This window comes from Ammospiza nelsoni, chromosome 2 (genome assembly GCF_027579445.1).
Source record: "Ammospiza nelsoni isolate bAmmNel1 chromosome 2, bAmmNel1.pri, whole genome shotgun sequence".
Taxonomy (NCBI): domain Eukaryota; kingdom Metazoa; phylum Chordata; class Aves; order Passeriformes; family Passerellidae; genus Ammospiza; species Ammospiza nelsoni.
The window spans coordinates 3,353,816-3,497,994 of NC_080634.1; the positions used below are offsets into that span (position 1 = coordinate 3,353,816).

At 39.4% G+C, this 144,179-nt stretch overlaps 1 long non-coding RNA gene across 1 annotated transcript; it reads left to right on the plus strand.

The window, feature by feature from the left end:
- The first annotated feature begins 21,525 nt into the window (after positions 1-21,525).
- Positions 21,526-61,319, plus strand: LOC132070302 (uncharacterized). The gene is made up of 3 exons (XR_009417943.1): positions 21,526-21,589; positions 23,066-23,195; positions 61,114-61,319. It is a non-coding gene; the product is annotated as an uncharacterized LOC132070302 (long non-coding RNA).
- The last annotated feature ends 82,860 nt before the right edge of the window (positions 61,320-144,179 follow it).

A 144,179-nucleotide genomic window follows, 5' to 3' on the forward strand; every position in this document is an offset into this window, starting at 1 on the left:
AATTCCTTGCACAGCTTTCCTGAATTGACCATATTTATGTTGCTGTGATCATCTAAAGCAGGTTTTCTTACTGTGCATTTTTGCTCAAAAGCATTCTAAAACAGTGAAGAAAAGCAAACGACCTGGCTTTCCTGGGAATAAAATATTTACAGAGGAGAGGCAGGTGTGAAGCCCCCTGGCAGTTCTTCAGGCAGAGGATGGAGCACAAAGCAGGTGGGTTTCACTTGCAGCCAGGGAGGCTGTTCAGGGATGTTGCAGGTGGCGTCAGGGTTTGAAATGTCCGCAGACGCATTCCCAGGAAGGTGAGGGCGTGGTGTGCATTCCCAGCTGTGCAAGGTGCTCAGAGCTCTGCCCCTCTGCACAGCTGGGCTCTCCCTGCAGGGCCCCATGGCAGGGAAGGGTCTGGAGGGGCCCCATGGCACACAAGAAGCACAGGGAGGTTTGAGGGTCTTGCTTGAGCTCTGCTTTCCATGCTCCAAATTTGGCCTTTTGCCTCCTTAGCCAGGGATTGGGTAAAGGCCAAATTTTGGCTGCCTTAATTCATTGGTGTCACCAGAGGTGGGCAAATGTGTCCTAAAAAGGATTCCTGTGTGTGAAGCATGTCAGCTTCAGATATCAGAACATGCTGCCTATCACAATGTACTCCAAAGTGAATTCCCATCTGATCATCCAGGAAATGTCAGATTTTGCAATGCCTGTGATGGATATAATAAGAGTTTATCATCAAATGTCTCTCAAATGATAATGAAGGAAGAAGAAACAGTAAAGCAAATACCTTGTCAAGTTAATCCCTATAAAAAAATCTGTTCAATTAATAAAACTGGCCAAGAATCTAGGAGTGTGGGACGAATCCAGAAGAATGATGGGTTTGTCAACCTCCGTTTCACCAGTTCCTAATGTTAGGGAGAAAGTGGTTATTAAGTGAGATGGAATCTATGAGATCTTTCCCTGCCCTTTGTTCTGTGGAGAGCCCAGCATTAAAAGAGATTAGGATTATCCTGGTTTATGGGGGGAGAGGATGAAGCTGGTAAAAACATCTCAGGCAGTCTGGGGATGTAGCAAACAGCAGATCTCCATAATTTCTCTCCCCTGATGACGAAAGCCAATACAGGAGAGAAAGGGGCAGCAGTGCCTGGGGTTCAGCTCCTGTGTTTTCCCAGGAAAACACAGCTGAAGGCTGTAAAGGATGTGCCCATGTCTGCAGGATGCTGGTTGTTGTATTTAATAGGCACTAAGTGCTTAACATGATGTAATTGTTAACACAGGGTTTCTACACAGTAATAAATCCACTTATTTATAAAGCTTCCTGAGAACTGACCAAAAAAAGAAATTATGATTTTCAAGAGATAAGTGAGAAATTTCCTGTTTATCAGACTTAAAATAGTAAATGTCCTCCCTGAATAGACAAAAAGAGTCCCCTGGAAATTATTTACTGAGCTAGTACCTGAGGGACATAAATTTGATGCACATTTCTTTCCTTGGCATTTAAGAGAGTCCTTTTCCATGTGAAATGGGATAGCTGGTACAGAAATTGCACTGATTCTGCTTTCTGGTTCTGTCACTTCAGCCAGGACAAGGAGCTCAGGCTGGCAGTGCTTGAAGGAAGGGAAATGCAAGATTTGGAGATCATAACCCTGTCACACTGCAGTTCATGGTGAGCTGGCCATTTATACAAATTCATTCAGATGCTTCTTTCAAGCTTTATTTATTGTATTCCACAAAACTGGGCTATGTGTTTTTGCCTTGGAGCAAGATTATGTTTATTTTTCCCTGGTAAACAGAAGGCTGGTTTTCAGACTTAAAAAAACAGCTACACATAAAAAGAAAAGAAGCCTATACTTGATGTAAAATTTGAAATAGTGTTAGGTAATTCAAATGAAAATATCACTACTACTTGTTTCAGACTTGGGTTGGGTTGTAGGGGTGATGGAAAAAATTCTGCATGAAAATGGATTCTCAGCAAAGCCTAACAGAGTATTCAGTGCTATGCTTTATAGTTTGTCCATAAAAAACAAAATAAAAAAGTAAAAGCAAAGAATTTAGCAGAATACGTGATGAAAAATTATGATTATGTACAAATTAGAACGTCTATTTTCCAGCTGCATAAGAAATATCAATTAAATCTCTTCCCTTGAGACTAAGAGCAGATCTTTAACCCTAATTAATATTTTTACCTGTAAAATTTGTATGAAATGAGGAATTACATGGTACTGGAAGTGGTCACAACCAGCCATGAGAGGTGTCTGTTGAATGATTTATTATCACATGGATGAAAGGCTTGATGCTGTGGCTGCATCCAGGTATAAGTGGCCTCCTGGAAAATTCAGAATTATGTTTTAAATGTGGGCAAAATGTTGACTCAGTCAAGTCAGATGGATTTCAATAGTGTCATGTCAATAATAAATGTGCTAGAAAATCCCATCCCAAAAATGTCATGGCAAGAGAGGGTTAGACATGCGCTTAGCAATTCCTGCTCAAATGCAGTGGTTCCTCTCTTAGTGGATGGAAACTCCATTTCTTCTCCCTCTCTTCTGTTCTGAGAGTCAGCCTGTGCAGGATTTTATGTTATTTATGCAAACATTTGCACCATATTGATTAAGAGCAGAGTGAAGCAGAGCCTTTTATAAGCCTCAATAAAATTCTGGCTTTTGTCATCACTTGGTAATTCATGAAAGGGTGTGCTAGGAACCCATAACCTTGTCTGTTCTGTCAAGAGCGTTCCCCTGTCAGATTCATGTGGTTTCAGTCCAGCTTTTTCTTTTGTCTGTTTATATGCAGACATAACACTTAACAAGGGATAATGTGTAAACAAGAGCATGCATTATGCAGATAAATAGACTCCCACTGCTGAACAAATCCTTAGCAGTTTGCATTAAAAATAAATACAGATGCAAACCAGAATTCAATATTTATTTTAACAGCAGGACTTTATCATTGGTAGCATTTCCCTGATGTTCCCAGGATTAAATAAGTGGCTTTTAAAAGAGATTCACCAGTCCAGGAGTTTGAAGCAGTTTAAGCCTTTACTTAATGGCACCAAAGGGAGAGATAACAACAATTAACACTTCTTCTCAATATCAGGAAATTACATCTGCATTAGCTGACTGAGAACTGCTGGATCCCTGCAGCCACAAGTCTCTTTACCCACTGATAAATGTGGCCATCAGAAGTGAGAGGAAGAAGGCACCAAGATATCCACAGATCTCGGCATTTTGAATAATACTGAGGTTTTATTCAAGGCACAAAATGGGTTTGGCTTCCGTGCTCCATTGAAAATCCAGAGGAAAGAAGCGTAACTCTCACTGGGCTCTTAAATATTCCCAGTATGTGCTTCTCATTAATTTTAAAGGTGCTGCTTGGAAGTAAATTTGTCAGACATTAAAAAAAAAATCTAAAAAAAAAATTTAAAAATTAAAATTAAATTTAAAAAAATATTTTGTCTGAGAGCGTCACATTGCTAAGCTTCCCTGCAGCATTTATTCTTGAATGCTAGACTCAGCCTAGCTTCAGTCTAGTTTCCCTCATCACCCCATTCCAGTGTTTTTGATGTGATAGGGGCCAGAGGGGTAAATATGAGGTCCAAGGGATCAGAGCTGGAGAAGGAAACAGTGTTTAACTCCAAGTTCTGGATTTACGATGAGATCACAAAAGGTGGCCTGGTGAGGAGCTGTCAAATAATAATGAGCAGGGCAAAGGGAGCACAGCAAGAAATGTTCAGTAGCATTTCTTGGAATAAAATTATAGATGCACTTTTGCATTTAAAGTATTATAGCAAGAAGGTAAGAAAAATAAAAGCGCTGAAACACCTGGATAAGAGGTAGTTGGACTGTGTCTTCTGTTCACTGTGGATGCAATTATGTTTTCCATCAGGCTGCCTGTTTAAAGATGCTTTCTCTTGCATAGACATCCACTTGATTGGATGATTTTAAATCTCTTGTTGTTTTGTGCTTCCTCTCCATCAAAAGGAAGGAAATGCCTTCACTGTATGAAAGCTGCATGGCTTGGTGTAATCAGTTAATCCTGTTCTTTATAGTCATAAATCTTTCTTCCATCAAAGGGTCTTGGAGAGAAGTTTTATTCTTTTTGCTGGCACAGAGGTAAAGAAGGAATTTGAGAACTCTTCTACAACACCAAACTGAGTCCAGAACTCCCTTGGAGTTGAAATTTTTCAGGCAGCATTTGCCAGAGTGGGAAGGACTTGAGGTAAGTCAGAGCTGCTGTCTGAGCTCTCTCCTGCTGCAATTTGCTCATTGCAAAGTGAGCCTTGCAAATGGTGACACTGGGACTGGTGGGGCTTCCCACATCCTGCTTGTACTTAATTCTCCACATTAAGAACTTGCAGTGTAACAAACCTCAGCCTTGCAGGTTGACAGGATTTAAAAAGAACAAGGATCTGTGGTGTCTGCACCATCACAATTGGGTGAGCTTAGACAGGAGACTGGGACTTTGGTCGTGTCAAGTCCATGACCACATCTAAAAATCAGTGGATGTGTTTCCACTCACACAAGCAAGGGGAGGATTCTCACCCTGCAGAACTCAGCAGATGCTTAGGAGACTGTGTCAGGCTTTTTTGGTTTTGTTCTCTCCTCTCCCTCAGCAAAGTGCAACATATGGTTAACTTTCCTGTTGCATCGTGGGCTGCTAATGAAGCAGACACTTAAGATAATTATGCTTCCCTCTTCAAGCTTCCTGATTTGGCAAGCTCATCTGTTTGGAATTCTGGGGTATTGCAAGGGTTTGTGGTTTTTATTTTTGTTTGCTTAGTTCTCATTATAGATGAAAAGCTGCATATTTCGATTTGTTGAAAGTCCAGGTAATCATTTAAGAATCCAGAAGAACCTTTCAAGACATTCCCATAGGGTTTTTTTTTGGTTGCTGTTTTTATTGTTCCTGGGGTGGTTTTTTTGGGTTTTTTTTTTTTTTTTTTTTTCCCAAATTATTTGCCAGCAAAAACAAATGTAATGTTTTGTTTTGGTGATGCCAGCTGTCCATTGTGAATGCAAACGATGAGCCAGTGGAGCTGCATGTCTGCCTTGAAAGAATGTGTGAAATACAAGTTCCACATCCTGCAGGTGCCTCTGCTAGGAGAATCCATTCACTCAGAGGACATTTAGCTGATATATTGTACAGCTGGTCAAACAATGCCTTCAGGCTCTCTGAAAGTTTTCACAGGAAATTAAATGCTTTGGAGTTTGCTGCAAAACATTATTTTATAAAACTAGGGTAATTTTGATGATGCTCTTTTTAGGCTGCTAGTTTCAGTTCTCTGCCTCTTCTATCCAATTTGCCTCTTTTATTCTTTGTTTTAATCAACTGTATGCAGTAAATTTCTAAGTTGATTTGTTATGGTTTTTTTTTTCTTTTTTTTTTTTTTTTTAACCACTTTTTGATGCTCAACTCTAGACATGGTCAGCATTTAGGTAATAAGGGATGTGAAATTCATTTGTCTTTGGCCTGTGGGGTCTTTTCTGTGTGCTTCTTGGTGCCTTAATGTTCTGTAATCTCCAAAACATTTATTCCCATTCTAAACATTTAGCTTTCTATTCCAAGGATATTTTTATAAATCATGAGAGTTTAAAAGGCACCAGGATAGCAAAGGGGCAAAAGGGCTCTCCAGTTTTTGTGTGTTTTTCATGGAAAATGCACACACTTAGAGATAAGACAAAGTAGCATAATCTGTTCTTTCCAGCTCCAAATTAATCAGACTAATTAAAGATGCCTCCAAATCTTTTTGTATTCAGCCAAGAGCACAGGTTCTTAAAAGCCATTGAGCTTCATGAGACTTAAATGCCTGCCTGAAGTTGAAAAACACCTTCTTAAAAGCTTGGAATAAAAGGAAGCTTAAAATAAGGGCCCATGTTGCTGACAGCCAAAGCTCTCAGGCAGCTTAATTAACAGCAAGTTTGTTAATTAGGGTAGCACAAATTGCTAACTCTTGGAGACCATGCTGGAGGAAAGAATGACAAAAACAACTGACCCATCAAAACTTTAAATAACAGAAAACTTCCTTTTCTTCCTTACTCTAATTCTAGGGGCGAAACTCCAGACCTTCTTAGGGATTGGAAGAGGAGAAAGAGGCACTGACTGCATCAGATTTCTTCACTTCTGATGTGAGGAGAGTGGACTGCACAGAGAGGGAGATTTTTTAGCATCATCATCTAATGTGGGATGCAATACCTTAATTTTTATGTTGGTATTTTTTGTCAGAAGCCTAAAGATTTGGGTCAAAAGAGAACAGTCCTCAAGAGCTCTGATGAAAAAAAATTGACATTAAATTTGAACACATTGATGAACCTGTTGGATGATGGAGGTGCCTTCCCACATGACATCAAGTTTGGGATGCAGTGTTTTTCTGGGAGTGATTTCAGTAAGTACAGCAAAAAGAAAATCCCTACATTTGCAGGGATTCTGAGAAATTCTCATTATAATTAGTATGATGAGCTTGGGGAGCTGCATTTAATTCCCAGGGGTGGAAAAGACAGGAGGAAACATCAGCATCTTCTTCTGAAATGATCCCAGTTCAGTGGGAATGCCCAACTTGACCTTGCCTAAACATGAGGACAGAAGATGACATTATGAAGATCCTCAGTGTCTTATTAGGCACTGAGATCCTTGCAGAAAGGAAAGGTTATGCAAATGAGTGTATTTTCTCTTTTTTTTTTTTTTTTTTTCCTCCTAGACCGCTGACACAGAACAGTGATGAGGTTTGGGGGAGATGTTTTAAATTAGAAGCTTGGGAAGAGTTGACAGTTGCAGAAGGGCACTGGGGTCACCCAAAGGCATCTGGTAGGACTGTCAGTCAGGAGCACGGTGCTACTTTGCCAAGTGTAGGGTAGGAGAGAAAGCTGAGCTGCTTTGGAGAAGGAATAGATGAAGGTCAGGGTTGAATTCTCAAAAAGTAGCAAGGGTACAGATGTGAACTACATCAAATTAGGCACAGGGCCAAAAGTGCACATTAGGAATGCTGCTATGCACAGTGTTTATGAAAGTTGGAGTCATTTCTGCATTTAAACGTAAAACCAAGTCAGCAAAAATTACAGGAGGAAAAAAGGCACCTCTTGAGGACTGTTGACTACAGACAGTGAGTATAATCACGTCTGTTTAATTTGGCCTCTGGTTTTGGGCCAAAGTTTTCTAATTTCATCCTTCCTGCCCTGTGTGTGTTCCCCTTTCCTTCCCCCTCTCTCCCCACCTTGGCATTTTTGGTGTTCAGGAGTATTCAGGTATGATTTCTTTTAATTCCTACTATTTGTTGTCAGCTCTTCCCCTGACTGCTAGCACAAGCTTTTCTGAGATCTTGCCAGTGATTGATGCTGGGAAAACACCTGGAGATTGCTTTTGTATTAAAAAACACAGAGGTATCCCTACTTTGTCCATGGCTGTACTGGCTTCAGTGCCTGGCAGTGTTTTCTTACACCACCTGAAGCAAGGCCTGTCCAGCCACAGCTGGTTTGCAAAATGGAGCTGCAGGTGTTTCAAGAGCAGATATTTCTGGAACACTGTATGGACAAACCAACCTACCCCCTGATGCAACAGAGGCAGAAAATTGAATCTGAAGAGGCAAGAGAAAAACAAAGCTATGATCTAAATGCTGGGATATAATTTCTGAGCAAAAGCATAGGTGGTGTTGTTATTTCTGTTTCTTTCTTGAGAAAGCAAGGTGTATGGCACAGCCTCCAAAACATCACTGGCTTTCTTGTGAGCTCAGGTACAGCTCAGATCCAAATCCAAGCAGAATCTTGAGCATTGTCTGTCGTGGTTTAACCCTGACTAAAAAGAACAGTGCAGCTCCCTGCTCACTGTCCCCAGCAGGGTGGGGAGCCAGCACTGCTCAGCAGCAATTAAAGTAACGTGTTATCAATATCATTCCATCCTAAATCCAAAGCACAGCACTGCACCTGCTGCTAGGAGGAAAGTTAACTCTGTCCCATCCAAAACCAGAACAGTGTCCCTCAAAGGGTTATGTGGCAAACGCTGAGCTGTGGCAGCTGAGGATGGATTGGATAAGGAAACCAGGCTGACAACAAAGCACTTTGCTTTACTACAGAAACAGCTGGGAAATCAGTCTGGCTGAAACTTTAACCTGGCTGCAGTGGCATTTCCACAAAAGGCTCCTTTGCTGGGAGATCATGCATTGCCACTTCTTAGGGAAGCAGAGTTCCTGGTTGCATTGTAAAATTTAATATTCACAAGGGTAAAGCAAAACATACAGAGTACACTATGTGTGTGGGGTAGCTGGAAGGACGTTAATGAGCTTGTGGGAGAGATTTCAGTGGAATCTTCACATTCTCTCATGATTAATTACTGTCTGGAGGAATGGTTCTCCTCTTTGTTATGGCAGCAATGTTTTGGGCAGCCCTGGCATGTCACCCTGAAGGTGGCTGTGCTGGATTGGATGTTAGTCTGGAACCCCAACATGTCAAACCTAGAAATGATCCAAACCTCCATGAGCTGCAGGGTGCTGAGATCTGTGAGATCACACTTCATTAATGCTTTTTTCAGATCTGTTCCTTTGGTCCTGTGAATCATGATCCCCCAACAAGTGTGCTGACCCAGTGACAATTACTGGTCGCTATTTACCCTAAAAGGTCTATAAAAAGAGGAGCCTGGACCTGAACTGCAAGGTTCTGTATTTTAGGAAGCAAAAGGTAGGGTAGGCTGGTCCTGTTGCTGTTTTGCCCAGCACAAAGGTTCAGTTTCCCAGACAAATGATGGACAGCGCCTCCAAAATTGGAACTTTGATCCCAAAGGGGCCCTGTGTTATTATAACATAAAGAATGGTTATTAAACTGTCAGAGGGTTAATAGTTTCATCTTAATAATCTTGATAGATGGTGCACATTTCACCAGTGCTCCAAAAGCCCTCAAAGAGCTTTAAAATATTTTACTATTGGCTTGCCCTTCATTTCCCAAGGAAGTCTAAGGAGAACTCTTCTTGCTAATAAATTCTTTATCATAACATAGCTGGTTGTCCTCTTATAGAAGGGAAATATATCCTTTGCTGTGCTGTCTGATTAATTGGTCTAATTTTATCAGGAAAATTAAATTCTCTTCTTTATCTAGGAAGTTATTTAAAGAGGTCTGAGCAAAACCCCAGCCCATGAGCCTGATGACTTTATTAACTTATTACTTTTTAAGTGAGGTCTGTCTGAAGCATTCCCTTCAACTTTGAGAACTATTTGTCTTCTGTTCTCAGCATTTCAGGATGACAAATGGGATGTCAGATATGACTTACTGTAAGACCTTATGGGATTCATAGAGGGTGGCTTTTACCCTTACCTCTAAATGCTCTCCATGAGGCAGCCTGTAAAGCTGGCCAATTTTGACCAAACCAGAGATCTCAGTGGCTTTACAACAGGCAAAGTAGCTGCACTCTTAACTGAAGCAGTTCTTAAAACATTATTGATCTTTGAGTGAGAAAAAGAAAAAAAATATATGTGTAGAAATATGCATGGGCATTGATCCCAGTTGTGTGTGTGTAGTACACAAAACAAAATAAATTCCTGGCAGTTTTAAAACATTTTAAACTGATGCTTTACTTCTCTTTGCTTACATCTGTTTCAGAAAATAATAATTTCCCCAGATGTGCAAAGTTGATGAAGATGTTCATCTCTGTGTTTTTCAGAACTACTTCAGGAGGAATGTAACAGCCAGACTGAGGGACTCTGCTAATTCACTTTATTCTGGCCTCATCCCTGATGGAAAGGGCAACACTTTGCAAGGAGGTGAGACCATGAAGGATATAAACCCTCATGCCAATTTGCAATAACCTGTGTTTAGAAAGAGATTTTCCCACAGGTTTATAGGACTGTGAAATGGTCCTGATGCCCAGGACTATGTCCAGATGCCTTCCACATATCTCCAAGGCCCATGAATGCATCTCTAACCTCTCTGCTTAACCTGTGCCAGTACTTTGTCACCCTCACAGTGAAAAAGTGTTTCCTGATGTTCAGGCAGCACCTCCTGTGTTTCAGCTGGTGCCCATCTCCTCTTGTTCTGTCACTGGGCACTGCTGAGAAGAGCCTGGCTCAGTCTTCTTTGCACCCTCCCTTCAGGCTGGTGGGAACAATGAGTAGTAGGATGAGAGGACACGGCCTCCAGCTGCCCAAGAGGAAGTTCAGATTGGATATTAGGAAAGATTTCTTCACCAAAAGGGTCATCAAGCCCTGGAGCAGGCTGCCCAAGGAAGGGGTTGACTGGACATCTCTGGAGATGCTCAAAGGATATGGTTTAGTATCAACTCAGCAGTGTTAGGTTAGGGTTGGACTCTAAGATCTTAAAGACATTTTCCAACCCAAATGATTCTATGATTCAGGTATTTATCTCCAGTATCAGCTCAGCCCTGAGCCTTCTGTAGCCCAGGATCTTGTCAGCCTTCCTTGCTGAAGCCTTGGCTCATGATCCCTGTGCTGTCCAGCAGGACCCCCAGGTTATTTTCTGCCAAAAGCTGCTTTTGCAGTAGCTTGGCTCCCAGCACAAGGGTTCCTTCCCACTTGTAGGAAATTCCTCCCCATGCACAGGAGGGCTGCTCCCTGGTGGTTGGTCAGTTCTTTCAGCTCTTCACAGAAGGCACTGAAGGATAATTTGCATTTACTACAACAGAGCAAGTTATGACAGTAATGCAGACAACAGCCCACTGTAATATATTGCACTCCACAAAATTTGGAGGGAGACAACACAAAACATTAAAACATAAGTGAAAGCCTTTTATTGATTGCCCAGAAAGGGGATCTAGAAATTAAAAAATAGCTACAGGAAAGGAAAACAGAAAGCACAAATGATGCAGAGTTCTGTTCATGGACACTCTTCATTTGTAGTTCACTGCTTTAAGTTTTAATGCTTCCTGATAAATCATATGAAACACCCAATATTTGTCTGTAACAATCTTAAATGTATATCTGTATAAGATTAAAAGTACATTAGAATTGTCCATTACTTTTATTAATAAGTTTAATGTAGATGCAGTAGTCAGGCATATATGATTTATATATATACTTATATAAGATTTATATATATACTTATATAAGATTTATGTATTATATGAACCTGAGAAGAATGTGGTGTGGAAATGGCTGTGGTGCCATCTTCCCTATCCATAAGAAAGGTGCACTGAAATATCCAAAACTTCACAAAGCACAAAGTCTGGACAAGTATTTTATGGTAAGAGATAAAACAAACCCAAATGCATTGTGCCCTTCGCTGTCAACATGATAACTTGTAAGTGTTCTTTTTCCTGCATCTTCCTTCTATTATTATCATCCTGTCTGAGCTAAATGACCTGTGACAGATGAGAAATATAGGATAGTTCATGGACAAATAGCACACCCAGAACTGGGTGTTTTGTGAGAGTTTTGTAACCTATGCTGAAGCTTAACAGAAATGCAAAAGAATTTTTTTTTATTCAGTCTGGAACAATTTTCCAGGTAGTTGATTTAATGAAGTGCAGGATGAGGCTTCATTGTGTTAGACTTTTCTGACTGGAAGGTTGCCTTCTGTGATTTTGTGTGGAAGGTAAGAGCAGTGGCAACTTCCTGGTTAAATATGTGATGGCAAATCAGACTCAGTGCTGCAATAAACATAATATTCCTGGCATTCATGCTTCATTCCCTGAGGGTTTTGGAGATATTTCTGGTTTTGGAGATATTTACAGTTTTGATCTTCCATGTGGAAGTTGGATGCTTGCCTCTCTAAGCCCAGGTTGCAACAGAATTTTTATTTTGGACTGAACTTAAGCAGATATAATGGTCCTGGTGTTGGAACTGAGGCAGGATGAAGTCACCACTTTTTAAGGTCCCTTGTATCTCTATAGCTCTGTAAACATGTTCCACCATCAGAGCTGGACACAAATGAGCTGCCAGGTTTTTTATCTCCAGGTAAGGCGCACATTTTGCTCCTTCACAAAATAGAGAACAAGCCCTCCCATGTGAAGCCACCTTTTATTCCTTCACAAGAATAAAAAATATTCATCTGATGGTAACCTGCCATTTTCCAGGAGCATTTCAATAAATGAATTATGATCCCTGAGTTTTGTAGCCCTTTCTGACCAGTTGAAGTGTTATTTATAGTGGATCCAAGGCAAGCATATTCCTTGGTTAGTGAGTTCTTATTTTTATGTGCTACTTCCAAACTCGGTGTGGGTTAGGCAGATTTTTTTCCTTGAACTGATGCTGTTTTCTCCATGTAAATCCAGCATTAATTTCATGGCTCAGCTGGCTCTGGGAGGGGTCTCTGTGATTCTCTGAGCTTCTTTCAGTAAAGGGGGTTGGAACAGCAATGCCATCAGTTCAGTTCTGCCATCTTCTTATCAATCCATTTCAATAATGTTTAAATTTGGGGACAGGTTAGTGATTTGTTTGAAGTTAATGACAGCCAAATGAAAGGATAAGATAGTTCAAAGATAAAGGTGAGGCAATTTCACTCATCTTGATTAAGGAGCTTGCGACTCCAAGGTGTTTTGTTCTTCAGCTGTGCCTTGAAACACGATCTGGTTAATGAAATTCATATTTATTGCTTTGGCTGTTCATTTTTAATTCTGTGTCTGATAACTCAGTGACTGTTGCTTATTTTAATTTTTTTCTATTTGATCTGCAGAATTAATTGTTATTATCCTCAAGTAGTTGAAGTAGATTTTTTGAAAATAAAGTAAGCCGTGCACTTTCTGCCAAATTTTAGCAGTTTGTTAATGCTAATCCCAAGGACCATCTTGTCTCTGACAACAGCATCAAATTGCAAATTGCTTTTACAAGAAATTCAAGAGTCAATATTTTGCAAAACAGCTTGGGTTGTCACTGAGCAGAAGTGGCTTTTCCTAGCTCAACAGCTAAGCTGAGCTGTGGTGTGCATGGATTTTCATCAGGAAGACAGAGATCTTCAGTTCTGGAATTAATGTTCTCTGACTCACACTTTATTTTGACCAAGCCTGTGTCTGGTGGCCAGTGCTGTATGACTCAGAGCTCTGTTGGTCAGTAGTTTGTGTAAATTTGAATTTTTGTATGTGAGAAAAGGGGCTTGTGTGCTAGGGGAGAGGAATTCTCTGCTACGTTGATGTGGTCTTTATCTTACAGTGGTCATACAACTCAAGATACCCTCAGGTAGAAAAATCTTCAGAGTCAAAATCTTTAGAATCCATATACTGACTAGAGATACAAAAAAATACTGTGACATGCAGCCAGCAGTGAAATTGTGGTAGAATTTGAAATTCCAGAACATAATTTTTTTTTTTCTATCTCACATGTGTTGCACTCCAGGACCCAGAAGATGCATCTTTCTCCTTCAGGAAGGCAGGTTAATACTAATAAATAATATCTTAATAATCTTTAACCGGTTAGATGGCAAATACACAGGAATTACTAGTATTATGTTGAATAGTGTCTCTGAGAGGTGAACACCCAGGCTGGCTGATGCAAGGTTCCTCTTATCAAGGATGAAAACAGTGGCATGAAACTCTGTTGTAAGGGGCTTAAGGTCTATGAATAAATATTTAATTAAAGCCCAGCTCCTTCATTTTGTGTAGTTCAACAGGCTGTTTGTATTTCATTTTGTTCTCTGGCCCAAGCCTTACTTTCACCCTCCAATATTTATATGCAGGGTTGGAGGAGAGGTGGCTGTGCAGCTGGGCATCCCTGAACCAGGGATTGATTGTATGGTCTGTGTTTGTGTTTGTGTTTGTGGTTGGTGGTTGTGGTTGGTCTTTGTGTCCATGGTTTATCTTTGTGGTTGTGGTTTGTGTTTGTGATTTTGTGTTTGTGTTTATGGTTTTTGTTTGTGGTTGGTGTTTTTGTTTGTGGTTTGTGTTAGTGGTTGGTGTTGTGTTTGTGATTGGGGTTGGTGTTTGGTGTTTGTGGTTTGTGTTGGTGTTTGTGGTTTGTGTTTGGTATTTGTGGTTTGTATTTGTGGTTTGTGTTTTTATTTGTGTTTGTGGTTGGTATTTGTGGTTTGTGTTTGTGGCTGTGGTTTGTGTTTCTGGTTTGTGCTTGTGGCCTGGCCAGCAGGTACTCAGGGACAGCCCTGTGCCCATCAGTTTTTTATAACACACACACAAGTCCCAGGTGTTTGGAGCACCAGCTCTTCCATCCTGGTTCCCTCTCCCCAGCAGAAAATGCCTCTCAGCCACGCCGCAAGGCCGTGAAATTGTGTGAGCGCCTCTCATGAAAACGACTGGATCTGCTGTTTCAGGCAAAGTGTCTGGATGTTTTTTGAAATTGTAATTTTCCTGTGCTGCTGCTGCTGTGTGTAAGGTGACCCCAGAGTGCTGGGCCCCGGGCAGTTTGCTGCAGACAGCTCATCGGCGTGATTCATTTGGCGCGCTGCTCAGTCAGCACCTCCTCGCCAGCAGGATGGGGCTCCTCTCTCATCTGCCAGGATATAAAGTCGCCTACTGGAGATGCACAACCCTCTGGAGATGCATTAGGGTTTGATTTTTGTGGCAGCAACACATTTAGCAGGGGCACAGAGGTTATAACCCCTGGTTCTGTATGGGGAGAGGCAGGGCAGTGTCACCTGCGGAGCTCCTGCTGGAGAGGGAGGGCAGAATGCTGCATTCCTGCAGCCGCTGCTCTGTCTGCCTTTCCGTCCCACTTTCACCTGCTTTGGAATTGTTTAAAATTGGTTCGTTGCTGTCTGTGGCCACATGATGGCACAAATCAGTCAAGGGAGCATCACTACTATGATGGGAGCATGGAAAGGACTGAGAATCCTCCTCAGGGTTTATCCCTCCTTGCTGCTGTTTGGATCCACAGCGACATGATCACAGTGAGGGACAGGCTGGGGTTTCAGACACAAGCTTAAAAAGTAAATACTGGAAAATAAAAACAAATAAGAACAAAGCAGGTCTGAAGTAGGAGCAAATGCATCTCTGGCAAAAAAAAAAAAAAGTTGGCCTTTAAAAATGGCTGGTTAGAAGAAAGCTTTTGTTTCTCTGATTTGTTTTGTGTTTCTCTTCAAAGGATCAGTAAATTTGCAGAAATGAGGAAACCCTTTTAATTTATCTTCTAAATCCTGAAAACATCATGTGCTTATTTTTTCTGTGAGATGTGTAGAGAGGAGACTGGTTTTTACAAATAGTGATTAACAAAAATAATTCTCAGCAATTCTTACAACATTTATACTTAGTTTATTACATCTTCAGTGGTAATAAACTAAATATGTTGTACATAAACTTCAGTGGTTTCTGCATCCTGCATTGCCCACCTCCCTTCCTCACCGAGTGCCCTAAGTGTGTGCCTCAGCAGAAAGATTGAACTACTTCACTCAGATTTACCTATCCAAATTTTATTTTTATAGCCCACTATCACTATTAATGCTTAGTGATGCCCCTTCCAGTTCAACTCCTTGCAATGGGGAGGAGGAAGGATGAAATTCCCAACACCACTGCCTGTCTTGTACTCCCTGTTGCCATCAGAACATGCAAAGGTTGTGTGTTGCTCTCAGGAGAAGTCTCCCAAGCTACTTTGAAAGATTATTGTGCCTTTATTAACAATAATTTTGTCAGTTCTAGACTTCTGGTTCTAGACACAGGTCAGCAAAATTAAAGGGGAAAAAAAAGGAAAAAGAAAAAAGGAAAATCTGCACCCCTAAGTCCTCAGGAAGCTCCTCAAGCATAAGACAGAGTGCAGCCAAATCCCTGAACAGAATATGAAAATTCCCAAGCATCAAGCAAGCGTTTGACATCTCTGTTAGTAAACAAACAGAGCACAGTTGCATTTCTGGTGACACAGCAGCAGCACAGCCTGCTCTGCCTCCCTCTCCTTGCCCTTTTCTCTGCTCTCCTCCTGCTGCCCCCATCAGGGGCAAGCATTCCAGAGGCCAGTGACAACATCCGTGTCTCTTTCAGGTTGAGAGCATTAGTCAGGCATTTGAGAGCGATGTTTTCCTGCCCTTGGGTACCCCAGCAGCCACGGGAGAGATGCACTGCTGAGTGCTCAGCTGCTGCTCTCTCCTAAGTGAAGGTAAGTGCTGAGCAAGTACAGCATTTGGAAACAAAAGAAAATATTTTTCTGTGGGGAACGTTTTGTTGACCTCACAGCTGTTAGGTAAAATGAAAAAAGAAAAATGAACAAGATGAAACTGTTGCTGCAGAGAGAGAGAAATTATTTTTTTTTTAAGAGGCAAAACTGTTTTACTACATCAAATTCATTGCACTACACAGAGAAAACATTTCATTTTAGAATCATGCTTTTAGATTTACCTATCCTAATTTTATTTTTTATAGCCCACTGTCACTATTAATGCTTAGTGATATCTTAAGCTATATTTGTTATGTTTTTCCTCGTGAAGCATTTAATAAGCAATCCACCAGCATTTCACAGATTTTTTTTTTGACCTGCAATACGGAATTTTCCAAATGAGAAGTACAGTGCAAGTCAAATTCAAGAATTTTTTAGGTTGGAACAGGCTTTTAAGATCAAGTCCAAACTTCCAAGTCCACCAGTAAATCACGGACTTGAGCTCCTCATCTACACCTCTTTTCAAAACCTCCAGGGATGGTGACTCACACAGACAGCTTCTTCAAGTACCCAACAGCCCTTTCCATGAAGAAATTTTCCCTAATACCCAATCTAAACCTCCCCAGGTGAAACATAATATTCAGAATTTGATCTCCTTTGGCATTTAAAGAAAACAGAGACTGAATGCCCAAACTTGCAAGAATCCCTTGAGTTTTTCACTGAACATGGAGAGTCAGGACCTTGGTTTTGTATTTCATCCAATTAAATTGCCTTTGGTCCCTGACTGCCATGCTAAGCTGAGATACTCCACTAATTTGTATCAAAAAAAAAAAAAAAAAAGATAATTCCCAAATTGCTTATCTCTGGTACCCATTTTGAAGTCTGCTGTCAAGGAAAGGAATTAAGCTTGTTTGGGTAATATATTCTGAGCTTTGCATGGTGTGGCTTGCATGCCATGATAAGTAAGAATAAGGCCTCCAGTGGAATTGGAGCCAGATAAAGCTCAGTGTTCTTGTTTTCAGATTATCTGTGAACTTTCATTCAGTTCTAGGCCTGGTGATTGTGTTGGAGCCCAATGCAGTTTTATTTTGATGGCAGGGATGCTGCTTCAGATGGAATGTGGTGACTGGGTAAAGCAGAAGGACTTCCTGAAAGTTCATTTGGAAATGATACCAAGCAGAAGAAAAGTTTATGTCTGCAGGTTCTGGCAGGGGAGAAAGTGGAGTGCTGAGGGCAGAACGGCACTGAAGCTTTAATGTGAATGCAGAAAGAAGCATCCATGCACCAAAAAAATCCCATGTTCTCTAGGAAATGCTTGATGAAACCTTTCAGTCTGAATCTGCTGGCTGGCTGAGGGGACAAGGGAGCCCACTGGAGAGCTCAGCATTTTTGTTTCCCAGACAAATATGCTTGAATTAGTTGTTGTTGCCTGATGTCCTCTCTGGCAAGTCAGTGCTTCTCTTGCTGGGCTGCCCTGCAGGCCCTCACTGAGTTCAAGTCAAGGAAATTCTCAGCATCACGCTGGGAAGAACCCAAAAATCCAACACCCAACATCTCCCAGTGCCAGCTGCCTACAAAATATCACTGACTGCTGTGGAATATTGAATTGGAATAAATCATGTGAGATTCCATTTTCTTCATGCAGGAAAAAGGTTCTTCTTTATTCACATAACTCATTTCTATGCTGTTTTACAGACTCCAATTGGTTTCTTGCCAGTTACTCTATTGGTTAGTAAAAGGTGTTTTACTTGGCCATCAAATCTCTCTATTCTTAAATTGTTTACATATTTTCTTCACTGATTCTCATGGGATAGATTGAACGTTTCTGTAGGTGCTAGTTGTTTTTCACCCAGGAATAGATTGTTATGGTAACAAACTGTTCATACCAGGATTGTTTTGACATGGGAACTTGCCAAGTGCTAGCTTCTCTTAGAAGAAATGATCAGCCACCGATCTAACAGAGCAGGCCTGATTTTATGAGGCCTTTATTTTATAGCTTTCCTACCTTACTGCAACAGCACTGTGTCCCTTTGGGGAGCACTTTTCACCTTGTTCACTGAAACCAGTCCATGGCCCCAGGATTTTGGCAGTGGCAGGAGGTCCAGGGCAGCGCAGAGCAGCCTTTCCCCAGTGTTTCACTCCTACACCAGCCTGAGGAGTGCCCTGCAGACAGGGCTTTGGGACAGTAATTTAGCTTAAGCTGCAGAGCTCCAGTTTGATTGCAGCTTTTAAGTGAGCTTCTTCCATCCTGAATTGTTCCCAAGACCCCCTTTCCTTTCACATCCTTAAAAAGTGATCACATTATTCTTGGGCTGTTGCATATGGGCTCGAATGGAATTTAAACTGCCTGCCTGACAATGATGAATGAATCAACTCCAAATCCCTTGATGTGGATCAGCTATATAGCATAACAATAATATTGTTGTTTAACATTTATATTGGAGTAATACCATGAGGAATCTCATCCATTCAGGGACTGATTTTGCTGGAAACTGAATAAAACACACTGTGAAATAACAAGCCTTGTTCCAGAGACAAGGCTGTCTAAAAGACAAGCTGTACCTGTGAAAGGACACAAACAAAAAAGACAAGGAGCAGAATGATATAAATGACAGCTGCATCTTTACACAAAACCTGGCTGCTGCTGGATTTTCTTGCATGGTTGACCTGCCATGTTGTTTCTAGACTTTGCTCATCCCTTTCCACTTTCATCTTCTTTACCTGGCTGTCAAATACACCTCAGGTTTTTCCTGGCAAAGTTTGGAAAATGTTGGGAAAAAGGAAGCTGTCCAGGAAATTCCCTGTGACACTTTGTTATTACCTTTGGACCAAACGATTTTAGTTGCCTTTCTGTACCTTGGCATCAATATTCAAGCTTACTTGGGTGAATTCCTCTCTGCAAGATATTGGTGAAGCTCTCTGTGAGATTTTAAGGTTCTTTGCTTAGATCCAACTGTGCTGAATCTGTTACATTCCCTCCCATTTCTCACCTTGTAATGTTTTCAGTTTTGCAATTTGGTTTCTCTGGAAATATATTTATTTATATATTTATTTATTTTTTAACACATCCATTCTTGCTGAAGAAATAGAACATTCCCTTGACTGTTTTTGAAAGTCACACCCTGGTTGTACAGTGTTAGAGATATGTTATATTAGAGATATGTTAGAGATATATAGAGATCTGAAAAAAAAAAAAAGAGAAAGAGACAAAGGAACACATGTTAATAAAATATTTAAAATAAAAATATTTTTTATCTCATAGGTAAGCTCTATGCATACATGCCCATGTACGTGAATGTGCTAACATACATGTTAAAAGAAAATTTGGGCTCCTAGGCCACAGCCACAGAATCCCACACACCAAGGTCCTGTTATAAATCTTAACAGTACAAGCTAGACTTCATTTAGTCAAAGGATATAAATATATAATTATATCCTAAATATATAATTATATCCTTTTTGGAAAGGATTCTTCTGGCCTAGATGACTTGTGCCACCTTACCTAACACAATTTCTGTTACTTTGTGAGCTTTTACTAAGCTGGAAGCATTGGGTGATTATTTTCTAATAAAAAAAAAATCCATGTGCTAAATTTAAATTTCCAAGGAAAAGTGAGGTATATAATATACTGTCAATTAAAGTTATGATAAGGCCACGGATAATTCCAAATGATAAATGATTTAATTTTATTTTCACAGGAAGAGGCTGAAACAAGGCTGCACCTTGCTCTGAAATGACACAACAATTGGAGTGAGTACAGGATTACTGCATTTGTCCTGACTTAACATTTCATCAGGATCAGATGGAATTAATTTAAATCTGTGTGGTGTTTGTCAGAGGCCTCACACATGGACTGCCCAGCTGCAGAACAGGTACAGCCTCGGCCATTTTAGCATCTACCTGCAGTGAGGATGCTGCAATCCACATTTCACTCTGCTTTGGGCCCTGATGGTTTTACATAGTGAGAAATATTTCTGGATTAATTAGGAAAGAGTGCTGTGTCTGTGCCAAGTGCCTGTAGGATTGCTGCACTGGATTCCTGGGCAGCTCAAACACAATTTGTATATGAATAGGAGGCTGCTATAGGGCTGGACTGCATTGAGGGGGAAAGCAAAACACCATGGAAAGAAACTGAGCAGAAGAACGTTGAGAAAAATAAATATATATTTCACTAAATTGCTAAAACTGGTTGGCTGTGATTACTTGATCGATATGTCAAAATATATTTTGAGAAATGATGATATGCCATTCTTGTGAAGACTGCAGTGTTGAAGAAAAATGAACTAATAGCAGAGGGGGATAAACTCCAAGAACAATTTTGCCTTTTAAAGCACACACCATATCCCCCATGCCCAAGTTTGACAGCACAGACTTCTCAGAGATGCCTTTTGGCCACCATAAGCCTTAGTCAGGAAAACATCCAGCGCTGTTTGACAGAATGTGCAAAAAGGGGAAATTCTGTAGATTTTATTGAATGATTGATGATAATTTAAATCCACTTCAGAAAAGCTGTTGTGTTCTGGAATAATTTCCTGGCTAATGTGCTAATAAAAATGCATTGTGTAATGCTACTGCTGGATTTCAAACAATTTAACAGCAAAAAGTTGCTCACTGAGGAATACTGGAGGTTCTTCCAGAAGAAGGATATCTATTGATCATAGATAATAATCTAACAATAATATATATTATCTATAATGCCTATAGATAATAGATAATTATTGTCTATAATCTACCTAGATATCTAAAGTATCTATAGATAATAGATAATAATCTAACAATAATATATATATATAATCTTTAATATCTATAGATAATAGATAATTATCTCTAATCTATAGATAATAGATATTACTGTTATTATTAGATTAAATTATTACTATTAGATGATAGTAATTCTGATGGCAATGAACTGGGCCTTGTTTACATTTGCAAACCAGAGGGAAACCTTGCAAAAACCTTCCCTGATTTCAGGATGGGTTGAGCATTTAGGAGGCAATTATCTCTGCTCAGCTTCACTTCTGGCCCTGGCTATGTCATGGAGCAAACCCTCCATCTCCATACACATGAACAAGGTCAGTGGAAAGAGCCAGTGCCGATTTCTCCAGTGCAAAAAAGGCATTCCCTGGGTGCCTTTTAGGCTCTGATGAGTGCTTCTTGTTTCCCTGACTGGCTTTTGGCACAGTCTCTGCTGCTGGGGTGGCTGTGGCTCGGCTGGTGAGATTTGGAGTGGGTGGGAGCTGCCAGGACAGCTGAGCTCTTTTCACAGGGGCACAGTGACGGGATGAGGGACAGCAAACACAGGCTGGAATGCGGAAAATTCAAACTTCATATTAAGGGTTGAGTGTGTTTTTTCACCATGGAGAGGGACAAACACTGGGAAAAAGTTGCCTCCATGCCACAATTCAAGGTTTGTCCTTATAGTAGGAGTCCTAGTAAAATCTATGTATTATGTAAATGGCCTTGCCCCGATCCTGGTTGTTCTAAATGTGCTGCAGCTGTGATGTCCTTAACTGGGTGGCAGCTGTGGCCAGTGAAGATAACTGGGATAAAAGGGGCTGGGTGGGCTGGGCAGGGAGAGCCTTGGAGGATGAAGGAGCAGGAGCTGTGCTGCTGTGGGGCGCTGTGTGTGTGAAAACCACCCTGAGGGTAAGGGACTCTGGAAATATGAATAACAACAATATGAGTACAGCATGTCCTATTGTACCTCCTGTGCTTGATGATAATTCAGCTTTATCTCTCTGAGGTTTCTGCAGGAAACAAAGATTTTTGTTGTCATTAGCAGCACTCTGAGAACGATATGCAGTACAATGTGGAGATCCAATACAATGGACAGGCAGGGAATGAGGCTGAACAGTTTAATAAAGTGATTTTCAAATAAATTGCCAGAAATGTTCTGTGACTTCATAGCCCCCCAAAGACACAAGCTCCTCAGGAAGCAGAATTCATCTGGAAAATAATTTTCAGATGTCTCTGCACAGAAATCCCCCTGCTCTCCCAGCCCACAGTGGTTATTTTTCCATTTGGAATTAGCTATTTTATTGCAAAATCCTGGCTTTGCTGGGGCTGCTTTTGGTATCAGTGTAGTGAGGGCTTCACTGGCCTTTGAAACCCTCTGAAATACTTGTAGAGTCAAAAACATGTTCAAAAGGACAACCCTAGAAGAATAGAGTCATGCTTTGGGGAATTCTCTAGTTAGGGTGTATTCCTAAATAGGGAGAAATACAAGGTAACAACCTGCAAACTCAACTAATATCATTTACTTGGGTTTGATGGATGTGTTTTTCAGGACACTGCTGTGCATAAGAGAATTTGTGTTGGTTTTTTTCCCCCCTAACAATGAATTTGGGGAACATGAATCTCTCACCTCTGTCTTTCATCTGCCTAATTTTACATGCACAAAATAAATAAAAGCAATCAGAGAACCACAGGAACTGCAAGATGAAGTGGAGACCTGTGTGTTTGGTTTGCCATCTGCTTTAGTTTGGACCAAATACCTGTGTATTCAGTCCAAAACCACAGTGTGCATTTCTTTTATTATCCATGCATGATGCTTGCCTCACATTTAATCATATTTTTGTTATTTTATTATAACTCTGCAGATATGAGTTAGGTGATTAAAGCTCCTCCAGAAAAATTTTAACACCTGTTCTGTGCCTTAAATATTGTTTACACAATTCAGAAAGCTGTGAAACTTTATTTTGTTGAACAGATCCTTATCACTTTAAAGTGCTGCACTATCCTTGTACTCCTACTTTGTGAGGAAGCTGCTGAAATCAAAGAGAAACCTGGCTGCTACTGGATCTAATTATTACAAATCATGTGGCAGTTGCTGCACTGAGAGACAGGAGGAAAAAGATGATTTTTTTTTTTGTTTAAATTTTGCATTTAAGGAAAACCAAGTTTCCACATTGCAAGGAAGAGTTGCTAGTGGCTAAAAACTGATAATTTCAATTGGCTGTGCTCCATCAGCCACAAGGAAAACACCTGGCAAGCTGCTGCATCCCAGCCAAGCCTTGTTAACCTTTTGGCCCCCACAGTAACTATCAGCAGGCACCCAGTCAGGGCTGCTAATAAACTGGCATTAAAACTTCCACCTGCTAATAACATCTTATTGCTTTTCAGGATTAAATAAAAGGAAATGAGCTGTTTAATTACAGTCAGAGAAATTTTGCGATGCTGGGCTGCTTTGGATGGTGACAGCAATGCTGAAATGTGTTTAAGGACGTGGCCACATGAACTGATGGCTTCAGAGGTAAGCCAGAATAGCAGCAGCTATTCTGTGTTCATTTTTGGCTTGTAGGAAGTGTGAAACATCTTATTTTTACATGAAAGTACGACAAACTGGGGACAGTCTTTTCAGAAACATGTGTAGGCGGTTGTAAGCAAGGTTGTATTCATTTCCTCCTCATTAATGTTCTCCTTAATTATTCCACTTTATGGGGAATTCTTTGCTGTTTTTTAATTTTTTTTGCTTGCCTCACTGCTAGCGAAACCCCCAATTCTGGTTTTCTTTGTACAGCAATGAAGCAGCAGGGAGATATTACACTGTAGCCAATATTTCTATTCTATTACGAGAGAGCTCTTCTATGCTGATTTTTCTGCAACATGTGAAGATCTTGCCTGGAAGTCCTGTGTGTGGGATGTAGGCTGATTTAATATGTCTCTTTCTTTGCCTCATTGTCCACTTCTTACCTTGATACAGTGAATATTTTAGGGCAAAGTCAGCTGGATTTTGAAGCACCAGCAATGCAGCACAGCCGCTGTGGAGGCCTGGTTTGGATTTTGGCGTGTTTTGGAAAAAGGAATGCAGATACTGCTTCCTAAATGGAAAATAAAAAATGCCCTTCTGGCTTCTGGTCCAGTTCCAGTAGGACCAATTTCCCAATGTGTTTTCAGCAGACAGTGATTTTTATAGCAACGTTGCAAGCTGAGTTCCAACAATTTTAATAGCTTGGAACATGAATATCTATCAAAAACTAACATAATGATTTTAAAAAGAGGCGTACTGCAGCAGTACTTTGCTCTTAAATAACAATTCCCACAACGTGTTCCAGCCCCTCATTTGTTCCTGGAGGAGAAATAAGGGTTTGGAGGGAGGGACTGCGAAGTCAAGGGAAGCTCAATTCGTGTTTCAGGAACTCTCCTTTATTTCTCCTGTGAGCCTTGGCTGGGCTGTCAGCACGATGCAGCCTTGCTGTGAGAGCTGTAGAGAGGCAGCATCTCCAAAGACAATAAATCTTTAAGAGGACCGAGGGAAGCAGTAATGTCACACATGCAGTTTGGGTGTTTATAGTTTGCACTTTTTCATTCCTTTTGTTTTCATTTTTCAGAGGAACTGTTGTTGGGAATGCTTATCCTGCTTTAAAAAAAAAAAGGCATTTCTTAGCGTCTTTTTTTGATTAAAGCATAGGCGGAGTGTGTTTCTGATCACTTTAAAAGTGACTTGTGAACTGTGTGGACAGAGTAATAAAAGGCCACAATAAATTACATTGTATTTTACATTAAATTGTTGTGTGGCAACAGTTTCTGGTGAGATTCACAGCAAAATGATTGCAGGGTGCACATTTGCCTTCCTAAAGGCCATCAAGTGATGACAGATGAGATAAAGAGAGTTTTGAGAATCTCAGATTTGCAGGAGTAGCTGTGTGCCTGTAGCTTAATGAAGATTTTAATTGTTTTAGTCAAGGAAATAAGACATGCTGCTCAGGAAAGTGCTCCGTGTGGTCCCTTAGAATGGTGATTTTAGTACAAACAATTACAGAGCCTCAAGTCTGCACGTGGTGACTGAATATTTCAGGACTTTGCACATTTGAGGAAATCAATTATGCCACTCTTCACTTGCATAGCCATGCCCTATCTCACATTAATGTTTCTTTTGCGGAGATATTGCTGGTTTTTTCCTCACAGTCAGGATTTCTGATTCTGGAAGCAGATACAGTACCCACAAAGACTGACTTCAGGCTTTGTATCTGTTGAGCTCAACTCCCTCCTTATCTTCCTTATATAGTATATTATTATTATTCTGTTTTATCTATTTATTTATAGTATTTTATTTAACTCTAACTCCTTACTCTCTGAGTCTTGTGCACCTCCATCCCAGCTGGGACACAACTCCTTTTCCAGAGATTCAACAAGAGACAGCTTGTTTATTCTCTTCATGTGTTTTTGCCCTGCTGCTGCTAAAAGTAGGGCAGGACTTTGGAGGAAATGCTAAGGTACAGATCCAAGTGGAGATTAAAGGAAACAAACTGTCTGCCTGTCACAGAAATCCTGGAGGTGTATCTTTGGAGCATGGAGAAAACAAAGGAGTGTTATTTCATGTGTTGTTGGCATTTCCTATGTATTGTAGACTTCATTTCAGTGCTCTTTATGGCACAACTCCTGCATTGAGGAGTTTCTGCTTTTCTTTTTTTCTCTAGGAACAACAGCAATAGCTGGGAGTGTGTGGGATCACGGCTCTGAGCATGGTTTTTGTGGAAATTAAAATCTGGGTACCCTAGAACCTCCAACCAGACAGCTTCTGTTTGAAAAGCTGAGTGGGAACATTTCCTTAAGAACTGTTTTTTCCTATCATTTATTTTCTTCCTTCTCAGTAATTAGAAACAAAAGCTGTGGATGAAAGAAATCAACTCACTCCAAGATCCACACTTTTAACAGCAGTTTTGTTACTGAGGGGATGTACTGATGGTATTTTCAGGGTTTTGTTCCTCTCTCTGTGTGATGGGAGATGCCAGTGGCCTCTTGAGATATGGATTTGGTCTCCTTAGAAAATGGTCTGCTTCTTCACAACCTGGTGGGGAGACCAGCCTTCTTTTCAGAGGTCAGGGGGATACACTGAAAAGGAAACGTGAATGAAGGAATATTTCTTAGTTTAGTTAATTTCTTGGTATCTTTAGTCAGGTAACCCAACAATAATTGCTGTGCCACATTGTGCTCTAGCTACCATTCACCCTGCATATTAAAATAGAAATGTTTTGAATGAATAACAGCTCTCTGAAAAGCTCATTTTCAGGGCATTCCTCTGTTCTGGTTGGTGTTACTAGTGGTCATCTTTCTTGCTGGTGGATTTTTCAGTATTAGCAGCATTTTGCCAATCTGATCTCGTGTTATGGTGATTTTTACCTTGCATTCAGGTCTGCAGTTTTTCATTGCATATCTAAACCAGGCCTCTCAGTGCACAGTTAGCACAGTGGGCCCTGCAGAGCAGGGGTTGTGGTACCAGGTATCAAATTTAAAAGTTTGCAGTGCCTGGGGGTGTCTGAAAGGCAAAGGCAGCTGCACTTTATTATTTTATTTCCAGCTGTGGCAAAGGGATAGGCATCAAGGCAGGAGGCTCCCAAGAACCTGAAGTGAGCATGCACAGGCATGCTGCTGCATTAATATGTATTACAGGCACAAGGTTTCCCTTGCAAACGGGAACATCTCTGCAAAGAGTGATAAGCCCTGGGTTCCCTTTCTGTGACACTGCCTGTAATTGCTAGGGAAAAAATGGGCTTAAATTTAAAGTTCCTGGAGCACTGCTCAGTATCCAGAGAGGATTTTCAGCACTATTTTTAGCCTGTTGCTCTCTGGGTGAGAATGCAAATAGCTGTGTGCGCTCTGGAGCTGCAGAAGTCCATGCATAGAAAACAGGAGGGAAGTTGTGCCAGTCCTCACTGAAGAGTTTTACCATTTTTTCCTCCTCATTCTTCCCAATATTCAATTTTGTATTTGCTGCTGCAGATCTTTCAAGCACATGGGCTGTTGGCTACTGCTGATTGTGTTACTCTATTTATATAAAAATATCCTCTTGCAAACTCTGGTCCATCCCAAGTCCAATGAATGGGACGAGTGCTACTATTTGTCAGCAGAGAGATGATCCCTCAAGCAAAGATCAGTCTTGGGCAGTGGGGCAAAAGAATATTCACTTTTTCATAGTGGAATTATCAGTTAATGCCTGGGAAGCAACTCTGAAGTGAAATGCTCTCCTAAATTATTGTTCCAAACTTGCTTATTTTTTTTAATAATCTTGACAAGTGACATAATGAATTGGCAAAATGAGAAGGCCCTGTCACTTGCCACTCTATCTAAACAGTAAGGTTGGAGCAACTATCTGTATTATACTTGTCTGAAGAGATATAAAGGAAGTGTATATAAAATATATCAGTGGCTTTTATTCCCATTGATCTCACTCAGAACCTAGGCAGCAACCTAAAAACTTCCTTTCTTGCATATTTCTTCTCAAAATAGGTTTTACTTTGGCTTGATTTTTTTTTTTGCAAAAGAACTCTTCCAAACCCTTCTAGACTGAAATAATGCTGGGGCAAACAACTGTGAGTCAGTGAAATTTGGAGGTGGCAGTGGGGGACCAAATAAAGGCTCTGAGACCCGTAAAACAGCAAAGCCAAAGAAGTGGCAATCATGCATGCTGTGTGCTGGATTGCACCTGAACATGCAGCTCCCTGATTTGAATTTCCTGCCATTGACCCAATTCAGTATTTGGGGTGTATTTCCTGCTGCAGACAAAATGGGAGAGTCTCTCTGGTGAGCCCTGGTTTACTTCAGGGCAGACAGAGGGCAATATGTGGATAAAAGTTGCAAATCTTTCGGGGTTTTTCAGTTTATTTGGGGTTGTGACTAAAGCCCATCAGCACTCTTGCAGTTTGGAGCTGATACACAGAGCATTTGTCCTTGTTTTTTGCAATAAATTGAATTTTCTTTGCAAACTGAATTTTTAGCATCATCTAACAGGAAGCAATACTTGTTTCAATGTTTCAGTTGTAAGACAAAAGTCAGTTTAGATACCAACTTCCAACACCTGTGAATTTATTTATAGAGTGGGTGATAGTTCAGTCTGGGGAAGGAAAATTATTGGTGCTCTAAAATGTACAGCACTGGTTCATTATAGGACACGGCATCACAGAATTCATTAGCACAATTCACTGTTTCACAGTGTTTGCGATGTGCAGGTCATTTTCATATTTGCCAGGAGTCTAACATACACACAAATAAATTTCTTTATGCTTTAGGATTCTGTGGGCTCTTTAGATACCTTTGCTCCGCCACGTTGACTCTGTTTTGGCCCCTGCACCCATCTATGTTATTTTTGCATAAGTTTCAAAGTCTGAGTGCTCTGAGAAGCAGAAACCTCTGGGCTCTGTGAGACAGGAAAGAAGAAATCTGTGACAAGTTATAATAGTCAAGGTTAATTTTGAGGCAGTGTGTGTTTACTGCCTCTTAGGGGAGCATCTCACTGCTTTGCATGCTGCTTGCTTCTTTCTAGAGCTGGAGAAACACTGCTTAAAAGGATTAATTTGGCAGGCACTCCTGAGACTTTAGAAGGTAAACAACTGTTTCTTTTTGTCAATATGGCAATTAGGGTCTGGGAGATTAAAGAAAAGAAAGTAAATGCAGTTTTGGCTCCTTCTGTAGACTGATGGCTTAGTGATCCTTTGACTATTTAATGAGGTGCTTTGATGGTTCTGGAGTAGCAAAATCCAGATTAGATGCGAAAAATGGCAGAACATGGAACTGCAAAGGGGGACTTATGTGATGCCCAGAATCAGGTATGTGGGGTTGCTTTATATGATGCCCAGAATCAGTTGTGTGGGGTTTCTTATGGATTGATGTCCAGGCTGATTTGGTAAATGACAGCTCCCATATGCTGAAGGTGTTGGGATGCCTGGAGATTTCTGCAGTTGTCCTCTTTTAATACCATCTTTTTACCAAAACCTCTGTCTAGTTCTGAGTCTTGGGCTAAAGCAAGGAATCTTCCCCATAAAGCCAGCAAAATTGTTAAAAATATTACCATGGATAGAACTGTGAGTTTGAGTCACTTGCAGGAGTCGGAAGTAATGTTCAAGGTGATTTTTAGCAGCCTTTACAGCTGCTGGCACAGTTTCATTCTTAGATTTTACTTTTTTTACCTCAGATGACACAAACCAGGCTTTAACATCCTCTGTGGGTATTTTCTCCTTGTCTCCCATTTTGTGCAGAACACTTATTACCTATCCTTAAGGGGGTGGCTCTCATGTCTCTTCAAATATATCTTCAGGGAATTAATTAAATTGTCTTTCTCAAAGTGGGCGGGCATTTAGAGGAAGTTTAATTTGAAATCAGAAATTAAAAAGGTCTGAAGTTAATTCAGAATGCTTTTTATATGACATTATACCTGGAGAAGCTGTCAGAATGTTACTTGTGTGTAGTGGGAGGACAGCTCCTATTTTAATAATTTTCTTCTCCATTTCCCCCCCTGGCTCAGTGCTGTTCCTCCTTTTTGCAATCCCAAATCTGCTTTTTTTAAGAGTGGGGAAGAGAGGAACCTTTGAAGAAGCAGAGCAGCAGAAATCCAGGTTTTGAACAAGACCCTAATATATCCCTCAGGGAGCTCTTTGTGCCTTTATTTTGGCACAGCAGCGCTTTTAGAGTGGCAGTGCTGGCTTCAGGCCCTCTGGATCTTCCTCATGACAAATTCAGGGAGAAATAAATGTGATTGCTTTTCTGGCTAAGTGAAGAACTTTATCCATCCTCAACTGCCTCCCTTGACCTCTCCTGCTTTATCAAATTGGAGAGCAAAGCAAAGACAGCCTGCCTTCCCTCCCTGAGCAGCTGGGCTGTTTTCCAGAAGGGAGAGGGGTGGGAGATGAGCCCTCTCCCCCTGGAGGTGCTGTCTGCTGTCCCAAAGTGATGCCTGGGGAGGAATTTGGGATGTGGAAAAGTCCTTGAGATGAATCCAGGGTTGCTGAGGGATTTGCAACCCTGGATTCACCCCAGGTTTTTGGGCAAATGCAAGGTGCATTTACCCCATGCCACTGCAAAGGTGCTGTAGATTATCTTAGGAGAAGGCTGTGGTGATTGACAATTTTCTCCAGGAAAACTTCACACCTGATATCAAGAAGGGAAAGAAATAAGATCTGGGGGGCTACAGACTCTTCATGCCTTTCCAGGCACTGGGAATTCTCTGGGGCAGCCTTAGAAGCCATCTCCAGGCACAAGGAGGATGAGAAGGGAACTGGGCACAGTGCAGGATTTTCCTGGTTAAACCTTTCCCCCAAGCACCTCTTGCAATGAAATGAGAAGTCTCCAATTGTAGCTAATTTGGTGAGATATGGGCTAGGAAAGTGGATGAAATGTGTCTGTATGATCCAAAGGGAGGACATCAGTCACCTGAGGTTGAAATAGTTGCTGGGTATGAGATGTCTCCCTAAGAGAGCAATTCTGATACTATCAATATATATATTTATATAGATACTAAAATATAGTATTTATAATACTATAAATATCTTTATTTGCAAGTTGGATGATGAGTTACAGCAAATACCTGTACAATAGTAAGCTGTTCTGTATCATTTCACTCTAAAACACAATGAGGCACTATTTAAATGAATCTTCACTCTATGAGATTGATTGTTGGTTTTTTGAGGTTTTTTTGCTGCGTTCTTTTTTAATTTGCTGTATTTTCTTAAACCCCAAATAATACTTAAATACTTTTTTTGGAGCTTTTGAGTAAATCTCAAAGTGAGAATGAAATGGCCACCCAACATCTTCCTTATGCTGATCCATAGGTTTGGATGGTTTTTTTTTTTTTTCAGATTTATTTTATTTTCAAGTAAAAGATTTGAAGCCAAGCATACAGCCATAATCTCACTGCTGGCTGCATAAAAATGTCAGTGTCCTGGATGAATGCTCTTGAGATTTTAGTGGCTGGAAGGTGACTTCATAAATCCCTGCTTTATTAAGATGTCTCTTGAATGTCCACACAGTGATGTGAAAAGTAAAAGATGAGCACTTACAGAGGTTACACCAGGTGTGAAGTTTCTTTCTCTGACCGAAAGGCACTTGTGAAATTTGTTTGTAGGGCTTTGGAAGGAAATATGAAAGAATTCATAGTTATTGTAAAGCTTGTGTGCGTGAAATTGTTTATTTTTTCCCCTCAGCTGAAGTTCCCTGGTTGACTTATTCCCAATTCTTTCAATTTCCTTGCTCTTCCAAGAGCATCAAGTCATGGTTTGCAATTAGCACTCGTGAGCCATGCGAAAATACAAAGTTCCCCAGCTCCCCAAGTGATCCCTGCACTTCAGCAGGGTAAGAGCAAACATGGCAGTGCTCTGAAATAAAAATAGAGAAAAAGGCAATGACAGAGCAGCAAGGGGAAAAAATAAAGACAGATCCACCTCTGCCAAAGCATTCTGAGTGCATTCCCAGTGTTGATGTGCTTTGCCTTTGTTTTGCTCTGATGTTTTCCGCGTTACCTGTTGGGGAACTGCAGCAGGCAGAGCCTTTCCCAGGGTGTGTGGAGCTCCAGAAACTCATTAGGGCAGCAGCCCTGCAGGGCAGAGCTGGGAGCCAAACTGTGAAATTGCAGCTCCTGAGGGGCCCTGGGCACAGCCACGAGCTGCTGCAGCTTTCCAGGGACACAGCACAGCAAATGGTGCCAAATCCCAGCAGCTGCCCTGTATTTATTCTGTCATTTGTGCTCCAGGGGATGGAATCACAGGAGAAAATTCCTTAAGGAAGTTTTTTTTGGCAATGCTCAGAGAGCAACAGCCTTTGTTCCTGTGAGCAGAGATGTAGAAAGGATGGTTTTCCTCATTTTCAATTTCTTATGGTTTCCTTGCCCCTGCTTTCCTTCCCTTAAATCTTGAGATTTCAGACCAACAAAGAAAGTAGTTTTAAGCAGGGAAGGAAATTTTTACTTGGCTGCAATACATTCAGGAATAGATTCTGCAAATAAATATATGGAATTGAGGGGATTCCACTCCTACAGATTGTGGGGAACCCAGGCAGGTCCATGTGAAATATTGCAGGTATGTGAAGCTGAATCATGAGCAGAACATGTAGTGCGCATGTTTCAAATGAATTTATATCCTAATTTTCAAAAATGTGGGGAAAACGTACATATGGTCAGAAAATGCTGGCTTTAAGTTTGTCCCACAGTGACTTCATCTTAGTTACGGGTGGTTCTGCTGGTTTCAGTGGTGCTGTTGAGCAATTCACAACTGGAGAGTTTTCATATTTCGGTGTCCATCTCCTAGCAATAAAATGGCCCAAATTGCAAAAATATTCTGTCTCAGGAGCCTTAAAGCAGCATCCCAGGAAAAATGCTGAAGAATGAACATGAAATGTAAAATGTTCATGGAATATCCAGGTTTGAGTGACTGGGTTTGAGTAGCCATGCATTTTTTCATTAATTTGGGTATGTGACCCCAGTTGTGTGTTTCATATAGGCATGGGTCAAAAAAATTTCCTTTTGTGAATAATTTCACAAAATTATGTATAGTTATTTTCCAGGACATCTGATACTGTATTTGGAATTGTGGGCTTGAAACAAGAAAAAACAGGGGGATTTTGATTGAATAATTCCTTCCAGGTTGTAACAGGAATTGGAAACCATTTGTCCAAGCATTGTTACAAATATAGGTAGGAGGGAGTCATGGTTAGGGAATCAACCTAATTTCTCTGTGTGTGTGTAGTTGTGAATGTTTTGCCAAAGTATTAATTGAATAATTGTTCTTCACATGAATCAAAATAGTGGAAAGGGAACTAAAGCTTCCTGAGAAATTGCACCTTCAAACATAATGATACTTCAAAGAATTCTCATTCTGAACATTGTCATAAAACTATTTTCAGGGGAGGAAGAGGAAGCAAAGTTGCTGAGGCTGTAAAAAGAAGCTGCTGGTCTCTGGATGACAAAAGCAGTGTAGGATTCCAGTAATGCAATTAAGACAGTTACAAAAATCAAAATAAAGAACAAAATTTTAATTGTAAATGTAATTAACTACTGGAGCTAACCGGTTCTAGGGATGAGGCAGAGCTGCTGTCATTTGTTATCTTTCCATTTACCCATTCTGTGCAGAGTAAGATTAAGGATTGTGATTACCTCTTCTGCTCTTGTAATCCATAAATCCTGGCTTAATAACACTGGGACGCACTGTGAAGGTGACAGGAGATGCCTGGCAGGCTGTGGGCAAAGCAGGATTTGAAATGGTGAAACTTTGAGAGAAAAAGCCTTTAAATAGAAGGCCCATTACAGCATTTGTGGCGAAAAGGAAAACTGCAAAGTGTTTTAATTTAGTTTAAATCTTGCTGCCTCAGTGTATTTGAATTCATCTTGCAGATAGTTTTCCCATGGAAATTGCAGTTATAAGTTTCAGTACCACAGGATGCATTTGAATGTACTCTGTTTCACTGGTAATTGGTAAGTGGTATTTAGAATGTGTTGCTAGTGAATTATTTATGGGCTTTTGTGCCAAAACTGAGTTTTTAGGAATGGCATGATGCTGGCTGGTTGGGGAAGATGCTGTTTTGTGAATAAACCTGTGAGATGCAGGTATTTCGCTGTTGGTTTTTTTTCCCGCTGGAAATGAAGCAGCTGGAAGGATTAATTAGGATTTGAGCAGATAAGGGGTTCTCTGCAGGAAGCACTAACAATCTTTCTTTTGGACATTGGGTGCTTTTGAAGTTCTTGATCAGAGGCAGATTTAAGCCCATAATTGCTCAGCTTTTGAGGAGTTTCTAGGCTTGAGATTTTCTGCATCTGGAGTGTTGTGGTACAGAGATGATTTCCCTCAGTTATTAGCACAGTCAGACTCTGTGTTTAGCACTGATTGCCAGAGGTTTTCCTCTTCATGAGTGTGAGCACTGAAAAGTTGGGTTGATGTGGCGCATCGTATAATTTTGCTCATTATACCACTGATGACAGTCGAGAGAGCAGAAACAGTGGGGTATAATTAAAGCTTTGCTTTGTTATTGCAGTTTGATTTGTGTGAAGCTTCTCTTTCACCCCAAGAAAGGCGTCTCTTACCATGCTGGAGAAATCCTCCAGAGCCCTGATGTGTTTGTGTGAGCACTTGGGTGAAAGGCTTTGCTCAGCAGAAGGAATCGCATTCTCCAAAAGTAGTTTTTTTTTAGTCTTTGACATCAATTTCCCCACCACAACCCCAAATTTAAAAGATAGAGTCCCAGCTGCCCCTATTTCTGTTGCCTGTATCATCTTCTCTGATAGGGATGCATCCCATAGATCATTTCCATGCTGCTTTTTGGAGCTGCCTAAAAGGTTTTCAGCCCCCTTACCCTACTGCTGTCCCCCTGGGAGGAAAGCAGGGCTTTCCACTCTGCTTTTGTGAATATGCAGGCTCTGTAGTGCAGACAGTGCTTTAACAATGTAAATGCATGTGCCACGAGGTTGGGTCTTGTCTGCTTTATGTCCAGCATGTAGGGCAAGATTCTTATTTGGAAATGAGGATGTGTAAGGGCACCTGAGCTGTGGTTCCATCCATAAAAAGGGACAGGGCATTGGAGAGCTTCCCCTGGCAGTGCAGAATGCCTGAAGGTGAACATCCAGCTCCTAAATAAAATGAAAGGGCCCTCATGCCTAAAGGGATGGAGGAAAACCCACGAGCTGCCTGACAGTCCTAAATGTGATGGAAACCATCCACTGCTGGGGATATTACTGTAAATCTTTGTCTGTCTGGCAGATTTACATCTACTAGCTTCCATAAAATCCACTGTTAACGGCACAACACCTATTAAGCTGAGGTATTTCTAGGTATACTCTATCATCATATTTTACTGGAGAGTTTGCATGATTCTCAGCGTTTCAGTGCTTATATTAGGAGGCAATTCAGACTGAAAATAGAGCAACTTCCTCTTGCCTTTCAAGGCCAAGCTTTTGTTTCTGAGCAACCATTCAGAAATGGCAGGCAAGATATTGGAAATAATAAGGCTGAAAAATACTGTGCTCCAGGACAGATGAGATTTATTGAGACAACTGTTTGGGTACTTGAAGGAGGCATTAATAAGGTGCCAGACAGGTTCTTATGTTTTTTAGTTGCTTTTCTGCCTTCTTTTCTGCTGTATTGGGTGGGTTTTTGCATGTTGGACAATTGAGAAGGTTCTCTATGGAGCAATTGAGAAGGTTCTCTATGGAACACATGATGGACATTTATATCAAAGCAATGATAGCAGTGAAGAGGAACAAAAAAATCTCTGCCTCAACATAAAAAAAATCTAGGTGAAATAATTGAAAGTAACCTGGTAGATGTCTCCTTCCTTTCCCTTAGTTTTGAGGGCATTCTCATTGTGAAGAGAAACTGTGGCATCAGTTACCAATGGAATTTATGATGATGCTGACCCAGAACTGGTGAAGGGAGAAGCAGAATTGAAGGGATAACTTAGCAAGGAATAAAGTCAATATCTTGGGGGCTGCTTCCCTGGTACTTCCATGGGGCAATATCAGAGCTCCTGGAGGAGTGATGTGCCAGTCTGTCCCTTCAGAAGTTTCCAAGCACCATGTGATATAGAAGGGGTTTGGAAAACCTGTTTTTGTTTCTTTGGTACCAGACTTACAAAGCAGCATTTCTTTCTGAGGCTGCCAATGTGCTCTGAGGTTTTCTGGTTGTGCTAATCCTGCATCCTGTGCCACACAGCCAGAAAGCTGCATTACACAGAAATGGATAAAAGACTAGAGAGTCTTTGAAGGGATAAAATATGCTATGTCCCCCCATCTGCCTCCAGCCAACTAAAAACAACAAAACATGAGTTTTGTGGTTTTTCTTTTTAATTTTTGCAAGCACAGTTCAGTTATCCTTCCTGCAGAACCTGGAAAGAAACCCTATAAGAAAATGAGTGAATATTGGAGAGCAGCAACAGCAATTTGGGGCAAAAGCAATTTCATATTTAAAGAGCACGCCAGCCCTTTCCCAGGATGTTTCTCCAATATAAAAAGTAAATGTTATGTTTTCTTTTCACAAAAACTGTAGTGCAGAGACAACCTCCACAATAATTTCACCTGTAGATTGAAAAGGAAAGCTCAGTGAGCATAAAAAGTGTGTATTCTGCACCAAGAGAGGCTTAAAGGTCAGCGCCAAGATGAATGCAATAACAGCTGAGGGATTCTCACCTTGGCATAACCTGGCTGCTGCACAGCTTATGGCAAAAATCCCATCCCAGGGTGTAATGAAGCAGCAGGGTGGGATCCTGCTGGAATCTGCTGGCCAAGGCAGCGCAGGAGAGCTGATACCAAAGATGACACATCAGGGGAGAGATCTGCCAAATCTCAATTGCTCACCTGCCAAAAGTGAGAAATCTGCAGTTCAGGGAGCGTATGGCGAGAGGGAGCACGTTGCACAGTGCCAGCTAATGCAAATATGTGGTATAAAATGAGCTAACCGGGACGTCCCGTGCACTGGGGAGCTTCGTGTTCTTCCCCTGAGGAATTTCGGAGCTCTTCAAAATTGCAAGTTGTATTTGCAGCCACTCCCTTGGAAAAGATTATTTGCTTCAGTCTTCAAATAAAGCAAATCTAGACCTTGGGTGGAGGAGCATGTGTGTTTTAAGATTTCTTAATTTCAAAATCTGTTATTTATGGATTCCTTGATTCTGTGAGCTATTTTAAAGTCATTCACAAAAAGGGAAAAGCAGGTTGGTTTTTTTTATTTTCTTTTTTGTTGTTGTTGTTGTTAGTTTTGGTTTTTTGAGTTTTTGTTTGATGTTTTGTTTTGGGTTTGTTTTTGTTTTGGTTTTTAAGAGAATTTATAAATCTCCCAACTCAGATTCTGTACCTCCAATGGCAAACTTTTGCAAGTTTGAACACCAAAAAGCCACAGTCATTGCTGACATTACCTGTGCTTCAACTGGTTTTACAAGGGCTAGTAGTGCACAGAAAATGTCAATGAAGTCACCCATCCTATTCCATGTAAAATTGCAGCATTTCTGGGCTCTACTCATGTGAGGGATCAGAGATCTGAAGAGCTGGAAGGGGAGGTGTGAACAATTGCACTGATCATGCAGCATTGAAGGAGAAGTCACTGAATTTTTTTATTTTCCAATAGATATTTTTTCTTTTTTTCCTGTGTCATTAGAGTGAAATGTGAGATGCCTAGAGATATTCCTTTATAGGTCATAATATTTAGCTTTTTTGGCTGGCAGAAATTGATGTACTCCACAGCCATGCCATCATTATTTTGTCGCGATTCCATTGCTAATAATTGTGCTGAATTTTACAAGGAGGGAGATGGAAGGATGGGAGGGAAACAATGTCTCCAGAACAGGTGAAGGGACAGTGGCAAAGTGGCATTTAGTCACCATCTCCTCAGTCATTCACTAATCCAAACCTCCCCTTTGCTCTCCATGCTCCCTTTGACATTTTTGTACAAGCTGCCTATTCTTTATGGTGGTTATAAAGCAAATTAATTGCTTAGCAATGCACGTTTCTCCTGGTATCTGCTCCCCTTCTGCTTGCACAAGGAGAGCAAAAGACTGATTCTGCTCTGACCTTTCAGTAAATTAACTTAGCTCACCTCTGTATGTTTGCCTTCCCTGCCACACATACCTGGTTACCTTTCCAATTACCTTCTTTGCTATTCACATTATTTTCCTTTAAATTGTGTGGCTCCCCAGAATCCTCTGTTGAGCCCATGCTGCTTTGTGAAGAGAAGTCCTTCTGAAGACAGGTTAGCTCAGAGAAAAACTTGTCCCAGCAGCTGCAGAACTGGGCTTACCTGTTTGAATGTGAAATATTTGAAATATTCTCAGTCCAAGCTGCACCATCCTTAGGGAAATGGCAAAAATGCCTTTACTAGCAATTAACTGGGAAACAGGTGTCAGTGACTTCACTGCCAGCACTTATCTTCCTTCATGAAAGGAAGGGGAGAAACAAGGAGAGGGAAGATGAAATGTGTGTAAAGGAAAAAAGGAAAGAGAGGCGATCCTTTTTTCCCCAGTATGTAAGGCATGCCATGCTTTATCTCTTTGTGCTGCACTGCTGCCAGCAAGAAGTTTATATTTTGAAAGAAGAAAATATTACCTCTATGAAGTAGAAAAGATTTCTCGTTTCTGTTTGTGTTTATAGTCCTGTGTGGAATACTTCAGGTCAGATCCTTTTTCCTAGTGTGTTTTTGATTGGTGCAATTTGCTCGATTTCTGTTCAGCACGAAGGAAGAGTTTGTGGCAATTAAAAGGCAAATACTATTTGTCCTTTCAGGAAGAGTTGCCAGCACCAGTAGCAGGTAGTTCTAGTGGATTGTGCTGTCAAAGGACTCAGCAAATCTGGGATTTAGTGCTTATGCTGCAGCAGATTTCTCTGTGACCTTGAGCAGGTCATTCAGTTTCTGTGAGCTTCAGATCCCCACTTGTCAAACAGGGATAATGGTGTTTGCCTCTCCACAAGGTTGCTGTGAGGATAAATGCTATTAAACCATGCAGGAAGCCTGCCTGCTATTGAAGTGATGCCACCAAAGGAAGGCAATGGAATTAAACTCGGGATTAATTCTTCTCCCAGTTACAGATGTTTAAATGGAGAGTTGCCTTGCTGAATTTGTTAAGATTAATAGTGCATGGCAGAAAATCAACAAGACTTGCTTGCCCCAGAACTGGGGGGGAGGCAAACATCCTTGTCTGTCCCTGCTCTGTTTAACCACAGATGTGATGCTGCTCTTGTTCCCTCAGCAGCTGGGATGGGTTTGCTCTGTGCAGAGGAGGGAAATGGGCAGAATGAGCTGCAGCGTTCCTCAGCTGTCTCTCCATCTCCTCTTCTTTCCCCCTGCCCCAAGGCCATGGCAGCCAGGAAGGCACAATTTGCCCCAGTTTGGTGGGACTTGCCCACTGTTGTCTGACAGGACCATGTTCTATCCATGTTGATACTTTTAAGGAAAAGCATTCTGTAGTGGGACATGCCATTTATTCCCACTCTGGAGTTGTTTATTTGCATAGTGTGGAAAATTACAGGATTTATTTGCAGAGTTGGAATCCCTCAGGTATATTATAAATATAATTACAAGAACATATAAATATATTTATTCCACGCTATCAGCATCTTGGCACAACAAATCTTATTTCCTTGACTGTGAAAATAAATGCTTTAGAAGAGAAATAAATCATTAATTTCTGCTCATGACTCAAGAGTTAAAACACATAGGATATTGCCTTAAAAGGCAATTGATCCACTGTTCTTTTGTCACACCAATGCAGTGGGACTTTTCAAAAGATATTTCATAGAAATATCTCATTTTGCAGAATCAATCTTTGCAGAAGGGTGGAGATAATAATATTTTTATGACAGTTTGGGATTATAGGTTAAAAGGTACTTGCTGAATCAATATTTTGTTTTCAATTGATCCCTTTGGTTAAGATGTGGGTTTTCCAAACTGAAGCTCAGAAATGGTAAATTTGTGTTAGCAGGTGTGGGGTTTTGGTTTTCCTGTTTTGTATTTTAAATTGTCCAGACAGTCAAGTGAAGGCATGTAGAAGGTTCTGTTGTCCTTGCACAGCATTGATTCCTGCAACCACAACCTCGGGTTGTCTAATCACTTCTGGTGAAATAGAAGTGAATACGACACCAGTGTTAACACTGGATTGATTCACATTTTGGGACAGACTTTTGCCTGTCTTTGGGAAAGCTGGGATTCGCCTTGGTCAAAGCTGTCTCTCCTCTCTGTGCATCTGTCTACCTGCAACATGAAGCCTGTTTTATGTCTGGAGATTTTATTTGGGATTTTCTTTCCCAAGGTGCTGTGGGTTCCCAGGTGTGGCTCTGATCTTGCTTGGGAATCTGTCACCACACAAAATGCACGCACAGCGGACTGCTGGGTTTATAAATTTTAAGTTTCCCCAAACCAACTTTTTGTTTATTTACCAATGAAGTCACAGAACTCTCACAGACTGCTTTGTGCCCAGGAACTGCAGCTAAATTAGGTGCTCTTTAAAGAGAAACAAAAATAAAAAAGCAAAAACCCCCAAACCAATGGTACAACAAAAGAGAACAGATCTTAAAACCTCAAAAAAAACCCCCTGATATTGATTCAAGGATTTGCAAAGAAAGAGAAGCTGCTTTAAATGGTAATTTGTTGTGATTGATTTGGTTTGCAACTTGAGATTTGAGTCTTATTTCTCACCTGCATTTATCTGGTTGGAGCTCAAAGCCCTGGACGGGGTTCACCCTTTTGTGTTTTACACTGAAGAGGGCCCTGCTGTGAGATCAGGCACAAGTGCAATTTTGTACAACAGTACAAAAGTTTCTGTGATCATCTCTGCCCCCAGCTTCCTCTTTGGAAAGCAAAACCAATTCAATTAACCCATCCTCATCTTCTTAAGGAATGTTTCTTTTTCTGGCTCTCTGAATCTCCTTCAGTTGTTCCTCATCCTCCTGGAAGGCTCAGTGCCAGCTGACCAATATCTACAATTATATAGGAAACAGAGCATCAAGTATAGAATGCAGGTTTAGTGCAGTTACCTGCAGTTTAGTGCAGGTAATAAGAGGTCAATTTAGATGTAGGTAGGCTGAGTAGTGTATCTGAGTGAAGTGAGGACTGATCTGTTCCCAGTGAGTTTTGTGGCACTTAGGAAGCATTTGATAGCAATAATTCAGCTGCTAAATGCATATTAAATGGGTGTTACAACCAGCAACAGGATAGATACAAGAGCAGATGCTTGTTCAATTTTCAGCAGTATGATTTCTCGTTGCCCAGCTCAGTTTTTACATCTATTTAGATACAAGAACAGAAAATTAATTGCTGAATATCACTGTTTCTTACTAGTGTAAAGCCACTATATTGGTAGTAGTAATAGTATTCTGTTCAGCAAAACTTTGCAATCCATTTCTTGTTTTCAAAGAATCATTTGATTAAAGCAGCTGCTTAAATCTCACTGATTTCAGAAATTCCAGTGGAATCCCAACATTTGGTAAATGTGCTCAGTGGGAACGCTTCCAGAAATCAGTTTTGAGTGCACATTTGTATTTTTAGTGCATGCCACAGCCCCAAATTACCTGCTGATGTAAATGAGGGAAAAATGTTAGGTTAAGCCCACTTATACCAGCAGGAAATCTGGTCTGGGATTTGCTATGATGAGCAAAAATATGTGTATATACTGGAGTTCATTTTACAAAGCTGGCCCAGCATTGCTGCCCAGGGGTAGGAAAGCATAAATACCACAGCAGGGGTAGGGATGAAATGTTACTTAACCATGCTTGCTCTTTCAAAAATATCCTCCAGAGGAAAGAATATGAGCAAATCCATGTATTTTGAAACCGTGTACTTATTTTAGTAGGGAGAATAATCACACAGCTAATTTTGAGTTTTGCATGTTAGGCAGCAAACACCACTGCTCAATACCTTGAGTCAACAGATAAAAGTGTTTGCTTCTAATTTTCCTCATGTATTTCCAAGGTGTGGTGCAAATAAAGAGGATGATGTGTGATTATGTCACAGCACAAAAGCACACCCACATTTACCAGAATCAGTATTTGGGAAATACTGTTTGTTTTAGCTCTGAAAATCAATGTTACTATTTGAATAAAAGTGTAGTTTTTAGAAAGTGTCATGAGGCAGGAACTTAGACTTTGTGATTTTTTTTTTCCTCAGTTAGAATTAGATCTATTGTCTAGTTTTCCAGTTATGCAGCTTTGGCTGGAATATTAATTTTTTAATTGTTGTTTTGAGTTTATTTATTCAAAATACATGCCAGCAAGTGGGGATTTTCTTTCTGGCTCATCTGCTGATAAACACATGGAACTGTTTCCAGTATAAAGAATCTGCATAAACAGCAGCTCCATGATAGCCAGGTGATTTTAACATCAGCTGCAAATACTCACAGGCAAGACTTGCTGGATGCCTGTTCAGGAGATCCATTGTATCAGTTTTTGGCCATTTTCCTGGAAATTTGTGGTGCATCCCTTTCAAGCCTCAGCCAAGGCACGCACAGAAGAGAAACTCTCCTGCCTGCAGCAGCATTTAATTTTTTCCCTATACATTGTAAAGTTTTATGGAGCAGAGCTGTAACACAGCAGTGCAGCGCACAGCCCCTCGGTGCTGCTGTAATTATTCAGTGGAGTTTGGGCATTATTCAGGAGGTAATGGGCTGTGGCAGCTCAGCTCCTCTGCTGGGGTTTTGTGGCTCTTCCCACCTTGCTGGTGCTGTGCAGGGCGTTGGGGGAGCCAGGGGAACAAACTATGCAATCTTCAGTGCTCTGGGAATAGGGGAGGCCTTCGGCCATCCTCCTCCACCCTCCCATTCAGTGAGGTTCCAATCCTCAGATTTAGGGCAGGCTCTGTCTCCCAGAGCAGAGGTGTGAGAAAGCCCATCTCCTTCCTTTGATTAATGCCAATAGGACTTGTGGCCATAAAGCGCTACGCAGGGAGCTGGGAGTCTGTGCCAACACCATTTTTTTTAATCTTCTGTTGCTTTATATATTACCTTTCATAAGCAGTCAACAGCATTCATCCTGCACAGTTGAAAGAATTGACCCCAGCAGGGGTGAGAAGGTGTCTTGATCAAATTGGAGTAATTTAGAGACACATGTAACCAGCTCTGTGCACATGGAACGTGTTAATGATGCAGGGCCTGTCAGCCCTGGGCCATCAGCTCAAATCAGGCCCCAGCTGGCAAAGATCAGCACTCTTTGCTCTGTTGCTTGTACAGGACGTGGTGTGGAAGGAAATTTTCAAATCTTTCCCAGTGCCTGTTGGAGTGTGAGTTTTGTGGTAGGGCGTCAGGCTGGTTTGCTTCCTGCACATGCTGTCTTAATTGAAATGAGAAGTTTACAGTGGGATCCCAAAGCTGGTGAGATCCCTTGAAGGATGGTTTCTTTCAGTGGACTTTGTCTTTGTGGCATTTCTTGCCAGTGCTTTAATCTAAGTGACCTTGTGGGTTGTATCCCGAGGGTGACTCTGTCCTGATATTAGAGGATAACCATTCATAGTTTTATTTAAAAAACACTGGGGCAATTGATGTGGAGATTATACCATCCTCAAGTCCCTGCTCTACTGTTGACAACTGTAGACCTTTTGTTGACTGCTCTAGGGTTTTCTTGGTTTTTGGTTTTATTTTTCCCTTACTAAAAAAGATAGCCTTGAAACAAAATATTATTCAAGAATATTCAAAAAATTGAATGTGCTGTAGGCATATGTTCAATTAAAAGCAATTTCTCATTGCTGCCTGGAAAACTAGCAATTTCCAACCAATTTTTAGACATTTCCTAAGTTCCTACTTACCTTGAATTATCCTGAAATTGTCTTTAGGTGGAGGAAAGTAAATTGAAGCTAACAAATATCCCAGAGCCTTGTCATTTCAAAGCCTGGTCTTCCATGTCGGTTGTGATGTGCTGCCATTATTCAAAAGGCAGATTAGGCAATCATCTTAATAAAATGTGAATAAGATAAATGCAGAAATATCAGGTGCTGCTGGAGCATACTTCACTAAGCAAAGTATTTGCAGTTACTATTAAGTAGCACATAAGTCAATAGAGTACCTGAACAGAAGGTGGTGTATGTTGTTGTTCCAAGAAAATTTGGAGAAATTGCCTTTATTATTAAAATGGATGGCTTTTTCTATATCTGAGTGCTCCCTTCTCCTCTGCCTTTCTCCCTCCCTGTAGTAAATGCCATCGAATTTATAGTGGTATACCGAATTACTTGGCCATCCAGGATATATTTGCTGTGAGAGGGGTAAGTGATAGTAAAGGAGGAGGAAATTTGCCCTGTGGGATTTTTGTTTGGCCCTTTTTCCTTCTTCATCTTCTTTCTTTTCCCTTCTTTCTTCTTTTTCTTTGACATGTACTCCTTTCTAGATATAGTCCATAACTTAGTGGGAGAGGCTGAGTGAATCTGTAAGATTTCCATTTAATTCCTCTTTGGGAAGTAAGCACATTAAATAACACTTCCAGACCAAATTTATTGTTCCCTTACAACTGTTAGTGACTATTGTGGTGATGCGAGGCAGTCACAAATCCAGTCTCATATTTCCTTGCGTTCTGGTGGGATTTTAAAGCATGATGTGCTAGCTCATAGGTAGATGCCTTAAGGAGCTGGCACAGAGGCTGGATGGAGTTAAGGGGAATCAAGTGGATTTTTATTGAAGAGCCTTCAAAGGACCAGAGGCACAGTCCTGGCTCTGCCCAGATGGCTCCAAGAGAAGCAGAAGAGAGCTTGGTCATGAGAGCTCACATTTTTGTAAGTTTTAGTCCCTTTTTATACAGGACCCAACTGTCCAATAAATAGCTTTAAATGATGAAGTTTCATCCTTCTTGCTTGCTTGTCCACCCTCCTCTTTTTAGTTGTTTTTGCTTTGGGCCTGAGGTTTGAAGAGATGGTCCTTGAGCCCCCAGCTAGAATAGGATTGTTTTGTCTCCACCACCCTGTGGTGAAGGCAAAGATCCTAGTGACATTTAATATAAAGCTAAAAGCTGCACACCAAAACAGAACAGAAAAACCTGAAACCCAAGGAATCAGTGCTCAGAGCCCTCGAGTGAGGAGTTCTGCCACCCTGGCTTGGCAAACAGGCACAGAAAGCAGGGCAGGCCTTGGAACATCTCCCAGAGCAGAGTGTGTTTGTGGGTGTCTGGCAGGGAGTGGAGCCCCAGTTCTGTGCACCCACCAGCCACAGAAGGTGAGAAGGTGCCATCTGCAGCAAATCCATCTCCACAATGACAGCAGGCAGGCAGAGACCTGCCTGCTTCGTGTCTGTGCCCTTCAGAGATGCTGTTCTCTGAAGGAAAAGGAATTTTTCTCTCCCGTTCTCTACTTTTAGTTGAAAATAGATGTTAAAGGTGTGGTTGACTCCACTTTTGTGTCCATTTTCCTGAGGCATGTTGCTTTTAACTTCAGTAAAATTCCTAGAAATGCAGCCTGTCAGTGTGACTTGTTATTTGTATTTTAAAGGACAGAGACAAACACAACCCTGGCTTACATTGACTTGAATTAACTCTTTAGTTAATCTGAAGTGTGCAAGGCTTACAAAGAGAAGGGCTTGTTTTCGGTTCTTCTATCTAGGAATCTCTATTGCCTTTACTTGATTTATTTATTTTTTTAATGCCGATAAAATATCATCTAAGACTTACCAAAATACTGCGTATTTGTCCTGCTCTAGGTGGCATTAGCTGACTTGTGCTTGTTGTTTTAGTTTTGGGGCTTTTCCTGGTTTTTTTTTGGATGTTTGTTTGGTTTTTTTAATGTCAGGTGAAACATTACAAACATACTAATTCTCTTTTCTGCATGGTTTCATACTTATCAAACACTAAGTAAAATATCCTACCATAGCATGTGCCTAAACTACAGCTGAGTACTGCTGAGGGTGCTGCCTCACCCACTATAAAAAGACAAGGAAAGCTCAGAAAAGTTCAGATTTACTTCATGAGAGCTAAGAAATAACATCCTTATACTCATTTCCCCTCTGTTTCACCTTTTCCAGCACTCTTCATACCAAAGTCTGAGCTCTGTGATTAAACATTTGCACTGAACCAGCTATCTCATTTTTAAAGGATTTAGAACAAGTTTCATTTGCATTTATACCCAGTTGCACCCAATGAGTCTTCTTGTGAAATGTTTTTTATTTATTGCCAGAAATTCAGGGTTACTTGGGAGCCTTATTTCAGATAAGAGAAGAGATGTGGAGCCCAGCATTCAGAGTGCAGTGGGGCGGGTCAGTGAGTACAATAACGCTGCTCTGTGATCCTGCCAGGGATCAGCAGCAGGTTTGTCCCTTGGCCACGGTGCCTGGCACTGCCAGTGCTGCCTCTCCCGTCCTCTGCACCCTCCTGCTCTCCATTGCCCTCACACAGGCAGCCACAGCGCTGACAGTGAGAGACGCATTGCCATGTGTCACCTCTGAGATCTGGGCACTAAATGGGTTAAACAGCTCTCACAGAACGAGCAGGGGGTGGAAATTTAAATTTTCTTCTTTTTTCCTTATTTTTTTCCTTATTTTTTCCTGTTTCCTCCTCCTTTTCCCCCCTCATTTTTCCTTTCCTCTTTTTGTCCTTTCCTCTTTTTGTCCTTTTTCCCCCTTCTGTTTTCCCCTTTCCCCTTTTTTAAATTTTTTAAATTTTGGTTCTTTTTTTTCCCCCTTTTTTTCCTCTTTTTGTCTGTTAAATCTCCAAAGTGCTTCCAATCTCTCTAAACTCAAGGGTGTCTCTCCACTTGAAATGCTTTATTCACACTTTGTGCAGCAGTGTAGCTCAGATCCTGGAGTGGGTTCATCAGGCAGACACTAAAAGGGCTGGAGGAATTCTCCTGCTGGGGTTTGCAAAGGGGAAAGATGAATTTGGGGTTCATTTATGGGGATTTTAGGGAAGAGAGAACAACAATTCACAGTAGTGCATGGTGCAGAGATGGGTTCAGCTGGAAACAAGGAGTTCAGACAGGATATAAGGAGAAAATTCTTCCCCATGAGGGCAAGGAACAGGTGCGCAGAGCAGTTCTGCACTCTCCAGCATTGGAATATTTCAAGATGAAAATTATTAAAGCTCTGCAGAACCTCATCTGACTATATGGCTGCCCTTGGCCTCAGTGGGAGATTGAACTAGAGATATCCAGTCTGAATTATCCAATAAATCACTTTGTGCTAATGGAAAATACAAGTAAATTTATGCAGACAGCCTTGATTAAAAGGAGGAGATCAATTATGGAAGGAATTAACTGATGGATGTCAAATGAGAGATAAAGCTTTATTGTTTAAATTGCTTTTTCTGGCAATATTTGGACAGTTCACAACTGCAACAAGCAATTACAATGATGTTGAAACAGAATAAACTTGATGGGAAATGTTTGCTTGAAAGGCTGGGTAAAATCTCCCTTGGTCTGTGGTGCCTGCCAATGTTCTCTGTCATTTCTGACCTTTCCCTCAGTGCTTCTGCTCTCATCTCCTGCACTCCCCTGTGTGCCTGTGACACCTGAGGAATGGAATTTAATGCTGGTTTGAACTCAGTTCAGTCTCTGGTGGATGCAGCTCAGGGAATGTTGGGCTGTGGTGCAACAGCAGGTGGCACAACAGTTTGATAGACTTCCACCTCTCAGGACCTTCCTCCCCAAAGATTCTTATTTTTTTCTTTTTATTGCTAACAAGACTTATTTAAAATTGTATTCATCAAGAGCAGAGGAGAAATATCTTACTCTCATGTAATCCTCATTGCACTTTCTATAGCAGGGCTGAGGGGAGGAGTCCTGGATGAATAATGGGAGTTTTAGACCAGGATTCAGTTTGTAGATAAAACTTTTTGAAACTGGGAAATACTTCAAAAGTGAAGTGTGTTTTCTTAGAAACCTGACCTTCCTCTGCTTGACTGGTCAAGTTGTAGGAAAGCAGTGCTGGTAACTCAGTATGACAATGTTATAACTTAATTTAATTATTAATTAATAGAGCTTTTACTGCTGCTTAGAAAATCTACTGGATCTTGTGCTATTAAAAGTTACTAATGACTCTTAACTCTTCAAAAGAGAAAAAATTCTCTGTGCAAAAGTGTATTCAATATTCAAAATAAAATAGGGAAGAATAAAGACAGCTGTGTATTGTTTCCCATGAAAGTAATCCCTTACTCAAATGTACCCTGGTGTGTGGCTTGAGGACTGATCAATGTATTCATTCTTGGGAGCAGGGACCTTTGAATTTAGATACAAATTCTGATTTGGGTTGCTGATATTGAATATGTTTTTGGTTAAACTCTAATAAAAAAATTTGACAAATACAGAAGAGAGAGGAAATGGCAAAACCAGTTCATTTGATGCACGTATTTAATGCAGCCAATCAAAACATATTTAACCTTTATAAGCGCTTTAAACAGAGGTTTTTGTTGCCTCTCAATCTGAATTTTTCTGAAAAGAGTGTTTGGGAGAAATGTCTCCATATCAATGTTTTCTGGAGTGTTTAACAACAGTTGTTGTGCTCAACAGGAGGGGGAGCAGCATATTTTAGTGTCTTTGTTTAATGGTGATCTCATTCAGGCCTGAGGTTTTTAAGTGTTCCTACATAAAAAAAAAGTTAAATAACAGGAGGAAAGAAGGCACTAATATTAGCAAGATTTCAGGCTGCCTCTTTAAACGCCTTTAGGAAGAGGCCTGGGTTAATCAGTTGTGCCTCACATAATGTGCATCATTAAATGATTTCATGGAATCGGCCTTGGAAGGGAAGGTGAGAGAGATCAGTTTAATTTTGCTGTATTATCCTCTTACAAAAGTTACAGAAAGGGAGAGATGGAGTGGATTGAGAGCTGCTGCAAATCTGTGCTTGCTTTGAAGTGGCTGGAGTTGCAGCATGGCAGTTAGAACTCTCAAGCTAATTTTTGCTCAAAAATCCATTTCAGTGTAGTGGCTGCTCTGTTTCCATGTGAAAATAAGATCATTTCAGTGCCCTGCAGGTGTTTTCAGAGAAACCATGTAAACTAACTTCCTTTCCTTTTTTAAGTTTTCTCTTTCCTTTCCTTTTTGCCAATCTAGATTTTTTTTCTCCTTTTTCTACCTGTGGATGCTTTCCGAGATGTGCACATGGAAGTTCTGCCCCCTTAGATTGAGGGATTTGTGTCTCATTTGTAAATAATGCCTTCCCTTTCTGGGTGTAACTCAGTAATGCAAAGATACCAAGTTTCTCCTAATAAAAGGAAATAAACTCAAATTATGAAATCAGTGCTAGATCTGGTATGTGCATGTGGGAAATGTGCAGGCACATGACTCAGAATAAAAACAATAATGTTACCAAGAGCGGTAAGAATGGAAACTGATGTTAAAAAGGAGGGCTTTTATGTGGCTTGTGCAATGTGATTGCTGTACTTCAGATTGTGACCTTATTCTGAGTTTTACAGACCCCCACTGGCATCTCATTTTTAGATTTTTAGAGAACTGTTGCATTCTTGGATTTAGTTTTTAATCTCTCTTCAGAGTGTGATGGGCACCTTTCTTTCAGTGCCATCTTTCTTTTATTCCCAACATTGTAATTTTTTATTTTAAACACACACACAGAGTAGCTGCTAATTTCAATCCTTCACCTCAGATGTTTGTCATCTTGGTGCAGTAATTTGTTCTGTAGGGGTGGAACTGAGCTGGAGGGGGACATGACACGCTGACATGGTTTGGTTTGATCCCTGCAGGGCTGTGTGATGGAAGGACGCTCAGCCTGCTCGGGCTGGAGTAGTGCCAGCAGCACAACATCCTTTCCTTAGATCTCTTGGCAGAGGGAACAGTCAGTCAGACAACAGCCCTGCTCCCAACACTTGGTTTATTTTTGCTTGAGATGGGATTTGCTGTGCATAATCACTGATGTTGTTTGAACTCTGCCAAAGGCATCAAATTTTATCAGCTCTTAGCTTTAAGGTCAGCACTTCTGCATTGCACACATGAACTTGGAAACAGCTTGGCTGGATTTTTGACTCCTCGCCCCTTGCTTTGTCTGTTTTTTTACAGACACAGGTTAAGATCTTTGCTCTGTAAAGCCTTCCCAAGTGAAATGAGCTAACTGCATCCCTGTGAAACCTTGAAAATTCACTTGGCAGAGCATCTTGTGCCCAGGTCATTCAGAGGAGAGGCTGTTGGGGATGTGCTGCCATCCAGGCTGGGATTTCCTTGGGATGCTGAGCATGCCTTGCAGAGCTTGCCTTTGAGCCACAGGTGTTTGGTGCGTGGCAGGGCAGAGCCAGAGGGGTTTGTGAGCTTGCTGCTGCTGGGAATTATTGGCATAATCCCTGCTGTTTCAGTAGGAGGGAATTTACAGCCTGGTTGAGGCAGGGGATGACTCTGGAAGAGCACGGGGTGCCAAGGGGGGGATAAAAGGGAACTTGTGAGCATGGCTGAGTGCTTCTCTTGCCAGTGATACCTGGGAGCCCTTCGCTTCTGAACAGCACCAAGCCCTCACTGAAACAGAGAGTGCCATCTCCAGATTCTCAATATATAATTCTCTGCTTCTCGCTTAATTAAATGTTGTTAATAAATCAATTACCTCCTTGGATCCTCATGTGATTTCAGTCACATGAGCTGAACAGGGTTTTTTCTTTGCAGCAGTCACTTGCATTTTGATCAGTGCATTTTTACAGTGATGGGACTACAAGTTGCTCAGTGCTTTTGATGGCTTTGTTTACGGTTTTTATACAGTGAACATCCCCAGAACAACCAGAGGATGCTAGTTTTTAAAAGATAAACTGGACTATTGAGCTTTTAGGGATAGGAAAATTTGCACAGAATAGGAACAGTAAGTGTCTGCAAACAAATCCACTTTTCCCCCCATTTTGCTCTCATCTTTCCTTCAATTCAATTTCCTAAAGTTATGGAATGTCCAGAATTGGAAGAGACCCACAAGGATCATCAAAGTCCCACTCCCGGCCTTCCACTGACATATTTTCTTAACTTTAAACTGCATTTTAGAATGAACAAATTTATTCACAACAATGTCTCCAACCTCCCCACCAGGGAATTTTGGAAAGCTGTTTGCAGTGAGGTTTTTTTTGCACACTTTTTAAAACTTTTTCACTCTAAGTTTTGTGTGCAGTCTGGCACTGCTGATGTAAACTAAAATTATGGCCCCATTCAGTTAAAGGCTGTAAGTTTGTTTTAGGCTAAAACATTTAGAAATGTTTTAGGAACATTTCTTGTTCCTTTTGTGAACACGGGTGGCTGGAACTCCAGGCAGTGCTGCTGGTGAGATTCAGCCGTGAATTGTGAATTTCTTTTCCTGTCTGTGAGATAACCATGAGACAGAAAAATGAAATTTTGTCAACTGCCACAACTGCAACAGTTAGAGCACTGCTGGGAGAGCTGTGAAATGCTGTTTTGTGGCTCCTCAGCCTGAGTTCGCTCCATTTGATGAGCTCCTGCTGTTTTGATGAGGCTTGTGGTAACATCATGACCTTTTGTTGTGATGGAAGAGAAAATAATTCTGTTCCAGTCCTTGTGATCATCCTGCCTGCTCTGTGCAGTGCTCTCCCCACCTTCTGCTGGTCACACCTGCGGCTTCATCTCACAAAACACTTATTGTTTCGGTGCCCAGGTCACGTGTTGGTACAAATATCAACAAATACTCTCATTTCACCTCTCTTTCTGATGATCACCTCTTCACACTGGTATTTCTAGTGAGGATAGTGAATATTAGTCTGGTATTGCTGTACAGCCTGCAGGGTTTCTGACCTTGCTGTTGTTCTGGGGCTGATTTAGGGTCAGAATTATCCAGGGTCGCTGTCCCAAGGGCTCTGCAAGGACCAAGACACAGCTGCTGATTGTTCTTTGCCACTGTGTTGGAGAGAAGGTACAATTCAAATGTCACAGATCTCTAAGAAAGGAAGGAATTGATATCTATCATGTCCTCCAATATCTGCCAGCAATGCACTTTGTAAGCTGTCAGGTGCTTCATCAAAGATTATATGGTGTTGTGAAAGTTGCTTTTACATTTTCAGCATTGCTTGGGGTGTTTTTTCCCTTCGGAAGCAAATATTTCAATTGGAGCTTTTAGCAGCAGGAGCATCACAGGCTGCACAGTATCTTCACACACCCAGATCCCTTTCATCTGAGCAGCTCAGGTTCACATTTTGTATGCAATGTTCAGCTCTTATCACAGCTAATAGAATCAAGTGTTTGTGTTGCTGATGAACAGCTCAGGCATGTCTATTTTGAAGTAAATCCTGCGACATCAAAGACATCTAGAATGAGTAATATGCTCTTAAACTATGGTAATTAATTAACCCTTTGGGATGTGGCAGGGTGTCAGTAATTACCTGTGGAAAGCACAAATAATTGGAGCTGTTGCTCTGAAGTCTCAGAGTTGAACCTTGGTTCCAGTCGGTGGCTCAGGGTCTCCTCTTTAATATGCATCAGAATAATACTTCAGGTTGCAGAATATCCTTTGCAGAATATCCTTTCCACTTCTTAATTGCTTGTTTTATTTTAACCTCAGCTATGGAAAGGGCTTCATCCCTATTTCCTGAAACTATCTTATGCTTCATCACTGTTTCTATGATAGTTTTAGCCTTTAATTGAATTTCAAATGCCAGTGGCTCCGTGTGACCTGATCTCCAATAGTGTGTTGCAATCTTGAAAGTGCAACCCAGTCTCACAGAAATGAGGGAAAATTTTAATTTATAAAAACAGACAAATGTCCTTTTTTTCAGCTGGGAGCATGAAACTCAGTTATGTAGAGGAGGTTATTAAATATTGAGCATGTCAGAGAAAAGCTTGGAGTTGAATTTTTGTCTGGTCTTTGCCAAAGGAATTTCTCTACATTATGGTTATTTGCTGTTTCCCCTCCATTTCCAGGTATTTGTTTGGATGGGCAAATCCAGAGGCTGAGTGGCTTTCCATGTCCATAGTGAACAGTGTATAATGTAATCCAAGTATGTGTGAGTTACTTGATAAGAGCAGTTCATCAGCCATGTCTGATACATGATTTGTGCACTTTTAACTGTCCATTCATGTTTTGTTAGTTTTTCCTTTGGATGCATAGCATGTTTGTTCATAATAAGGGAATAATAAGAGGGAAGGCCTATCTTTGCAAGCCTGTCCCTGCTTCTCTCTGTTTATCTGCAGTGTTGGATTTGGGAAACCCTCCCTAGGAGAAATGAGGGAGAGTTCCAGCAGGGAATGGGAAATGCCACATATCAAACCAGGAACATCCCACCCCTTTAAAAGTAAAAAATTCCAATCCACCCAGGAAGTGGAAAACAGTGTGTGCAAGTTGCCATTGAGGAACTAAAGGCTTGACAGATTTTCCTGTTGAATCCGGACGTGGCACAGCCTTATGATGATAAACAATCAAGCTGCTTTGTTCTGAAATGAACTCTGAATGCAATTATTTTACACATTCCTTCCACCTACTGCATCCTCCATGATTTCAGGAGTGCATTTTGTTGGCATAGCAAGATGGGTACTGCAGGCAGCCCCTCCCTGCACAGCCCCTACCCTGCCCCGGGGCACAAGGAATAAGTGGATTTTCTGTTTATTTTCTTTGAGATAGGCTGTGCGTTTGAAATGGGCTGCTGGGGCAGCAAAGTGTGAGCATGCAATAACGCTTCCACAGAGAAGAGTATTAACTTTTCCAGGAATCTAAGAGCAAGCCCTTTTTTCTATTTTTTTTTTTTTCCTTTAAGAATACTAGTTTTGCCCAGTTTTCTTTCTTTGGTTGCTGACACTGCTGCTTTTACTCTGTCCATTAAGCACAAGGGGAAGCTCAGCTGGTGTTTGTTAATATTCTAAAATATCCCCATCCATCACTCCTCTTCTGAGACTGATTCACCAAGCAGGAGTCAGTGATTGTTTCCATCTTGCAGATAATAATGATGCTCTAAGTACCAGTCACATCTATGTTTCTGTAGCCCTGTGTCTATAGGTTGTTACTCTTTTTTTCTTAGACTAAAATGTGCCATGCCCAGAGGTGTGACATTTATATTTTGAAAGCAAATAATTGCTTCAGCTAAGATTAGTGTACTTCTTGCATTATAAACTGCTTTTTAATTCCTCTTGGAACAGCTGCAAATGCAGTTTTGCACAAATGCATTTGGTTTTGCTCTGGAGCCAGTAGGAATAATGTCATCACAAATGTTCTTGGGCTTCTGTTAAGGAATGCTGCTTGCAAAGAATACTTTGAAGTACTCATAAAAAATATGAGAGATGTTAGCTTAAAGGAGTAGATTGTGAGTGTGTGTGATGCCTCAGTTTTTAGCTTCTATATTTCTCACATTCTGTGCTGCTTTAGTGTGCAGTTCTGGGCTTCATATTGTGGGACGCTGAGCTCTGTGCACAGTGCAGGGAGACAGAACAATTCCTGCTCCAGCTGGGCACCAAGGACAAATGCCCCAAATCTCAGCCCCAGAGCACAAACACCGTGGGCTGGAGAGAGAAAAACAAGCAGGGTGGGACTGCCTGGGCTAAAGCTGGAATGGGACAATGAACTGCAAGGTGCAAATGGAGCAGAACTGATGCCAGGGACAGAGCCCGTGCCCGGCCGTGCATTTTGGGGCCATTTTGGTTCATCTTGGGTGCAGCCCTGGCTGGGCTCTGGTGCTGCCCAAGGTGGATCCATGGAGGAGATCCTTTCCATAAATCCCTGCTTTATTCTTTAACTCAGTTGAACCTCTGTTCTAGGTCAGCCGTCACAAGGCATCATGTGTCTAAGCATTAATTCAGGGTCCGTGCTGGGTACAAATGTGTTCCTTGCTAACTTTATGAGAAGTGCATGAATTCCTTATAAAATACACCAGCATTGCAAGGTGAAAGATGCATGCTGCTCAACATTTCCTTCTGGGAGAAAGCTTTCTATTAGAGTGGGAATTCTCACTATTGCTATAGAGTGGGAATTTCCATTAAAGTGGAAAAGTCTCTATCCTATGCCTGCATATAAGCAGGGAGCCCTAGAGGTGGAAAAAATTTTGTATATGAAGTACAAATTACTTGAATTTTTCTTTTGACCTGGAGCACTCTGAATTCTGAGGTTTTCGGCTGATAGAACCTGCCTTTTGTCCGCAGGAAGGATAAAAAAAAATAATCACGGATTGAGCTACACAAAGCTGCTTACACCACGTTAATAACCTGAAGAGAGGCTCTGCAGAGGCAGAAGCTGCTGTAAAACCTTTGTGTCTGCAAAAGCTGGGCAGGCACACTTTTAAATGTGGGCTGCTGACCCAGAATCACCTGCTGTGCTTTGTTCTTCCCTGGCATTACAGGAAGCTGCTGTTTAATTAGGATGCAGGCCACAGAGTGCTCCATAAATTCAGCTCATACATTGCATCAGTGGTTTCACTCTCATGGAGTTTGAGGTTCTGCCAGCTTTACAGACTGTTTTCTCAGGTCATTAAAGTAGACTTTAGGCTCATGTTGTTTTCTTTCTGTTGGTTTGTTCATTTGTTGGTGGTTTTGTTGTTTGTGTTGTTTTGTTTGGGTTTTTTCCCCTGTAACTTTTTCCTTGGAGTTACAGAACCAGTGTGAGGGTGGGTTTATGAGCACAAAGTGAGGATGTCTTGCCTGAGTGATCTTCTTTCCATAAGAGACATGCCATGCTGCTCCAAATGATCCCTGGAAAAATTGCTGGGAGCTTTATTTCCAGGCTGAAAATCAATGTGCTGGTGCCACCTCTCCTCCAACCTCTCCACATCTTGTGCCTACCCTGATGTAACCTGTGAGAACACTTGTGAAAATCTCAATTTCTGCCTTGCCCTTGAATGCTTAGATAGGCTGCATTTCTTGCTTTGCTCCATGACAAGGAAGAAAATTTTATTTATGAATGAATGGATTTTTTTCATGTTGACGTAATACAAAAATATAAAATCATAAATGTCACAAGACAGGGGTGGAGGTTTTGAGGTTAGGAATAATTCGCTTTTTCATGTATTCTACTCTTGTACAAGAGTGTATTTAAATACGAAACCATGTACTTCTGTCAGTGTTCTTTGAGAGGGTGTTTTAATCTGTATCTTATCTTGGATATCTTAGAAGTTAAGGTTTAGGGCATGTCATAGTATCAGAACAGAAGGAATGTAATTCAGTGGTGTCAGAAAGGAGCTTAAAATAATAGATATAAAAAATAAAGTTATCCTAACAAAGATGTTCAGGTGTTAAAGTACAAATGCTGTTGTGAAAAAGTGACTGATGGAGCAAAGGCTTCAGAATGAACTTTTTAGCTCTGTCTTGTTGTCAGTGGGGGAAGGTGACTAAAGGCAAACAAAGATGGACATCAAATGCTTCAGCAGTGGATTTGTGGTCAAATTTCTGAATGCTGTTGTGCTGCAAAATAATTTAATTTGTAGCCAGCTGCCTATTTGTTTTTCTAAATTTTTTTTTACTGTTTGATAGTATCTAATGAAAATGCAGGAAGCTGAGAAAACGTTTTCCATTTCATCATTAGGAGTCAAAGGAATATGTAAAAAATTATTTCTAGGTGTTGATGGGGAAAAAATACCCCAACCTTGGGAACTCTTCAACACTGAGGAATTGGAGAAAATATTTTTATTTCTTGAGTTAATAACTGCAGAAAATACTCATAAACAGCAGGAATGTTGATTCACAGCAGGTATTTTTTTTCCACATTCCATTTTCTTCTTGAGTCCACACAGAATAATTGTTGCCTGTTGCTATTGTAAACCAAATCAAAATGGAGCTAGAGTGCAAGTTTCCTGATTGCTAAATAATTATTTTATCTAATCAGGCAAAGGATGTCCCAGCTCAAAAAAAGTCCAGAACATTCCCGAGGCTGTTGTCAGCTTAGTAAGGAACCTCTGGACTTTAACCAGCAGTAAAATAACATTCACTATTACAACTTCTACATTTTCTTGTTTAGAGAAAACAAAGGGAAACTACAAGTACAGAAAAAATATCTGTAGATATTTTGTTGGAGATAGAGAATGGTAAATTTGCATTTCCTAATTTGGTTTTTTTCCCTAAAATAAATTAAATTTTGAAAAAATTATATTAGTAATATGCGGCATACATGACATTTCTTTACCAGATTGCTTTTGAGGACATAACAAATAATTGGACTAATACTGCTCCACAATTGTAAATCTCATCTTTCAGTGCACCCACTTCCAGGTAAATTTAATCATTCCACTCTGCCTGAATAGCTGCAGCATGTTTAATGGCAGTTGGTCTTCAAGGATGCATTTGCTATCAGCCTTCAATTTGAAGGGTTCTTAAATCTGAAAAAGCAAGCAGTTTGCAAATTGATTTGGATGAGCCAGGTCTAAGTCAGTAGCTAGGAAATACTGATTTGATAGTTTTGGCAGCTTAGCTTTACCTGCAATTTCATTTCCTGTTCCATCCTGGGCTGTTGTAATAGTCTGCTTCACTGGTCCAGCTGGTACTGAAGCATTCAGAAGCCTGCTTGAACCTGGAGATGGGTTTTGGTATCCCTTGTTGTATTAATTTCAGGTTGTATTCCATGGCCTAAATACTTCAAATTTGTATTTTACTTTTTTTCCCTACCATAGTGTAAAATTGATTCCCTCCCCCCTGCTGCCTTCTGTGGCATTATCACAGATACATTAGGATTATGATTTAAAACATAACTATCTCCTTCAGACAGCTTGACTGTAGGATAAAACCACTTTACTGAGCCCTATTTATTTCATTAGAGTGTGCTGTTTCTTAGCTGATGAAGTGAGCTAGCAAGAAATATTTTATATTTAAGGTGAGGTGGTTGCTAAGTTCAACGTAGACATTGACATTGGCTCAAATGAGGTTCCAAACAGGGAAGTCATCATCTCTGGAAAGCTCCTGCCTGCAGCATTCACTCCTGCAGGAGGTCACCCAGAGACAAGTGGCTCATTTTTTAGAGGGCTGATAATATTATGATCACTGATAATGTTTCTTGTTAGCTGAGATAAAATCAGGTCTTTGGCTTGGGGATAAACTGAGTTTGAAATGCAATCCTGATAAGCAGAGAGCTTTCCTGTGAGGCAGTGTGGGACTAACTGTGGGATGCTCAGAGGTGCAATATTTTTCCCTGATATTTTTGCTTGTATTTGATACTATAAATACAAGTTTGTAATACCACTTGTGTCTCTGAATTCAATTTGTGATATGAATTAATCATTACTGACCTAGATATTTTGCTCTAGCATTCACTGTTGTGGATATATCAGTTAAAAATTTCAGGTGGATTATTCCAGTACAGTTTCCTCCTCTTTAGTGTTTTTGTTTGTTTGTTTTTTCTCTAATACCTTAGATTTCTGTGGATACCAACAACCATGTCTCCAAATATTCATCATTGCCAACAAACCTCCAAGTTAATTGAGAAATGAGGTGTTGAAAGCAAGTGATGTGTGTGCCCTACGGAGTGTGACAGGGACCCTGATTTTGTAAACCAAATGGTAACTGATTTTAATTAGCTAAACAGAAAAAAATTGATTTTTTTTTTTTTATAATAAGGATGTCAGCATTTTAGTCAGGATGAAAATGACACTTCAAAGTACCTGTGGGGATTTGAGGGGGAAGAGAAGGTTGCAGAGGTTTGGACTAACTCAGAAATCTATCCTGAACTAATTTTCATTATTTGGTTTCCCCACAGTTTGTGGCTATTTCTGATAAGGTTTTAATAAAGAATTCTACATTAAAACCATTCAGAAATGTCAAAAAATATGGTCTCCTTATTTTAAAAGTTCTCATTTCAAAGATCCAGGATTCTGAACTTTTTCCCTTGATGATTTTTGCCAACAAAAGTCAAAATTGCGTTCCTCTCAGGTTCAGTAAAACATTCACACTTTCTCTCTCCACCACCCACTCATGTGGTGACAGAACTACATCAACAAATTGCATCAAATCATGACAAGTCTATATTTGAATACAGATATTGAGGGAATTATTTCAGGTGTGTAGTTTAATGATGCTTTTGGGCCTCTCAGAGTGATTATTGACAATGTGTTGTGATTGACAGTTTCTGCTTTGGGGTTTGTTGATTACCTGTGATGGGTTGAAAGGTGATTTGAGAAGTTTTGTTTGTTCCTCCATCTCGAGCGCTTCTCACTTAAAACTTAACTTTGAAATTAGCCTCCACAGATTTGCACAGCAGACAGAGATTTATCACAGGGACTAAAGGAGCTCATTTTTACATTATTGGTTCAGGGGAGGCAGGAATTCTCATGGCTTTGTGATTCTTCTTCTGCTTTTGGTCAGAAAAGCAGCATTGCTCAAAAGCTGTCGTGAAGGAAACAGAAACTGGTGTTGGGGTAGGATGACCTATGAAAACGGTCACATTTTAAATAACAGCAGTGAGTGATAAGTATGAATTTGAGGCACATTTCTGGTGGCTACAACATGTGGGCTTCCACTGAATTTTCAGGTGTGATTGAACAGGTTGACTTGGATAGGTAATGCATCACAACTGTAATTTCTTACTGCCTGGTATAGGCTGATCCTTTAATGCCCTGTCTGTGATCAATGTGGGCATTGTCCTAGCAATCCTGAAACCAAAACAGCTGCCAAGTTTTCCAACTATTTCTTGTCTCTTATTGTCCTAAAATGTTTTTCAGAAGGTATCTACATTCTTTGAAAGTATGGGCAAAATAAGCCTTAGTGCAGAGGATCAGGATATACTTTTTAATATATTTTTTTAATATAAGATCTGGTCTCTATTAATTCAAGCAGTTAACCACTGTTTCTTCCTGGTCCTTTTCTCATGCTGAGAACCTGATTCACTTGAAGCTGAAAAACACCAGGGCAGAATGGAAAATAATCACTAAAGGTGTTTATTTGATCTGTGGAATATTTTGCATCAAGGTGGTTTTGGTGCTAAGATTTCAGGTGAATTTAAGGAGAGGCTGGACAAATTCATAACAGAGAAATCCTTCAATATCAGTGAAAAGTGCCTGACCACAGATTGGTGGAGGGGTATTTTTATGAGATACCAATACGTACCTTGCCTTTTTCTTAAGTGTTTTAGCCTTTTTGGCTACTGTCAAAGCAAGTTGTTTGGAATAAAATTTAACACATTGGTGCTGCTCTGTAATCCATCAAAATTTCAGCTTGCTTGTTTTGTAGCTTTTTTTAAAAAGTATAGTCTTGTAACCAGAAATTTTACATTGGGAGAAAAAACCCTACTCTCTAATCCTTTCTATATTGATTTTGTTTGCATGCTCTTTTTGTTTCAGTTCATTCCCTACTAATCACACTTTAATTTATTCCTTGTAGCTGGCATGTTGGTCATTTCCCAAAATGCCCATTTTCAGTTGTCTCCAAATGCCTGTAGATCAAACACATACTTTGCCACTGTCCTTAAGTTTCCCCCAGCCTAATAAATAAAATATAGTCTTTGTAATCCTGTTTTCTTTCAGTGGTAAAACAGAAAAAGTCTGAAAGATTTGGGATTTGTTATTTTTAATGGGGTGGGTTGCTTTGTGGGGGTTTGTCCACAAAAAATGGAAGAAAATAGGTAAATAAATTTCCACTCAGTTCCACATCTCTTGATGTGAATTCAATGTTGGCCTGTGCAGGAAAATCAGAATTAATTATTCAGAGATGTTAAAAATGCCTATGAGGTTGTCGTGACCTGTGCATATGTTTAGCCAGGCCCTTTTGCTTTTTTAAGGCTTTCTGGTGGGCATTATCCAGCAATCTAAACACAAAAACAAATTTAAAAGGTTGTTCACTTCCCCTAGAAACCCAGTTTGCTGAACAGAAGCATTCCTTCTATCAAGGAAGCCAGCACACAATGTTTAAGTGGCAGCTTAATCATGATAAAAATGGACTTTTATCATTAAGCAGGGGATTTTCAGCTAAACCACAGCATTTCCCCTCAGTTTTATTGCATTTAGTCCTTTTTGGGGATGCCCTTCCCCTGCCCTCTCTCTGTCTTTGTGGCTGGAAGGGGCTGCAGGGAGCTTTGTTCCCTCTCTGCCCCAAGCCTGGCCCTCAGCATCGATCTCCTCTGGGTGAGCTGTCCGCATTTAGCTCTGGGAAAATTAAAAATAGCCCTCTTGGCTGAAGGTTTTGCAAGTTTTGCTAACTTAAGGAATCTCTGAAAGTTTCCAGCTGGATTGATGTGTGAGAAAATGTGCTGTGGTTTGGCTCTCTTGAGCTAAAATGCTGAATTTTCCTTGAGTTTGCTGCAGTGGTGGAAAGCTTTATCACATCTATTATGTTACTATATTTTAATATTATAATTTCTATAATGCATCTATTTAGCTCTATTATGTGCTGTATCATTGCCTGTGTGCTTAAGGAGTTCTAATTTATATATATATATTTTAAAAAGTCTTTGAAAGTAGCCATTAAGCTTTAGCATGAACAGTGGGGTGGGTTTATGTCAGAAGCTACAATTTATATCTTATAAACTCTGACTTCATCTTAAATGATCTTTCTCTTTCTTGGGAAGTGCACACTATAACTTCAATGCAGAGAACGCAGAATCTGTTTTAACTTAAACTTGTGCTGCAAATTTAATCCAAAAATGATATTAAAAATTCTGCTTTAGTAACAAGCAAAGCAGCCACCATTAGAAAGGAAAGTGTTGCACTGAACACTATATATGGAATAATTTGTTTTTTCTCCCATTTGATGTTGCAAAACTCAGCTTTGAATAAGAGGCAATGTATGGCCCAGAACAAAATTAGGTGATTTTAAATTTGAAGACAACTAAGCCTTTATCTTCATATTACTATATGTAATATTAGATAGGTATTATAGCATAGTCATACTACAGTGTAGTATGTACTATATACATACAGTATATTACATATGTAAGACTAATATTACTATACTTTAATATTATAATTACTATATTATTATAATTTCAAATTGTGGTAAGTTTTGAAAACTTTTTAACCTTCTTTGGAAAGTCAGGAACTTTTCATGGGGCTTAGTTTAAACTTCTCTATTATAGTTACTCGAGGAAAGTAAAGGTGAATTGAAAATGAAGCCTGACATTCTAAATCCAAATTTTGGCATCAACAGAAATAACTTTATTTATTGCATTCAGTAGAACAACATAAATTAGAATCTCTGAAAAATTTTCTTATTTTTCTTCAGATGTCAAAAAGCAAAGTGAGTGAGTGTCACCAAACTTCACAAATCTGTGACTTTCTTCAGTAGAGTCCCCCACAAAAAGACAAACCAGAAAGGTAATAAAAAGTAATTTACTGAATTGTCCAAGTTGCCCTTCTCTGAGGAATTAAAATATTCTCCAACTTTCCCCATCTATTTATATGATGCTGTTTTAATTGCATGTCAGAGCCTTGGAAAAGGGTGGGTGACGAATTGCACCCACAGGAATCCTTGGCGCATAATTTTTTTTGGACTTTCAATTTGATGCAGCTCACTTGAGGCAATAAAGATGACATCTCTGGAAAAGGAGTGCATTACAGTCAACTTGATGTCATGATTATTAATCCCCAATCAATCATAGGACTTTCTGTCACAAGCTAAAATAAAAAATTAATACAATTAAAAATAAAAAAGGCACCAAGCATTTAGTCTTCCCACACAGGCCAAATATTTAAAGAGTACAGTGAACTTTCAGGTGCTAAATAATTGGGTCAAAGAGATTCCAGGTGAAATTACAATTCCTGGGTCTTTTAGGAGAATTAAATACAAAAGAGAATATTTATTTGAGATTTTTTTTAAGCAGGAGAGAGTGAAATATTATGACTGAATTGGTAGGAAGATTATCTTGAAAACAGAACCGTTGAATAATTACAGTAAAGAATAAGGAATCCGGAATTTGTTTTTGGTTTGTCCTCATGAATTCATTATACCTTCAAGTACACAAGATTTAGCTACTGTTGTCCTCTCATAGATATGGGATTTGGTTTTTGTTTGTTTGCCTTACGTTTTAGGTTTGGTTTTGTTTGTTTGGTTTTGGTGGGTTTTTAAATAAATATCTGTGACTTTAGACCTTTTTAAACTTTTTTTCTGCTAGGAGAAAAAATTGATATTTTTCATGGGAATGAATGTAGGAAAGAAATACTTTGTGGTCATTTAGCTCTTCTGATTTCATCTGTTGAGTAATTTAAAAAATCTGACCATGATAAGGGATGAGTTTAGGGAAAAAAAAAAAGTGTATTTACTTCCCTATACATCTCAAAATTTTAAACAGTGCTCATGAAGATAAAACCAGCAGCACTGCTGATTTGGGGCTCTGCTATTGTTATATAAGCATTCCAATGCTTTTTGGTTAATCTGTGTCTGACTCCTTTTGATGGATGATCTCCATTTATGCACCTCTCCTTAGAGGGAAGAGCAGGATGGAGAAATTCCCCTTTTGGAATGAGTGAGGCACAGGCCAGTCAATGATCTGGTGGGTTTTTAGGCAGAAACCTTGGATTGTGCATTTCTTGGGCCACATTCAAACTCTGGGTCTGCTGATAAGATTTTAAACCTGTTCTACTCCCAATTGCCAGTACACAGCTACTCCAGCATTCACTGCTTTCCTTGGCAAGGCTAAACAAGTGGGATTTATAATAATTTACCCACAAGTGACCCAAAGCAGTCAGCTCTGAAGTGCAATAAATAAATAAAAAAATCAAGCTCTCTACTTCCTGCTGAGCGTGGGTTAAAGAACTCTTGTCCCCAGGAAGAGTGATCTCAGGAGAGGTAATTGACCTATCTGATTCCATTATTAGATATCTGGTCAACCCTCAGTCTGACGAGCAAGCTCTAGACAGATTTTATTATTATTATTAGTAGTAGTAGTATTTTACTACAGAAATGTGCTAAAAAGAGAATTTTTGAGTTGGAATGCACGGGTGCTGTACTGATCCGTGACTTCATTCTTGCTTGCCCTAAAAATCCCACAAATATATAAAGCCTGATATGGGAGTTTGAAACTATTGCAGATGTATTCACCTGCTGAGGGAGCCCTGGGTTTGCACATTGATTGGGTTGTAGTGGATTTTTTTTCCATATTCCTACAACTTTATGCTTTGGGTGAAGAAGAATATCCAGGTTGGGACTGACAAATAGTAAGAAATATTTCTCATTTCTTGTCTGTGACAGGGATCCTCTTTGGTAGAGCTCTGCTGTTTCTTCGGGGCTCTGTTTAGTGTTGTTGACTTGCAGCCACGTTATTGACAATAAACGAATTACATTCCAAAGGCAGGATTTACTAGAAGATATTTTATAGGTATTAACAGTAGCACTGTCAGGAAGGATGATCTGGAAAAGAAAATTGTCTTTCTCCAGCTTCATTGGTGGCAGTTTGTGAGGGCTGAGCTGTTTAGTGCAAGGAGACAAAGCAGGGTGCAGAAATTGAGCTGTCATTTCCCATTACTGCAATGGGAGAGATGACCTGAGTCCCTGTACAAAAATAATTTTGTTTCACTCTTACCCTTGGCAAGGTTGATGACTGAAAGCCAAGCTTGATTTTTAGGTGAGGAGTCAATACAATGCAGGGACATGTGCTCTGGAATTAAATGCACAAGACAAATGAGGCTGAAGGGGAGGGAAGGAAGGAGAAAATCAGAAACTCTGTCACCCACTTTTGTCTCCCACTTTTATTGCTGCTTTCTTCTCTCTCTGAACTTTGTTAAGTAGGTATTGCTGTATATACAAAACCAACAACAGTAAGAAAAAAAACTCCATCCAAAACTCAAACCAACTCCAAACCCTCTCAAAACAAACAAGAAATGATCCCTGCCCTCCCCTCAAAGTGCCAAAGACTCTGGTGCTGCAGCTGTGCCAGGTTCTCAGGTGAAGGAAAACAAATCCAGTGATTCATAACAGTGTGGATGGCCCTTTGATTATTGCTTTTGGAAATGAAAAATATGGCCTGACTTTTCTCCAGCTGCTGCTAGATATTGAGCTGTCAGCCTCCCAGGGTTCATTCAGCACAGGTTTCCAGTGAAGCACAGAATGTCACAGCTCAGTGATGGTCCATCCTCAGTGCCACGAGTGCTTGGACCAAGTAGCACCAAGTAACACAGCAAATGAGGAGGGTCTCAAGCTGACCTTCCTTACATTGATTTATATATATGTATATAAATATATTTTTACTTTTTTTTATTTTTGTTTTTTTATTGCGTCCTGTGGAGACACTTCTCATTAATATGGTGAGCTCAGAATCCAATCAGACATTTCAGTTTAGAGGATAATGATAGCATTTTGGCAACTTTTTTTTCCTTTTTTTTTTGTTGGTGGTGGGTCTGTTTTTTAAAAAAACCACAAAATTAACACTTCTATATTCTTTAATCTTTTTTAGGTTTAATTCAGTTTTCACAGGTAAATCTACTTTATTGGAGGTGATTATGATACAAATCCTGCTGGTCAGCGTTTGTCCTTTCTTGTTTATGCCGTGTAGAATATTTAGGGCAAAGATTCACACAGCAGCTCTCTCTGAAACAAATTTTACTGATTAAATCCATGTACTTGCTCAGATTTTAACTCTCATGACTCTGAGAGTTAAATATATGGCAGAATACTCTTCTGATTATACCAAATATTAGTCCCAAATACCCTGGCAGGAAAGCAACTTTGTAGAGGTTTCTGTTTTAAAGAGTTCATTCCTGATTCTGACTTATGCATGGGTATTGATCCCTATAAATCTAGGGGAAAAGTGATCCAACAGTGAATTCTGTGGGCACAGAGCCTGGGAAGAGTCTGATTTAGGATAACATTTGATCATTTGCATTTGGAAGCAAAAGGTGGAGCAAAACACAGCAGCTCCTTATGAGGGAGGAAGCTGTGGGAGTCAAAACTTACCTGTTCACATTTTCTGTGGAAAAAGACTTCAGAGATAAACAGGGCCAATTTTTATGGCTGCCTGCATGGAATTTTATCTTGATCTTTCCAGCCCTCTGCATGCCCTGTATTGGGAGTTCCACACAATCCTCAATTTTCTTTCACCATGCCAATGCTGCCAGGGAATAGCAGATGTATTACTCCTGCCCTGTGCAGGTCTTAAAACAATTCTCCCCTCCCTGTATGAATCCTCACTTGTACTGTTTCATTCCATAAAAGCTTTTACTTAACAGCAGAAAAGGGCTCTGTAATCTCTCCTCTCTCTAGTATGTATATATGTATTGAGGTTTTTTTTTCCTGTTAATTTTTGTAACAAATCTGTTCTTTGCATATCAGCTTGTAAATTGATAGTATCCATGTCTTTGAAAACAAAATCGATTTACTTAATTTATACTAAATATTCTACCTAATCCTGCAGGCAGAGTGGTTTTTTCCTGTCATTAGAAAGTGTCTGTCTGGTCCTCAGAATGAGCCAAACAATTATCATCTAAATACTTTCCTAATTTAATCATATTCCTTGTGAGGGAGGTGAGGGTTTTGTTGTTTGGGTTTGGTTTGGTTTTTTTTTTTAAATGTTTTCTGGTTCTTTTTTTTTTTCACTTTTATTCCACTCAACAATTTCTTTAACTTCTGTGAGCAATAAATTGAGTTATGAGCACTGTAGCCTTCAGCTAGAATGTGAATGGTGCTATCAGATTGGGCTGAACTGCTGATTTCATTGTCTAGATAAATGCTTGGCTGGCATTGGGACCTAATAGGAGGAATAGTACACAAAATGCTGTCTGCTTAGTCCCTGTAAATGCATTTGCTTCTGCTAAGACAAAAAGGTCACCAAATTGCTGCAACTTTATTGTTTAAATAGAAGATAGCCACTACTTTTGTAATTGAGGCCATAAAAAGCAGATATGTTGAAAGCCCAGCGGATTTTCAGATTGATGACTGGAATATCTGTGATTAACAATGAGTGATAATGTATTGATGGTGAAGTGGCTTGATGAATTTAACAAGAATGTATAAAATATAGCCTCTGGATTACTTTTTTTTTCTTGGTGGTGGAGTTTTGGTGGCTTTTGTTTGGTTTTTTTTTTGGCTTTGGTTTTTTTTTTTTAATGATTGATTGCTAGATATTTATAGCAGTAACCTCTGTGAAGTCTGGGGGAAAAAAATTGATGGTCTGCTCATGCACATCCCCAGCTTTTGTTAAACTCTACAGTAGCTTCAAGGGAAGACTGCACAACTTAGCATTGATTCTGCATTATTGGAAGTTTTCCACAGACTGTGAAGGAGCCAGGATTTCACACACAAAGTTTAAAAAAAGTTATAAAACACTCAAACTTTGTCCTTAGGCAAAGAGAGCTCTCTTCAATGACAAAAATCTTCATTAATACAGAATAAAGGTTGCAACTTGCTCCTTCCAGGTTGTCCAGAACTTCAGCTTGAGGCAATCTAATGACCTGACAAGCCTGCAGCCCTAGCCTCCAGCTGAATACAGTTTATTAAATTGTTTGTGTGAGGTACATCTTCATTGCATGAATGAGAGATTAGTGGGTCCAAGGGTTAATTGTGTAAATGTTGTTTTTGACCAGACTGTCAGGTGATGGAGACTTTTTGGGGTGTGATCAAAAGTTTTGTGAGTACCCTGAGAGCACATTTTACTGTAGCATTCTGTTGGGAGGTAATTATCAGCTTACATTAAAAATGTTTCCTTTTTTATCAGTTTGCATTTAAAAAGCTCTGCTTATTGGGAATTAGGGATACTGATAAATTGGGTGTGGAAAAGGCTGTGCATTCCACAGCAACAAACTTACAATGGCTTCTGCCATTATTTTAGTTGAGGAAAAACCTACACAGAACTTTTTTATAGCCAATGTCTCTAACTGATTATTTATCCTCAGTTTTGTGTGTGTAACTTGTGAGGAGCTGGATGAGTGAGAGGCACAAGTTGTGCTTCTAGAATGATTTAAAAACCTGTCTGATAGAGCAGTTATGGATTAAGAGTGCAAGATTTGTGTGAGACTGTGGTTTGTGCGTCTTTGAAATTTAGTGTTAGGTACCTTGAAATAGTACCACAAGTACTAACCTGCACAGGGAAGGTCAGTTAACTTCTGAATATTTTATTTCTTCCTGCTTGCTTTCCTGGAACTTTTAGCTGAGTCTGCCATCAGACTGAATATGTGGGCCAGACTCTTGCATCAGATCACAGTTAGTGTTGTAATTTTTTTAATATATATATATATGTATCTATATATATGAGAGGCAGCTTGGAAATTGGACAGTTTCTCTTAATAGAGCTGTTCCTCCCAAAATCATTTGGAATAAATCTAGAAAGCTGCTAGTTGCTAAAAGCTTAAGAAAAGGTTATAGCAAGGAAATCCTTTTATGTGTACAGTCTCTAGATTTTCTACTGCCTTAAGGGGTATTGTAAAGAAAAAAAAAATCAACATTCCACAGCCAATATATTGTTGTTTGTGTTGAGATATTGAGAAAGATCCTTTCTCAGCTTTGAAGTGAGCAGGATAATTTGTCTGTTTCTTTCTGTAACAATTCTTATTTTTTCATTTCCTGCCTCTGTCTAACCAAAAAGGCTCTCTGTGATTGTGTGACCCTTAGGTGTAAGAAAGCCAGATTATCAAAAGACTCCAAATAGCAAAAACAAACAATCCCCAAGCCCCAGAATTATGGCTTTCAAGTAGAATTCTAGCACTGGCTATTGCTCACATCACCTTACCTGGAGCCCTGCAAGTCCCTCACCTGCAGGCTGTGCCTGGAGCCCCAGTGGAAGGAAGGAAATTCCAGCAGATTCTGCAGGGAAGGAAATCACCCTCCAGCCCCTGACAGCTCAGTGGTGTTGGCCAACAGCCCCCTAAAAAATGGTACAAGCAAGTTTTTATGTAACAAAGGTATGCTCTTAGCAGCCTCTTGTTTAGAAGACATTCTCTCTTTTTTAAACCCAGAATTCATCTCTACAATTTTAAGCATCTTTTACAAACTCTGGTATCCATGTAAAACTCTTATTTCCCTTTAAAGCTGGCAAATCACATCAGCTTTCTGAAATGGTTTTTGAAGCCATCCCAAACTCTACTGTGCATTATCAAATCCATTTTAATTAAAGCTCAGTTTCAGTTGATAGCCTCAAGCCTTAAGCTCCATAACTCAATTCTTCTCTCAACCATGTTGAACAGACTCGTGCTGAATTTTGAGCTTAATATAAATCTGTACAGAGATTTTTCTGCAGCTGATCAGAGGGTGTTTCTTTGCAGTACTGCTTATCTGGTACAATTTAAAAGTGGAAGGAATCTCATGCTCTTATAAGGCTGAAACAACTTTGCTAAAAAATATAATTTACTCTGATATCCATAATGATTTGTGGCCCCATCAATATTGCACTTGTTCATAGAGGGAAAACCACATCATCCTCTGGCAGGGAAGAGTTGAGGCTGAGTTACTCTTTGTCAGTAAGTAGTGGAATAACCTTTTCCAGAAACAGAAAGGAAAAGGCATTTGGGATAAACCAGCCCAGATTTACCAAGGACTTGTGTTGCCTGAGCAGCCTCATTTCCTCTCTGAGATGAATGTCGTGTTGACAAGGGGAGAGCAATGTGTATTGTTTCTCTTGGCTTTGGCAGGGTTTGCCACATTTGGTGAGATAAGGACTTGACAAGAGGATGGGAAAGTGGATGGAAAATGTCTGGACACTTCGCAGGTTGTGGTCAGGGGCACAAAGTGGTGGCTGACCACTGATGTCAGCTCCCAGAGGTGGGTTCTGAGGCCAATTCCATTTGAAATATCCATCATCAGCTAGACACTCTCAGAAAATTCACTGTAGGGATTCATGGTGGGGCATAAGTTTGGAGTGCTGGAGAGGACAGGCTGATATTCAGAGGAGAAGAGGGATGGACTGCAGGACATCAGCACAGAGAAATGTCAAGTCCAGTCCCTGGGTTGGGGTCACTGCAGGGCAGCATCATCTGGGCAGAGATTGGAGAGCAGAACACACAGGGGGTCTGGGCATCACAGGTTTATTTTTGTCTTCAGGGTTCTGACTCCACTCTTAACCTTCTCAAACTTAATAACAACAATAATAATATATCCTCGAACTCCAGCCTCTCTCTAAATAAGCACATGGTCAGGATGGCGGCTGGTGAGATAACTGTGCATCAGTTCTTCAGCTTGTGGGATGGAAGAGGGTCTGTGTTGGAAATGAATGTACCTGCACAGCCTGTTTCTGCTGACATTGCTCACACACCAGTCACTGTGCTGATTCATTCTGTGGGGTTATTTTCAGAATGCCAGAGCTGAGGGTAAAAAAATTGGGTTTTCTTTTGCAAGTAGAAGAAATTATAAATTGATGGGAGCTCTTAAGTTTTTTTTTTTTTTTTATTGAATACATTTAAGGACTAATTCTGCCCAGCAACTGAAGAGTCTCTCAAAAATGCACTTCTGTCTCTTAGCAGTTTAAGGATGGTAAAATTCAATATGTGCTGGCTAATTGTTTTTAAATTCTCTTAGCAGTTGTGAGCTTTTATGTCATTAGGTAAAAAAATACCTTAAACTTCAATTTATGTAAGGTACTTTCTCCTGTCATGAACATGTGCGTTCTATCAACATTTCTAATATTTGTGTTGTTTATTGTTATACTGTTTTTTTTTCAACTAAGAGTTACTTTATTTAGAACATCTGGAAATAGTTTTAAGGGAAGCAGGTGAAATTTTGATGTACAACATTCACATTTAGGAATGTTTTGCCAATCCAGCTGATTACCAAGGTTTGAAAGAGGATCCTGGCCAGATGGATCCCTGGTAGTGCTTTCCTAATGTCAGTGGAGCTGCAGGAGGAAGGGCACGTGTCGCTGTGAATCTTTGAGGGATGTTTATAAAAGTTTCTTTAGTTTTCCCTGTCAGTTGAAAACAGAAGATTTGTCTCCATTTCCTTTAAATTAATTGTTTTAAGGCCAGAAGTTTGAATAATTTTCACAGAGTCATCTGAATTATAGAAGAAGCAAATAAGTCCATAGGTTTGTCAAGTATGATTTATTTTCATATTTGTGGAGCTTAATGGTTTTTGTAAATTTCAATTTGTGTTAGATAATTTATATCAGCTTCAATTTACATCAAATTTGCAAGTACATGGGTGTCTCTTTATGGTTAAGGGAATTAATAATCTGAAATTACCAGCCACCCATATTAATCAAATGCCTTATTACAAGTAGAATGACTCTTATTATCATACATAGGAGATAAAAGAAATGCTAATTGCCTTGGTTTGGAGCAATTATTCAGTAGTTATCTAGACAATGACAGTGTAGGCACTATTATAGCTTCTTTATCTTTCAAGTAATGATGTTCACAGAAGCTGCCCTGCTTGTCTAAGGTGGAGTAACTCCAGTTAGTTGTGTGGTATAAATATTTTGCTAATTTTAGAAACATCTATCTCTAGCTGGGTGTATTTGCATGCACACAAATTATCCACATAATATAGGGAACTATGAGCTGCTGTAACCTACAACCCTACATTTTTCTCTGATATCTTGAACCATTAATACAAAATGTTTATAGTTAGATTGTATATCAAAACATATTTCTTTTTTTCTGTCTTCACCTTTATTTTTGTGTTTCTAAGACAGGAGCACTTTTCTCCAATCTTTCTCCTTTCCCATTAGCAATGGTTTACTACTGAAAAACAAAAAATTATAGCTCAAATTGGGCTATTGTATGTTTACTCCTCTACTTTAATGTTGTCTATCCCCCAGACACTGTGATCACTACTTGCTTGATTTAGTTGCTTTCAAACAACAAGGCCTCGTTCTTGCATAGCTCTAAAACCAGAATAACCCAATTTTCCGTAAAGGATTCTGGTGATGCATTAAGGTGACCATTTTCTATGTTAAAACCGGCTAATAATGGAGCAATTTGCTGTGGTTTGCTGCATCAGGTGGATAAGTCAGAGTGGAAGTTCTTTCAGTGTTTGTAGTTGGAAAATGTGCGTATGGCTGAAATACATGTGCAAAGCACTGACAAAGCATGCTTTTGAGGAATCCAAAATGCAATAGTTGTTCTCCTCTTAGTTAATCATTTTTTCACAAAAATACCTGGAAAGTTTTCTTTTGTTCCATCTCTTTTTTCCCCCTTAAAGATAAGGGGGAAAGAAAGGCAACAAATGAATTAGTCAAATTATGCAATTTATTTCTTCCAATACAAACTGAACATTTTTTTTTCAAAAATACAGCTAACAATTTTAGTTTGAACGGACAATAAATGTGATTGTCAGTGGCTGTGTGAAGAACAACTGTGTTTTATTCTGCAATTTCATGTCTTCAAAAAGGCATTTTAATAATTGTTCTGATATTTTAATCTAATTTTTCCTAACATACTTCCTTAAAACAATGTTTTCACATAGACTGATGAATCTGTGTATTGAATTGTTAATTTTAATACCCAATAGTTTGAAAGCTTCTGATATTTGAATATGGACTTTTGTCCTTACTGCTGCCTAGTCCATTGAAGAATGAACCAATTGGGAAATCCTGAAACAGTAGCATCACTCTTTTTTCTAACATTCACCAGAACTCTCAGCTCAAGATGGCAAAAGAAAATATTGATGTCTGTTCTATTCACTTGTTTTAGAAATACTTTGGTTTAGTAATTCTTTCAGCCCAAAATTCAAAGTTTCTAAATGTCTGAATTGCAGGTTCTGATAAGGTAATCATGTAAGAAATTCAGATTTTGGAGCATTTCTTCCTCCTCTTCCACCTCTTTCAGCATTTGGTGTAAAGCTCTTGTATTTTGGAGCTCAGTCCATGGTTCCCTCTGTCCCTCATTCTATGTCTAGCACTCCTTTAAACTCCTGTCTCATTTCAACCAAATTTTTTCTTGCTATGAGTGATCTTGCAAAGTTTTCATGTCTTTCAAAACACACCTATCATTTTCAGCCTGGAAGGGATGAATTATTTCTCCTGTGTGCCGATGAAATTGCTGTTGCTATTGCTGAGAGACCTGAGGACTCTTTTCTGCCAGCAGAGCTGGGAAAGGTTTGGAGCCCAATATGGCCTTGAACTCTTTGGGGCATCCCAGATTAGGGCTAACCCAGAAAATCCAGTGAAAACCAAGGATAAGAAATTTTTGCTTTCCTGTAGTGAATGTAACTTGGTAAAGGCTTAAGATTTACACAAACTTGATCAGAAACTGAGCTGGGGCAGTTTTCAATGCATGCACTCTTAGCCTATAGAAAAAAAAACCTCATTTAGGAGCAGGTTAGGAGAGGTGGTATATGCTCACGGACAATTGAAGTTGAAATCATGGATATCCACTTGCTGAATTTTCTAAGAGTGTGGAAACTGATGGATTCAAATCACAGAGTAGTCCCCAAACCCCTCAGCTGTCTCTGATGCCCTTCATTTGCAATCTATCCCCTTCAGTTTCCTGCATTTGAAGGGGATAGATTGCAAATGATTTCCATACTTTGAATTTCCTTGCACCTTTATAAATCAAATATCCAGAACTGCTTTTTGTTTCCTCACAGGCCAGAGAGAATATCTTCCCCAGACTCTATGAATGATTTTTTAAAACTCAAAAACAAGCCTTCAAGTCTTTGATTTTCTGTTCCTGGCCTACTACAACAGCTGTTGACTTGATTTGGAAAGGAATTTTTATTAGTGGAACCAATACCAATAAAAGCCTTGATGGGAAGAGGGAGGGGGGAAAGCTTGAATTGGTTGGTGTACAGGAGCTGTGCCCTACCAGCAGTGATGCATTAGCCACTAATGCCTGGTGATAGACCCAGAGTGCCAAACCCTGGGTTGAGGGGTGGCTGCACTGGCCATACCCCACATGGCAAAAGGGATTTGGGGTTTAATTTACAGCTCTGCCCCAGCAACAGAAAAAGGGTGCTTAGTGCTGTGTTAGTGCGAGAGCGCCGAGCATCCAGCTCAATAAAATAGATTTTTTTTTCCCCGCACTTTACAAATAAGATGAGAAAGTAGATAATGTATCATTTGCAGCTTTTGAGATGTGAATAGAAAAATCTGAGCCAGCAAATGTTGGCTCTACGTTTTCCTTGTTAAACGAAATGGAAGAGACTGAGAACTTTTGATTATTTAAAAAAATTCTCCCAAAAGTGTTGATGCTGAAAATTATTCCAAGTTTTTCTGAAGTTTTAAAGCTTTTTTCTCTGACAAGCAGAGGTATTTGCAGTCGTTCTTCTGACGCAACAAGAAGGAATGATTTCATAGTGCAGGATAATGAGGAAAGAAAGAAGGATTTCAGAGTAGAAACCTTAAGTTTGTTGTGAGAAGAAAGCTGATGAAAACTGAGCTGTCCCTTAAGTGAGTGTGATTTTTGCAGATGTATTTTGACTACTATTGTACCACTGCAGGTTGCACCTCCAATACTATCAAACTTAGTAAAGATTATTTTCTGCTGACACCAATGTGAATTGATGCAGTTCATCAGGCAAAGTGCTCTAAATCAAGAGCAAAGCACAAACTTATTTTGGTGTCACATTCACACATACATAATATACATGGAAAGACAGATTAGATAAGAAAAAATCTACCCCATCATGCAAGAACATGTGAAAATTTCAACCCTACTAAAGATTTAGCACTATTATATAAAACTGGTTTTGGACAATTTGACAAAGGATTATAACTTCTTTTCAAATACTGCATTTTCAAATTACATGCAGCCCTTAATTTTATGGTATTTTTGTAAGCTTAGAAGAGGGTAAGCATTTAAGATATGGCAGTAAATATGGGTATAACCTCATAGGATGATTTGTGTATAAGCAAAAGGGGTATCCCACTTTGGAAAGAATTCACATTTATGTGCTTCATGGTGACTAACTTGCATCAAAGACCTTTTCTGTGTAGAGTTTCTCCCTCCCTAGCCAGGGTTCATAATCACAGAAAATTAATGTCAGATTCTGTGAGGTCCTCTTGGAGATGAAAAGTAAAAAACTTCTCACCTTCAGGGAAACACAAAATATTCAAGTTTTCACACCTTTTATAAACTCCTTTGTGTCACACAAATGTATTTTTCTGTTTGTTCAGAAAGCCTTTCTTTCTCCAGGCAGTGTCTTGTGGATTTGTGCAGGTTTTGTGATGTGATAACAGAAGTCGCAGCAGCGCAGAATAAAAAGCATGACTGAATATAGGGGCAGATATTTTATACAGGCCTTGTTTTATGATTTTTTAATTCTTTTGTCTGCCAGCCTTATATTTAAGCAGGGCATATTTTTGGGAGCATGAGTGGGATTTAGATTTCTAATCCTATATATAGAGTCTGTCCTAATTCTATTTACGTTTTCATTGCCTTCTGTAATTTTTTTCCTTCTTGTGTGCAGACACGCGCATGCTTATGTATCTTTTTTGCATCTCCTAGTTTTCTTGACATAAATTGTAGTGTTGTAAGAAGCTTGGAAAACATCTTTTGCTAAAATGTTGCTACTTTGATATTCCAAATACTTAGAGAGATAAATATTTGCAAAAGTAAGATGTAGGTAGAGATGAGGACCTGACCATTTTCTGCAGGACATAATCCTGTGGTCACTGTGGCCTTAGCCCAGGTGCCTCTGGCGACCATGATTTGGAAACCAGGAGTAAAAGACTTTAATTCATCTTTATTACCATTGTTCTTTCATTTGGCAGCTACAGCCATTGATTAGGAAGACAATGCAACTGAGATTCAAGAAAGGAAACAAAGAGGAGGTGTTAAAATGAAATATTCTGAACATTAGAAAAGGCACATTTGCACCTTTTAGGATAATCACTTGCTTTATTAGATTTTTTTCTTCCTGGAGTCCCAAGTTCCTGATAGCTGTGGGGAATGCAGTGAGCTCATGGAGCTCCTTATTATGTTTTTCTCTCATTTCTTAGAAATTGTGTTTTTATCCACCGAATGTTACACGTTTTCTCTCTTGCACTCCATTATCTGTATTTACAAGCAGATGCTGCAGTTCAGAATAGCCTGAGGTGTAATTTCCTTGCAAAAAACCCACCTGTGTTGTCCTTTAAAGTTTGGCAAATGGTGCTGCACATTGCCAGTTTTCCTGCCTGAATTAACATCTTGGAACTGTAAAGCAAAAACATAAATATCACACCAATGGGGCACATAATATTCATAAAATTTTTACTGTCATACTGAGATTGCTCACAGGCTCATCCTCTGAGTGCTCTCTTGCTTGTTGTTTGGGGTGAAGTTGATGTATTGCTGGATCACTAAGTTGTGCTTTCCAAAGCAAGTTGCTAAGCACATCAATGTTCCTATACCTGGTTACAATTTTTTTTTCTCACTGTATATTTATTGCCAGCTTTTTAAATTTATGTAGAGCAGATTTTTGACAAAACCTCTTCACAGTTTCTTTCATGTGTTCATTTCTATTTTTATTTTCCTGTAATGCTGCAGAAATGGCATCTGAAGGAGGTGCCTGGGGTGTATTCATGTATTCTTTTCTTTTCATTTCTTACTATTCTTCCACTTTTTGAATCTTTCTACCTGTTATTTCAGTGAATAGCCAGTAAAAATCCTACCCCAATCTCAAGAAGAAAATTCTACATAAATATTTAAAATATTCTTGTATTGAGCAGTAAAAATGAAATCAAAGTTGAATGGAAAGGAAGGAAAGCAGAGCTTAGGCTGTTTTAATCTTTTGAGGTGGAAGTGTCGCTTTCAAAATGAAATATTCTCAGGTTTTAGCTCTAGAAATAATTATTTAAAGAAAACAAAAAAGCTTAGGTATTTTTAAAGAACACTTTAAGTGAGCAGTAAAGGAAAGCTTAGGAATATGATTGTCTGGACTGGGGATATGGGGTGGTTGTGTTCCATGCTGTCACATAAATATTTTTTGAGAAGTGGGCTCTGCAGGGTTCTGATTTCTTGATAAAAAGTGGGAAGGCAGGCTGTTTTGGGAGACCTTTGAGTGTGCTTGCCCACAGTGGAGAACCCCAAATTCATGGTAGAAATGGAATTTATCTCTCTAAGGGAGAATTTTGGACCTGCTCGGCTCAACACCTCCTCGTGCCTCACAGCAGGCCCCAAGTGCAATGATGCCTTGGGAAGGCTGCCCTAGAACACAGGTTTGACAGAGTTAAAGAATAAAGTAGGGATTTATTAGAAGACTTCAATGGATCCACCTTGGGCAGCACAAGAACCCAGCCAAGGTGAATCAAAATGGTTCCAAAATGCACCAGCAGTCATGGGGTCTCTCCCTTTTTAAAATTCTGGTCCATTTGCATCTTGGAGCTAATTTTCCAATTACAGCTTTAGGTTATGAAGTCCCATCCTTCTTGTTTTTCTCTTTTCAGTTCATGTTGCTTATGCTCTTGGGCCTGAGATTTGGGTCATTTTTCCTTGGTGCCCAGCTAGAGAAGGAATTGTTTTGTCTCCCTGCTGTGTGCAGGGAGATCACCATCCCTTAATATGAAGCTCAGTTACACACTAAAGCAGCACAGAATCTGAAAAATAGAAAAGATAAACTTGAGGCATCATTTCCCCTCTTTAGAGTCTTGACAAGGCCTTTACATTATCCAGACTCTATTCTAAGTATTTATTAATAATAGGCTGCCTTTGAGCCTTATGGCCTGGCCAAAATCCCTCCCCATTCCTTTCTGCAGCTTTGTGAATCAGTATCCACAGAGTATCCCCACCCCTGGGACCTTGGAGATAATCTGTCTCATGTTGTGAGGAGAGGAACAGGAATTTGGGCCTTGTTGTGGAGTCCCCCATCAGCCTCATGTTCTGCCCTGCCACTGTGACCTCTGTACAAAGGAATCAAGGGGCTGGCTGGCCTTGGGTAGCACTCAGACCCAAAACACATCCAAAAGCTCTCAGGGAGATGATGCTTGGCCACAGTCTGGGGGCAGACTGAGCCCCTCTGTTTGCTGCAGGCACCATGAATTCCTCACAGCATTGTGTGCTCTGCAGGTTCACCCTGTAAGGCCTCTTGGCTCAGACAGACAGCAAAAAAGGAAAGGATTTTCTGGCTGATTGCATCTTAATTTCCTCTCCATTATTTCCTCTCCCATTGTGCAGTTGCCTGTAGATCCAAGCATGAAGAGCCCGGCCTGTTCCATTCCTCAGGACACGCTTTGCTTTGCTCCTTGAGGGGATCATCAGAGATCTTCCAACCCAAGCCATCTTTGAAAACAAACACTGAGACATCCCCTACCTCGTGTTTCCCTCTCTTTGTTCAAGGGAGGAGATGGAGCATAAATCATAAAATGTCTCTCTTTAACCCTTTGCAGTTATTTCTAAGTATCACTGAAGGTGGTGGTGGTGGGCCTGCTCAGTCTTGTGAGATGTTTTTGTGGAGGAGTTAGTTACACATCTTACACCATCTGGAAAGAGAAATCAGCTGGGTTGAGATGCAGTAGAGTCAGAATGAGACTCTACTCTGAATGTGGAGTCAGGATTAACGCTTCTGGCATTGATGGCATCAAGAATGAAGATTCATTACTCAGATCCTGGTTTGCAGTTTGATCTGTAGACTTCTCAACACTTAAATGCTCCTATGACCCCCAAATTCATAAAGTCTTCACAGTCAAAATAGTCTTTGTGAAATGATTCAATCTGTGGTTGGGATGATTCCAGAGAAGCAAGCAGTATAGCCACACATTTGAAAGTTGTTCTGATTCATGATTTGTGCGTTCTTGAGCTATTTCAGATGTCTCTTTTTAAATCTATTTAATTATGTGGAGTGAAACTGTGCATACTAATTGTGTGGTGCATGACGTGGTGTGAGGGAAACCAGGACTCTGTTCCCAGTGCTGCTCCTGTCACTTTGAACAAGGAACCTCTCCTTGTGTCCCTCCACACAATTTTCCCTCGAAAATTGGACCTGAAAGTTGTCTGGAGCTTTGCTGCCACTGTAATTAGGACTGATTTTCAAGGTTCTGGTGCACCAGCTCAGGAAATAATGCTTTACTTTATGGGGGCTTCTTTGTTCTCCAGTCTATGTTCTGAAAGAAATTTATTTGTTGGCCTATTTGTTCAGGGCACCAGCTTTGGTTTTGGCAATGCTATAACAGAGAGGATACGGTGTGTTTCCAACTATAGAGTTAACTAGGGTTATAAAAATTGATTTTTTTTCCATAGCTGGAAGATTTTTTTTTTCGTATGGTCAGGCACAAATTTTTCCCACTTACAGGATAAATTACTATTGTAAATATGTTGTAATTGGATTAAATCATGTTAATGCTTTCCTGTGCACTTTTGGATAGGGCAGTAGAGTAGGAATGCATAAATTGAAACATTTATTCTAACAATACAGAAATGTTTTTTTCCTTCTTGCAATCTTACATATTTAAGGCAAAATATTGCAAACATCCTCTTGCACAAAACATTTATACCAAGACTGTCAAAATATATAAAAAAAAGAAATCTGTTCCACCAAAACCAGTCTATCCTTACAAAAATTTTGGACTTGAGTAGTCACTTTTCCAGAGAAATAAATACCCTGAGGTAGGGTTTTCTATTGTGGTTTATGCTCAAGTTGCCCACAGCCTACCATGGAACGCGTGAACTTCATTTTTCATTGTGAGCAGGTGCAGTCAAAATGAGATTCCATGGAAGGGGGATTACATTTTTAGCAGTAAGACTTGCACCAGAAGTTGTCTCCAATGATCATGGTTTTCTCACAGTTTGCAAAACTTAGTCTTCAAGAAGCAGTCTGAAGACAAATTAAACAGCCAGAAATGTAAATACCAGGATAGAAGGGCAAAACCACAACTGATCCAGATCTATTTAAACTTTATTGATTTTTTTTTTTCTTTTTCCCAAGCTGAGGATGTGGACCACTATCTTTAACATCCATTAGTGGTGTATTTAAACAAAACTAAATAAAAGATTGTAAACATGATTATAGTTCCTACAATTTCAGACCCCTCAGCATTTTGTTATTTTTATGCCTTTGATGCACCTCTGTTTTATTAATGCCCTTCCCGTGGTATTGTAATCCACTTCAGGGTACTGCTGAAGGGGAAGGCAGCTGCCTTTTGAAAGCATTACAGAAACCTGAACAGGTTTAAGGTTTCCCAATGCTGCCTAAAACTACGAACAGCATTTCTCCTGCGAAGCTCAAAGTTTCAGATTTCTCAGCTGTATTATGATTGTTTTAAACACTTAAATTTTTAAACTTAACACTTAGATTTTTAATACTTAATTTGCTGACCGCAAAGGTTAAAAAGACTTTTCTCTTTGGATCAGCCTAAGAGCTGAAGGACACTTTTTGTGCTGTTTCCCAGAACATCTGGCACTGCCGCAGTCAACAATTTGGTCTGAATGGCAGCACTTTAATTTTCCATTATAGCTGAACCACAGTTTTGAAACTTATCCATGAATTTAGCTATCAAATCCATACTCAGGTGCACAAATAAGGGTGACCTGACATTCAGGACAGGAAGAGATGACTGGAGGCCAGATGTAGTTTACATATACTGCACAATTTATTGGTTTTGATTAGCTTTGTGATGTGTTTTAATCAATCAGTACTTAGAGTATGTGAGGTTAGTCATAAACTGTAAAGTTTAACCAGTGAGTTACAATTATTCCAAGTCAGTCTCAGAGGGGGATATCAGGAAAAAGAGTCTGGATGCAACCTATGAAAAAGCTGAATTTTCTAATCTCTAGCAAGACACTTTGCAGACTGAGAAATCTAAGGAATGGCAAAAGTGAAAAGGGAGCAGAATGAATGGTGATTATAGGCACATTAAAAAACAATATAAGATAATTATTTGATAACTGGATAATTTAGGTGTAGGGCCATCCAAGATGAAGGAATTATGTGCAGAAAAATGTTGACTGGACAAGAAACCAGGCACAGTACAAAGAAACCCAAACAGCTAAAATCAGTTTTCTCAAAATATAAGGGATAGGACTTGCAAAAATTTTGAGTCAGATCGCTAAAAGATGATTTTATTTCATTCCTGCTATATCCATGCATTTTTTGTGCTGTGTATAGCAATGACAAGTTTTTTGCAATCTCTGCAGTCCTTGAATCAGTTTGTGTCAAATATTATGTGCTTCCAAACAGGAGAGCTGTAAACCCAGGCTGCCAGCAGAGCTGCTTGTTTGAGGAAAAAATACTTTTAAATAACAGGTTGGATTTGGGGCTCAGCAGAGCTTCTGAAGCTGCTCACAGATGGGTTTTCAGGTACAGCTTCCAAATCCCACAAAAAGCTAAAGGTTTATGTTCGCTGTGAGCCAGGAGAATGGAGCCGGTGCTGCAGGATCTTAGGCACAGGGAGCTAGAGCACGAGCTTCAGCTCTGCAGTGTGCATTCAACTGTAGAACCCTTCAGAAAGTTCTAGAAAACAGCTCAAATATGACTATGAGGGCAAAAAGAGTTCACTTCTCAGTACCATTTGGCTTTTACTTTTTTTATTTAATGGCGTAGTAATAAATGATTTTTTTTTTAATTTTCCAGGTCACGAGTTAGTCCGATATTGTCAAATGACTGTTGGTAAAATGTTCCCGCAGTTCTGAGATAGTTTGTGTAAAATAATGGAAATGCTTTAAATCTTTTTTAAAGATTTCTTTTTTAAAGAAATCTGATACCTGGCAGAGGGTGTGCACTATGGAAGAGCACAAAGCTGAGGCATGTGGCCGGCTCAGCAAAGGTCCATGAGTTGTCCTGGTTTCTTCAGACTCATTATATATTTCAGACTATAATTTAGTGGCAGATTTGCCTTCCCCATTGCAGAAATACTTTTCTTTGTATGAGCTTTAATGTCATTAATGTGAAGCTTGATAATTCTATTTTGTGAAATTTAAAATCAAGTATGTATTTTACCTCTGTGCTACTATGCTTTCGTACCAAGAATGTGTTTAGATTTGGGAAATTTTATACAAAAATTATGTAAAAGCATTGAGTACATATTAATGTATGATAGAAAACTAAAATTATAAACATGATATTGCCATTTATTGAAGATTCCTCATGGGCTTTTCAATTTTCCTCTTTTCTACTCTTTCTCCGGGTGGAAATTCTCTATAAGCTTGTCTCTACTCAGAGAAGTTGACAGTCGTGGCAAAATAAATTCCCTGAATGGATTCCTACTTGAATTCTGATCCATTACTAACTTTATTTTGCAGTAGTTATCTTGAAACTACTTTGCTTTGCTTGTGAGAATTTTCCCACAGGGGTGAAAAATTCTGATATAGTTGGAGAAATTTTGGAAGTGAATCTCCTTTGCAGATAATGTGCACGAAGTACCTGTTTTGTAGCAGCTGCTGTGGGAGACAGCAGTGGCCAGGACAGGGAGTTTCAAGGCAGAAGCTTTTGGAAGGAGAACACCAAATAATTTTTGTGCTTGGGTTTGTTTTGTACAGTGAGGAACAAAATTTTGGCAGCATTTACAACCAGAACCGTTATAGACTGGAAATCTTGCACCAGTACTAAAAAAAACCCTCAAATTTTTCCTTTCTAAAGGTTGTTTGGTTTTTTTTACTGTCTAGCTGCCTATCTTGTTGCAATACATATTCTTCTCATTAATATAAAATTTACAATATCCTGCCCTGCAGCAGATACTACTTTTAACCCTAAACATGTTGATTTTTCAGTGCATGTTCATTTCTCACTTTTCATGGCAAAATCACAGCAGGCAAAGCCTAAATGGAAAACAGACTCCAAAATACCATGGGGGAATATTCTACTTAATTCTGGATAAGCTTTAATTTCCAGCTTGTTTTTTAGTAGTTTGGCTTCTTTTTGCATACTTAACATTCTGTTTATAAAGTTCTTTAATGACTTGTTTTCTGCCAAACTCTTGTAGGAGGTTCTTCACTCATCCATTACTCATTATTCAGTCAAATTATAAGCATACTTTTAATGACATTTCATTCATTTTCTGGAATTATAAAATCATTATAAAAATTTTATAATTATACAAATTATAAAAGCTACGTGGTGCTTTCCTAGGGGGAAAATTAAAAGGCATCTTTTCCTGATTTGTGTTCAAAAAAATTCTTACAAAGAAAGAGGTCATCAAAACTTCAATCTGGACAACTCCTCATGGCCAAACTGGTGAAATCCTGGTTGTCCACTCAGTCCTTGAGGGAAGCCTGGAGACTGATCAGGGTTTGTAGACTCCCAGGCCTGGAATTTGCTGAGCCCAGCAGGTTTTTCTCTGCTGCCTTGCATTGTATGAAGCTTTTTATTCAATATAAAGCAGAGCCTGGCTGAAGCACTGCTGGGGTGAATTTCCCAGTAAATGATTTTCCAGGGCTCGGGGCATGTGACAATCAGGCCTGTGCTTTATAACTGTTTCTCACTGATTAGCTGGCTCACACTCTGTTGTTTTCAGCTCTCAATTTGTCTCTCCCTTTTGTGATAATTTGTCTAATTTGCCATTTTTCTTCCGGTTCCCCCACAGCAGAAAGGAAAGCAGGCTGCTCACACCCAAAATGCTGTATGAAACAGGAGCTGCCTGGGGTGGCTCTCAGGATCTTTATCTGCAGAGCACATCCTGGACTGAGGGGTGCTGCTGCCTCGTTATCAATGCTGCTCTGATTAGGCAGATCAGTTTTAATTAGCACGCTGTCATGTAACAATCTCATAAAATACTTTGTGTAAGAAAATTGATCTGGCTCTAATGCTAATTAGTTTGCTGGGCTCCCTACCTTATAAATGGGAATTGATTGCTTCCCTTCAACCCCTCCTTCTTTCCTACTCAATAATTCTCCCATAAACTCTGTGTTCTCTTTTTTTCCCCCCTCATGTGAATTTTTTTGTTGTTGTCCCTGTGTCTCTCTCAATTAATTGTGACCCTAACCCCATCTCCAGTGTAACCTGAAAAGAAGAGGGCTTTATCACTTGTCAGAGAGAGCCTTCCTCAGTTAATTTTTTTCTTTCCTCTCAGGAATTTGTCAGATCAGAGGCCTGAAATCCTCAGGACTGTTTCAGAACCAAAGCTGACAGGGTTAGGCCCAGGTCAACCCACTCGTAAATCAAAGGCAGTGCAGAGCTAAGGCTGCACCTTGAATGGAAGATTTTTAAAGGCAGCAGCATTAATGTTACAAAAGAAGTATTTTATTGGGTCTCACATGGGATTTGTTTGCTGCTAGTAAACTGCAGAAGAGTGAAACAAGGTTAATAAATAGCAGAGTGAGCAACAAGATAAATCAACTACTCCTCGGTGCTCTTAAGAGCTCCTTGAAATTGGGATTAATTTGGTTAATTGCAAACATAGCGGTGATGCCTAGAAAAGTCTGAAAATTGTGGCTATGTAAATTTAAAATGCTGCTCTGATTCAGTTGAGGTTTTTAATAGAAAGGAAATTAAGAGGTTTCATGTTTTTAATAGAAAAGAAATTAAGAGGCAGAGACAGAAGCAACTGCTGAAATTTTGTTCGCTTTTGTTCTTCCTTCCAAACTCGCCTTCTATGAATATAAATTATTTGGGATATTTATAAGGAAAAAACCCCCAAAATTAAACTACAAAGAAATAAGAAAAACTAGCAAAAAACTCTGAAGGATTAAATGAAAATTTTCATTTTCTTTTGCCTTTATATTTTTGTTGACATATTGGCTGAATTATATTTTTGGCATGTTGGCTAAAACTGGTATGGGATTAGATGCATTTGTAGATATTATAATTACCAATGGATCTGGAATTGATGTATTGGTTTTTCTGAATGGCTGTTGATGCTTTGGTGTCTCCAGGCACTGTGGGAATGGTCTTTGGGACTGAACATTGATATTTGACTATCACACAGCAGGTACATGCACAGGAGTGCAGGGAAAATGTCTTTGCAGTGTCCCAGGCTTGTATTCATCATCCCTTCCCTGTGTTTAATAAAAGTGTGGCTGTCTGGCAGTCAGTGTTTGCAAAGCCAAATCCCTTAAGCCTGGCTGTACCTGCACTTCTCTGAATCTGTCTCCAGAGAACCTTTTCAGTGCATTACACATGCACACATCACAATCCATCTCTTTTCCTGGCCAGCTCAATATTTGCCTCTGCTGTTGCAGTACAGCTGATGGGAAGGAAGCAGGAGAAGGATCTCTGCTTATTGAGTGATCAGTCATTGTCCATTTTTGCTCATGGCGACATTTGTCATGTTCAAAGGTGACGTTTTCCTCCTACTTCTTGATGAAATAAAAATCTACGGGCTGCTATAATTTGATGAATGTGTCCGTGTCAAAGAAATACTCAGAGACATTATGTAGGATGTCAAATTATATTTTTATGCAATTTATTAATTTTGGGAATAGATGCTTTCTTAGTCTTGAGCTAATTCTCTTTTCATTAGAATATCTTCTTTTTTCCTTTTTAACTTGTGGCTACCAGCTAAGAAATGTTGCTTATGCTTTAATCTCTTTGAAAGTAATGTCAAATGTCAGTATGTATGCAGAAATGTTTCCTAACTTCCTGGAACATTTTAATTTATTTAAAAAGAAGAAATTCTAGTTTATTTTACTGGAACTATTTATAAAATTCTGCCTCACTGACAGCTGAAAAGAAAGGAGCCATTTAAACTAAGTGAAAATAATTTTTAATAATTTGTAGTAAATTTGGCCCTGAAATTATTTGTTAATTCCTATCTGATCAGCATCATGTTTCCAGCATCTTTGTTGAAACAGCCATTAGGATTATGTCTTGCTAATGTGGTATGTCCAAACCAGTTTTTTACTTTGGTTACATCAATATCTTGATTTCCTTTCCATCAGGACACATCTTAGTTTCCTGCAAGATCTGAGGTGTTGGTGATCAATTCCCTGCACATTCTTCCAATCCCTCTAAGGGAGATGCTGAAAATATTTTGGTTTACGTCAATCTGCCAATGAAGCAATCACTCTGAGGATGAGAAATAGTTGTAAAAGGGAAAGGCCAGGATGAGAATCTCCTTATTCAATTCAGTTTACAACTAAAGTCTCCCACACCTGGTTTGTCCTGCAGGAAAAGCTTAACTTCTCTAACCACAGGCTGGCTGAAATCTCTGAGCAATGGAAAATTTGCCAGAACAGACACATAAATGAAACTTCTCAGCAATTACCTTCAGCTTCTAATATTAAACTCATGTGTATTTTGACATTGATGAAGTCTTGGTGCCTTTAATAGACCTTTTAATATAGGTGAAACCTATAAACCCTTCAAAAAGATTTTTAAACCTTTGAATATAGGTAAAATTAAAGTAATCTCACTACTTCTTGTAGATCTCAGACCATGGCTTCAGAGAATTATTAATGCCAATGGTCTTTTATCTAGAGGAGATAAATTCATGCGTTTTCCCACCCTGAACCCTTTTGCTCAGGGTGTTGCTTTATTCTCTCCAACATCTGCCAATTGCATCCCAAAGCTGTCCCAGCATTGTGAGGAACAGCTAAGAGAGGTCAGGCTTTGCCAAGTGCTGCTGAACACAACCCTATCTGTGTGAAATAAACCAGGATTAAATTCAGGCACCACTCTGAGGGAACTGAGAGGAAATTTTGATTTTGACCGCAGGATATCATTAAAAATGTTTTCCCTGCTGTGCCATATGAGACTTAATTAATTATTTGTTCAAACAGCCTGAGTTTCCCCAAATGAAAGGATGTAGCATGAATATATTAATATAATTTGGATACCTGAGCCTCTGAAATCTTCCAGTTATCAGGAGGGAAAGAAGAGTTGGCCTTGTAAGGCATTTTTGGGGGATCTGTCCTGAGGTCACAGGTGTCACTGGAACATGCCAGGATTACACAGGAATTGCCATAAATTTGTGGTCTTTGCTGCTGTTCCTTATTTCTCTATTGGGGTGAAGCCAGAATTTCGAATTTCAGAATTCTGGTGTGGAAATCTGTGTCTTGGGGGCATCTCCCTCCACAGAGAGGAGGAATTCCCTTCTCCCAATGTCTTTGTGCTCCCCATGATTTTCCAGAAGGATTTTTTTTTGTGATCCTGCACTGTCACTAATAAAGCAGTTTCCCCAGATACTCTGGCCTACCCATGAGTGCTATGTAGTGTGGGATAGAAATCATGAATTTGTCACCTCTCATTCAAAAAGAGCAAAGACAGAAAGCATTGGAAGAAGAAAAGGGTAGCCTACAGATATATTAAAATATGCATGCCTTCACACACTTCTAAAAAATAAAAGTGGACCAGGGAGAGGCAGGAATTTTTTTTTTTTTTTTTTTTTTAGAAAATGCTGTCCTGCTATTCTGAATTTTAAGGTGCTCAGAGTTTGAGGCTTTTGGTTGGTGATTCAACATTTTAATTTACATAAGAGTGTGATTTTTTCACAATTATTTTATTTGAAAATGTGTCATAGCAAAACAAGTTAATATCTCCATTGAATTAATGTACCCTTTTGGTTTGGGGTTTTTTATTTCTAAAATATTTTATTCACCATTTTAATGCAAGAAATGAGATAATGATGAAGTGAAATGGAGATTTTATTGATCCTAAAGCATATTTGCTTATGACAGGGCAGAAGAAGGAAAAAAGAAGGAAAAAACTTGGGCTAATGTTCAACAACAATGCTGATGCCGTTACCAAGGTGTGGTGAGTGACTCTTTGAATATTTATCTCAGATTGAGGAGGATGCTGAATTTTCCTAGCTTGAAAATAACCTGTGAGTGTCTGAGAATCCCTTTAACTTCAGAGCCACTGCTTACAGTGTTTGCTGTGTGTACTCTCCAAAATTTATCTGATCTTTACATCTGATGTACACAGCAAAAATTCCACTGCCAGCTGCCAAAAAATGGGTGCAATGTCATTGAGGTGTCACATTTAGAGTTATGATAGAGTTGTGGACTGTGGCTTTATCAAAGCATAGTGGGGTTGGTACAGAACTTCGACAGCAGAACAGCTGAGAAAATTCCTTTTCTGCCTTTGTCATGTCTGGCTGGGCCATTGCTGATGTCAGAATCCTATGAGTCAATAAGATATTCATAATTTTTGAGCTCAAACAGGGAGTGGAGCAGAAGAGCCCCACATTTGGGGTTTCAATTGGACCTTGGATACACAAATGCTGGGGGGAAAGGACAGAGGCTCTGCCAGGCCTGGAGCTCGTGCCCTGCCCAGGCCTGAATCCATCAGCAGGGACGCTGAATGGGCCTAGGAAAGGCACACAAATATCAGTTTTACAAAAGTAAGAGGAAACAAAAGCAAAATGGTTCCAAAGCAGCATTTGAACAAATGGGAACAGACTATTTCATTTTGGAGAAAAGTCTGTGGCTGTTTCCCCAGCTGCAGGGAGGAGCTGAGTGCCTCAAAACAGAGGAGAGCAGCTAAAAAATTTTCAGAAGAAAGGGGGAAATGGGTTTGAATTGCTGCTTTGGAAAGAGCCAAACATTTCTGTTGTTGCTGCAATGGGGAGGGCAGGGAGCAGGCCCATTGCTGTGCCCTGCTGCTGCTGCTTTTATTTCAGCTCTTTTTCCTGGAAGGAGGGATTGTTCTTAGGAGCAGTATCAGTAGTTGCTGTAGCTGACACATAAAATATGGTGGGTTTTTTGTGGGTGTGGAATTTGGTTTTGTGGTGTTTTTTTTTTTTTTTTTGTCTGTATGTGGGGTTTTTTTTTGTTTTTGGCGTTTTTTATTTTGTTTGATGTTGGGGTTTTTGGTTTTTTGTTTTTTCTTTTTGGTTTGGATTCAACATGAGCGGGTTAGAGGTAATGCTGGGAAAGACCTTGAGAAAAGGAAAGGGGAAACTTTGGAGGCAAAGTTTCTTGCTGGAAAGTGACCTGCAGGCTTTGGGGAAGTTATTCTGTACAGATGGCCTTTTCCATCAGAAATCACTGCTGTGGAGGCAAGGACCTGGAGCCACACTCTGCAGCTTCCAGCTCATGCCTGAAATCAGCTCATCTCTTTCCATGGTTTCCCAGAGCATGGAAATTTACTTTCAGTAGGCTTAGAAAGACATTGATTTAATGAGTGGAAAAATCTCAGGTTGTAACTCCACGTTGCAGAATTTTTTTTTTGTGGTTTTAGTGTAAGCTGTTTTCTTCCCCTGGCAGCATATTCTGGTCTCTAGGAAGCAGAATGTCCTCTGTCAACTGAGTTAACTTCTGTCCTGTTGAATATGTAAAGAAAATTATCTTTGGTCAGAACAACAAAAATCCTGCCTGAAAAGTTTTTCAGTCTTTTTTAATTTTTTTAAGTGAGCCTGATTTAAAGCAGGTTGTAACAGAGAAACTCAGGGTGTGAAAAAGTGCTGAACAGAGACAGCAATGAGTAGCCAGGACAAATTAGTCTTAATTGAACCTAATTAGGGCTTAAAAGTAGTCTTTTTACAATAGCTCCTATGTCATGAAACATCAGTCTCAAAGATCCCATTTTTGAGCAGCTGAAATGGTTCTAGAGCAGCAATGGGGGTTAGTAAAGGCAATTACATCGCTCTATAAAGATGAAAAATTGACTTTAGAAGAGGTAATTCAGATATTCTTGAGTGACAACTGCCATCAAAGAGCTTTTTCCTCTCCAGCATGGGATCCACTAAAGCAAGGTGATGGAAGTGGCCTGGTGCATGGCAATCAGGCCCCTGGCAGTTCCTGGAATTTTGGCCATGAAGTGACCAAAGCCGTTTTCGCCTGGAGTGCTGCATGTCCAGCATCCTCCATTGAACATTAAACTCAGCCAGTGAACAACTGTGATTTTTGTACAGCTCACTGGACCTCAGACCAACAGCCTTCTCTTAGCATCTTCAAAATTCTCCCCAGGTCTCTAATGAGACAAAGAAAGTGAGCAGAGTGCCATCTTTTTCTCCATGCTTGCATAATTTACTCTTATTCAGTGTGCTCTTTGAGCATTCATATCCCTTTCCTTCTTTCCATTTTGGGTTTATTCAGTTCAAACTCTTATTTAATCCTTGTAGACTTTTCTTTTTACATCAAGGTAGTCTCAGACTGAAACCAACTTCCATTGAATTTTTTATTTCTTGAATGTTAAAAGTAAAGATTAATAAGATCTTAATATAACTATTTATTATTTTAGCTAAAAATTGTCACTTTTGCCATTATAGTTAAGGCATGGATGTGTAACCAGTAGTTAACTGGGTTCCTGTACATTTCTACTTCACAATAGGGTAAAACCACAAAAGTTCCATGTATTTTGTCTAGTTCTTCCCAATAATTATCAGGTAAATTTAAATGCTTATATGCAGACCTTCTGACTGCCATTAGTCCCAGAAATAATAAATGCCCAGAGGTACTAGCAACAAAATGCCAAAGTTATAAAGGACATTATTCTCATGAGAGTGTGTTTGGAAGAACAGATTAAATTGTTTCCTCATGTATATAATTGGAAAAAGAGTCTGCATCTAATATTACTTTCAAATAACATCTTTATCTTCATCGTTGCTGGATGATGTGCTAATTTTGCTGCCTAGGAAGACAGAGCATGAAAAGCAGGTCTGTAATCAATGAGAGAAGTTATTTCTGAGTGTACATTTTCCATAGGTCAGTGCCAGGATGTGAGGTGTGTACAAAACCGCACTTGTGCACTGGAATTTACCTGGCTAAAGAGAAATATATGAGAAGTGAGAGCACCTAAACTAAATTGTGTATGACTGAGGTTCACATTCCTTTCAGTTGCTTTACTTTATTTCTGCCTCTGTTTCTTCCCCCCTACTCTTAGATTTATGAGCCAGTGTAAGTTTTTCTGACTGCTTCTGAAAAGGATTCATGGCTGCTTGTGCTCGCAGCATCCAACAAATCACTCATTTCACAGCATTCATTTCTTTCATTAGATGGGGATTCCTCATTTTTTGTGCACCCCTCACGTTTCATTACAGTAATTTGAAGGGTTTTGCATACCAGTCTCAAGAGAGAAATATTTTGTTTGTTGTTGGTTTGAAATGTGGATTTCATCAGCTCTGGTCCTTTTTTTTTTTATTTTTTCTGGCACTACAGCATGAAAAATAGTGAAAGGCAACTGCATATTAAGCTGAAGGCTAATTTACAGGTTCTGTTTTTTGGAATAGTTGATTTTTACCTTGAAGAAGAAGAACAGACTAACCGACCTGATGATTTCCCTTGTGGCTCTGTTTTCTCTGCTGCTGTGATTGAGTGAATATTCGTGGGGGGAAATGCATTTTGATATTTTTGTATCAGATATTTTGCATTCAGCAATTTTCTTTTTTTGTTGATACTCTCTGCAGTTTACCAAATGACATCTATATTGTTCCATGGTGAGCTTTGAATGTAAGCTCTGGATGTGAGACACGGGTTTCCACAGTGCCAGATGACAAATAGATGCATTTAAAATACTAGTTGTGTATAGAAAATTGTGCATTTTCTTTGAGAAAACAGGGCAGATATTTAATTTGTCCCTCGGGCTTCTCTCTGTCAAGATTTGGGAATATCGCATCCTTTCCTGGGGTGATGGGAGGCTCCCAAAGAGATACACATCCTGTAATACTCCTCACTATTTAATACTATTTACTACTATATTAAACACCATTTAGTACTATTTAATACTCATGCTCTCTAGGTTAAAACCAGATAACACCAACTTGCATTTTTATTTGAAAGAGACACACAAAATTTTTTCTCTTCAGTCTCTTGGGTGTGACTCTTGCTCTGCTTGGGTATTCCTTTGGGACAATGACCTTTCCAACAGTGGGTGAAAGACCAGTCTAGAGGAATTTTTCATATCCACCAATGGCCTGGGGAGATGAAGCAAGAAATTAATCATCTCCCTCCCCTGAAAACTTCATTTCCCCCAGCGAACAGAAATAATTGTCACACCCCTGTTTTCTTTCAAGTACTCTGGTAAAAGTTTGACCAGGTGTTTGTTGTGTCTCTGTTTGTGAGCTTGTGTTTCAAACTGTCCCTGAAGGTGTCTGAATTTTGACTTGCAGCTGCAATCCTTGTGCTTGTCAGTTTGGGAGCAGAGCAGAACATGAGAGGGCATCCATCTCAGCCCCGCACAGCACCACACTGTCTTCTGTCGTGCACCCTTTGGACACAGGGGGTTCATGGAACTGTTTTTATAAAAAGAGTTTCTTGAGGGGCTCTTCTCCATTTCTACTGACAGACTTCTGTCTCAAATGCTGATCTTGTGGGGTTTTTCCTTGATTTTATGTCATTGATCTTAATTCATTGCAACCCTTCAGTGCTTTACTGGTAAGCAGGTGTCTGATGACCTAAATTGCTATAAGCCAGTTCACTTTATTTGGTGTTTTCTCCTAAATTGTCTTTTCAAGCCCTTTTTAATTGGACTCTGGGCTTATGTTTAGCCTTTTTTTCACCTACTCCAGGTGTCCTGTCCAGAAGGACACAGAATTCAGGGTAGTGTCTTACACCTGCTAACCTAGAGTCTCTCAAACAGCAGCACTGGGGTGCTCAGGGCTTGCCCAAAGTTCTCCCTGAGCATCTGAGTTGTGTGGGGCAGGAAGCTCCTAATTTCTTTTCATCAGTGGCTGCTTAATTCCAAAATCATATTGAATTTGTTCGCTGCTACTGCCTTAGTTCCTATTTATTTTAGCAAATCAACTTTACTAATGCACTGTAGTTTTGGTTTTGTGATTTTGTTTAACATATACCTTCTAATCAGGCATACCAATATATTCTGCAAGTAATACCCTTTTCAGGCTCTGTACAATATGTTATTTATATATATACACAGTATACATACACACATACATATATATTATATGTATTTATTATATGTACATATATATGTCAGTATACATATATAAATAGATAAATACAAATATATAAACATAATAAATATATAAATATTGTGGTCCACTGTAAAGCAAATAAATACAGGAAGAAAAGGACTACCTGTCTAATATGTGATGATGCTAATTTCATTCACATCCATGAGAAAAATGACCTTGTGAAGGTTTTATTTGGGGCTGGGTGGTGGTTTGACACTAAATGAGCCAGTAAGGAATCTTTCTTTCAGTGATTCTCTAAAAGCCCCATTAATTCTACTTTTAGAGAGAAATTTCTAAATCTTCCGGGCCATATGTTTAGCTTATGATCTCATTTGTTATCAGACACTACAGGTCTATTTAATATTCTTTCACTGTGTGGTACACATGTGCAAACTGCTGTTGCTGGAGAGGTGAGGTGGTGTTATATGCCAACTTCATTTTTACAGTAATTCTCTAAGTGCTCTGCAGTGACCAGTGCACGAGGAAGTTTGGACTTAAAGTCATGTATTGATGAAGAACAACAAAAAGCTTTTCTTCCACATGTAGGTGGAAATTTATTTTGTTTTGTGGCCAGAGTTGTATTATATTGCCATTAAGAAGAAGCTGCTGAATCAGATGTTTTTGACATTTTTGCAACTTGATTAAGCTTATGACATAATTAAAGAAATCTGCCACTATTTTTGCAGATATTACACTAATGTTTCTGAGACATGTGTCCCCAATCTGTTACTGAATCACATTCTTGCACAACTCCCAGGTGTGTTGCTGCACTGGTGCTTTTAATTGCATTTTATTTACTGTGCTCCAGAATTATCATTTTGCTCTCATTGACACTCATGGTTAATTGAATACACGAAAACTAAATTCATTAATATCAAAGCACTATGTGTGGTGCTTGTCCCATGCCTTCATTTCTATGCCACTTAAAACCTTTGGGTTAAATATATGTTGACATGAGTTCTGAATGTATCATCTGGAGAAAACTGTTTGTCTTTTGCCTTGAAAGCGATTTAATTTCTCAAGATCAGGTCACAAGATCTCTGTGCCCGACAAATAGAAAATTAAGACGATGGTATTTACAATTAGAGTGGGAATTTCATAGCAGGTGACATGGGAGGGAGCTGGGGAAAAGGATCCTGTCCCTTTGCTTGTGTTTGAAGGGTAATATGTGTAATTTGCCAGCTGTGAGGGGTCCCCTTGAAAGCAGTGATGCTGCTTAAGGTAGGAAGCACCAAAACAAGCAGAAAATTATGCAAAATTTGCTTGCTGAAACACTGATAAAAGTAATATGGGGTACACAAAAATCAGTGTTCATGTGCCAGTGTTATAATACTAAATATTTGAAATTACTCTGATTTGCTCTCCTGCCTAGAATGTTGATTTGTGACTGGAGCTGAATTAAACTCTGTTACATACAAGATGTTCCAATTCCCCAGTTAGTTGTGAGATGCTTGATTACAGTTGTCCTTGCTGAAATAGTGGCTACTTAAAGATGTTGGATTTCTCTGCTGATTGCAATCTGGGTGTTTGAAAGCCAGCAGTTTGAGGGTTATGCACAGCAATGGAGTCTGTGGCCATTTATGCTTTTGGATGTCCTGGAAAATAATTTAGTGAGTGGCAGGTCTGGAGCAATGGCAGTGTGTGTGAGCAGTCAGCTGGGAAAAAAGAGCCTGGTTACAGGAATTATAAATGAGAACAACTGCTTGACTTGAGGAGAACAAAATCAGCTAAAAATACAGCCCAGGAATAAATGGACAGAAATGAAGGCAGCCAGTTTGGACTTGGTAATAGTTTTGTCTTGGGTAAACGCTCTTAAGCTCGTGCTCCCAAAGGAGAGAAGATAATACAAAAGTGAAATCTAAACCCAGAGAGTCACTCATCCATCCTGGATGGATCCCAGAGTGCTGTGGCTGCCTGGGAATGGGAGAGGAAAAAAGGCGCCACAGGGGAGGTTTGGTACCTTGCCTGCCAAGGGTGAAAGAGAACTCGCAGCTCTCTGGGTACAACAGGTGAGATTCCTGCTGCACACAGAGACAAGGAACCTAACAAAGACACAGGCCTGCAGATAAGAGGGAGAGCTGCCAGGATGAAAGCAGGCAGCTATTTGGCTGTGGTACAGATTTTCCATTGGTTGCCACTGAAAACCATCCCCTGACTGGTGTGGGACATAAATCCTTTCTGTGACAGCACTGCCACGCCTTTGGCTGGGAGCCCTGGAGGGCTGAATGCTATCCACACCTGCCAGCTGTGCTGCACAGGGACCAGTGCCATGGCCCTGAACTGAGGCTGCCCACTCTGGCTTTAAGAGGGAAACCACTTTGGCTGGTACTGATCAAGGTTTCACAGCCTTGGACAAACTGAACATTATTTGAAGCCATGCACTCTTCTGCTGGCTGTTGTTCCCCATGTCTGTTTCTCTCATGTTTATTGAAGTCCATCTAATAAACCTCTTCCTAGTGGTCACTTTGGCTAATGAAAACCGCTTTATTTCCCTCTTTGAACTTCCTTATTTTGTTTTTTAACTCCAAATGTCTGTGGTTTGTTACTGGAGCACTTGAGTACCTGTGGTTATGTTTTACAAAAGCTGCAGTTCAGCTACAGGAGCTGTAACTGAGGAAGTCCCTCACAGTGAACTTCTTGGAAAATATTTTAATCCAATTTCACTGGATTAGCAGTATGTATACAAAGCAGCGGCTGATCTACTGGCTGTAATGAAGTATTTATTTCCTGTTGTTCAGGTTCCCAGGGACATTCTGTGGTTCCTTTTAACCTGATTTATCCTTTAGTCCTGAGTTTTCTAGTCATTTTTCCATTTAGGGCATCCTCTTCAGCTGGGTGTGACTGGAAAGGAGAAGCGGGCAGGAAAAGAGAGAAGCAGGAACATTTTTTAAAATTCTGATGGCTTAAAATCAGCCTTCCAGTAAAAGCAGTACTGCTTGTACTGAATTAAAAACTCATTAACACCTCAGTCACATAAAAAACCAAACTCAAACAGGAATAGATTATTCTCAGGAACAGATTATTCTTTGGGGCATCTCCCAGCAAGTCAAGGAACTCCCATAACTCATCCTGGTGACCGGTACTGTTCACCTTGTTGAGCAGAAATAAGCTGCTTTCACCCAAGCCCTTTGCCAAAGAACTCACCAAATAACCTGCAATGATATCTTTCTGGATTTAAATATGTGGGTAAAGAAAAAAAAAAAGTTGTAAAATTGCTACAAAAGCCTAACATCCAAACGAATAGAAAGCCTTTGAATAATTGCTTCTGTGCTAGGTCTTTGTTCTCTTAAAAAGCGTTGAGCACATGTGCGCAAACACCCACAGTCTTTTCCAGGAGGACAAAAAGCTGAGCACAAACCAAGCCCTTACAGGAGTGCAGAGCGGGGTAAAATCATTGGAACAGCTTGAGCCAGTTGTGCTGCCTTCTTTTCTGAGGAACAAAGGCAGTTCCTTCATTTGGGCTGCTGCTGCCCACCAGCAGAGAGAAAGGGTAACAGCAGAATAATCTGCCAGGGTGCTGCTTTGGCAGGCAGTGCTTGTGTTCCCACCTGGAGCCTGCCAAGTCCTGCCTCAGTCCAGATTTCAGACTTCAGGCTCTGCCCCTGGCAGCAAAACAGAGTTCTGTGAAGGGATGTTTGCAAAGGGCCAAATGCAGTGCCCAGGGCATCTCTTACACATCCATCATTATGGCTCCTGGGTGCTCTGGGACAAATATGGTATGGGAAATGTTGAAAGGAATGGAGACACTTCTATAAATAAACATATATATATATAAGAGTAATAATAGAAACCTTTCTGTAAATAAATTCTTGGGTTTTAAAACTGCTTCTCCCGCCATCAAAAAAAAAAAACAAACCCATCCCAAAAAAGAAAGACAAAAATCCCCCCCAAAATCCCAAAAAGCAAAACAAACCACACAAGAAAGCAAACCAAAACAAACAAGCAAAGAAAAACCTGGGAAAATTCTTGAAGTTGCCCTAAGGCAAGAATTTAGGAGGTCATGCTTGCTTGGATTAGAGGATGAGCAAGGGAAGGAAAAGAGGTAATTTCACACAGTTGCACCTCTGTTTGAGCAGGTGATCTGGATGTGGATGAAATTTCAAGGCCTATGTTGCTGTAATTATCTGATAAGGATAATTGCTCTAGGAGTTGGATGCTGGTTTTGGTGGTTGATGTTTGTGCGTTGACCATAGTCTGTTGTGCAATCTTTTGTCTTTAGGAGACCCAGAGTCATGAGACAGCACAGCCAGAGGAGTCTTTGCTTTAACAGAATTACCCAGAATTTGCTCTGGGATTGTCTGTCCTGACAGTTTTGATTTCTCTAAAGTAGATACAATGCAGGAGGACCCTGTTATTCTGAGACCAGACAGCTGAGATTGGGTATTGATATTATATTAATATGACACCCAATATAAAACTATTTTATATTGCTTTTTTTTTCCCGTAAGAATTTAATTTCAGTGAGTAGTCTCTTGTTGGCTTTCCCTTTCTCGGTGGCTGTGAAAAGCTGGATCCAATCCATCACCATTTTATCAAAATCTACCCCCCAAAAATTCAAATGTGAAGTTGTTACTGGATACAAACGTGTTCACACACTCCACCTTGGACCTTGGTGTTCCTTGGTGTTAACTGCATGAACACATCAACAGTGATTCATTCCCCCTTCAGCCAAGGTAAAAAAGCCTGCCTGGATTTTAAATAACAGTCACTGCCCTGAAGAAGTCAAACCTCATTCCAGACTGTCCAGGACAAAGGGAATTAAACCTTCCTGTTTCGTTTGTCTTGCTTTAATTACTTCATTTATTTACCATTCACTTGGCTTTTTTGTTGTTCAGGAGAATTGGAACTGTGGCAACAGGGAGGGGAGGGCAGGCTGACATTTCAAGCACTGACTGGAGTTAAGTGGGAAAAGTAGGAATGGTTATTGAGCTCATGTGGGATGTTAGAGGGAATTTGAGAGGACAGCTCTATTTCTGATTTCAGGAGAGTGTCCCAGGCACTGGACTGGTGGATTGATGAGGAGCAGAGATGTGGAGGGAACTGAGAGCAAACAACAAAAAATAAACCATCTAAATACCTTATAAAAATCTGTCCTTCAGTCTCCTGCATGGAGCATGAAGGTGACAGGGCCTGTGTGGGAGTTCTGTGAGAATACACCTCTGTGCCCAGGTAAAATGTTGGGTTCTGTCACAGTAGGAGACAGTGCTGGAGTTAAACCTTCCCAGGGACGTCACCTCCTGTTTTCCTTCCAGACAGTCAATGCCCATTGATCCACTTCTCCTGGCACCCTGTTTTAGTGATCCCTGGAGCAGGAGAAGAGCAGCCATATGGCTTGCAATAACTTGAATTTCAGCATGGAATTGAAAAAGATTTTTTTTTTTTGCCTAGATAATGCTTTGAAGTTTATTTTACACAGTCTAAGAAAAAACCATGGAAGCAACCAGGCAGTTTAAAACCAATGAAAGAGCATCTTGAGAGAGGTCAGCACAGGAGGTGTGCCTGCAGGACAGACCCTTACAGCTGCCCCTGGAGAAGCCTCAGTGGTAGGAAGCAGATGGCTCAGCTCTGTCAACATCCCAAAATCTCCTAAAACACCAAATTATTGAGGCAGTGAGGTTCTGGCTAGCTAACTACATCTGAGATGCTCATGGGCATGGCTCTCTTTCAGCCCTACAAGACAAAATAGAATTTTAATCCTTGAAAGAAAATTCTGTAGTGGAAGTTATGTGAAAATGGGGGCTGCAACGTAGATGAATGTTTGCTAATAGCAGTGGAATATTGGATTTGGGAATGTAGAAGGGCTTTTCTAACTTTACAGGCCCACAGTATTTGTAAAATTACTTTATTAAAAAAATCAGTGGGTGTTATGCAGGGACTCTGCTAAATATGAATAATTTAAACCAGTGAATAATTAAAACCTGTCTGGGAAGAGTTATATAGGTAATTTAAATTTCAGGTATGCACAGAAGGAAATGTGAACACAGAACAATTTGGGATGGCATATTAGATTTGCATTGTTCAAGTGAGTCCTGATCTGAACCACGAGCACTGCACTGGGTGGGATTTGCACAGCAAATCCCAAAGCAATACGAAAATGTGCATTACTCCTGGACTTAAAGGACTTTCTCTTCAAAGATGATGAAGTGACTTTGAAATGGGAGCTGCAAGTACACTCCAGCTCCTGGGAAAACCACTCTGCCATTCTTTTGATGTAAAGGTCATTGCAAATTGGGCACTTTAATTCATGTCCTGCATGTCCTGTGCCACCAGTCACAGTCCCTTGCTGGTAAATAAGAAAAGTGAATTTGTTCTTGAAGAGAGGGAGTGAGGAGTATAAAACTGGCCAGGTGCTTCTCTTGGGGAGGGTGTGACCACACCTTTGGTTGCAGTGAGCTTTTTATCTATTTTGCAGCACATGTATTTGTTAAGCTACTCATTATTTAGTACAAAGAATGACAAATAACATATTCAGTGAGGGATCAAAGGGATGACACAGGAAAAGAGATCCTGGATGCAGGATTGCCATTTCTGGGTTGGTGGATCACCTAAAAGAGTAGGCTGCTAAATTTGGGTGTAGTAACTCAAGAAATGAAATTATTCTTACCCAAATGAAGCGAATGGACTTGATTCGTTTCTACACCTCAAGCACAAAAGTACCTCTTTTGCATTAAAAAGTCAGAAACAGATGACATTCCTGTAAAAGATTCATGTTTGTAAGCCATCAACTGGAAAAATGGAAAGAGAGAGATAGTGACATGGTAAAGAAAATAATTTTCATAAATTTCCATTGCACATGAACAACAGATTTGCTTTCAGAAGCTCTAGTCCTGCACACAGTATTTTTTTGCTAAGGAGAGTATCCAGAAGTTGCTACAATATCTATATAGCAGACATGAGTAAATGGAGCTTTAATGTTTTCTGATACTGCTGTTTGCTTTTGCATGAGGTGCATGCATTATCTCTGACAAATTTTGTCTTCCAATTGTGTGAAACTCATACCCGTAATACACGGAAACAGGCATGAGTGAAAGGAAAAGTAAGAATTTACTTGTGCAATGATTTTTAGGTATAAAAGCTTCTTTTACTGAAAAACTATTTAAGAGGAGGTTGGTTTGTTGGTGGATTATTTTTTTTTAATTTATTCTTATATTTTTTATTTTAGTTGTAGCAATTTTCCTTTCTTCTAACAACAAAATCTGGACAACTCCTTTCTGAACTTGGGAACTCATCAGCTCCATCATGTCTGTTACAAGTAGTTTTCCTTTGGGATTTATTTTTGGGCTATCACTCAGTTATATTTACCCTATAGGAGTACTTTTACTGAGGTGTGCCTCTTTATGTTTCAGTTGTGGAAATAAAAAGATTTACAGGAGTTTTTGTGCTACTGCCATGCCTTTCTTCTTCTTCTTGTCTCAAAACCAAGGAAGGAATGTGGGGAATTTGTCTGTGTGTTCTAGAGAACCATGGATGGCTGAGGGGGAAGCCGAGTTAATGCTGAGAGATGCAGTAAGATCAATTAAAACACAAAGACAAAGAATGATTCATCTTCTAGTCCCTACTTTCTAATTTGTTTATTAAATATATGTCCTTCCAGGTGCATTTCCCTTTTCTAACAACTCAGAATTGTAGGAGGATTCACACAATTATGTCTTCCTGAAGCAGTGCCAACGTTTCTGGACTTGGCTATACAAAATAACGAGTCAGGGTTTAAAATAATATGATTTTTATTCAAAATATGGAATTTTGAATTAAACTGAGGGGAATATTCTGAAGAAACATAATTCATGCTTAGTTCTGTTTCTTTGTTTTATATTGAATTAAAAACCAGGTTTCAGAATGTGTTTGCACTAGATTGAAAAAGAAACTTGTGAGAACTGCATTTGTAATGATGCTGCCTATTTTAAACATAAAAAGGTCTATAAAACATTCATTTTTATCCTTCACATGAGGTACTGCAGCCCCCTGGACAGCATTCAGTGTTCCCATTTCTCTTGTTATAGTGCAGTGATTCATTTCCCATTAATTTTCACACAGATTATACTTCCTTGAATATTAACAAGAACGGAGTTAGAATCAAAACCTAACCCAGCAAATAAAAATAACAGCTTTTTGTCTTAGTGCCATTGATCTTTAGAGTCAATAACTATCTGGCAGAATAAATTTCACATGGCTTCAGGCATCTACAGTAGGTGCAGCTCTACGCTTGCTTTTCTCACCTCTTCCCACATTGGTAGTGATGGGAAATGAGCAGTGTTGAATGACTCACCTGAACTTCTTTGGGCAGAGCAATTCGGCTGTAATTTAGGGTGACACAGCAGGCACAGAAAAGCCAATTTCTTCCAGGTGGCAATCCTGGCAGCCCAAGCTGAAACCCCCAGGCAGGGGGAGTCATTCAGGAGGCTCTTCCAGACAGCTCCTGTGCCTGGTGATGTGCAGAGCCCTGCTGGCATCACAGCTGGCGAGTTTTGTGTGGGTTTTGGGTCTTCAAAGAGACAAGAGCAGTTGTTTAGGCTGTAAAGTTGTTTATTGCATGAATACATCAGCCTCCAAGGTGAAGAGTTCAGAGTATTAAAGACTGTGCTAAAAGCTGTCTGGCATAGAGTCCCAATGTTCCCAGCAGCAGCTCCCACACCTTCTTCTTCACTTTCTTTTTCTTCACCTTCTTCTTCCTTCTTCTACTTCTCCTCCTTCTCTTCCTCCTCCTTCCTCCTCCTTCCTCTTCTTCTTGCACAGCGGTATTTTATTTATAAATCATCCAATTTGCTAAAACCACGATTCTAAAACATTTTTTCTGAACCTATTTGAGCTTGATTCTGATGTGTGAAAGTAGTGTCAGTTTTTACTCAAAATCTATGTTAAGTTCTGTCTATTAATGAAAATGGTTCTATCTGTTCTATCTAGTAAAACAGACATATTATAGTAAAATTCCCCAGGTGGTAAATGTGTCTGTTTCCTTAGGGTTCAAAAAATCTTCCAGGTAAGGCATTTTCTTCCTCAGGAAATGAAAATATTTTTCCTTTAAGCCAAACTTTGAATAATTTCCCTTGGGAAGTCAAACTTCTTTCCAGTTGTAGGATTCCTGTTCAAGCCCTGTTATGCCAGGACACATTAGAATATCACTTTCCCATATGTGAACACTATAAATTTCTGCTCACACCCCTGCTTACTCAATTTCTTATATGTAACTAGATATTTTATTTTGTTAGTGATCAATAACCCTTCATTGCCTTAATGTAATTTTAAACCAACCATGAGAGGCAAAAATGCACTGCCTAAATTCCAAGCATATCTGTCAAGCTCCTTCCCACAAGAAAACTGGGCTCCTGCAGTCAGCAGAGCAGGTGCTCCTTTGCAGCTGTGTTCCTGCAGGGTTTGTAGGCAGGAGAGGGATGTGGATTAAATAGAAATATGTTTATTGCATGGCAAATTGAAGCTGCTGCTGCGATCTGTTTGTAGTGGCAAAGGTGTGTGATTTATTACGGTGCTCAGTGTTGTTTCAAGCATCGTGGCTGGTGCTGTGTATCAAAAAAGCCTGAATGATTGAATTTGCTATGCCACTTTTTAAAAAAGGAATGTAATTAATTGAACCCCAGAGAGAATTGGAATTTTCTGTTGTTTGTAGCTGGAAAGGACAGCACTAAAATCAGGGCAGTTGTGACAGGTTAGTTCCATTCTGTGTTCTGGTAGAAGTGTAGGTTCAGGCTCTCCCAGGATAAGAAAGGAATTGAGCTGATTTCTCTGTTGTTCTAAATCATGGAACTAATGATCTAAGGAGAAGAATGGAACTAGAAATTGTGATTGCAGGGATAGAAGGATAAATTCCAAACTCTGATATCCAAAGCAAGGAACTCCTGCAGTTGAGGTGCACAGTGCTGGTGAAACCTTTAAAAGATTTGATCAGGGGATGTGGAAGTGTAAATGGCACAAACAGATCAAAGAGAATTTCCTCATGTTTTGGGAGCTGCTATGTGAAAATGAACTAATAAAAACTGACATGAACATACCTACCAGTAGAAGTTTAATTTAAAAAGGGCTGAACAAGACCAAGAAAATGTATTTAGGCATCAAGGTCAATTTAATTTGACAAGTTTGCCCCGTTTGCCTGGGCGCTGGGGAAATAAGAACGGTCAGTGGAAAGGGAAAACAAAGAAATGCTTGCAAGCCCAGGTGGGCAGGCACCCAATGGCAGAGAGCAGCAAGGTGTTTGCCAATAATGCAATGCAAAGCTTGTAGCGCACTGAACAAAGGTTGAGATCATTGGCATTTGGAATGCATTCATCACCAGTGTCCATCTGGGGGAAGGCAGCATCAATAGCACTTGCCCTTGCTTGGTTTAGAGTCTTCTCTAGGGATGGAGCTTGGCTGCTGAGTTACTGCTCTCTCTCCTGGCTGAATTCCAGCCTATGTGCAGCTCAGTTATAAGATTCTGAGCAGCCTCCCCAGCTTTATGAGTATCCTGCCTCAATATTGAAAGGAAAAAAAAGACTCTTTGGAACATGCTGTATTGTAAAACTCCACACCAGAAGGTTCCTCTTGTTTTTTTGAACACGACAATGTTCATCAAAATGTAGCTGCTTTTCTTTTTATTGTTTAGATTTGATCACAAGTTGTTCTGAATTTTTTATTTTCATTTATTGAGAGATGACAGTACAGGAAAAGTTTAATGCTTTTTTTTTTTTTTTCCAAGATACACAGACCTGGAGGAATTAATTTCTTTTCTCATATAGGAAAGCTGTCTGCTACCTTGTATCTTCACTGTGCAGTTGAATTCACTCCCAGTTTCTAGCCCAGAGGACAAGCGAAGTTGAAAACCTGGACCTGTTCATTATGCGTGCTGCCATTGTGCTTTTCAAAATTAAGTTGAAGTCTTGAAAGCAGGTAGAAGTAACAAGCACATTGATTTAATTTGTATCTCTAAGTTGCTCAGGCTATGTTGAAAATCCTCATGAATTCCCTCTGTGTTATTGCAGGTCTGGGAGGGACGCTCTGAGGGCAATTTTCAGTGCCTTCTCCAGGTCCCCAGCACCTGCTGCCCTCCAGATTTTGGCAAAAAATTCTGTTTGCAGGTCCCCTCCTGTCAGGCATCATGAGCTGCACTCACCAAGCTGTGAGATTTTGTTATGCACCTGCTGTCTGATATCAAAAGATAAAAAACCCTTGCAACAGTGGTAAAATGGTAAGATAAAAAAAGCAGTTCTTTGTTGGGAGCTCCCAGGTGAATCCACAATTATGGAGTATGGGCGCACTTGGTGTCGGATTTCTACAGTTTTTGTAAGTTTAACAAATTAACATATCTATCATATATAACATTGTCCAATTAGAAGAGCAGCTGATTAGGTAATTTTTAGCTGATTTTTCCCCCATATACCGCCCCACTGGAGTTGGTTCAGGGCTTCTTTGCCCCATTTCTTGTTGTTTCTCCTCAGATTGGAAAACAAAATGTTCTTCCTGTAGGAGGTCTTCTTGAAAATAAGACTAAATGGTATTTCAGGAATGTGTTGGAAGCTTAGCTGATTACTCTAAGGGAAAAATACCAGGAGCTGTATAACCACATATTAATAGTTTACAGAGCCATGAAAAACGAGTAAAAGCTGGAACTTTGAGGCATCACATCCAAGTGCACAGGATGGGAGGTGGGGCCAGGTTTGCTGTTTCCAGGGGCTGAATGGGTCTGTGCAGTTTCTGTGCTCACTGAAACCCCACAGCAGCTCTTGGAAAGCCTCCCTTACCCTGGAGATGCTTGTGCTGTGCCCACACTGAGCAAAGCTGCAGGTGTGCCCCTCCTGCCTGCACTGCCCACCCCTGCAATACCAAGAGATGTAATAACAGCAGTTGTGTGCTTCTCCTTGCTCCCCATGAGCATCTGCTCCAGCCTTTCTAGCACAGCATGGGAGAGCATTATCCTGGTTTTAGGGCTTCTCTGGCCCATGCAGCATCAGGAATCTCAGGCATCAGTGTGCTCCCACTGCAGGTGTGGCACTCACACCCACGGGCTCATCTCACACCATCGCAGCTGCACATCTGGGGACTGTTATTTATTGCCCTGTGCAGGAACCAGCTGACCTAATCACTCTGGGCTTTGTGATTCATGTGAAGAATAGTAGCTGGTGTCTGCCAGAAAAGAAACATCCCAAGCTTTGAGCAAGTTTCCATTAAAATAAGTCCTTTTTGTATTATGGCATTTATTTCATGAAACATTAACTTCATTTTCTGCAGACTGTTTTAACATTTTGAGTTAAAGGTTTTCTCTCACTTTTGCATTACTAGATAACTGTAATAATGCAGGGCATATCATGAAGTTTGCAGAGAGCTGTACGTCTGAAACTGTTACAGTTCAAAAATAGAAAAGAAACAAAGTCCAAAGAGAAAACTGTCAGTGGAAATTGGTAGCAATTGGATATGTATGTAAATTACAAAAACTAATCTTCCAAGATTCATAGGGCAAATAACTCCAGCTACTATTACTTGGCACCAAATAAAAACATTTCATTGGAAGTGCAGCTGCTGGAGAAATGAACTGATAAACATAAATTGAACATAAATGGCTGCAGGCAAACTGGAGTAGCAAACAGAAAAGGGACAGGGAAAAAAAATGTTGTTTGCATGCATGTGTGTGCCTGTGTACAGAGTGTTGTACTCATGTAAACATCTGGGAGTCTCAGGCACGGAGGGGATTGTCAAGATTCCCAGGTGGAAAACCCTCAGTCACTCTGCCCAGGAATGGAGCCACACCTGGCTGCAGGCGAGGAAGTGTGTCCAGAACAGGATTTTTCTGCTGGTCTGGAGATGCTGACCATGGTCAGTGATAAAAGGGATGGAAGGATAAAATCAGCTCTGAATTTCATGCCTTGCTGACCGATACATTTTATTCTTTAGGTTGTTGTATAAAAACTGATGTAAAGGCTCAGGCCAAAACCTGATGTAATTTTTAGGAATTTAAACATGAAATTACTCCATTATTCCCAATAGTAAGGATGAAAACTGAGGTTATACTTTATCCCTCCTCCCCTTCCATTCTAGCCTCAGACTCCCAGCTAGGTATATCTTTCAATTAATTCCCTTCCCTAAGGACACCCAGTAATAAACACCAAACCCACATATCAATTAGTGAACACCAAAAACCCATAAAAAGCCATGTAGATGCATATGCACAGACAAACTCCCCTCCTCCTTCCAGGCACATAAATGCCTTAAATCATTCTCTGCAGTTTCCTAGGAACCACACTCCAGATGTGGTGTTTAAGAGTGGATGTGGCTAACGTTTATTAGACTTGAACTGTATTGTGGGTAATTGTCCAGTAATAACCTTTGGTAAATTATATGAAGCCTTTACTTTACTTAACAGGGAAGGCAGGCTCCCCAAACTCTAATATTATCATCATTCAAGATAATGAGCAACACAAACCATTCTATTACCAATCTAAAAGCAATAAATGTCAAAGTAAAGAACTATGCAATATTCTGGCCTGGAAGAACAAAGGACAAAAGTAATGATAATGCCTTTTTATATTTGCAGTCTATTATATCATGCATAACAAATGACCCTGTAATTGTAGATATTGTTTTTTCAACAGGTTGTAAAGGGAAAATGCTGGGGGTGGAAAGGGAGTGTTCTGAACGTTGCCCTGAAAAATGCTGTAGGGCTGGTAAATTGGAATGCCTGATGATTTATTTGCATTTTATCCTGCTGGATTATTCTGAAGCTGTTTTGTTTAGCACCACAGTCATCTGGTGCAGTGTGACACAAATCCTTGCAGCACTGATGGCTTTTCCAGTGGCTTGGTGACAGCCCCAGCCCTCCTCTGACATGAGCAATAGCAGGAGCAACAACACCATTCCAAACACAGCTGATTGATTTATGGAGATTTCTAATTTGAGCATTTACAGACCATTCAGAGGTCACACAGTGTTTGGGCTGTAATCCTTTCCATAATCCATTCATTATGAGCTGCTACAAATAAAGGGGCTCTGCCTACTGCTCAGCATGTGGTGCTATAGTTCAGGTGTTCCTGGGTTTGTAAAGTGACTTCACTTTGGGCTAATTTTCTTTTAAAAAAAACCCAAAAGCTTTTTGATGAGCATCCAGAACAATTTTTTAAAAGCTGGGGGAACAAAATTGCCAGAAACTCAGGAAGCCAATGGCACAGCTACCCCTGAGTAAAAGTAGGATAGTTCTGACTTTCTTGTGCCTTATATTCATTGCCTATTTTGAGAAAAGCATTTTAACAAAAAAATGCTTTCTCTTAGCTCACACACACTTCATGCCAGTGTGTCTGCAAAGAAAACCATTCACTAAAAGAGATATTTAAATGGCTCTACTCTCTGTGGTTGAAAGAACTGATTCGTGCAGCTTTGATGAAGACAATTAGCACATGGGGCAATTATCCTTTAGATCTCATTCACCAACATGCACAGCCAAATTCTGATACCAGGTACCAGGTCTGAAGTAAATTCATCCATCCTGCTTTCTACACTTGTGGACATGATGAGAAGATTTGGCTGAAAGGGGAAAAGTTGAGAGTTCTTGGTCCAGAAATTAAGCCTTTGGTGCTTTATATGGGGCTTCTATGACTTGTTTGGGCAAGGTGTAAAATATGACATTAAACTGAACTAACCTTGCTTGTATTTCCCTTATTAAGCTGGTTTAACAAGTTGCCTTTGTTGTATGATTGTTGCTCATAAGGTCACATAACCACCTCAGAATTGCATCCGCTGTATTTGTCAGAGGGAAAACAGGCCCCAAGAACAAAGCTGTAAAATTTAGGTTATTTGTACTGTTGCTGAAGAGAAGTGACAGGAAAAAACCAAGAAGCAAGCAGTTATTTTGCATAACTTCTTTTTCTCAAGGAAAACAAATGATGAAACTTCTCAATATTTGCATTTTCCCCATCAGCATACATCCCAAACCTGTCAATGAGTGGCAGGGGGTGGCGGTGCCTGTCACATCTCTGCTTTTGGAAAAGATCAGAGCCCTGATGGCACAGCCACACTGCAGTTTCCATGGCAGATCTCACACAAGATTTTCCCCAGGAGAGTTTTTTGGTATCACCATTTTTCAGGTGAGTTCCATGGTGATGATCACAGCTTGTGTTGTGTTTTATTTTTCTCCTTCTTCCCCGTATCTAAATGTGTGTTATGCATTTATCTCCACGTTCATCTGTTTCTGTTTGTCTGCAGTTCTATCTGGTAGCATCTGTGAGTGGTAGTTTTGTATAATAACATGAATATAAGTGAAATCAACAGTTGGGTTTAAGGGCTGTGTTCAGCAAGGAGTGGAGTTTTGGATGACTCCAACTATGGATTGACTGCTGGTGTGTGAAGAGGGATTTGGTTAAACAATTCTAGATATCAAGATTATCGTCCTCTTTTCCTGGGATAACGCAGGAAAGAAACTTAGCTCCTTTCAGTCTGAAAAAAAAAAAAAGTTATCATATTTCCAACAGAATTGTATTTTGGCTCACTGTGCCCCGTCCCAAATGGTATTTGGTTGCTTATCAAGACTTTGTCAAGTTCAGAAACAGTTCAGGAAAGAACATATGTGAACCCACCCACAGAGAAAAGCGTAAATGTTAATGCTGCCACTGAGCTGGGAGCAAGATAAGTGACAATGTCCAAGATAGACAGGAGAAAATAATTAGATAAATTGCTATGAAATTACTTATACATTAAGTTTTAATTCCCAAACTGAGTGAGAGGCCACAGGAATGTCCCAAGTATCAGTCTAAGGCAGAAGTGTAACCACAAAGGTTTATTACAAATGGATGGAGTACCTTGGCATGGTGGAGAGATTTAGATCTACCTAAAAAAGTTTGGATGCAGGCTGGCACCAAATCCAGCACCTGGGAGCCCAGCATGGGCTGTGATCTGTTCAGTGCTCCTCCACCAGCAATGAAAAACTGGAAATTTGCAGAACACTTGAAATAAATTGAAGAAAGCCCAGAGAAACTGCCCAATGAGCTGCTCTGCCTATCTCACCCTCAGGTAAATGGCAATGGAGAGTATTTTTTATGGCATTTTGCACATTAATGGAGGGTTCTGAGGTATTTTCTGCCCTGTGGAGATGGAGAGCACACGTTAGAAGGGATTTGCATGGAGTAACAGTGCAGGGTCTTGTGGGACTTCCACGATTTCAAATAATCTCGTCACATATATTCTGGAAGGAAGTGCTAATTAAAAGTGTAAAAAAACATATGTGGTATTTGTGAAGCTGCTATCCAAAGCTGTATTGCTGCATCTGTTCTGCATTGCAATTAGTCACAGTTAAATCAGAAAATAAGATATCTGAGCTCTGCACTTCTAAAACTGCAAATTCCTCTCCCACAAAAAGCAGGCACAATGCCCCTGTAATGCAGAAGTGGGAAAAGAAAAATATCAGCCCATAAGCAGAATGTAGGGGTTCATTCTATTCCAGTGTTACTAAAATTTATTACAAGAAGTTATTAAATAAAGAGAATCTTATTAGTGGAAAGCCACTATGAATATTAGGAAAAAAGTAGTATGAAATAAAGGGGATTTTTCTGTGTTGGTTTTGTGACTTGTGGCCCATCTTACATCTTAACCTAGAACTTATGGTGGTACAATGATTTTCTATGGCATCCAAAATCAGCACTCTCCTCTGATCTACACAGGAGCCACAGGAGTAGAAATGAGGATAAAATCCAATGTAAAAATGGTACAGCATTTTCTTAATGGCTGCTCATAGTTTTGAAATATGAAAGGACAGTAATGCTGATTTTTTAAAAAAATTTTATTTTAGCCCTTTAATTGCTCTATATGTACTGTGGGTTTGACATCAATTCTTGGTGCTTAATTTTGCTTGTAGAACTCCCTCTTTCTGAATATTTTATTTATGAAAAAAAATATTTTCTAGATCAGGAAGACAGGGAATTCTACCACAGATGGGGCCCAGGCTTCAGGGAAAACAGGTGACCTTCCCAGAAAGTGCCTGAATTTCCCATTTCCAGTACATTTTATCACTAGGCAGTGTTCCAGTTCCATGTGCATAAAATACACTGTAGAACTCCCAAACAAATAGATGGGAAAGTACCTATACTTAGTGGTTTTTTATTAATGTGTAATTAGCACAAAATGTGCCTGATATTATCTTCTTTTCAGCTGTTATTAGAGGCTTATGGGATGCTCCTCATCAATAATGTTCCAGAGCCCCATACTTATAATTAGATCTAGGTAAATTATTCATCCCAAACAATATTTATCATAAATTTATGCTCTCCATTTCCTGGAAGAACATTACTTGTTTTTATGCTTATTGAGTAGGACAGCCTGCTGCTTTCCAAGGGATCTCAATTTTGGGGTTACAAGGTCCACCTACGAATTTTTACCCCAAGTCTTTTGTTTTCCCTCAGAGATGACGGGGGATGTTACTCCTCAATATTTGCCCGGTAACTGCTGAAGCAAAGGAGACATTTCTGAACGTGTGACCTTTCTGTGGAGGGAAATATCTTATTTCAGAGCATCTCTCAGCAAATTGATTTGTCATTCAGACACAGTTGTGGTTCACTGGTGCTGTTTCGTTCTGGGCCAACCCAGCCTCGTGAATATTATTCACTGTGGTCTGAGCACCTCCTTTTGAGGTCAGCCAAGCTTTTTTTGGCTCAGAATGTGTGTAAACTCACCTGAGCTGAGCTGTTAGGAGGTGTTAATATGGTCTGGCAGCTTGCCTGCTGAATCCCATGGGGTGGGAAGCTGTGGCTTTCTCTGGATCCACTCGTGCACTCAGTTGAGTTCTGGGCTGCAGAACGTGCTGTGATTTATCCCTGCAGTCAGCTCAGCTGCCCTCAGCCACTTGTTCCTCCCCACGGGGATGGGGCAGAGAACTCCAAGGGTAAAAGGGAGAGAATTTGTGAATTGGGATCAGGACAGTCTAATAACTAAAGCAAAGCAAAGGAATTCCTTCATCTTCCCATGGTTCAGCCATCCCCAGGAGAGCAGAGCTCCCTCACATGGAATGGGCTGCTGGGATCAAGATTGCCAAGCTCTGAACATCATCTCTTCCTTCTTCCTCCAGCTTTTGTTGCTCAGAAAGGTCTGGGGTATCCCTGTGGTCATTCGGGGTCAGCTGTGCTGGCAGGATGGTGTGAGGAACAGAAAAAGCCTCGTTGCTGTGTGAGCAATAACGAAAACACCACAAATCCAAACCCAGCCCCACACAAGTTACCAGGAAGAGAAAACATCCTTCCCTCATTCTTGTTCTGCTCAGAAATGTTCATCTCTGACCCTGTGGTGCAGTTTTAGTGGCTGGTCATTGTCTTTCCTCCTTGTTTTTTGGTATGGCAGGGGTTTCAAATGGGAGGAATTTCTGGGGGTTGATTCCATGGTGCCTGCAGGGAAGTTGCTCTTGCGCTCAAGCTGTGAATCTCGAGCGTTCTCTCAAATAAAAGGAAAACGAGATTTCCTTAGAGAGGAGATAACAAAGTCCCAGCTTTCGTGTTTGTGCACATAAATTTACAGTAAGAGTGTAGTGTAGTTTAAACTGTTAAAATACACAGAGTATTGTAAAGGAAATAGAAAGAACCAAGTGTTTAAGAAAATTGCTCTGTGCTGGGGGCTGATTGTATTCCCCTGACTTGTGAATAGATTTTTCTTTCAGCTATCTTTGCAGAATGTCACAAAGTGGGTCTGAAATGGTTTCTGGTACTGATAAAAGGATAGGGATATTTTTGGTTGTTGGTTTTTTTTTTAATTATCTTATGTAAAATCCATGTAAATTTTTCAGCTTATGCATCTTTCCTAATCATCCATTTCTTGCATCAAAACTCTCAATTGCTAAAAAGCAAAGGAAGCTAGTCTGACATTTTCATTTATGTATGCATTTTGTTTTATTCAAAAATTTATATAAATTATTTTGGTGTAAATATGAATTTTTCTGGGATTTGTTTGGCTGGTTTGCATTTGTATTGTTTTCCCCTTATCTAGCAAAGACCAAAATACTAAGTGAAGGGTAAATAGATTCTTAACATAAAAAAAATTAATAAAAAGGAAAATGTATCTGATTCTTTACAGGACTGCTTTACTCCAGGTAATTTGAGTAAAATGGATAAAATGAATTCTGACTGCAGTTAGGAATTCCCTCATCTGTCAGAATGTAAGTTAAGTCATCTCTCTTCAAAACTTTATTTCTCTTCTTCAGATATTCTTTCTCTCCTTCATCCTAACTCCTTCCATTGCCTTAAGAAAAAAATCCTCTCAAGTGCTTAGGAAACTATATTTCCTCAGAAATTACAGGTTCTCCTTGGTTCTTCTCTCTGTTTTCTTTAATAATCTCTTTAAAATAAATATTTTATCTGAAATGTAAGGAGTAAGAAATGGGGAAGATATGACCCAGTTTCCTTCTTCTTCTTCCGAGGTATTTTCAGTAATTCTTTAGAGGATTTCCTCAAATGTCCTTTCCAGTATTCTGCTTTCCTTCCCACGATCCATTTTGTTTTAATATTCCTGAAGGAACTGGGGCTGGGGGAGATATGGCTCTGTCACTTCCTGGGACGAGAGGAGCTCAGTGCAAGGAAGAGCATTTCTCTCAGAAGGCAGAAATAAAGTCAGTGGGAGGATTAAGGGAGTCTTTCAGAACCACTAAAATCTTGCTTTTCTGGAAATACAAAAAATTAGGTAACATGAAGTAGAATACTTCAAGTTCAGAAGGCAGTTTGTCTGATCTTCTCACATATCCTCCTACATTTTTCAGATTTTACTGAAATCATTCTGTTTTTTTTTTTTGTTTTTTTTTTTTTTTTTTTTTTGTGGAAATTGAAACTGGGAGCAAAGTTAATAAAGACACATTTATATTTAACAAGGTCTAGTGATTTCAACCACCTCTCAGTTAAATGCAGAAATCCACCTGACTAAATGGACCTTTGTTCACAGGACATGTATATTGCTCCATGAACAGACATTTTATTTGCTTCTCACATGAATTTTAAATATTTTCAAGTACTGAAGTTATCTTCAAAATATTCAATTTTTCATTTGTTGCCGTGGTACCATTTACAGTCATTTTGATCGTCACTACCTCAACAGCTTTTTATTTCTTTCAAGTTTGTTAAAATCTTAAGAATATCATCAGTTACCTTATCCTAATTTAAGTCATAGAAGGAATTAGAGTTCTAATTATCTTAAAGCAGTTTGTCTTTCACTGTAACTAGTGCAATAATTGACATTTCCAGGTTTTACTGATGACCTGAGGACCCCTCTGTGCAGGGAGTGGTTTGCCTGGGGAATTTTGTTTGGGAAGACCCCAGGAATTCTGTAGGCCCACAGACACCCAGCTGCTCTGCCAAGGTAGGTCTGGTAGCTGCTGTGAAATTATAGAGGATTGTTTTTGAAAAAATGGGAATGCTTGGAAGGTGAATCATAAGTCTCTCCTCTGGAGAAGAAGTAATTTTTTCATAATGGAGACAAGATAAGAAATTTAAAGGAAGAATTTTTCACAAAGTATTTCTTATTTCCTTTTTTCTTTAGTGCGTATTGCAGGAAAAAGTCCTAATGGCACTATAGAGCATGGATCTGAGGAAAGACAGATTTCACCTTAGCAGAAGGCAGTTGGTATTTCTGATAAAATGTAGAATTTATATTTAATTTACTTTTCCTTTTTTAATGGAACATTAATAAAAAGAACATATATTTATTTGTTAACTTAGGCCCTCACCTTGAAAATAATTTGCCTTGGCAAGTTTGCTTCAAAGTGCAAGAAAAATAGATGTGATGTAAGGTTTGTGCTCCTGTCCTGAAGCTTCCCCACTGTTCAGTGTTTCAACCACAGAAATGTATTTCTTGCAGGTTCAGTAGTGGCATCAAAAATGAGAAGTGCTGACAAAAAGAGCATCTCTACAGACAATGACAAGCTCTGTTTGAAGCCAGCAGCATTTGGGGCTTAATTTTTCTTCTTTTTTTCACCTTTTAAATGCAGGTACTGAAGTTTACTGTAGTGCTGAGTGAAATCTGAGACGTGACATCCGTGTTGGAATTTCTGCTGTATGAAGAATTTACCCTTAGTCCATGGTCTTTGCCAGACTATCACAGCACTGAGAAGTGGGTATAATAATTAGCAAGGCTTAATTTGTCACTGAGACTTTTTTGGCTGTTTGAACTTAATAAGTCCAGATTTTTTCTGTTGTTGTTAAAAAGGAAATTTCTGAGCCTTCCATAAATAAAATGCCAGCTTCTGGTCACTGGTGTACAGTGAAACCAGTTTATTTTTCAGCTTCAGTATTCTCTGGAGCCTGACTGATTCTTATATTGCTTTTCTGCCTGAACATGGGTTCCATTTTCCCAGATGAAAAACTGATCCCCCTTTCTTCATGGAGCTCTGGACACATTTGAAGAGAAAATGTCATTTTGTGCCTGCTGGAGGTGTGATGGGATCAGAGACATCAGTGCTAAACTGCAGTGTAAGAATCGATAAATTCAGTAATCTCATGGATACTTTTGGTTGCCAATGGCTTTGTGATTGGGTTGGTTTTGCTGTAGAGCAAGGGCAGATGTGCCTTGAGGGGTTGTGTTGTTTTACAGGGAAGTGACCTGTCCAAAGGGAACTGGGAGTGCTTGTCACTTTTAGATGCATCTCTCTAGAAATTAAATGGTTGTTCCAGCATATTTCATCCTTTAGAAATGGCAATTATAATTAATTTTTTTGGGGTGAATTTTTTTTTCACCCAGTGGAAGATACAGTAACCTCTGTCCCTGTGTATGAAGTACTGAGAATTTAGTTCTAAGAGCAATAAACCCAGGGCTGGTTTGAGTTGTAAAAACACAAGCTGAGAAGCACTGACTTCACTGTGTGGAAGTTAAATGGAAAAAGTTCAGCTCCATCTCACATAAAGTTTGTACTGCCTGCATTACCCCAAATAACCTTGCCAACGTTATGATTTTTTTTAACCTTCTCTTTGCAAAGGCCTTAACAATATATAAAATAAACACCAGCAATAGCCTTCGCTGCATTTTCCAAAGGGAATTTTGTTGCATATTTTTGTCTCTGTTTTCTTGACCTCTTGAGTGCTTTTTAAGCTGTTTTGGGATGTCATTTGGCCTCTGTTGAGTCTGCTATTCACCTCCAAATCACAGTGGCTGTTGCCACACTTCTCCTCATGTCCTGACACAGAGGAGGAACCAGGGTGTCTCTGCAGCCTGGGCAGACTGTCACTCACTTGGAAAAAATCCTCTTGGCTCAGCTCCAGCCTGCTGAGAGCCAAGGAGGCTGATGGCATTCACCCTGAGACAGAAATCACTGCCTTTCTGAATGGGAGACTACAAGAAATTCCTGTATGTATAATACAGGGGGTATAGATGCATATACTAATCTACAAACCTATATATATATATATATATATAGATATATAGATATATATTTAAATATATATATTTATATTTAAATATATATAAATATATTTGAATATACATTTATTTATTCAGGACATTTGAATTTGAATGAATGTCTCAATTTAGACATCTACACATGTTTAGAAATGCCCCTCTTATGCTCTGAATTCCCCTCCCCTTTTTGACCTTCTCATCTCTCTCTTTATCCCTTTATCCATAATTTTCTCTCTTTTATTCCCAGTCTACATTACAACCCTCCTTTCCTCCCTACAGTTTCTTCCTCTGCCCATTTTGGTCCCAAATAGGTCTCATTGTGAGCATTTTCTCTTCCTCCTTCCCAGCACGCCCTTTTTCACGCCACATTTAAAGGATTTTTGTAGGATGAGGCTCTGTGTACTTCCATGCATGCTGGTCTTTACAAGAGGCAGCTTTGATTCTATTTTCATCCTTGACAAAGTAACATCAATGATTTCGAGGCTTCCAGTTATATCAGAGATATCTGGTTCTTCAACCTTTCCACTTGAAGTGCTGATTCACTTGACTTTTTGTCTTTTTTCCTTCACCTTTCTAGCATTTCACTCTTGTTATATTTGTTAACTCTTTTACTGATTCTTCCCTTCATTTTTCACTGAAGCATTGGGTAATCCTAGTCGATAAAATATCCAAAATCGTGGTCACCAGAGAGCAGAGGCCAGTGCCTACCCCTCCTTTTCCTCTCACTGTGATGAGATCTCCCCTCAGTCGTCTCCTCTCCAGGCTGAACACACCAAGCGACCTCAGCAAAAGCATAGATATTAATGTAAAAAAGAAATTTACCATCAAAAGAAACATCTCCTGCTTTAATATATTCTGCTTCTCTGCTTTGTTATTGCAACAGCTTTTCCTTATCAACCGGGAACTGGAAAAAAAATAAAAGCAAATATTTTCCTCGAAAATGAGTTTCTGTATGCGCACACAAATCTAATTGATAAGCTCTGGAATTAATTTCTGTAATTGCAGACGTGTGTTTTACAAAAGAAAAATCTTTGCCTGCTATCTTGATAGTATGTTCCTGTAGCCATACAAAACTCTAAAAGAGCAAAAATTGTAATCTAATTTTTTTTGGTGTGTTATTAAAACCTAAGGCATCAAACTGCTTTTTTGGTTCATTTGAGTTTTTTTAGCAGGTTAACATAGATTAGAGAGAAAACAACATGCAGTAGGAAATCCTCTCACAGTACTAAAAGACAGGGGTACATTGCATAATGTCAGGTCTTATTTTGTGATTACAGAAAATAATTTTTTGTTAGCATGCTTTCTGATGTTTTTCTCCCATAAGTGTGTTTAGTTGGATCGGTAAACTCTGATCCCATCTGCTGTTTTTATCACTATTGTCACACACAGGCAGTTAAAACATCCCTCAGACAGAAATATGACAAATTGCATGTAAGCTTTTGAATGTGGCAGTCTGTAATTGGCTGCTAGCCAAAAATATGCTTTAAATCTCACCAGTAGCTGAACATGTAGGTAATATACCTAGATGATCTAATTTCTTACTCTGCTTTATTTCTTCACGTATTTCACATACAATTCAGCTCAATGCATCTTTGAAGAAAGATCTTTTTTTTTTAATAGACCTCCTTTTGGAAATGCAGAGTTTCTAAATCTTTAGCCCTTAAGCTCAGCACATATTTCACTTTCACACAAAGTGGAGCAAGCCTCCATGAAGAACTTCCCTGACTTAAAAACAGAGTTAGCAGAATGTGCGTTTTCACAGGGCTAATTAATCCTTACACCTCCTTGCACTGAAGAGCCAGCGAGCAATTTTTTCCCTAAGTAGTAGAATGATGATACAATTTGATATAAATATTATCACATGTAGCGTATGTATTAATGTTGATGACTGTAAAAACTAAATTCAATTTCTGTAAATCTTACAAAGTCAAAGTCTCATTATAGTAGAGAATATTAAAGCTACTTTGTACTGCTTTTTCTCACAGTTTATCAGAAACCTTCTTTTTCAATCTCGTCTAGCAGAAGCCATCCCTGCCATGGCAGAGGGGTTGGAACTGGATGATCTTTAAGGTCCCCTCCAACACAGGACATTCTAACATGATCCCATGAAGTTTTGTAATATTTCTGCTTTTTAAAGTTCTTTCAAATGTCTTGTTTCCCATTTTTTCACATGCAGGCTGTCTGCTCAACTCATCAAGAGAGAGGAAAGAATTTTCCTCTTAGGTGTCATCCCCAGGGTTTATAGTGTGTCCAAAGGTAGGAATTAATTTGCTTTAGGAATTAAAAAAGTTATAAGTAAATTTTTCTGTTTGGAAAATTCCATTCCCACAACCTGAGTGTTGGTAGTTTTCAGTTCTGTACTTTCTGACAGCATTACAAATTTTCCTGAAGTAGAACTTTGCAAGTCTGTCTACACTTCTCTGGTATATTTTGGAATCTTCACATTTATGCTATAAATAGTTGTGTTTAAAAGAAAGATCACCAATATTTAGGCAGTCCTAAAATATAATAATAAATAGAAAACACATGAATAATGAACGTACCCTTTAGATTAAAAGTTCTTTTGGGTGTATTACCAGTTAACAACAGATAACCTGTGCAATATGAGGCAAAACTCTTATGCTTTCCCTGAAGATTAATTAGCTTTGTAGCATATTAATCAAACAATTTAGGGAGAAAAATCTGAACATATATTCCTGTGTGGTTCTCAGACATCTCATTTGTTTAATGGAGCCATTTGGATAATTAAGATCAGTAACAGTAATTTAGCTAAAGTGAAATCTTTAAATATTAGCTGGCAATTTACTTGTGTTTGTCTCAGTTTATTTTTTTTTCTTTTTTTTGGTCTTGTTTTTCTCCCTGGTTATTAATATACATAGCTTGGTAGTTTAAAAAACTACTCTTCTGCAGCAAAGGAAATACCCATTTATATTGATAAAAACAGTCTAGATTGTTTGTATTCAAGAAGGCCCAACAGAACAAGTAGTTAAGTGGAGGTTCTATTTGATAATTTGGAAAAACTGCCTTGTTTGTCTTCATTTCATCCCCAAAAATCCAGAATTTTTATCAGTGCTTGACTGTGCTTAGGTGAAAATCTGTCCTCCTTTACACTTTTTTTTTGTGCTGTAAGAGGAGAAGAGTGCTGTGCATTTTTTGCATTTTAAAAAATTAAATGAAAATGATTCTGCAGTGATTTCATTTAAGTGAAGTTACTTGCATTACTTGTGGGAATGAAATGTTGTAAGCTTGATCTTTCCAACCAGAAGATTATGCCTGACTAATATTAGAAGATTTGAAAACTGTGTGAAAATGTTCTGTGTGAATTGAACATTAAAATTAAATTGAAATGTGTGATTTCACTATTTGCTAAAATAAAATGCACGAACAGTCTAATAACTAATATCTTAGAAATGTTTGTACTAAGCATCTTTGACACTTCAATGAAATGATTGAAAAAGCCCCTGCTGTTTGAAGTATGTCACATTAATAAATTAGAATAAAAAGTATTACAGTTCATATAATGCACTATTCAGGCACACTCTGGTATTAGATTGCTGCCTTCATCATTCAAAATTAGGAAACAGACCTTGCAAGGTGCAAATTCGAGGCAATACATGCAAATCTGTTATTCTAGTTCAAAAATTCAGCAGCTATTCAAGCTAATGGATCCATAAAAACTCCATGAATGTCCATATTATCTCGAGGTTTGCTGCTGCAATTCTGTTTATTTGAGCAGAAGTGCTTTTAGTGGTCTGCTGGTAAATATGTTGTACCCAGCTGTTTGTTTGCCTTTCCAAGGTGGAGGAGTTGTTTGCACTGTTACAGAGGAGAAATGGAAATTGTGGAATACTTCAGGCAAATTGTCATGTTATGCCAGAAGATTTTGCACCTGTTAAATATCTGAATGTGCAATCTTTACACCACTACTGTTTAATAATTTAATTTAGTGTTGGGAGTGGTGACTGTCTGGGTAGATTTCTCTGGGGCTTCTATTCATGGTAGTCACTTTTTCCCAAGCCACAATAAGTGCTGGCAGGATCAGTGCTTTATATTTTAAGCCCAGTGTGACTCAGGTGGGATATTGGGCAGCTCTGAGTGTTTGCAGTGTGATGTTTTCATGTTTTTCAGAGAAGGGAGCCAGTCGCTCATACACAGCTCACACATCCAGCACTGAAAGCAAGAGGCAATAATCCCCAAATCCAAGTGACTGGGGATGTGCATTTGGGCTTTAAATGAGAAAAAAGAGAGATCAAGCTTGGCACTGGGGGTGGATGTTTGGGCTACAAAGCATCAGTCACTGCAGAAGTGGTTAAAGATATAAGTGACAGCAATTCAACTGATTTTAGGAAAAAATATCATTACTTTCATTGAAAACCAATGTATTCACAAGTATTTTAGCTCAACAAGATAAAATAGGATCTCTGGAGTTTTTTTTTCTATTCTTTAATAAAACAGCCAAGGTGTAACATGAGGCACAATTCACTTGCTTCACCTCCCAATTGCTTTGTCTGTCAGTGTGTATTGATTTGCATGCCTTGACACATAAAATTCAAGTTTTAAAATATTTTATTTGAGTATCTTATGCTTTTAAGGGACTTCACTGTTCTTTAGGCAAAAGTAAAAATGCAAACTCTAGAATATTGTTTCACTTTATTTTATCCATTTGCAAATGTCATGCCCAGCATTGAACATAATTGTTTAATGAAGCTGTGATCCTTTCTTAATAGAAAGGCTGAAAGAGATAATTAAAAATGGTGGGCTTTGGTGAGACAGGTGTCTCTAGGTTTTCTATTTGAATCACAGAGGGAGCCTTGGCTCTCCAGAGAGAAGATTCAAAGAAGTTGAAGCACCAGTGTGCTGAGTTGCCTGAGAGCAGGAGGAGGAGGAGGGATTGTTTGGCGCTTCCACTGCACAGAAAAGGAGCCTGTAAACAGATTACTTGTGAGCATCCTCAAGTGTTTCACTGGCCCCTGCTGATGTTTAAATATCTGAGTGTCTTTGAGAATATCTGGAACTTGGGTGCCATCCTGATATTTCTCAGATGAGAGAGAAATTGCAACTATAGCAATTCCACTTCCATCAGAGTGGGAAACCTGGTTGGTTTGTTAACCAAAGACAAGGATTTTTTAAGATTTCCCTTGATTAAAAAGCAATATTCTTCCCCAGTATTTAATCCATTTCATATTGGAAGCATTATATGAGGTTAGTTTTGCACAAATCACATTGTGGGTTTGGTAGGAAAGGTTTCATTTGGTTACAGTGAGGAAAATAAATGCAAATATGAGTCTTGTGATTTGCTGATGGTTTTTAATTCCCCTGCCTTTTAGTGGCATAGCTGGAGAATTGGGTTAAGCTTCTGGGCATGAGCACAGCAGGTTTCTGTATTTATTGTGTATAATCTATTTTTTCCCTTTCTTTTTAATCTTTGTTTACTTGCCAGGCTTTCCTTCGTGGCCTCCTTTCTGCTGCACGCCGAGTTCTGCTCTCTCATGTTGTTTACTGTAGCTCAGACATGAAAGGACAATGAAATGGACATTTTAATCAATTAACTGCAGCCTGATCAAAGACCCTTTTCTTCCTTATTGTTGTTGTTGTTTAAAGTGTTTTTATTTACAACACCCAGTGGGGCTTTTGATTCGTGCAGCGTGACAAAGTCGCTGCCTTGCACAGAGCAGCGAGCTGGGAGTCTAAAATCTGCTTTTGATCAAGGCCTTGCTCTCATCACAGGTGGTGTCAGAGCTCTGAGCAGCTCAGCTTTGCTCTGGGATGATGCTGAAGGCACAAGGGGAAAGTTTTGGCACAGCAAAACATTCATGAGCAGGGAGCACGGGGAGAGAGGCTGGATCTTACACACTGGGCCTTCACTCTTCATCCTTCTGCCTTCTCTGCTTTGCTGAATGTTTTAATCTTAGAAGAGAAAAAAAAAAAACCACCTTCAATCTCAATTCTTGTCAGGGGTATAAAGGAGGGTGTTATTGACATGAACTCACCGTCACCTGTTTGTGAAAAGTTTGAGCTGGAAGGGACCCCACCAACAACATCAAACCCACCTCTTACGTGGGTTATGCCCTCTTATGCCCATACAGAGATTGAACCCACAATTAAAAGGCACAGGCTCTAACCAACCCTGCCACAGAATTGGAATTTTTAAGTGCTTTACAACCACTTTATATTACATATTACAGCACATTCTTAATTTCCAAGATTCTTAGTAAAAAGAAATATGAAAGCAAATAAATCAACAATAACCATTACAAGTACTTTATGAAACATCTTTAAACAAACAAAACTAAGTCATGCATTTGTTAATCAAAATACACAAGCACTCACACAAATGTTTCATAGGTCCAAAGATCAAGCAAAAGCAATTATAAATGCTTGCCCTGGCAGCTTGTGCAACCTCCTGTACAACGGGAGCTGTCAATGCATGAAAATTACAGACCCTGCAACTATAAAAAATATCAAAAAATCTCCATCTTTTAAGAAATTAAAAAATATCCATATATTAGTATGTACTTTTCAAGCACAGTTTTTACCTCCTTACATTCAAAAAAGGCAACCAGACATGTTTGTCATCACTTTTTACATGCATTTACTTCACTTGATATGCCCCAAAAAATATACAAGTTACAAGAAAAAAAGTAACCACATTTTTAATAAATATGGTTATTTAATTTATATTTTTCCTTTTAAGGGTGCTGCTTCCTTCCCTCAGCTGCCTTTTCGACCTCTGAGTATTATCCACAACAAAGCAAAGGAAAAAGTGCATCCAAACATTTGTGTGGGCAAATTTGGTGGCTTTTTAAGAGAAAACATGACCTGAACAGTGTCATTAATAATCACTACTCCTTCTGATCCTATTGTTTTGAAGACAAACAAAATTCATTTTCAGATTTCTACATATGTGTAAATGCACACAAGGAGGAAATGGGTCTGTTGTGTTTCCTGCATGTTTTTTTCCAATCTATCCTCCCCAGTGGCCATGGTTATTGAAAAAGATTATTTTATTAATTAAACATTCAAAACAATGCAGTTTGTTGCTGGCAGCCACTTGTTTGCAATAATCTTCTATGCATCATAATCTTCTATCTTTGTGTTTAATTGCTTTTCCCTTTCCCTTCCTCTGGAGCACTCTTTGAAAATCTCTCCTGACCTTTCATGCTGCTTTTGCATTTAATGTAATTTCAGTTAAGAAATGTTTAATTACTAAAAATAATCACTTCTGCTTTTAATCTGTTTATGTGTTTCTGTCTTGTTCTTCTCTTGTAATTCCTCATGATCCCAATGATGCCTGTGCCAAGGGGAGAAAGGATCTCTCCCAATTCTTAGGGCTCCTTCACAGTTATAGGTCAGCCTTTAGTTTAACAGGGGCTTCAATCAAGCCACCACCAAGGAAAATTCATCTTAAGTAAGAGAGAGTGTCAGGTTTGGGGCCACAGAGGTTTACACACAGGTCAGAAACAAGAGAATGACCCCACCTGAAATATCAGTGAAGGCTTCACCTTGCTTTCATCAGGTGCACTGCACATGGAAGGCATAAATCTATAGGGAAAAATGAAATCAAATACATAATAAACATTTAAAATAAATCCATAATGATGATGATGACGCTCACAGCCTTTAGCAAAGAAGATCCATTTGAAGCTATTCTGCTATAAAACAAAGCTGCCATAGCTTAAGACAAACACTTGGTCAGCTTTTTGATACATAGAAGCAAGGTTCATTTACATATTTAGTATCTCTGCTAGTTCTTCCTCTCTTTTTTTATTTTATAAAGAAAATTTGCTACTTTCCTTGTGAATTTATTGAGAACCTAATATATTATAATCAGCCAAGCAGAGATTTTAAGCCCCAAGATAACCACATGATACAAAATTTAAAAAAGAACATTTTTACAGATGTGGCCTTGAAGAGTTTTCAAAACCTTCAAGTTCCCAAAGAGCAAACAACTGCTGACCCAATGGGTTTTCTGCAGATGCCATCTTCACTTTTCTTTCTTTTTTTCTTTCTTTTTCTTCTTTTTTCTTCACTGAATGGGCAAGGGGGATTGTGTGAGTGGCAGTCTGAGAGGACCCATCCAGAATAAACTCAGAAAGAAATGAGGAAAGTTGTTGTTGGCATTCACTGTTTTGTTTTCTTTTTTTTTTTTTACATCTCTTTCATTCTGAGCTGCCTCTGCTTTTCAAGAAGGCAGACTTCATGTATAATTCTACAAGTTTGTTTAACATCTTGCAATATCAATCCCTGACTCATCAGACAGAAGACATGGAAGGGTCATCTACAAGGCTGCTGATCCCTCCCCTTTATTGCAATATGTGGTCTAACCTAGTGTAGAAATACTGTAGAGAATATTTAAATAGAATTTAGCTAATTGATCACCTCTTGAGCACAACCACAGAGCAATGGAGCAGGGAATTTGGGGTCCTTCAAGGAGGATGGTTCTTTACACCTCTTGTCAAAGCTGTGGCTAAATTTCACAAATCAGTTCTCAGTTTTGCAGAGAAAAACATGTTTGTTTACATGTTTGTCTGACCACAGATACAATACTTGAGAGAATTTTATTTAGGAACACCTGGTTTGCGATGTCAATAGGCAGAGTTGCTTGTAGTGTATTGTGCTTACCAAGGGTATAAAAGAGGCTGTTATTCACATGAAGTCAGTATGTGAATATTCTGTGAAGTCAGTTTGTGAATATTCTGAGTTGGAAGGTTATTCCCTCACACACAGAAAAAATGAGGGTTTGGAAATAAAGTTTATTACAAAGCAAGATAAACTAGTTGTCCTTAGCAATTAAAAAAAAAAAAAGAAAAAAAAGTCATAATCCACTTGTGAAGTTATTAACTTCCTGTAATTTAGCATTGTAGAAATACATTTTCACAATTATTGTACCTTTGTTTCCCACAGAGAATGGACTCCATTCTGTTGGAGATCCCATCTCAGGCAGTCTGACAGTGATTGTGGAGCAGCAGCATTATTGCTGTGGGGAGTGCTGATGATCTTGGTTGTACTCATTTCCCCATGGGAGGACTTGCCTGCTTCTGAGTGCAGCCTTAATTACAAGGGTGAGTGTTGAAAATTACTGTCAGCAGGTAAAACAGTGGAAAAGTGCCAGGGAAGGGAAATCCTCCAGCTCTCTGAAGCTGCAGCCTCTTCAGGGGCAAATAATTGGGAGGCACCTGCCAGGTGGACACAAAAGAGATTACTTAAGGACACAAAACTGTCTTTTGTGTATCCAAGGGTTTTCTAGACTATTGAATTATATTCTACACAAGATAGGTAAGCATTTGCACCAGTGGTGAGTTGTTCAGTTGCCTGATTTTCATACAGGATTGTTTAGTAGTGAAGAAGTAAATTAAATGTGTACTTCACACTTTGCATATTCAGTTGACTATTTAGGTAAAAAATGAGGCTATAAACTTCCTATGATGTTTAAATAAACTTGTCCTCTGTCCAGTGTTGTCAAAAAGGAGAACAGTTCCACAGGAAAAAAAGAAAAAAGGTAACTATATGATTTAGCAGGAATTCCCAAGTTTCTCCAAATCCAGGACACCCAATTTGTTGGCTAAGCACTCGTATTCTTTTAAAGATTTACAGTGATTTATTTTCAGTGTCACTCACAGCATCATCATTACTGGAAGATCCAACTGTACCAAATGTTACTTTAATAAATCATCAACCCTGAAAATCGATACTCCAATGAATTGAATCAAATGAAACAATTTCTGCTGCACAGTTTCACCCACAAAGTCAAAACCTCTGCTGTCCAAGTTCATAAAATTTCCATCATCTGGTTAGACCAGAGCCATCAGACACAGCTCCCCAGACTCAATGTCAAACAAACCTTATCTGTGGATGGATTTATTTTTTTATGGCAGCCCATCAATTGTGTCTGTGTTATATTATGGCATTTGCTTCCTCTGAAGTGACATGAACTGCTGCTTTATTTCATATCCTGAAAAGACACCACAAGTGAGGTCTGACCTGCCTTTTTCTCCTTGTTGAGTCCTGGATTTCTGTTCTGAAGGGGAAATGTCCTCCTTTACCTCCTTTTAAACCTGCTCTTGCAGAAATAAATAATAGCTCTATTTGTTTCTATCAAGTTTGCTCTCTGGCCAAGTACATGGCATAATAAATGTGTGTATTTGTAATCAGGATGAGGATGTTGGAGTTTCTGGTAGGATATTTTTTTTTTGTATTCACTACATTTTTTGCCTGGAAGTCTCATGGAATTTCTGGTAATTTATTTTCCAGCTGGCATTACTTCCTGCTAGTGATGAAGAAAAAATTTCTTGTGGTTGGTAGACCAACAAATTTCTCTCCGTTGGTAGACCTTCTGTCACAACTGTCAAACACAAGGAGAGAAAATGAGTTATTTACTGAATCACAGAACAGGTAATGCAATGATGCCATTCTTTTAGTGATCAAGGATGTTCTGCCTGATGAAGAAAATCTAGACAGAGTTTCTTTTATAAATTCCATGTCTTTCTCTTTTGAATGTTCCATTTTCATCTACTAGGAAGAGACAAGAGCATTTATGCAACCCTGAAGATGAAGCTACAGGAAGAACAACCAATTTTCTGTTCTCATGTGGTCAGTTTTCCAGTTTCAGTTTTAATTTGATGGGAAATAGCAAAAAAATTTTGGAGCAGTTTGCACTAATTCAACTATAATACTGATTTTTGGCTGATTTCAATGCTTGTGTGCTTGCTTGTGGTTTCCTCAAAGACCTGAAAAATAAATATAAATATACTTTAGCAGCTGATAAATATATTTAAGTAGCTTTTCTTCCTTGTACTCAGCTGTCATCTCTTCCAACATCGTTAAATATAAATGTCTGAAAGCTCTGGTGTTCTGTGAGCGAGCTGCTGCCACTGGGGAGAGGCAGGAGAAACCCTTCCCTCTCTGTGCTCTGATGGCGTTGATCACACGGGACATTTGGAATTTTCTCCTCTTCTGTGTGTTTTGCCTCCTCATTAACTGCAGCTTTTTTAAGTCCATCCCCATTTTCCTAACTGTTGTGACATTTTGGGTTGAATTCCATCCTTTCACCTTGCAGTAATTTTCACGGTTGTAATGAGAAGGACGGGTGAGCCCTTCCTGTCTTGCACAGATGTAGGAAAAACCACACCAAATTTGTGCCAGGATTAGAATCAGAGAATCTGTTTTGTGTCCTTGTCACAGGTTATTCCTCTCCTGGTCAGCACAGGGATGCTTGGAGCACCTGCAAACTCCAGGACCCTTCTTTTCCCTGTTCTGGTGCACTGAAGTTTTCCTGTGTCCATTTTCCACCTGCTCCTGCTTGTCTCGATGCCTCCTGGCCATGCTGTGATGGGAAGGGCTGCCTCAGGGCTCTGAGAACTTTAAAGGAGGTACTGGGAGGTGTTAGAGCCTTGCAGGTTTATAGAGTTGTTGCTGGACATCAGAAGTCTGTGAACTTAATAAAGTTTGCCTCGGGGATGTGTGGGTTTAAGGGCTCTGAAGGATTTGGGGATATAAAAATGCTTTTAATAAGTAGGTAACTCACCTTTAGATCTTCCAAAGGAAAAAGAAAAAAAAAAAACCCTATTAAAAATCATGATGCTGGACAACTATGGTAGATAAGACAAAATTAAACCTGTCTTCCCAAAGCTTTATTTGAAATGTGGGATGTCACTCTGCACCACCACAGTTCCCAGCAAGGTGTAGATTATCCCAGGTGGTTCTTGGGGCAGAGACGGAATTATAGATGAGAGTATGAAATTAAGTGTAGGTCTTAATAGGATAAGGTTGATCTACATTAGAAATAATTTTTGGAAAAAGATATTTTGAGATTCTTGCCCCTTAAAAATTTTTACCTACTGTGTTTATTTTTTTTTAACCAATATTGGAGTACTACTTTAAGCTCTGATATTCCCCAGGGTGGCAACTCATCTCAGCTACTGTCCAGTGACTGGTCAAGTAAGAAATCACCGAGTTATCCTTGGTGTTAATGGAGTTTACAGGTTAGTTCAGCTCAGAGAATGAAGGACATGAATTGCTCAGGTTTCTGAGGGCTGCAGGACTCCTGCAAATCAAGGCTTGACAGAGGTTCTGTGTTGGGTTAAGGCAGTGGCTGTGTGTGCCCTGCACAGTCACAGCAGCTTGTGCTTGTATCACAGCTGCTTCCACTCCTTGATCTGTGCTCATGCTGCTGAAATCTTCTCATGAGGAAAGGTTTGATTGAGAGGGTCATCATTCCAAAGTGTAGTGAAGTCAGGGGTGTGAAGGAGCAGAGGTCATTTAGGTGTCATTAGTTACAAGCTATTAAATGGGGATTAGCTTGTGCTCATTGCAGACTGACCAAAGTAGTCCTGGCTCTCTCTTCTGGGTGTGTTGGGCAAAAGAAACAAATATAATCAAAGGAAATTAATTGTTAGTGATTAATTATAAGCATTGAGTTAAAACTGCGTTGTTGAGCATGGTGCCTGGAACTCAGTCAGAGAAGAGAGGTTTTGTCACCCTGGAGAAATAAATGGAGTTCCAGGTGTTGACAGCAATGCTTTTATAGGGTCCAAGGTAAAAGGGATCCTGTTTCTAAGCCACATAAGAAAAACAAAAATGCCATATTATAATATGGGATTCTAATACCAACCTGAAGAAGTTTATTTGTTACCTCAGTAATTCCACAGAAAAAAACCCCAGGAAATCACACAGCACAACAAATGATTTAAAAACCTTCCTAACGTCAAAGTCCAAAACACCACATTCACAGCCTTCAAAAAACCACTGCTTTGTGATATTTTCACACATTGAAAAGGAAACCCTGTAGTCAATTATGATCAAAGGCATCTCAGATCTTCTCTAGCCCTCTCCAATAAGTAGCTGATTTCATTTCCCTACTCCAATTCCAGCACAGGCCACAGTGATAAAATAATGACAAAGCTGCACTTGAGGGATTGTATCACCCATAGCTTTCCTTTTTCTTGAGCACTTATCAATGTATAAGCAGGCTTGCCTTGTTATCCCAAGGCAGATTGGTTTCTGTAAGAAACAATGTGGTGAGAGACCTTCAAAAAGCCTGCCGAGATTCACAGTCAGGTTTACCTAATATATTTGAACTGCAGTGGTCTTATAAAAAAAAAAGTTGCCAAACATTCTGTATATTAATTTAAAATTCTTTGTGGGGAAAGGAACAGGGAGGAAGGCAGGATGAAAAGCGACCTTAAAGAAGGTGTTTAACAAACCAGGTGTACTACAACAACTTTCTATTTTGAAATTTAAAAGTGCAAATTAAAGATGTATTTTTTTAATGGGGTGTAGTTAATGGCTCTCTGAAAAAGTGCTGCCAGGGGCTGTCTACTTTTAACCAACAGTTCTTAAAATGGCAAAATATTAAAGCTTTTCACACAATTAAAACTTGAAAATACCATAAAGCTTACTTCCTTTTTTCCCCCTTTTCTTGAACAATAAATTCATTCTTGTTATTTTATTCTGTTATTCTCCTCCCCCTCCCCATTTGAAATATGGTTTTCTACAGCATGGCCTGTAGCAAGACTGGTCAAGATCCCCAGTGAATGACAACAAGGATGTAGATGTTAAAAGGTTCAGTTGCACTTTCTTATTTCCTTACCCTGTGCTTTAAATTTCAGAAATTAGCAGCAGTGCCTACTAAACCCCACACAGTCTTTTCCCTATCTGATAAAAAATGATGTGTTTGGCACAGGATATTTTGGATTCTCTCTAATAGGATGGGGTTAAACTGGGATCTTGAGATGATATTTTTATAAGTTTTGTAGTCTGGAGGAAATTAATTTATGAATTTTGCCGTAGATGTCTCACCTCTTCAAAATGTAATATTTTTTCAGTGACATTAATTCACCAAACTGTGTTTTGTAAACCAGTTAGGAGTAATTTGTAAAACTTTTCTCTGCACTTGAAATATGAGTTCACCCACTGCCAGCACTTGTCGCAATCTGGGGTGCACTTATTAAATAATGGAGTCTCAGGAATAAATGTAGTAACAAACTGGCTTTATTATAAAGCCAGGCTGGTGACAATGAACAAGGAGAAGAATTACAGTGAGGAGCAGAAGTGTTTTCTCTCTTTCCCATGGAGGCAGAGGAGCTGTGACTTGTCAGGACCTTCTCTCCATCATTTCATTGTGAAAGATCAGCATTGGATTTCCTGCACTTCATCAAACCTGTCCCTCCCATTTCTGATGTCCACAATATTTATGGGAGGTCCTTGGATTTTCACAGCCTCTATGAATCATTTTTAATTACTTGTGCATATGCAGAAACAGCAATTTAGGTGTTGTGGAATCTAATCTTTGTGTTGTGGAATCTAATCTTTTGCAGCAGATTTAGTTAGCTCTCTGCAATACTGCTATAACTAATTTATACATGACTGAGCTCTGAAACAATTTGTTCTATAGGAAGGGAGATTTTGCAAATAGGAATAAATATGGCTAACAATAGTAATATTTCATGATAATTTGAAAAAGAATGGGTTTGTGGTTTGATATGTGCATTAATTTACAATAGTTCAAAAGACACTACTCTCTGGTAGTAATTAATTTTTAACTTTTTCATGGCAAAGATTTACACACAGAATGCAAAAAAATGAATGAGTCAAGCCTGTAAGATCTCAGAAAAGCATTAAGAGTCACAGTATGCAAATCTAAGGCAAGTCTTGTTTAATAAAGCTTTAATTACAGATTAATTATTTATTCATTAAATTGTTTATCCTCCTATTTTATCAACATTCCTCAGGTGTCCCTGCCTAGGAGCTGCAGCTCTTTCAGTGCTGACAAAACTTCAGGCAGTGAAGTTTGCAGTGCAGGATTCCATTTAAGCCAAAATTGACCAGATTACACTTTTAGGTGGAGGAGGAGAAGGTCTTTGACACGTCACAGTACCCAAATTTGTGAATTTTAAAGCTTCTCTGACACCATAAAAGTAAACCAGAACATTACAAAGGAGCAAGTACTGAAGTGCATTTTTTTTTTTACTTGATAGCACCAGGGTTCATTTTGAAGTATAAAAAAAATTCTCAAAAAAATAAAGAATATCTCTCAGAGATGCCTTCCTCCCACCTGTGGAGGGGTCCTCCTGTTGAATGAGTCTTTTAAACACATTTTTCCTTAATGTGCACAGAGAAAGGCCATCCCCAGAATTCTGTGGAGTGTTCTAAACAGCAGCACAGAGTAATCAGAATGTTTTGTTCTGAATGTTTTGTTCTGCTGAATCACAAGATGTGGTGATTTATGCCTTGCAAACTGTGCACTGAACACCTGAAATGAGAGAGTGGATTTTATATCATTGCCCAAATCAAGCTCTGTTCATTCAGCTGGCATTTCTCTCCTTTTCTGCACTACTTTTTCTTTTAAAATTATAGTATGCAAAAGAAGATGTGGAACTGTCATAGTGGCTTACCCTGTTTTCCTGTACAGTCAGAACTTAAACTGTATATTTTGTAACATTAGTAATCCTCAAAGTTAATTGTCAGAGTCTTATACTGTACAATGATTGCACCTTGAGTGCAGTCTCCAGGCTACCTTATATTTATGCAGGTTATTAAAAAGGAAAAGCAAAATTATATGTTAGATACTGAGGTTTATTTAAAATCTGCCCTTCTGAGTTTTGCCTTGTTATTTTTTACATTTATTCTCTGCCATGTCAGGTTCATACAGAAGTGTGACATAATCTTACACTGTATAAAATAACAGCAATGCACTTTAGATTATAGTTAGAAATTGAAACGCCTGAAAAGAGTTCTTTGATTCCAGATTTTGGATGGGGCAGGAGGGCTGAGGTGGGAAAAAAACCCCTGGCAATCAAACCTATTTATTCAGTTGATTAATTAGCGAACAAGCTTTTTCATGAACATGGTGGGTTAATTCCCAGGCAAGCATAAAACTGAGAGATCTTTCCACGGCCTGTAAAACAGCACCTGGCTCTGGCAGAGACCCAGTGGTTCCACAGCAAACTGTTAATTTATCCTTCACTGGGCTTTCTCACAGATTTAATATTTCTTCGGCTTTCCTGTGCCCCAGATACCATTCACTGATATTTCCTGTGAAAATTTCCTTTTTCTGGAAGAGGCCTGGCAGTGATTCTTTCCATGATATTAAACAGACAAATCTTTAAGGTGGAGAGATTGGTGCACATGCAGCTCTGCCCATGGACGTGTAACTTGTGCTCTGAGCCACAGTGCTGCTGCAGGAACAAATCTGGAATAAACTGGCAATTCCAAATAAACTGAGCCATTTATTCCTCTGCATCTCTTCCTGGCCAAGATTTGTTCTCAGGGAGCCAGATGGATGTTTATGGAATGTTTCAGATCTGCACTGCTCCTTCTACCTTCAGTTTTATGAACCTCCTCTGAGTTTTAATTCCTTGACAAGCAGGCTGCTGTAAATAACTCATATTTTATGTATCTATGAAATGTAATCATGACTTTTATGATGGTTTTGATTGATGGCCTTCACCACTTGAGCAGGGAGGGTTGGAAGATTCAGATTTGTCAGGAATGGGCGGCTGCTTTGTGATATTTGGTATCTGTGCAAGATGCTTGATGTCTCCAAAGGGATTTCTGAAAATAAATCAGGTCTGCTCCTCAGTAACCCATAAGTTTCCAGTGAACATAGCAGACTCAGCTTCCAAAGGTGACCTTCTAGGACAGGTGTCAAACAGAGCAAGGTTTCATACCCCTTTATCAAATTTTTATCACATGAATATTTTTCTCTATGGTTTTCTTTAGATAGCTGCCAAATTTTGGATGACTGCCATAGACATAACCTATCTAAGAAAGTCCACAAGTATCCAGTCCCTAAAAACAGAAAAATTCAGTCCCAAAAAACAGAATTCCACAAAGGCTCAGATGCAGGCTACCCTCTGCTGTGACCAGCAATATTTTTAAAACATAGGATGGAACTTCACTTTTTATACAGATAATTCACTGTGTATCTAAAACATCTGTTAATTGAAGGTGCTTGTATAGACAACTTCATGGCTGCCTAGAATGAGAGCTGGCTGAAAATACTTGAAAATTCCATTTATTTTATCTTTGAAAAGGCGTAGTGAGAAAAAAAATCACTGAGTGCTTTTATATTATGATCAGTTTTGGCACATATAGATGGAAGTGTATTTTAATATAGGTGGCTGTTGAATCATAGTATGTGTTGTATAGGTGGCATTTGAGCCATAGTAAAATCTATGTATTGTATGAGTGGCCTTGCCCCAATCCTGGTTGTTCTAGATGGGCTGCAGCTGTGATGTCCTTAACTGGGTGGCAGCTGTGGCCAGTGAAGGTAACTGGGATAAAAGGGGCTGGGCTGGCTAGTCAGGGAGAGCCTTGATGAAGCAGCAGGGGCAACACTGCTGTGAGGAGCTGTCTGTGACAAAACCACCCAGAAGGTATGGGACTCTAGAAATATGGATACAACAATATGACAACACTGTTTTTATCTGCTGTTGAGCAAAACACATGTACACAGCACCCTCCTCTCTGTCTTTCCTCATCTCCCTCCCTCCTCTTTGCCCTTCTTTTCCCCTCACCTCTCTCCCCTAATTGAGCCCTTCCAGTACTTGAGGGGAGCCTTCCAAAAATATGGACAGGGATTATTTACTGGGGCCTGGAGTGACAGGACAAGGGACAATGGCTTCAAATTGAAAGAAGGTTTAGATTAGATGTTAGGAGGATGCTTTTACTGGGAGAGTGGGGAGGCACTGGCTGTGGCTGCCCCTGGATCCCTGGCAGTGCCCAAGGCCAGGCTGGATGGGGCTTGGAGCAGCTGGGACAGTGGAAGCTGTCCCTGCCCATGGCAGCAGTTGGGACTGGATGGGCTTCAAGGTCCCTCCCAACCAAGCGCCATGTTTCTCTTTTAAATTTCCAAAGACAGGCAAATTTCTGCATTGTGGAAACTGACAACCAAGCCCATCCAAGTCCACCAGGGCTCCTGGTTGCTTTAAAAATATCTCCAATTCCCAAGTGGGCTCTCTGAGGCTGTGCCATCACTTGAATCACTGAAATGTAAGAATGTCAATGATTAAATCCTGTTGCGAGTCTCTATGATATTTGGGCATGAGTGTGTGTGTGTTTTGGGGTTTTTTTTTGAATCTGGGGTTTTTATTTATTTTTGAACTTTGTAGAACTATTTGTATTTGTATCGTGTTTAATGCGTATACCTATGTAATATGCATTGCATTGTGTTATATTGATACGTAGAACTATTTAGTGCCAAATGCAGTTTGTTTTGCGCAGTCAGTCTATTTTTTAAACGTTGGTGAAGGTGCCTCCAGCACTGGTTATGTGCCTCTCATGTAAATAAAGTGCTGTCCTGCTGCTCAAGCGACTCTTCATACATGGATTCATGGATTTCAACAGAGAGGGAGGAAATGCTAAATTCACTGCCCTCAGGGTAACTAAGGAGAGGTATTTAGGATGGCAGAGTGGATACAAATAATGCAGTAGCTGGGTACCAACACCACATTCTCCTCTCAGCTGAAGTGTAACAAGCTGACATTTTTTTTTCTCCCTAATTACTTTCCTACATTCCTTCAACATGCAAACCCAGCAATCATTCCTTTTCAGACATTCCATTTTTGCTGTGCAGGGCCCTTTTAAAGTGATTTTATTGAGTTAAAAAAAAGAAGGCTCAAGCTGGCCTATGAGTACAACTGATTCCTCAAAAAGCTCCTTTATTCTGTGGCAGAGTCTATTGTTCTGTCAGATAACTTCACTCGCTTCAAAAAGGCTTGTGCTTAACTGCAGGTGTCCTTTTCTCTTTTTGTTTGTCATGACATAGATGCATTCTCTTAGCAAAGGAGGTTCAGTGACTATTGAGTTACGATAATATTTTTGTTTCCATTTCTATTTTATTCAGCCCCCCCCTTTTTTTTTTTGTTCTTTCATTGTATTTTTCCCTTCCTATCTTGAAAATAGACAGGAGTACAAGCGTAGCTTCAAGATTAGATCAACAAAAGCAGTGCTCACTATTCCCCTGAAAAACTCTCTTTAGCTGAGCACCAATTTGGCAACTTTGGGGTATAAATGGCAGTAGATTAAAAACATTGGGTCCCTGTGCCCTTTTCATTCCATTCAGAGCTAACATGTGTATAATTACCAAAGCAAATGTGCAGCAGGCAATCATGTAAATACCAATAAAGGTTTCTTAGTGGCAAAGCTGATTTCATGTAAATAACTCCCCTTAATTTGTTTTAATTAAAAAAGCCTAATTACAGAGAGCAGCTTACGTTGATCAGCGTGTTCAGATGAATGCTGGTATAGGTCAGCTGTAAATAAATAAATAAATGAGGAAATTATCTATGTAAAGAAATTTATAAAAAACAGTGTCAGATAAGAAAAGTTGATTTAGAATACTGGCACAGAATGAATGTTGCTGGATTCATCCCAGTTAGAAAGTGAAGGATAGATGAAAATAGTTCAACTGGAAAAAAAGTAGAAAAAGCCCAACAAAGCAACACACTCCCTCCCTTCCTGCCTTCTGTTCCTCCCTCCTTCCTTCCATTCCCTCCCCTAAATTATCCATCATGTGTTTCTCTTCCTACTGGGGACATGAAGCCAAGGCTTAGTCTGAGTAAAACAGATTTTCAGATATTTAAAAGAAATAACAGCAGCCTAGTGGTAAATCTGACCTAGTGGTCATTTGATTCTTGTCTAGAAAAATATGGAAAAATGGAATTTTCCTGTAACTCAGGCAAGGCAAATATTTTTTTCAAGGTAGTCCAATCACAATAGAATGGACTAGATACCCATTATGTGAAATTTGTAATCTTTTTATAATAACTCAAGTACTTAAAACATGTTGAAAATCAAAGATTAGCAGAATTGTCGCCAGTAAGGAAAATAATACAGAATTAATTCATCAAGGTAGAGTTTTCTCCCCACAAGAACAGTTCACATAAGAACAGATAAGAATTTTCTTTTTGTTTTTAAATCTGGTGATTTTCCTTTTGTTCTTTGAGGGTAAGATTCATGTGATCACATTCTTTGTCTCCTGCTCCAATAAACTCTTGACCTTTCCAGTGATTTTAAGCCGAATTTGAGAAAGGATTAAAGATCTTAAAGCTTTGATACTAAAAAACTAGTTGTCAAATAAGGGTGGCAAGGAAGAAGGGAGAAGATAATGGTGAGCTCTGAATTTTATGCCATTGTTAAACATGAGAAAGGCCACCAATCTATGTCAATTGTGCTTCTTTTTTTATATACTGTAAAGGGAAGATGAAAGAAAGCAACCTGCTCCAAAAAATATTAAAGCTTGTATATTTATGGGGTTTGTATCACCAAACTTTTAAGTAGGTCCATGTGGTTTTGGTGCAGCAATTTCTGATATTAGTTAATTTCTACAAAGTGGAATAACTTCAGCAGCTCTTAGTAGGTGAAAGCTCCTCAGTTTACCTCTAGCACACACAGAGGTGAAAAGGTAGAAAAATTTTATGTTTAAATTCTTGATTTATTTTGGCTCAAGCCAGGCATTTTCCCAACATGACCTGAATTCCCTAAATGCCACTAGCACCAATGAGAATTTAATTGTTCACTGGGGATAGAAATTTTGAGCTGTACATAAATTATCTCTGTAGCTCCATGAGTAGATATGTAAATTAATTAGTCTGAAAGTGCTGACAGGATATCAGAAAAAACTAAGGCTTTATTCTAGTGCTAAAAAGAGGAAGATTAGCATTTCATGGGAGGAGATAATTTCCTAAAAATCTGACAATTCAAAATTCAGCAATAGGTAAAGACCCACCATCTCTACCAAACCTCAGAAAAAAAGAACAGCTGTGCATTTGCACAGCCCAGGAAAAAGTTTTATTAATGAGTTAATGAGTTTTATTTCTCATTAACCTATTCTGATGGGATTTTTAACAAATCAAATTTATCTCCCCAAGCTGAGTTTTGCCAGTGACAGTAACTGGTGAGTGATGTCTCCCTGCCCTTACCTGGACAGATGAGCCATATATTATATTAGAATTATATTATGTTATATAATAGTATATTTATTATATTATATGTATTATATTTATTATCACTTTTATTATATTATATTTATTATTACCTTATTATATTATATTTATTTAATTTTAGTATATTATTTACATCTGACCTGTCCAGCTGAGGATGGGAGTGATAGGGCAGCTTTTGTGAGCACCTGGTGTCCAGTCAGGCTGTAGCTGAAGCTGCGTTGTTTAAATTATTATAAGAAAAAAAAAAAGCTTTCAATCAAGGCCACTCTTTAGTGGCAGAAGATGAAACAGTTTGCTGGTTTGTATCTTTTCCCCAGATATTATTGTCCTCAGCCATACATCATTCTGCTGCATTTTCACCAAAAGCCATTGATTTAAGCATGACTTGGGAGGTAGAGGGATGTTCAGCAGAGTGATTGCTCTGGTGGAATCAGGAGCTGTGCTCAGGAACTGTGGGGAAACATACAACTTGTTAAACACATTATAGATTTACTGTCTTCTGTGGATATGTCACTGCCAGTGCATTCCCAGCTCAGACAGAACCTTCTGTTAGAGGTTCAGCCCCTGTTCTCCCACCCAAAAAGGTTCTGGTGCACTGAGATTTGTGTCTCTGCTCAGGTGCACATACACAGAATATTTTTGCATTCCTTCATCCACATGAAAAAAAGGCAAGGAAGTTTTCTCAATCTGAGGCATTTCAGTGAGAGAGACTGAGTTACACTCCTCTGCCTCCTACAATCAATTGGTTTTCTCTTTGAAAATGAAGTCACACAAAAGCTCAGCAGGGCAGATCTTCTGTGCTTCATAGCTCTGCTCTACCTGTAGCAGAATCCTATTTACAGCCAGCAATGGATTGAAAAGAATATCAGGCTGAGATCAGCACCTTCAGTGCTTACACACAGCCTGGCCTCCTGCTTGATTGATAGAGTACAAGTTTTCCTTGGAGGTTCAATAAGGAGGGCTGAAATTGATGTCTCTACCCCTGTGGTACCTGCTGGTATGTTCAGCTGAATAAATAAAATATGGTTCCCTATCCTAGAAAGCAAAATAGTAGATCCAGCTGCCCCAGGTTTCAGTAGCAGCATTTTATTTATGCAGCTGTAAAACGTATTCATGTCTTTAAATGTGTCCTCTGGAAGGGAAGTACAAATATTTGGAGAATACTGGGGGTGTGCTGAGGAGTTGGAGGTAAAATGGTTGTGAGCTGTGCTACCCTAAAATTCAGAGTTTATCAGCTTTGGGGAGAGGTATTGCTCAAGGCGGGAGTAGATGACAGGACAAGGTTTTGTCTTTGCTGGCAGAATTTTCCCATCAACCTTGCCCCCAATCCTTTGCAAGAAGTGTTGTGTCTTTCCAAAAGCCTGGAGTAAACAAGTCGGTGTGCTGAGAGCAGGAATGTATTGTGGGCCTCAGTGAAACGAATCTTTTCACTACCAGGATTAGCTTTTGCTTAAAATAGCATCATTGTCATTCCATAGGAAGGGGGAAATAACAGCTGAGTCTCAAGGAAAATAAACAGCCATCAGCATGTTCTGCAAACAGAGATGAGAAATGTCCATTATAATCACTGTAAACATCCTGTGCAAGTATAGGGTTGCCATACAAGCAAAACAGTGTAAATGCTAAACCCCTGGTCCAGATGAAAAGAAATCAATCTCAGCTTTTCCCCATGGGTGTATTGCTGTACTGAGTGCTGTCTGCAGGTGCCTCTCACCTTTCAGAACTGGTTTGAGTGGGGAAAGGCAGATGAGGCCCATCATGGGCATTAAAAAACACCAGGGATGGGATTTATCTGAGCCAGCCCTGGGTAAAAAGGCAGCTCTGGTTTAATGTTTTACAGATCAGGTGTTGTAAGGGCTGATAATCACTCACCTGCCCAAAACACTGGTTGGAATTTAGTTTGTTCTCAAGAGTACAGAAAAAGCCAAGTGTGAATAAAACACAGAGAAAAGTGAGTTTAAGAGGGATGCCAGCTTGGCATATATATGCATATATATAAAATACCATGGTCTTTTTCCTCTAGACTTCCTCTATAATGAATGGGCAGAAGTCAACATTTTAAGAATGTGATTTTCCTCATAATTTTCTGCTTCAATATGAGATTAATCATGTGTTATAAGCTCTGATTTCTCCCCACTAAGAAAGGGGCATTTATGTTCTCTATATAGAGAAATAAGGATGAAATATTCAAATACAGGTGTCTTCATTTGGACCATATAGAGCTAAATGGGATCTTGTTCCCACATGCTGCAAAACTTGGAAAAAAATAATATTCCTGTAGCCATAATTGCAATTTTTTATAAATCCACTAGAGTTGCAAGGCTTGCAAATCTTTTAGCACAAGCAGAAGCTCAATTTGGGTGTCAAGTCACTTATTCTATAGTCTGAATGGGAATGACATGCTCCTGGAAACCTGTCCCTCTCTGCAGCTGCTGAGCCCACCAGAAAACTTAATTGAGCTGGTGCATGTGACACATCTGAGAGAAATGTGCCTTTGCAAAGAATAATTTGAACAGGAGCAGCTGTTTGTGAAGTGCTGGGTTTGCTTTGCACCGTGAGGGGATGACTGAGATGAGAGTGGATGTCTTGGCTGGGTTCAACCAGAAAGCTTCCTTGTGTTAGTTTGGATGGGCAGGTTCGGCCAAGGTTCACTGTCTCAATTTTCAGGACTTTGGGAGGGTTTCAGCCTTGTCCTCAATTGATCATTTTTACTGTAGTGGAATCAGTGACTTGTCACCAGTTCCTTTTTGGTTCTTCTTTAGTTTTTCTCCATTTCTGTAAAAACCTATTATTTCCTCTTCTTCAAAATCACTTCAAAAAGGCTTTATAATTTATCTGGTTTTATTTCTCAAGAATTTTGCCTCTTTTTTTCATGGAAAAGCCATACTGAAAAAATTCTATGCAAGTGCTCCTTCACAACCCTCTGTGAATGTGCTCCACTCTTAAGAGAGGTTTTATACATTGGCGCTTTTTATACTGAAGCATCAACCACCAGAATAAAATCAAGGAGCACAGAATGAATAAAACTCTGAACAGCTCATAGCCAAGCCAACACAGCGACATGGGGAATATCAAGATGATGGTGGCCTGGATTTGAAAGTCAATGACTGCTTGAGATTGCTCATTCCTAACCTTTGACATCTATATCTGCTTTTCTTCCTGTTCTTTAGAAACTTCTGCAGCATAACAGATCAAAAAGGCATTTTGTGTTACAAATTTAATCCAGACTCTTTCTTCAGGTTGTCTGAATTTCATAAAGGGAAACAAAAGAAACAAACCCCAGAACCCATCAAATTCTGTTTTGATTTTCAGGCATAGGCTCAATTATTATTAAAATGAGGTTGTTTATTAAAGAACAGCACTCAGTATTTACACTTTTCTTTCTGCTTTGACAGACTTGTCCAATTTCTATTGAAGATTAAGGACATACATATATCTTTCCCATCAGAAATGCTTTCCATCAAATTTATTATATGGCACTGGTAAACTAATACTGACAGTCATTTGAACATTCATTATTATTGTTTTCTGGAGGGTTTTGTTTTTTATTTACTCATTAAAAAATTGTGATGCCAGATTTGTAATTTTAGAGATAATAGTCTTGTCTAGATGCATTTACATTATGAGCTGTAGAATTTGATTTCTCAGTAACAATACCTCAGGTAAAGGATATTTTTGTCTAACAGTCATTTTTTTCCTCTAATTTCACTCAGAGCTCCCCACAGTTGTTTTAAACTTGTCAGTTCATGAGAATCTGAAGAAGGCATTCTAACAATTGTGCCTAGATCAGCCTGTCACTGCTTTTTTGCTGTTTTAGCTATTAAACTCAGTAATATTTTTCTCTCTGAGTTGCTGTGTCATCTTGGTTTTGCTCCCTCATTCTTGCTACCTTTTGATAGCAACTGAAATGTTCTCCTACAGCCCTCAAGAAAACATACCCATGGAGGAAACCTGTGATTTTATTCTAATCTACAATAATTTAATGCTGAAAATCCATAATCTTCATCAAAAGAATCGTGATGTGCTAATAAGACTCCCAGGGACCAGAGTTCTCTCTTGAAATAAGTGTGGAAATCCTTCCTGTAAATGGTCCCTCCTCCTAATATTTCACTTAGTCTTACAAAACTTTTCATTTCTCTGGAATTGGAAATACATAAATCAGGTAGAAATAGTGGGACTGAAGCCCCATTCCTGTTTGCTGTAGGAATCAGAAATATTGTCCCCGATATTTAGACTTAATAAAGCCCTTGGACCTTTCATGTGAGAGCATTAACCACAATCTTACCAAATATAAATGTTAAATATATATATATATATATATATACCAAATATAAATTTAAAATATATATATCAAATATAAAATGTTTAAAATCATTGCCCTGCATTAGGAGCTTTGTGAGATTTGAGTATGTTCCACAGTCCTGTCATACTTCTGTAAATATTTCTCTGATTTTCATCTCAGACAGAATTGCTTTTGTATCAAATTAGAGGCTGTATTCCAACTCACTGTTTTCTTGGGTATTTGTTCCTAACAGTAATTTTTGTTTGTTTCTCATTTACTCTTATTTATTTTGGGCTTGTGGAGTGCTCCACACTGACTTTGCTGTCAGCAGATTTCATTTGTGTGTGAATTCCTCACTCTGCTTTCATAAGCTTGATTTATGGCTTGCCTTTGAACCTGTTCATTTTATCTTGTACTAAATGTGAATTTGAGACAGAACTGTAATAATTTGTCATCTTTTGCTACATAAAGTTTTCTCCTCTGTGCTTCCTCCTTTTAATTCATTGTGAAATGTACAGCTTAGGCTAAGACTGACTAACAACTGACTGTTGATTTCCTCTTATATTTTTAATATTTAAAATTTATTTGGACTCCAAAAAGCTAAGAAGTTGGCCACTCTAAGGATTTTTCCTGCCATGCACTTAGGAGTTGGACTTGATGAACCTTTTGGGTCCCTTCCAGCTCGAAATACTCTGTGATAATCTGTGATAATGGGGAAAATCAATTGCTAAAAAATAATGAATACTAAGCCACTTGTTTGGCATAGCCCTGCTTATTATATGGGAATATAGATGTAGTCAAGAGGAGGTGATTGGCAATTAATTACATTAAAAAGAAATCTCAGTCTCCAGGCTGTGATGTAAAAGACTCTTTATATCCTTGTGATGGGCTGTAGAGGCAGTTCTCTTTCTAAACTGCATTTCTTTCAAGGGTGTATTACATTGAGTTAACTCTGCCTTCAGCAGTCCTGAGCAAATTTTTGGCATGATTTACTCTTTAATTACTTATTTGGATGGATTTTCTGTGAGGCTTCTTACTTGGCTAATAGATATGAAGTTAAGTCTTAGCCACACAAGAGATTTGAACTGTAAGACAGAGCAGCCCAGAGGTTCATATTACCTTCAATGCACTTAATTTAGTGAGGTTTTGCAGAAGTGTTTTTGGAGCAATGTAGGTTTTATCATTCAAGAAATAATATTTTTATAACAGGCTCATTGATATGCCCTTACCTTGTCCCACAAAAGATGTTTGCTCAGGTGTTGCCTTCAGAAGCTGTTTACAATTTGGCTTGTGGACATAAATAATCATTAGATATACTCTGGAGAGTGGAGGATTGCCAAGAAATAGATGAGCAATGAAAAGTAAAAGCAGGGAGAGAAGGATATGAAGTGAAGTCCAAAGTGAGAAATTTTCCAGGACAGAATGCAAGAGGAAAAAAGATTAAAGGAATGAAAATTAGTCATTATATCTTTGAAAGCTTTTGTGGGATAAAAAAGTACATGTAATAGGAAGATATTGAAATTGCAAGAGCTTCTTTTTTTAGGACACTCTCTTGATTTTATGTGGGACAGTGTTAATTTTCTTGTTGGAATCTGGGGGAAACAAATCTTTCTGAATGGGCTCTGCCCAGGGAAGAAATATTGTTTCATTCATCTAAAAATTAGATATAATTACCAATATTGTAAAACTTTGTACTCCGCTGCAAAAAAATTTATAGAAATAGAAGTCCTTGAAAAAGGTTTGCATTGTAAGTAGAGAAGCAATTAAGGAAAAGGGGTTTACCATAACAATTTCTAATTCTGACTGTTTAATTTTGGGTTTTGCCCTGCTCTAGCACAGCCATATTTGCCCTTTCTTGAGCTGGAATAAATGTGTTGGGTTATTCAGCTGCACCAGGGGAGCCTCTGGGGAGCAAAAACCCATTTGTGTGTTTGGACAGAAATTTCTGCGAGTTAAGGGAACAAAGCTGATGCGATCTGACAGTGCCCAGTGGGGACACAGTAAACCCATGGACAGCAGTAGGATCTGGGGTTTGGTCACAGCATAAGCAAAGAGTGTCTGAAACCATCCATCTCCCCCTGTGACACCCCCTGGAGCTGCTTCCCTTCGCCTGTGTTAATCGCATGCCAAGGGTCGGGCTGAGACGGGCACAGAGCTGATCTTGGCTGGCCATGAACTGCTGCCCCCAAGGTTTACACTGCAGTAGCTTCTGCAGAAAATCTCTTAAGCTCATTCTCAGATTCCCTTTATTGGCATGTAGTTCATTGCTGATGTCTGTTGGATTAGCCTTTTTTTCCTTTTTTTTTTTTTTTTTTTTTGCAGTTAAATCAATCATTAACACCCTATGTTGGGTTTGAAGGGCATTAGGATATTAGGATATTTTTGCATCTTACACATCTCAGACATTTGGACAACACTGACTGTGAATGGTTCAGGTGTAGATGGGGATTTCTTTTTTCCTGTGTTAGCTCATTTATCCTTTTTTTAAAATTAGGATCATGTATCTTATTTGTGTCTTATAAATATGTCCTCTCCTACTGCAACAGGACCAGAGTAAAGGAGGGTTTAATGGCGATAGCAACTAGGAAAAGAGATTCTGACCCTTCTGAAAGTTCTACTTTCATTACTGATGGTGAATAAGAAGAGGGGAGAAGTGGGATAAGGTCAGATTTGGAGAGGGGAAAGGTTACAACAAAAGTAGCACAGGAAAAATGCAAGAAAGGCTTTTTTCCTCAAGTCCTCCATATTGTGAATGGTGATGCTTTCCTTTTTATCCATAAAATTTCATTTTGCTAAAGAGTCAATATCTCTGGACTGGTTTACCTCCCATGAACCATATTAGGAGGGTGGAGGCACATATGTACATGCATGTTATATGAATATTAGGTTAATATGTGAAAGAACCTGAATTCTGACAACACAGATTACAAATTTTGTAATCTGAATTTGCTGAATCTTTAATTTTTTCTCTGTTGAACAAATTCCCTTTTTCTGCACTCTCAGCTCTTGATGGCAGTGCTCAAAGATGTTCTGAGCTTCTCCTTCCTTTAATTGACTAAGAGGTGACAAATAGCATGTCTCCAGGGAAGACCCAATATTAAAGGCCACATTAGTGCAGAGTCTTCAGCTCAGTACAGTATAAACTTTACATTAAATAAATTCTCTACTGAGAATACCCACCAGCCTTTTCAAGTTTTTTTTCACCCTCCCAAAGTACAAAATTGATAAGGCACAGGCAAGGCTTAGGGCTGTTCTGGCTTGGGTTTAGCAGCTCCATGGATGCTGGTGCTCTCTCACTCCCATCCTGGCTGACAAATCTTCAGTGGTAACAGCAGCTCTCTCTCCTTGACTATTATTTCAGAAGATGATTTAAGAAAGCACTTAATAGCCTTAATGAGGACAGTAAATGATCCCAGTGGAACTGATATGCAAATATTTTTTTTAGTGCCCTGCTGAATCAGGTTTGCAAGCCTTATTTCTAACCTCAGTGGCAGAACCACAATTTTCCTGCTGCTAACCACGTTCCCTCACCAAAGAGGGTTCATTTGGGAACAACTAATGCTTTCCCAATAACCTACTCCAGCTGAACACTTCTGTGCTTAGTAAATATTCAGTTGCTAAGAAGGGTAATGGATCCTTAAGTGTACATAAGAATGATTTATTGCATAATGTGAATTTACAGCCCATTACGGGAAATAATTACATTCCACTAATTACAAAACTTAATAGTCACTCCAGCCTTGGAAACAGCAGTGTGAGCAAGCAGATTTGCAGCCATGCATTCAAAAGAATGAACTACATGAGAAGCAGTTAGCTGAAAATCAGTTTACCATTTAACCCCAGCTCAATTCAGAGATCTAATTCATGGCACAGTTGTTTTGAATTAGGTTTTTTTTCCCATGGTCAACTTTTCCAAAAACTTGGAGGAAATGGGATCATTAAAGAGAATGAGTAGAAGCATATTAAGAAAGTCCATCAGCCTTCAGATTCACCATATTTCTGATAGAGTCCCTGAGGAAGAAATAAAAGACTTTTTGCCCATGGTGTGGGTGGGTTTTGTAATGAGTTTGCAATAATTTGGTTTCCTCTATACAGTGCAAACACACGCCTGTGTGAGGCACTGCTGTTCAGACAGTGCAAGGCTTGGTTCTCTCTTTTGAGCTGAGGAAATGATGGGGAACTGCCAGAATCAATTCTGTGAATGTGCACAACAAAGGGCAACAAGTCTTTCTGGGGATTTCCAGCTGAAATGTAGGCAGCATTTCTTTGTATTTCTTTTACTGTTTGAAACCTGCTTGACCTGTCAGCATCCTGACAAGGCTGCACATGGTGGTGTGGGCTGCAGGATCTACAAGTGAGATATGGAATTTAGGAGACAGATTTTTTTAGACCAGAATCTGTTAAATTAAACAAGAAAATTGCCAAGGACAATTTCAGTTTGATAGAATGGCATCTAATAGGAAGTGGAGCATGTTAACTGATATGAAGGTTTTGATGCTTAGTAAAGTGAATGTGATGCAAAAAAGAAAAGCCACCCATTATGTGGAGTGCTCTGTTTAACCTTCAGAGTGACTCTTGTGAGTTTTAAGAAAAATTTCTTGGCAGATAATTTGTTTTGTCCTCGATTTGGGAAATTAAAGCCATCTTTCAGTGACCAAAAAAGTTCCACTTTAGAAAGATCCAGACAGGAGCAGCAGATTGCCAGCAAATTGTCAATCAGTGTGCAAATAGCGGAGAGTGTATGGCAAAACTGTTGTTTTTGGATGCATGAACATTGCAGAAGAGTTTAAATGATAACACTGTCCAAAGCTGATGAATATTCCTGGAGAATGAGATAACTTTAAGAGCACAATCAGTTGCCCAAGGGCTTGTTTAAACACAACTGCAACTTTTGATTCCATAGCTTAACAAACTCTCATCAGTGTGAAGCTGGAAAAGCAATGTTTGGGCTACTGATGGATAACAGATGCATCCACAGGTTTGAAAATTCTCCTTTTGATCTTATCAAGACAAAGGAGAAATGTAGTCTTTTTGTAAGTATAGAACATACAAAATATTATTATGTATTTGTAGCCAAAGGCATTGTTTCAAAACATAAGTCCCTTGAAGTTTCAGTGGTTTGCAAACAGTTGATCAGGGATTAAGATATTTTTTTTTCATAAAAATACTGTAAATTCAAGATTTTACCAAACATGCTTTTTTTTCTTCCCCATGTCAAACCAATATTATTTCAGAA